Source organism: Bos indicus x Bos taurus, chromosome 16, assembly GCF_003369695.1.
Source record: "Bos indicus x Bos taurus breed Angus x Brahman F1 hybrid chromosome 16, Bos_hybrid_MaternalHap_v2.0, whole genome shotgun sequence".
Lineage (NCBI taxonomy): Eukaryota > Metazoa > Chordata > Mammalia > Artiodactyla > Bovidae > Bos > Bos indicus x Bos taurus.
This window is the reverse complement of record NC_040091.1, coordinates 43,645,365-43,788,613: the sequence shown is the minus strand read 5'-3', so window position 1 is coordinate 43,788,613 and position 143,249 is coordinate 43,645,365. Positions and strand designations below refer to the sequence as shown.

Below are 143,249 nucleotides of genomic sequence, written 5' to 3'. Positions count from 1 at the left end.
GATCTTCTCAGATCAGGGATCAAACACAGGTTTCCTGTATTGGAGGCAGATTCTTTACTACTGAACCACCAGGGAAGCCCAGTTTAATTTATTTTTAATTTATTATCACTATTATTTTTTGGTGGCTCTTGCTGCTTCTAGGCTTTCTCTAGTTCCAGTGAGTGGGGGCTACTCTCTGTCATGCTGCACAGGATTCTCATTGAGGTGGCTTCTCTTGTTGCGGAGCTCGGGCTCTCGGGTGTGCAGGCTTCAGCAGCTGTGCTGCACCGGCTGAGTTGCCCTTTGGCACGTGGGATCTTCCTGGACCAGGGATTGAACTGGTGTCCCCTGCATTGCAAAGCAGATTCTTAACCATTGGACTACCAGGGAAGCCCTACTTTTCTCACTAAAACAGCCAAAAACACTTTGTGCAGTGGTGAGTCAGGTCACCCTGAGGTTAAATTTATTTTTCATTCACTCACCACTAATCACTGCTCTGTGCTGGGGGTTCCGGATGGGTCCCCTCCTTCACGAAGTCAGCCCAAAGCAGGAGTATACAGCCCAGAGAGTGGGGCAAGCCCTCTTTAGTTTCAGCTGGATTTCTGTGTGGTAGATTTGCTGGTTTCCTCTCTTGCTTAGGATGGGTGCTTGCCAAGTCGCTTTAGTCATGTCTGACTCTTTGCAACCCCATGGATCGTAGCCTGACAGGTTCCTCTATACATAGGATTTTCCAGGCAAGAATACTGGAGTGGGTTGCCATGCCCTCCTCCAGGGGATCTTCCCGGCCCAGGGATTGAACTTACATATTTTAAGGCTCCTGCCTTGGCAATCGGGTTCTTTACCACTAGTGCTACCTAGGAGGCTTCATAAGGAAAGCCTATTGGATTCTACTTCAAAACAGAGACCTGATGAGACACTACCTGAAAAGATGTGGCTAGTGAGGATTATTCGGAGAAGGCGATGGCACCCCACTCCAGTACTTTTCCCTGGAAAATCCCATGGATGGAGGAGCCGGTGGGCTGTAGTCCATGGGGTCGCTAGAGTCGGACACGACTGAGCGACTTCACTTTCACTTTTCACTTTCATGCATTGGAGAAGGAAATGGCAACCCACTCCAGTGTTCTTGCCTGGAGAATCCCAGGGATGGGGGAGCCTGATGGGCTGCCATCTATGGGGTCGCACAGAGTCAGACACGACTGAAGCGACTTAGCAGCAGTAGCAGCAGCAGCAGCAGTGAGGATCATTACTGCTTCGGATGACCATGGATTTACAGTGGCCTCCTGAGGTAAGGGGGCATATGCCCACTCTAGGGAGACCTCAGGAGAACCTTGTGGCCTCATATGATCTCCTGGAACTCTGCCAGCTTGTCTGCCTGGGAGAAGGTATATTGCCATCTCCCCATAAGAGACGCAGGTTTTATCCCTGGGTCAAGAAGATCCCCTGGAGGAGGGCATGGCAACCCACTCCAGTATTCTTGCCTGGAGAATCCCATGGACAGAGGAGCCTGGCAGGCTACCATCTGTGGTGTCACAGAGAGTCAGACATGACTGAAGCAACTTAGCACACAGCACACGTAATCCCACTCATGTTCTTTGCATTCTTGGAGAATTTTCTGGTCTTTTTTTTTTTTTAGCGTCAAAATTTTAATTTAAACTTGATTCACATATTTTATACATTATTCTTTTTTATTGATATATATATATTACTGAAGTATAGCTGATTTACAATGTTTCAGGTGTACAGCAAGAAGATTCAGTTATACATATATACATATATTATTTTTCATATTATTTCCCATTATAGGTTATTACAAGATATTGACGGTAGTTCCCTGTGCTATATAGTAAACTTTTGTTGCTTGTTGTGTATCTGTTTTTTTAAAATTAGAAATCTAGCACTTATTCTTACTAAGCAAACAAGTGGTATACATTATTTTTTTTGTATTGAGTACAGGCTATGCAAATTAAGCTGTTTCAATAAATATTAGAAATGTTCATTACTTTGCAAATATAAAGGAAAATCAGCTAATACAAACAATACAAGCCTGCATGAACCAGAGCTTCTCCCCATGAACATTTCTCAGCCCTCTCCTCACGTCCTTCTCAGAACTTTCTGGTCTTAGATCTTGTAGCCCAGATGGAGGGAGATGGTGGTCAGCAGTGTTTGTCGGTCAAGCAGAGGCGCCAGATGAAGCATCTTTTTTTCATTTTCCTCCTTTCCTGAAAACCTGAAGCATTTGAAGATTATGGGAATTGCCCTTGACTTGCCCTGATAGCTCAGCCTGTAAAGAATCTGCCTGCAATGCAGGAGACCCTGGATTGATTTCTGGGTTGAGAAGATCCACTGGGGAAGGGATAGGCTATCTACTCCAGTATTCTTGGGCTTCCCTGGTGGCTCAGTTGGTAAAGAATCCACCTGCCATGCTGATGACCTCAGTTCAATCCCTGGGTTGGGAAGATCCCCTGGAGAAGGGAAAGGCTACTCACTCCAGAATTCTGGCCTGGAGAATTCCATGGACTGTGTAGCCCATGGGGTCGAAAAGAGTCAGACACAACTGAGCGACTTTCACTCCCTTTCTTGCTTCCACAGATTCACGTCGTCCACTACAATTCTAAATATGGCAGCTATGAGGAAGCCCAGAATGAGCCGGATGGTTTGGCTGTGCTGGCGGCCCTGGTTGAGGTAGGCTGAACCTACACACTCGAAATTATAAACTGGTGGCAAAACAAGGTGTTAAGTGTAGACAAAGGCTTTTCCTACTTGTCTCTCCTAATGTATTCCCGAGCTCACAGTTCTTGGAAACACTGACTTGATAAAAAATCTACTCTTTTAAAGAAAAATATTTGTCTACTTATCTGGTCTTAGTTGTGGCATGAAGGATCTTTGTCCCTTATTGCAGCATGCAGCATCTTTAATTGAGACATGTGGGATCTAGTTCCCTGATCAGGGATCAAACCTGGGCCCACTGTATTGGGAGTCTTAACCACCGGACCATCGGGGAAGTCCCTGAAAGACCTACTCTTTCCCCAGTCCTTGCTCACAGTTACTGAGGTGCCTCTGGGTCACCAACCTCAAGGACGTTGGATGATCTGGACAAGCTGAGTTAGAAGAGCTGATCCCAGAGGGGCTGACTTGATAGAAATTGGTCTGAGGACATGAGAAAGCCTGCACCCCAGTAGACAGAGGCCACATCTCTGCATTCCTCAGAAAGTCTGGAAGGTGGGACTTATGTCTAGGCAGCAAGAAATGGTCAGTGAATATGATCCCCTCCCAAAACAAGTATATTAGCTTCCCTGGTGGTTCAGCTGGTAAAGAAACCACCTGCCAATGCAGGAGACACAAGAGACATGGGTTCAACCCCTGGGTCAGGAAGATTGCCTGGAGAAGGAAATGACAACCATCTCTAGTATACTTGCCTGGAAAATTCCATGGACGGAGAAGCCTGGCAGGCTAAAGTCCATGGGGTCACAAAGAGCTGGACACGACTGAACACAGCACATCAAAAACAAGCATATCAGTGCTCTGGAAATGGACCAAAGACAGGAACAAGGTAAAGCACTTACGTGTGATAAATGGTGAGAATTTTGAGTAAGAACAATGGAAGTTTGTGGGCTTCTTGCCTGGCATTCTTTCCATCTGCTAACTTGGTCAGTAAGTAATCCTAAAGGAAGTCAAACCTGAATAGTCATTGGAAGGACTGATGCTGAAGCTGAAGCTCCAACACTTTGGCCGCTTGATAGGAAGAACTGATTCACTGTAAAAGACCTTGATGTTGGGAAAGATTGAAGACAGGAGGACAAGGGACAATAGAGGATAGGATGGTTGGATGGCATCACCGACTCAATGGACACGAGTATAAGCAGACTCCAGGAGATGGTGAAGGACAGGGGAGCCTGGCGTGCTGCAATCCATTGGGTTGCAAAGAGTCGGACACAACTTAGCAACTGAACAACAACAACTTGGTCAGCAAGGTAGTTTCATCAGGGCAGGTGAACAGGAAAACCAGCAGCTTCACTGCCTGGTACAGGGATTCATTAGATTGGAAGTAGAGACTGAAAACCCATGCCCGAAGGGCGTTGCTGATAAAAGTAGCAAAAAACAGAAAAGGCAGAAAACAAGGAAAACTCGCAGCTTTGGGAGTCTGTCACGTCCTAACTGAGGTGAATGGCAAGGGGCAGGCCAATCAGAAGTCTAACTGGGAGATCCTGAAAATGAGAGAGCCATAGAGAGCTTGTATCGGCTTCCCAAGAAGGCCTGATGGAATGTGAAAGCTGAGTCTGACTTGGTAACTGGCTGACCTTTGAATGTGCTCCTCAACCCACATACAGATTCATCAGTTTGGGCTCCTGGGGTTTGAGCACAACCTCTACTAAAATCACTGAGTGACTGTAAAATTGTGCTGACCATAGATGGTCTAGGCTAAAAAAATAAAAATAAGACTTAAGACCTGAGCAGATTCATCAGCTGCTACACAGTACTATGGACACATATTCTACAGATAAAGCCCAGGCAAGTCACTGAATAGTTGCATGAACAACAACAAAAACTCCGCAGGATAGTTTTTAAAAATCAGAATTTAGATTAGCTACCATATATTATCTAAAATGTCTAGTAATCAAGGAAAAAGTTCAGCATGCAAATAGGAAAATGTGATCTGTATTTAGGAGAAAATGCTCAGTTGTGTCCAACTCTTTGCGACCCCATGGACTGTAGCCCTCCAGGCTCCTCTGTCCCTGAAATTTTCTAGGCAAAAATACTAGAATGGGTTGCCATGCCCTCCTCCAGGGGATCTTCCTGCCTGGGGATCAAACCCGAGTTTCTTGTGTCTCCTGCATTGGCAGGTGGATTGTTTACCACTGCGCCACCTGGGATACTCTCTAGCACAAAATGATGTAAGTTGCACATTGAAGTCACTAGAGCAACCATTAATAACTTAAAATGGTTAAATGGTACACTGAAAGTATTTGTTTAACATGAAAGGTAGCTAGAAGAACAGAGAAAGAGATGACACATTTAGAAAACAGATAAACGACAGTCAGAAATCCAAGGAAGGGGGTTGGGAGGAAGGAGGGGGAGGGATGTATGGGAGAGAGTAACATGGAAACTTACATTACCATATGTAAAATAGATAGCCAATTGGAATTTGCTGTATGACTCAGGGAACTCAAACCGGGGCTCTGTAACAATCTAGAGAGGTGGGGTGGGGAGGAAGGTGGGAAGGAGGGTAAAGAGGGAGGGGACATATATATAACTATGGATGACTCATGTTGATGTTTGGCAGAAACCAACACAATTCTGTAAAGCATTTATCCTTCAATTAAAAAATAAATTTAAGATTAGAAAAAGAAGAAATCCAAGAAAGTCTGAATTTTCACCCAGTGGAAGAATGGATCAGCATCACTGACTGAAAAAAACCATTGTTCATAGACCTTTTTCACCAAAAGCAACTTTCCTGTCTTCTAAAAAGTAAACACTCATTCAAAAAATAGAGGATGTCGGAGGTCAGCATTGGAGCAGTTTTGCCTTGGACATCTGGCTCTCGTCCATCCAGTCAAAAGTCCTGAGGATGAAGAAGGGAGCACTTGAGACCAAGCCCCCTGATCATAATGCATCTGGGGGCCTCCCTGGTGGTCCAGCAGTTAAGACCCTACACTTCCCCTACAGGGGGTATGGGCTTGATCCCCCTGGTCAGGGAACTAAGATTCTGCATGCTGTGTGGCAGTGGCTAAAAACAAAAACAAAAAACCCACAATGAATCTGACTGTGGCTGACAATGCCCAAAACAAGGTCACTGGGGATATTTTAACAGTGACTTTGGCCATTTCATGAGGATATCACCAGATACTGCCAAGAAGGTCTTTTTCCGGGAAGCTGCCAAAGTGCTTCAGATCTTGTCTTTCTGGAAGAAACTGGTGAACCAAGGCAGTTGGTGCAAAGAAGCGCCAGACTGTCTCCCCGGATGCCTCCTTGCCCTCATAGCTCTGCACCACCAGCCAGGATACCAAACAGCTGAATTAAGGGAGATAGTACCAGATGGAGGACCCACCTCCCTTAGGTTAACTGCTCCGTGTTTCCCCTGCAGGTAAAGGATTATGCTGAAAATACTTACTACAGCAACTTCATTTCTCACCTGGAGGACATCAGGTATGCAGGTAAGAGAAACCAACAGAAGGCGCACCAGGGCAGAGGAATGAGCCTGAGTGTGATGGGGACGGGGGGCAGGGAAGAGTCACGGGTGGGCAGGGTTGCAGATAAGCTTTCCAGGGGACACTTAGCTCCCTGTGCAAGGTCTCTGGCTCCAGCAGTTCCCGTGATTGGCTCACGCTGTACACACCTCTGGGAGACCCGTTCATAAACTACCTGTCGATTTCCACGACTAGGACGTCTGGATGGCCAGAGTTCCATGAATGAGGGATGTTTTCAATTAAGTCACCCTGACCTCTGGCCCCAGCTGGTCGTGATGATCCTAGTCCTCAGACAGAGATGAGCTCCTTGACCTCTGGCCCCAGCTGGTCATGATGATCCTAGTCCTCAGACAGAGATGAGCTCCTTGGTTTCCAGTTGAGAAGAGTCTCAAGAGTGAAGCCTCTTGCCGTGGTGTCTGTGATGCAGACACAGGGCTGGCCTCCCTGCTCTCTGCCTCCGGAAGGCAGGGTTCTCGTCAGAGCATTTGCCCACTCCCATGATCAACTCTTGACTTTAAGCTGTTACCATGTCTGCTGCAGCCTTGGTTCTGGGCATCTCACTCTGCCCCATATGCCGGTCTCCAGTTCCCTGACCTGAGTCCTCACCCTCTCCAGCGATCTCCTGACCTCCAAGTCATGGGCCTCCACGTTTTCACTACTAGTCACGCTTCTTGCCTCTCAGTTCTCTTTACCTGGCTTGGATGCCACAGACCATCATTCTGACACACCCATACAAATGCCCTCCATCCCTCCACAAACTTACCTGATAAAGCCCTCCGCCAACTTCTGCTTTCTCAGAGTCTGTAGCCAAACAGCCTATAGGGAATGTGCCTGAGAGAAACACAGATATTTCTAACTGGTATTACTTTCATTCCTAGCTAAAATATAAACAAGTACTAACACGGCTCAGAAATCCTAAAATACTCCTCTGGGCTTTTTCTTTTCCCCTCTCCACAATGATTGCATCACCTTTTCTCCTCTCTCCCGAAGCACCCCCTCCCTGGCCCCAGCTTCTCCCCTGACGGGATGCCTGACCTCCCACTTCATGGAGAAGGTAGCCAGTTACTCACTCATCTTCTTAACTTGGCAGTCCCGTGGTTAAGACTCCCAATTTCCACTGCAGGGAGCATGGGTTCAACCCCTGTTCAGGGAAGTAAGATCCTGCATGCCATGCAGTGCAACCAGAAAAAAAAAAAAAAACTTAGAAATTTTTTGCCTGCTCATTGGGCTATGCACTACTAGACTTCACAGCCTTGGTTAAACAAACCTGTTTATGTATATATCACAAAGATATCCTCTTTGCCATTAAAAAAATGCAGAAGTGCTCAGGGAAAAAAGCAGAGTTCCTGCCTCGTGCAGCATCTTTCGTTGCAGCATGTGGGATCTAGTTCCCTGAACAGGGATCGAACCCAGACCCCCTGCATTGACAGCATGGAGTCTTAGCCACTGGACCACCAGGGAGCTCCCATGAGTGTCCCCTGTCTATAGACAGGTGCATATCCTGCCAGGGCCACCCAGCCAGAGGAGGTATTTGAGTGGGTTTCTCCCCAAAGTCTTTGCTCTTAACCCTTTCCAGGAAGCAGTACACTGGGTGATGTTTCCCAATGATCAGGTTCTAAGTTCTTCTGCTTAAATCAGGAGATTTAAAGATAGTGAGATATGAGCCAGAGCTGTCCTCTCAAGGGGCAGCAGTGGTCCCTGACTTTGCTTCTCATCCCCTCTATTAGGACAAAGCACAGTTCTGAGGGACCTTGACATTCAGGACATGCTACCTGGGGACCTCCGATACTACTACAGCTACTTGGGGTCACTCACCACTCCTTCCTGTACAGAAAACGTCCACTGGTTTGTGGTAGCAGATACTGTCAAGCTCTCTAAGACACAGGTAATGTACAAGATTGCTTTAATATCCAAGTCTCTCCTTTCCATGGCCTGATCAACAAGAGCGTTCCCCTAAATCTTATCTAATGCCAATACCTGGGCTCCTATAGTGTTTTCTATGTCCAGGGCTGTAGTGCCTCACCTCTATCACCATGGGTGATCCTACTAGTGCTGTGCTGTGGCAGAAACGGGCCAACAGGCTTCAGAGAATCCAAGAAATCTATAGGCAATGCAACAACAACAAAAAAACACTGGGACCTGATTCAAGTCATAGGAGAAAATTTGCATAGTGAAGGCAAATATTTATTGAGTGCCGCTCTCACCGGGTATTACATGTGCAAACTCCATGTCCTTATGGGGCTAATTCTTTTTTTTTTTTATGGGGCTACATTCTAATCTCATAAATGACTTTATGCAAGAAGGACAGCTTCAGATTTAGCCCTTTATCATCTAAAAATATCTGTAGCCCTTTGAGGGGAAGAGCTGTATCAACCGTCTTTTGTCCTTGAGCCTAGCACGGGCACATAATAAGTATTTGTTGAGTTAAATAAAGGACAAATGTTACTGAGGTTGCAAAGCAAACCTTCTGGGTTCCTCAGAAGTGAATATTTCTCTTTTTAAATTTTCCATTTCCCTATTTCAGGAAAAAGTGCAAAGACCCCTTATTCTTATACCAACATGTAAAAACATTGCCAACCAGGTTGAAAGTGCCCTGAGATACCTAACAAAAGTCATTGTTAGTTATCTACGAAAAATGCACCTTAAATTCAGATCTAGAAGAATTTCTACAAATAGTTATCTGAGATGAACTCAATTAAAAAAAATCACAAAATACTAAGAAAAAGGCACTATGAGTGAGTATCAGCAGAATTAGACCTACAAAGATTTCAGATATTATAATTATCAGCCAATTAATATAAAGTATGTTTAATATTTGGAGAAGGCAATGGCACCCCACTCCAGTACTTTTGCCTAGAGAATCCCATGGGCAGAGGAGCCTGGTAGGCTGCAGACCATGGGCTCACTAGAGTTGGACACGACTGAGCGACTTCACTTTTACTTTTCACTTTCATGCATTGGAGAAGGAAATGGTAAAGAATGCATAATATCTATAATTAAACATATTTGATATGTTTAATATGTACAAGAGTTTGAAATACAAGGAAAGAACAAAGCATAAAAATGACCAAGTCAACTTGAAAAAAAGTAAATTGTTAATTTCTAGAAATGAAAAGATAGTAACCGAAATTAGTTATCCAACAAATGAGTTTAATAGCATGTAGGACAAGTTCAAGAAAGAATTAGTAAGCTGGAAGACAGAGCTGAGACAATTATGCGAAATGCAGCATAAAGAGAAAAAGAGGTAGAAATATGAAAAAATAGAGAGGTATAGAGAACATTCTAGAAAGACCTGAAAAATGTCAAGTTGAAATTATAGTGGGAGAAGAGAGATGGCATAGAGAAGAGGAATAATTTAAGAAATGTTGACTGACAATTTTCCAGAGGGTTGAAAGTCACCATGTTATATAATAAGGAAGCCCAATGAGTCAATGAAAACAAAAAGAAGCCCACACTAAACACATCACAGTGAAGCCACAAGCTATCAAAGCAGAGAAGATTTAAATATCAGCCAAAGAGAAAAGACATATTTCATGAGAGACCTACGATTAGACGAGCATTAATTCAATGCAGCAACAATGAAAGTCAGGAAGCAGTGCAACAACTTTTTCACAGCACTGAGAGAAATGAGTAGCTTACCTAGAGTTGTACGGCAGCAAAAATGTCTCTCAAGAATGTAGACAAGGGACTTCCCTGGCGGTCCAGTGGTTAAGACTCTGCCTGCCAGTGCAGGGGACACAGGTTCAATCCCTGGATTCGCAGGACCCCACATGCCTCAGAGCAATTCAACCTGTGTGCCACAACTACTGAGCCTGTGAACCTAGAGACTGTGCTCCGCAACAAGAGAAGCCACTGTACTGAGAAGCCCTCACACCACAACAAAGTGTAGCCCCCACTGGCCACAACTAGAGAAAGCCTGAGTGCAGCAGTTAAGACCCAGCACAGCAAAAATAAATGAATAAATAGAATTTACTCTAAAAGAAAATGTAGACAAAAACAGGAATTTTCAGAAAAACAGAAATTGAGCTTGCTACTTGGTATGTCTCTGTTTACTTCTTTCTCTCTTTTCTGCTACCGGCTAAACCTGTAGAAAAAGATTGAAAGATATTGTCAGAAGAATGACTGGGTGGATGAATGCCAAGGCACATAGTACCCAGAACCGCTTCAGGACTTGAGATCGTCTTTATCAGAGTTATATAAATCCAAGCGCTGGTTCAACTGTTAACTAATTAAAAAAAAAAAAGTTACCCAGTGCCTCTCCTCTCATTAATTCCTTTCATGTTGCTGGCAGATTGAGAAGCTAGAGAATTCCTTACTGAATCACCAGAACGAGACCATCCAAAATAATTACCGCAGCACTCAGCCCCTGAACCACAGAGTGGTAGAAGCCAACTTCGTGTCTCACCCTCATCAGGGTGAGTGAGATCAACTCTCGTTTGTTCTTTGCCATGTGCGATGATAGTTTCCTGTTTTCCTCCTTCTCTGGGTGAACCCGTCTCTTCTGGCCACAGTGAGGGAAGGGGAGTCATCTAAGCCTCAGGGGGCACAGGTGGACCAATCAGAACGGGGCTTGGGTGAAGGGCATGACTCATTTTCCCAGTCCAGGCAGTGGTACTACTGAGTAGGACAGAGAGGGTGATGAGAACGAACCAGCTCCAGAATATCACCTAGTATTGGCCAGAGACAGTGGGAGAAGCAAGATGTCAGGAACATAAGATGCTCCCATAGAGTGTCGGCTCAAGTGAACCTCATCATATCCAACTCAGATATTTCCCCCACACTTCTATCTTGGTCTGCATTACAAACCCATCCTCAACTCCTCCCATAAATTCCCTCAAGGTGGAGTTAACTAGACCACATAATGCTTATTACCTTTTCTTGGGGATCAAACTGGGGATGGATTAGCCACCAAATGGCCTTTGAGCCTTGCAGGTGGCTCAGTGGTAAAGAAACTGCCTGCCGGTAGAGGAGAAGCACAAGATGCAGATTAGATCCCTGGGTCAGGAAGATCCCCTGGAGGAGGAAATGGCAACCCACTCCAGTATCTTTGCCTGGGAAATCTCACAGACAGAGGAGCCTGGTGGGCTACAGTCCATGGGGTCACAAAGAGTTGGACACTTCTGGATGCACACAGGTGAAGCTGCAGATGCCAGGATGCTGGAAGCAGGCATAAGTGGTCCAGTTTCCCCGGACCTTCCAGTCCAGGAGGTGGGGCTTCAGCTGTGTCGGTTTGACTTACCTCATTTCTGTGGTCACAGGAATGTAAATATTCTGCAATTTCCCATCTTTATTTTGTCCAGTTCTCTGTAAAGTGGTGGTGAACTACACACATTCCCTGAATTCACTTTACAGTGAATTCCTTTACAGTATATTCCTATTAACCATTCCTGACGACTTTATTGGAGTAGGAAATGGCAATCCACTCCAGTATTCTTGCCTGGAAAATTCCATGGATGCCTTTATATTCTTTAATAAATAGACCTGGTCTCCAGTCAGTATTACCCTATCTCCGCATGTACCTTGCAAAAGTTAAAAATTTCCGTACATACTCCTCAGCACAATAAAGCTCCATTTATAGTTTTCTCCCCATCTCTCCTGGTTCATTTATTGTTTCCCATTGTATCAGTTTGCTCCTTTCATACAATACTAACAGGAAAAATGATACCAACTATAATTTTAATTTCCCCATATTATAATTTATACGATATTGTTGTTGTTCAGTCACTAAGTCATGTCCGACTCTTTGTGATCCCATGGATTGCAGCATGCCAAGCTTCCCTGTCCTTCACCATCTCCTACAGCCTGTTCAAACTTGTGCCCATTGAGTTAGTGATACCACCCAACCACCTCATCTGTCTCCACCTTCTCTTTCTGCCCTCAATCTTTCCCAGCATCAGGGTCTTTTCCAGTGAGTCAGCTCTTTTCATCAGGTGGCCGAAATATTGGATATTAACAGTCACAATTTCTTTTTCTAAAGGATGACACCCTCCTAAACAGGTCCAATCACTAGCAGACTAAACAAAGGGAGCTTAGACCCATTGATCTGTCTCCTTGTTCTAATTTTGCTATGCTCCCTGTTTAACATTTTATGCTATTCTTGCAACAAGCACAGATTGTATCATTCTCCTTAGGCCACTTCTCAAATGCTCTTTCCATTGAAGCAGGGCAGGAGTGTCATCCCAATGTACCCTCATGAGCGACCTCAGAGGTTCTAATAACCACCTCTTAGTCCAGAATGTCCCATCTTGCAGTATGTCATTTTGGCCCTCACTTCTGAGACTTGCTATTTAGGAGGCGTACACGAATTCCCAGGCTTCCCTGGTGGCTCAGTAGTAAAGAATCCTCCTGCCAATGCAGGAGACTTGGGTTCCATCCCTGGTTTGGGAAGATCCCTGGAGAAGGAAATGGCACCCTGATCCAGTACTCTTGCCTGGAAAATCCCAGGCACAGAGGAGCCTGGCAGGTTACAGTCCATGGGGTCACAAAGAGTCGGACATGACTTAGCAACTAACGACAGCGATAACAATAGCAACAACATACCAACTCCCAGGAGGTAGGAAGAGGGCTTCCTCCCAACCCCAGCCAAGGGATCTGAACAATGCCCTTCCTTTACTGAGAAGAGAACAGAGAATTGGGCATCATCTCACTCCAACTTTACTCAGACCCAGACTTCTATGTTGGAGAAGGCAATGGCACCCCACTCCAGTACTCTTGCCTGGAAAAATCCCATGGACGGAGGAGCCTGGTAGGCTGAAGTCCATGGGGTCGCTAAGTCTGGCACGACTGAGCGACTTCACTTTCACTTTTCACTTTCATGCATTGGAGAAGGAAATGGCAACCCACTCCAGTGTTCTTGCCTGGAGAATCCCAGGATCAGAGGAGCCTGGTGGGCTGCCATCTATGGGGTCACGCAGAGTCGGACACGACTGAAGCGACTTAGCAGCAGACTTCTATGTAGCAACCCAACTGTACAATCCACATGATATTTCATAGTTCTATAGTATCCATACCAGATTGGTTAATATGATCAACTCATCAGAGATGAATGACCTGAGAAACAAAGATCAGTTATAAACACAGGAGAATAGCAAAATCAGCCCTCTTGCAACTTATTTGTTAGAAAACACCTATGTATTCTAAGGTAAAGGCTACTGAGCTTCACATGAAAACCAAGGGTCAAGGGTTGAGCCATCTTTGACATGTCACCCCTTGGATTCTGGCAGCTTACAAGCCTAAATTCAGACATAGCAAGGATGCCTGAAGCCAATGGGATGGGAACATGGCAGGCATATGAAAGAATCAAAAATATTTCTCCTAAATATTACATGTAGGGAGTGGTATCTGGCTGTCCTGTGTCCCCTGTTTTCCTGAATCTCTTCAAAGTTCTGACTTTTTCCTGTTAACTCTTCTTTTTATAGAATACACTTTAGGCTCCAAGCTCCACTTTTATCTAAACAACATTGACCAAAACCTTGAGTACCTGAGAAGATTTATTGAACAGAAGATAACAAAGAGGAAAAAAGAAAAGTATTGGCCTTGAAGAGTGAGCCCTGCCTTCTGTTCAAGAAGCCCTGGGTGTCCAGATCATACCATTTCTACCGAGGCAGCTGCTTAATTTACGATTAAAACAGGAGAAACCATCATCCATGAACGGAAGTGAGATGGCTTAAATGCATGAGAAGGGTTTGAGCGAGATGATACCAATGGGAATTGACTGGAATAGAAATTTAACTACCCTCCTCTCGAATCACATACATTGATTTGTCTTAATTAGAAATCAACCTGAAATCCTGATAGCATTTAAATGAAATAAAATAACTTTGGAAATTTGTTATTTAAACTTCTCTTTTCTATTCCTTTGTGCCATTTCAAATATCGTTTTTTTGCTCTATCCGGAGGGACCCAGGTGATGGGGTAGAAATGAAGGTGGGAGGGATTTCCAGCTTTTTTCAAAAGTTCCCACTGACGTTATTGAAAGGTTAAAAATGAAAGTTTCCAATCAACAACTGATATTTTTATAACTTTTATGGAAACTGTAAGTACTATTATTTGTTTGTATTATTATTGTTAATTTATGCTTCCAACTTTTCACTATTACAACAATGCAGAGTAGGAATTTGGCTGTGCTCAGTCACTTCAGTCGTGTCCGACTCCCTGCGACCCTATGGACCACTGCCCGCCAGGCTCCTCTGTCCATGGGATTCTCCAGGCAAGAATACTAGAGTGGGTTGCCATTTCCTTCTCCAGTGGTAAAGTGCGAAGTGAGTGAAGTGAAGTCGCTCAGTCGTGTCTGACTCTTTGCGACCCCATGGACTGTAGCCTACCAGGCTCCTCTGTCCATGGGATTTTCTAGGCAAGAGTACTGGAGTGGTTTGCCATTTCCTTCTCCAGGATTTGGCTGAGTTAAGCTTAAAAAACCTGACTTCCCTGGTGTATCAGACCAGGGAAGAATTCACCTGCTACACAGGAGAACCGGGTTCAATCCCCGGGTTGGGAAGATCCCCTGGAGAAGGGCATGGCAACCCACTCCAGTGTTCTTGAAACTAAAAAAATAAACCCAACAACAACAAAAGCCAAAAACACCCAAGGAAAAAAGTAAAATGGTTTCAGGTGATATTAATTTGGGCTAATGTTATTTCTCTAGATTGTCATTGCGAACATTTTAAAAACTATCTGCATTGGCATGGAGCCTTTACCACTACACCACCTGGGAAGCCTTTTTAAACTAAGTTGCTGTCTATTTTGTGATCCAAAAGTTTTGTCCTGGGAGGGAACTGGGAGGACAGAGGGCACATTGCATCCTAGTGACAGCAGAAAGTGTGGTTCTTTAAAAAGCCACAAAAACAACCTCCTGCTGTCAGTGAGAAGAAAGCCACCTGGCCAACCACCCCCTTCAGGGGCAAGCCTGGGTCCCCCAGGAGCGGAAGCTGGGAGGACCCCCTTTGCAGGCTCTGCAATTTCAGAATTCCAAAACTGGTTTCCATGAGTTCGTGGTTCTCGAGAGAAGTTTTGAAAAACAAAATATCCCTTAGAAACAGCCCCTTAGTTGTTCCATGGTGCTCTCAGTGGCCGTTTCTCTTCAAGAGTGCCGGAAATTTCCCCAAAGGCCTTCTGCTCTGGTGCCATTTTGTGAAGGACTAACTAAAGCAAAGGTTTTTGTGAAGGACAGATTAGAGAGGTGCGTGGACTGGCTGTGTTTGAAGGGAAGCTGCTGCCCTCCAGTGGCCACTGTGAGATTGGCGGGGCCTGTGCCCAGGGGACCTTGGCAAGCCCCTCCACACCTCCCATCTTTCCTGTTGGTAACCTGGGGCCCAAAGACCTCTAAGGATTCTTCTGTAAGTTACAGGCGTATCAGGGATGAACATTACAGTGCAAGTCCCTGGACTTCATCCTTTTTCACACAATGAAAGACGTGGAGTTGCAGTCAGTGGGCTCTGGTCCCTCTTATTTCCATGTCCTGCTTTTAGAATTTCAAAGCATCATTACTCTTGGATGATAGATACCCAGCCCTTCCCAACTACCCTCTTGTCACCTGGGGGCCGCCTCCCCAACCCCTGCTGAATGGACGGCTGCCAACTCAGATGCCCCTTCTCAGGCCTGAGCTGGCAACTTGAACCCAGCTGACATGAGGCCCGGCTGACGTCCAACCGAAGCCGTGCAGAGGGGCCCAGGACAGCACCTGGCAACCCTGAACCTCACACAGGGGGAGCAGATGCCATGCCCTCCCAGGGACAGCTGCTGTCCAGAGAGAAGTTGCTGGAGAGAAGCACAGAAGGATCTCCGGTCTCAGAGAGGTGGTTCAGTGTGGCTGAGAGTAGCAGGTGGTGAATGCTGGACTGGGCTGTACTTCCTGCCATTGGAAGTCCCCTAGCCACAGGCCTCGACTGAGCAAGTTATGATTGCATTTTTGCTCTCCACAAACACACAATCTCCAACTAAGACATAATACATCTCTTATTTTGTTGGATCCTCAGAAGCAAACAGCTGGAGGACCTGGTTTAATTATCTCCAGTTGAGATAATCGATTAACTGGGACCAGATAGTGTGCTCTGACACACAGCATCTTAGTGGGGAAGCAGGAACTCAATGGATGTGAGAGTTGGATCACAAAGAAGGCTGAGCCCCAAAGAATTGATGCTTTCCAATTGTGGTGCTGGAGAAGACTCTTGAGAGTCCCTTGGACAACAAGGAGATCAAACCAGTCCATCCTAAAGGAAATCAACCCTGAATATTCATTGGAAGGACCGATGCTGAAGCCTCAATGCTTTGACCACCTGATGCAAAGAGCCAACTCATTGGAAAAGACCCTGATGCTGGGAAAAATCAAAGGCAAAAGGAGAAGGGGTTGGCAGAGGATGAAGAGGATAGTAGATAGCAGCACAGACTCAATGGACATGAATCTGAGTAAACTCTGGGAGAGTTGGACGGGACTTAGCAACTGAACAACATCAAGGAACACAACTGCAAGTCCTGTGCTATAACCACGTTCTTGGTGACCCTTTGGAACACTGGAATTGGCCTAGGGAACAAGTCAGGAAGAGGCAGGGGGTTATTTTCAGGATTTCAATTCAGTGGCCTCAGCTCCACCAAGGAAGATCCCTGGGGTGAGTTTTAGGGTGTCAGTACCCCAGAATCTTCCAGATGCATGGTAAATGCCCCATTGGCCCCTGCTCCAGAGCTCCCCACCCCACCCCTGACAGCATAACAGGCTGCTGGGGGGTGGAAGCTGAGAGAGAGAGGCCCCTGATGGCTCCATGGTGGAAGTTCAAACACTGGTCCCTCTGTGGGGAGTCACAGGAAAGCCTGCTGATGTACATCTTGCTTAGAGGTAGATGGTGGGCAAACAGAGCCATCACTAGGCCCAGGGTCAAAATGCCACCACGTGGGACAACTAGCCTTTGCCAAGAATGAGAGGATCCAAGGAGGGTGTTAGAGGCACTGCCTGCTCTGTCACCCCTTCCCCACCTGGTGAGCTCGTGTCATCTTTCAGGGTCAGTATTCTTGCCTACAAGATTGCCCACTGATATGATGCTGGGACCCTGATGCTGGGAGAGGTTGAGGACAAGAGGAGAAAGGGGTGACAGAGGAGGAGATGGGTGGATGGCATCACTGACTCAATGGACATGAGTCTGAGCAAACTCAGGGAGATAGTGAAGGACAGGGAAGCCTGGCGTGTTCAGTTCATGGAGTCGCAAAGAGTTGGGCACGACTGAGCGACTAAACCACAACAACAACGATACACATTTAAGAGGAAAGACCAGAGATGAGGAGGTTAAGCAACTTGCTCCAGGTGCTTCAGGTACCAAATGGGAGAGCAAGATATAGAACCAGGTCTCCGGTTTCTTAGGTTAGTTATCTTTCTACTAATTTCTCGTTTAAGGATTTCCCTGGTGGCTCAGAAGGTAAAAGCGTCTGCCTACAGCGACTTCACTTTCACTTTTCACTTTCATGCATTGGAGAAGGAAATGGCAACCCACTCCAGTGTTCTTGCCTGGAGAATCCCAGGGACGGGGGAGCCTGGTGCGCTGCCGTCTATGGGGTCGCACAGAGTCGGACATGACTGAAGCGACTTAGCAGCAGCAGCAGCAGCACAGTGCAGGAGACCCGGGTTCGATCCCTGGCGGGGGAAGATCCCCTGGAGAAGGAAATGGCAACCCACTCCAGTACTCTTGCTTGGAGAATCCCATGGATGGAAGAGCCTGGTAGGCTACAATCCATGGGGTCGCAAAGAGTCGGACGCTACTGAGCAACTTAATTTTCACTTTCTCGTTTGAGGAGAACCATAGGGCTCCTGTCAGAAGTTTATATCATCAGAGATTTAAAATCCTTTATGGTCAACAAGCTTCTATTTGAAAATGAAAACACTATGGGGAGAATTCATAGATTAGGCTGTTACCAGTTATTTCAGTCTCAGTATGAATTAAATGCATAGTTCAAGCCCAGTAAATATTTTTAGGATGAAGGACTGTGATACATTTCCTTTGGGTTTAGAATGGTGCTTTTGATGAGGAAGACTTAGGAGTAATCTGGTTTACCACAGGTTGCTCCAGGGGGGCTAGGATTGATGGATGAGAGCCTGAGGTTGTTGACTTGAGGGTTCATGGATATAGTGATGAAAGAAGGTCTAGAAGGTGAGAAAGTGCTGTAAACGGTTTCCTCTGTGGTGGCCATGGTCTATCAGCTGAGCCAAGAGTTCAGAGGACTTCAGAACAGAGCTGGAGGGACTGCCACATGCAGCTAGTGGGCTCTGAGGCCAACATACTAAGTCTCACCTCCTCACCGGGCTCTGGATCTGACTCCAGGAGCCTCTGGGACACAGGAGAAGGTTTGCTAGGGCTGTTCCTGGAAGCGTGGGGCAGGTAGGGGAGGCACAAAGTGAAATGGGTGTGAGGACACAGCTGAGGTCAGGAAGCTCAGAGATCAGGCTCTGGGCCAAGGCAGGGCTGTCTGAGGCTGAGGGGGCCTGGCCTGGGGCCTCTGTGTGCCCTGAGTGCATGGATCAACCTGTGGGTCCCACCCTCTGTCACAGGGAGAAGGAACCACACCTGAGAGTGGTTTTGAGCAGCTGCCTGGGCCTCAGGGGCTCTGTGGGCACTGTTAGTAAAATAAAAATAGGATGTAAGGCTTCAAATTGTGGATGTAAAAATGAAGCACAGTAGGGACTTCCTTGGCGGTCTAGTGGTTATGACTCCGAGCTTCCATTGAGAGGTGTGAAGTTTCCATCCTTGGTCAAGGAACTAAGATCCCGAATGCCCTGTGGTGTGGCCAAAAAAAAGGAGGAGGAGATATTTGTATACATATTGTTGTTCAGACGCTCAGTCACGTCCGACTCTGTGATCCCATGGACTGTAGCGTGCCAGGCTTTCCGGTCCTTCACTGTCTCTCAGAGTTTGATCATTCATGTCTATTGGGTCAGTGATGCCATCCAACCATTTCATCCTCTGTCATCTCCTTCTTCTCCTGCCTTCAATCTTTCCCAGCATCAGGGTCTTTTCCAATGAGTCAGCTCTTTGCATCAGGTGGCCAAAGTATTGGAGCTTCAAGTGCATATCAGTCCTTCCAATGAATATTCAGGGTTGATTTCCTTTAGGAGTGACTGGTTTGATCTCCTTGCTGTCCAAGGGACTCATATAGCTGATTCAACTTCTTGTACAGTAGAAACTAACACAACATTGTAAAGCAATTATATTCTAATAAAAAATAAAATAGTAAAAGAAAAAAGAAAAAGGAATTAAGAAATTAAGCAAAGTTAATCAGCATAGGGAGAGATTGGAAACTGAAAAAAAAAATAGCAAGAACATATAAGAAGCAAACCATAAAATAAGATGCCAAAGATTGCAACAAGTATAAATGGATTAACCTCTGATATTTGAGGGCTGACTCTCAGATTAGATCAAAGGAAAAAAAAATCCTGAGCATGTCTAAAACATAAGACACAGAGAGGTTAAAAATATAGGGGTGAGTAGATACACACTGGAGAAGGCAATGGCACCCCACTGCAGTACTCTTGCCTGGAAAATCCCATGGACGGAGGGGCCTGGTGGGCTGCAGTCCATGGAGTCGCTAGGAGTAGGACACAAGTGAGCTTTTGACTTCACTTTCACTTTTCACTTTCATGCATTGGAGAAGGAAATGGCAACCCACTCCAGTGTTCTTGCCTGGAGAATCCCAGGGATGGGGGAGCCTGGTGCGCTGCCGTCTATGGGGTTGCACAGAGTCAGACATGACTGAAGCGACTTAGCAGTAGCAGCAGCATATACATACTAAGCAAATACAAAAAAAAAAAAAAGCAAGTTTTGATGGCAATATCAATATTCATGTAGAATTTAAGACTAAAAGTATTAAATCTATTAATAAGTTGAAACAGTAGCTGTATATATATTTGAGATGCTGAGGTGTGATCAAGTTGGTACTTCAATAGCACTGGCTGAGGGCACCAGGAATCCTGAGCCAGACACCCTTTCCTTAGAGGTCTTGTGAGAATAGAGCAGTTAACTCTATTCTTCCTCCCCAATGCTCAGTCCATGGGGTGGTCAGTCAGCATGCTCCATCCATCCTTCTGGCCATAAGAATTGCTTCCAAGTAGCCCATTCAGAGCCAATCCCAGAATCTGGGGGAACTCAAGCCCAACACAGACAAAACTAAATTCATGATTTTCCTCCATAAAACCCAGTATTCTTTTTGTGACCCCAAACTCTAAATGGTACCACCAGCCATCCAATGAAGGATGTAAAAAAAAGAAACAGTAAACATTTTAATGTCTCCATTTTCTTTGCCCACCATCCCTTTGATCTTATCTCCTAAATATCTCTTAACTCTCTCTGATTACCTCTCAAGTCCATGGTCTCTTTCCTGCTGCTGCTGCTAAGTCACTTCAGTCATGTCCGACTCTTTGCGACCCCATGGACTGCAGCCCACCAGGCTCCTCTGTCCATGGGATTTTCCAGGCAAGAGGTCTGGAGTGGGTTACCATTCCCTTTTCCGGTCTCTTCCCTAGCCTCCTCTTTAGTCTCCTTACTTCCACACTTGATAGCTTGATTCCAATCCAGCTGCAGAACAACCTTTCTAAGATGGAACTCTGACTGAGTCCTAGGGTGAGATTTGAGTGAAGTCCTGGGGTTAGGTTAGCCTTGTTGAAACACAGATTCTTGGGCTCTGCTCCAGAGTTTCTGATTCAGCCAGTCTGGGAGTAGAGGGGATAGAATCTGTATTTCCAACAAGCTCCCCGGTCATGCTGACCGACACTGCAGTCGAGAATCGCTGGCATTGCTTACGTAGTTTACCAGAAGTCTGCACTGGGGTGTGGGTCTAAACCTCCAGCCAACTGTGAAGAGTTTCTCTGACTTGCTTTGTTCCTTAAGAACAAAAGAACCTATTTCACTCAAGACTTGTTTTCAGAGGCAGAAAACCCAAATCAAGCAGGTTTCAGCAACAAAGGAAATCCATTGGCTCACTGAACTGAAAAATTCAGGTGAAGCACAAAAAAAGACATTCAGGTGAAGCACAAAAGAAATTCAGGCTTAGTGGGATCCCAGCTCACATGGTATCATCAGAACTGAGTTCATCCTCCCTTTGGCCTTGATCTCACAGCCAAAGTGGTCCCTCATGGTGGGTTGCAGAAGCTCCAGGATTCGGTCCTCTGGGCTTAGCAACCAAGGCAGAGAACTGGAATGGGGACCCCGTATCTACAGTGGGACCCTGGGGAAAATACCTTCAGCAAAAGGGAGAGAGGGATGAAGTCCACCCAATAAAGGGAAATGGTGTCCAGGTCTCAGATAGAGGTGGAGGGTGAGAAGGTGGGCCTTGAGCAAATATTCATAAAAACCAGCTGGCCCTTCCCTGACTTTAGTGTTCATATTCACATTATCTATATGTTAAAAGGAGACATAAATGAAGACAATAGGGAAAAAAACCCACAGCTAAACCAAAAAAGAAACTAAAAACTCAATGATGACTCCTGCTGCCTGATGGGAGCAAACCCAGAAGTATTTTGGGGGCCACTGCAGATGTTTGAAAATGGCAAAAATGTTAGATGATATGAAGGAATTATTTAAAATTTTTGTATTTAAAATAGAAGAATTTAATAAAGGGACTCCCTAGCAGCCCAGTGATTACGACCCTGCTCTTTCAATGCAGAGGATGCAGGTTCAATCCCTGGTTGGGGAACTAAGATCCCACATTTTATGAGGCATGGTCAGAGATGAAAAAAAGATAAGAAAGTATTTAATAAAAATATAGCTTTTCTAAAAAGCCTTAAAAATATTTAGGGATGAAATGGCATGATGTCTGTAATTTAAAATATTTCCACAAAGAAAATGGAGGAGAGGAAATATGGCAAGTTTATTTTAAAAATATCATTACTGGAATGTGTCTTAGAGTTTGAGGAGACTGGAGACTTTCAGGACCTAAGAATGAGGTGTAGGGACTGTAACAGGCTGCGAGGGGAATAAAGACTAAAGCCTGGGGCTCTCTTTGTTGTTGTTCAATCACTAAGTCATGTCTGACTCTTTGTGACCCCATGGACTTCAGCATGCCAGGCCTCCCTGACCCTGCCGGAGTTTGCCCAAGTTCATGTCCATTGAGTTAGTGACCATCAAACCATCTCATCCTTTGTCGCCCCCTTCTCCTCCTACCCTCAATCTTTCCCAGCATCAGAGTCTTTTCCAGTGTATCAGCTCTTCGCATCATGTGGCCCAAGTAAGTGGGTTTTCCAGTGGTCACCTGGCCACTGAGTTTCTCTCCCTGGGTTTCAGCAGAGCTCAAACCTTGCTAGCGGTGCAATCTGCCAGCAGTTTCTGATGACCAGGAGCCGTGTTTGCCCCAGGTAAGCTCTGATCCCACTGGAATGAGGTTCACTCCATCCTGTTCCTTCTGGGCTTGGGATTCTCACCTGAAAACAATGGAGGAGATGGGACCAATCTGTTTCCTCCACCGACAAAGATCTATGACTCTGGGTTCAGACAAGGAAGAGAAGGGCAAGCTTCCAAAACAGTTCAGTCAATCCTGGTTTAGTTGAGAACGGCATAGTCTGAATTACAAAAAGAAAAAAACCCTGGATTATGGCATAATCGCATAATTGTATTATGGCACCACCAACTCAATGGACACGAGTTTGAGCAAACTCCAGGAAATAGTGAAGGACAGGGAAGCTTGGCATGCTGCAGGCCATGGGGTCACAGAGTCAGACACAACTGGGCGATGGAACAACAACAGTGGCATAACTGCAATATGGTGAATGTTTCCTTCATTCAGGCATACGGCAAATGGCGAATTAGCTGTTAATCAAGCATGTACAAGAAGAGGTTCTGGGAATTCCCTGGTGGTCCAGTGACTTCCACCACGTTGGGGGTGCAGGTTAGACCCTTGGTTGGCGAACTAAGATCCTGCATGCTGCATGCTGCAACAACAAAAGACAGTCCTATGAGTCCTGCTTTAATAAAGAGTTTTCAATTACCAATGTGTTTTCTTTTATGCATGAAAACTGAACTAGAATGATTCTTTAAAGTGGAAGCAGTGGCAGATTGTGTTTTCCTGGGCTCCAGAATCACTATGGATGGTGACTATAGCCATGAAATTAAAAGACACTTGCTCCCTGGGAAGAAAGTTGCGACAAAACTAGACAGTGTATAAAAAGCAGAGATGTCACTTTGCTGACAAAGGTCCATAAAGTCAAATCTATGGTTTTCCAGTAGTCATGCACGGGTGTGAGAGTTGGACCATAAAGAAGGCTGAGCTCCGAATAACTGATGCTTTTGAACTGTGGTGCTAGAGAAGGCAGATTCTCGAGAGTCCCTGGGACAGCAAGGAAATCAAACCAGTCAGTCCTAAAGGAAATCAGTACTGAATATTCAGTGAGCCAACTCACTGGAAAAGACCCTGATGCTGGAAAAGATTGAAGGCAGGAGGAGAAGGGGCCAGAGGATGTGATGGTTGGATGGCATCACCAACTCAACGGACATGAGTTTGAGCAAACTCAAGGAGAAGGTGGAGGACAGGGAAGCCTGGCATGCTGCAGTCCATGGGGTCACAAACAGTTGGACATGAGTCAACAACTAAACAACAATGGTTCTTTAAGAGCTAGTTTTCTTTAGAGGACTTTCCATTCTTCCCTAAAAACTGACAACCATGGCACATCAAGTCCGAGTGTAAATGTGAATTCCAAGGAGAGACCCAGCCAAATGGAATTCCTCGGGGCCTCACCAAGACCTTGGCTCACTCCCTTCCTGGGACCTTGACCTAGGCATCCCTCCTTATCTGCAGAGTCACATCTTTGCAGCAACTGGGCTTAGGAGTAAAGATCAGTGAGTCCCTGTAAACTAAGCAAAGTACAAGTATTATGCTTAATTCTCAAATAAGACATGAGTCAAGGGCATGAAGAGTTACCTAGTGTGAGCCCCACTCCTCAGAGCAACATGATTGAGGCTGCAAAGGGAGAGGCTGCAGCTGTTATAACTTGGAGCCATGGGTCACCTGACCTTGAATTAAACCACCTATAAAATAATTGGAAGTGTTATTTGCTCAGTCATGTCCAACTCCTTGTGACCCCATGGACTATAGCCTGCCAGGCTCCTCTGTGCATGGAATTCTCCAGGCCAGAATACTGGAGTGGTTTGCCATTCCCTTCTCCAGGGGATCTTCCCAACCCAGGGACTGAACCCAGGTCTCCTGCATTGCAGAATGATTGTTTACCATCTGAGCCGTATATATCAGGATGTATTACTATTATTATAACACATTATTGTATTCTATTTGTGAAAATTTAAAAATGATTTTTGTATCTGTTTATGAGGGTATCAGTCTGTAGTTTTCTGTCTCTAGTTTGGTTTTGGTATCAGAGAAATGATGGTTTCTAAAATGAGTAATGTATTCCTTTCTCTTAATTTTCTGGAAAAATTCATGTCAAATTGGTATTATTTCTTCCTAAAATATTTAGTAGAATTCACCAGTAAGTCCATTTGGACCTTGAGTTTCCTTTGTGAGAAGGTGTTTTTTTGTTTTTAATTTTATTTATTTATTTTTTGCTGTGCTGGGTCTTCACTACTTCGTGCGGACTATTCTCTAGTTGCAGCAAGCGGGAGCTACTCTCCATTGTGAAGCTTGGGCTTCACATTGCGATGGCTTCTCTTGTTGTGGAGCACAGGCTCTAGGATGCTCGGGCATCAGTAGTTGCAACACACAGGCTCAGTAACTGTGGCTCACAGGCTCTAGAGTGAGGGCTCAGCAGTTGTGGTGCAGAGATTTAGTTGTCCATAGCATGTTGAATCTTCGGGGACCAAGAATCGAACCCATGTCCCTGGAACAGGGATAGAATCTACATGCATTGGCAAGTGGATTCTTATCCACTACACCACCAGAAATGTCCTGAGGGAAGGATTTTAACTACAAGTTCAATTTCTTTAGTTGATGGAGATACAGATGATCTATTTCAGATTGAGAAACCTTTAGTACTTAGTATCTTTTAAGGTGCCTATTTCATCTAGTTCAGTTCAATTCAGTCACTCAGTTGTGTCTGACTCTTTGCGAACCCATGGACTGCAACACATCAGGCCTCCCTCTCCATCACCAACTCCCAGAGCTTGCTTAAAGTCTTGTCCATCGAGTCAGTGATGCCATCCAACCATCTCATCCTCTGTTGTCCCCTTCTCCTGCCTTCAATTTTTCCCAGCATCAGGGTCTTTTCTAATGAGTCAGTTCCTCGCATCAAGTGGCCAAAGTATTGGAGTTTCAGCTTCAGCATTAGTCCTTCCAATGAATATTCAAGACTGATTTCCTTTAGGATTGACTAGTTTTATCTCCTTGCAGTCCAAAGGACTCTCAAGAGTCTTCTCCAACATCACAGTTCTTCTCAGTTACCAAATTACTACCACAGAACTGTTCATAATATTCCCTTCTTATCCTGTCTCCTTGCTGTATTCTATTGGCTAGCAGTGAGTCAGCTTTGTTCAGGCTCAGACTATATTCGCACTCCAATGACGACTGTATCAGACTGTCTTCCGTTTTACTCCAGAGGCAGCTACAGTGTTGGACAACCCTGGGATCGTTCACCAACATTGTGATAGGTGTCTCTTTTATGGTTTTGTTCTTGCACCACTAACTGGGCCCAACACCATAAAACCTGGGCTTCCCTTTCAGGAGGGCTTATCTGTGGGTTGTCAGAAAGGCTGGTGGAGAAGACCTCTAGATGTGGGTATGTGATCTAGGAGGGAGGGATCATCATTTGGGGTGTGGAGGAGTCCTGGTGAGCTCCTGGAATTCCTGCATGGAGTACTTGGGCTGGATGAGACATAGCACCAGCTGGGGCCACATTTTGAACATCCTGAACATTCCATCACTGCCACAGGGCATTGAACACATCCTTGTAAAGAGAATGAGGCCTGGGGAGGTAGAGGGGGAGGTGTTCTATGATGAGCATGCTGGGGGACTCAGCTAGCAGATAGGCTATAATAGTAACCATAAATATAACCTCTGGGCTTCCCTGGTGGTCCAGTGGTTGAGAGTCTGCCTTCCATTTCAGGGCACACTGGTTTGATCCCTGGTCCGGGAAGATCCCACATGCCTCAGAGCACCTAGGCACGTGCGCCACGGCTGCTGAGCTTGTTCACCCAGAGCCGGTGCTCTGCAACAAGAGAAGCCACCGCAGTGAGAAGCCTGCACACCTCAACTGGAGAGTAGCCCCTGCTCTTAGCAACTAGAGAAAGCCCTTGAGCAGCCATGAAGACCCAGCACAGCCAATAAATAAATAAATAAAAGTTTTAAAAATTACTTATGCTTTTAAAAAAAATAGCCCCTGACATTGGTAAAATGCTTCTTAACTTACCTATCATTTCCACCTGCTTTATATGAGGCAAGAATGATCAGAGGTGCACAGACTGAAGCCAAACAAGATTAACGTACCTGATTAAGGACCAGAATAGGTAAAAATGTTGGCCCCCCCCGCTAAAAGGTCCTAAGGTGATTTTAAGTGATTTCAGCACATTTTTTGGCATGCCTGTGTTCAAAAGTTGCAGTCTGAGTCCACCCACCCTCAGGTGGGCTGGAATTAGTGATGAGTTTCTAAAGAACAGAATGTGGCAGAACTGATGCTATCTACATCGGAACCCAAGGGTGTGAGTGTGCCTGCAATTTTGTTTCTCCCCTTCTCCCACCCACAGGAATCCAGTTACCAAATACAAGGAACCCAAGATCATGCATCAGTTTCAGCCAGCATCAACCATCAGGAATGCAAGTGAATGAATCCCGCAGCATGTAATGCTGACCCGGATTAGCTGTATGACCCACAGCCACCCAGAGAGAGGAAGCCACCCAAGAAAGGCAATGGAATCCAGGGCCTTGCATCTGGTTCCTCGATTCTCTAACTGACTGAATTCGGAGGAATTCCCTAAATTCTGACTGAATTCTCTAAATTCTCAAAATTTTTAAAACTTTGATCAGGATTTAGGCCTCCATATCAAACACTGAACTTGAAAAGTTATACTTTAAAAAGGTGTGTCCAGGACTTCCCTTCTCGGCTCAGTGGATGGGAATCTGCCTGCCAGTGAGGACAGGAGTTCAATCCCTGGTCCAGCAGGATTCTACATGTTGCAGGAATGACTAAAACCATGCACCACAATTACGGAGCCTGAGCTCTAGAGCCTGTGCTCTGAAACAAGAGAAGCCACCACAACGAGAAGCCCACTCACAGTAACGAAGAGTAGCCCCCACCCACCACCACCACCACCACCACCACCACCACAAAAAAAAAAAACTGCACAAAGTGATAAAGACCCAGTGCAGCCAAAAAGAAAAAAAAAAAAAAAATTCATCCATCTATCACTTTTTTTTTTTTTTTTAATTTCTTTGTTAATATTTATTTATTTGGCTGCACTGGATCTTAGTTTCAACATTCGGGATCTTTAGGTGAGGCATGCGAACTCTTAGCTGTGGTATGTGGGATCTAGTTCCCTGTCCAGGGTTTGAACCCAGGCCTCCATCATTTGAGTTTTGATGCTGACGTAGAATCCTTGAGTCTGTTCTTGCTAATTAATATTCACATACCTGCCTGTCCTTCCAGGTCATTCCTCCCCAGGCGAGCATTGGAAGCTAAGTGCTTCTCAACTAAATCAGGGACCAAATTTTCCAAAATCTTCTAGCCACCACTAGGGGCTCAGAAATTCCTCAGTGGTTCCCCTCCCTCGAGGCCTGGGGCAGGGAGTCCCTTCCTCAAAGAAGGAAGTCTTGAACTTAGCACCTGGGGATGTGCACAGCCACAAAAGGAAGTCTCTGTGGCCGACAGGGATAGTACATGAGGCTCAGCATCTGCGATTTCTTCTTTCTCCTCTGGAACCTCCGCTCTGTTTCTCTTGGCAAAAATTCTGTTTATCTCCACAAATGTTCGGCCCTTGGTCTCAGGAATGACCACGTAGATGTAAACAGCAGTGAGGAGGCAGATTTCGGCAGAGATAATGAGACTGTAGGCACCAGTGACTTCCCGGGCCAAGAGACAAGAAAACAGGAGGGGCTGGAGGAAGACATTCCAGGGCCAGCGCCAGGTGAGGCCTATGTGAGTCACACAGGAGTCTCTCGGTGGCCGGTTTAACTTTACTCCCCAGGAGTGAAATAGCTAGAAAATTAGATCCTGCCTCATGTCAGAAGGGACTCAGCCTTGTGACAACGGGGACAGTATGAACAGTATGACCTCTAGATCTGACCGCACACCCTCAGAATCGGGGGTGGGGGTGGGGAGGTGGGGGATCTCCCCTGGTTCTAGCTTGCTTGAACTTGGCAGACCAGAGCCCCTACATATTTAACCCTTCACGGTCTGAGTGCCCGAGCTCCCTTCAGTAGGTGGGAAACTGGAGTAGGTTTAGACTAAGATGGCACCACCTTTGTTTTATGGACCTTGGAAAGCCACCCCCTCTCTTGTCAAATTAACAGATGTTCTTAGTAGAAGGGGGACCCCTGCCTATTTCCTGGAGTCCCATCTGCCTAGAGGCGGGGGCCAGGTGGAGCAGGAAGTCAGGGCAAGGGGCCGTGCCCCCCACGCCTGTGCTCCCCGCAGGATGCCTCCACTTACCTGGACGGACTGGAACACAAAGGTGCTGAGCCCGTGCACCCCCCTGTCCACCATGAAGGTAGGTGGCTGGCAAGGGCTACAGGAAGAGCTCAGAGAGGGCAGGACCTCAGGGCAGAGAGCTGGACCAGTGGAGCAGAGGGGTGCGGAGGGCCCTCGAGGGGTGCACAATGTTCTGGATGGCCAAGGGAGGGAGTTCCTGTCTCTCAGCCCCCTGCTTCTATCTGCTCTCCCCTCCCCGCCCCACTGCCCCCAGCTTCTGAGTACACTCACCACTGAGCTCCAAACTGAGCCTCTGAGGGCATCAAGGTCACACCAATGCTATTCTCTCCCATGTTGGAATCATTTTGAAATTCACCAACATGGAAGCAGGAATGTGAAAGTCAAAGTCTCACAGTCGTGTCCGACTCTGCAACCCCATGGACTTATACAGTCCATGAAATTCTCCAGGCCAGAACACTGTAGTGAGTTGCCATTCCCTTCTCCAGAGGACCTTCCCAACCCAGTGATTGAACCCAGATCTCCTGTATCGCAGGCAGATTCTTTACCTTCTGAGCCACTTGGGAAACTCAGAATCACACTTAAATATCCTTGAACTCGACTCTGTCAGTCTGGGTCACAGCTGCCTGGCGCAGTGCAGACTAAGCAGGTGTTCCATCTGAGCGTTCTGTGGATCAGTACCTTGATTTTGGTTTATGGACAGCTCTTTCGAAACCAAGATTCTGCAGGGAATATTTTAGTCTTAGGAATCAGAGGGGTCTTTCCCCAGGCAGTGAGAACTGTATCTGATTCTCAGCAGGACACACAGAGAGGAGCAGGGTTCTAGAGTCTGCCCACAAGGTAGGTGGAGGTGAAGGCCCAAGGCTGCCAGCATATGGACCCAGGGCTGAATCACGAGGAACTGTAACTGGAGGCCAGGGGGCCAAAGACAACTGAGCCTTGTGTGGGCAGAGGCTAATATGAACGTGTAGAGTGTTTGGATGTGAACCGAGGGTCCCCAAGTGGCATCTGGCTGGCACAAGCTCCCTCTTTGCAGAGGTTCATCTCCTTTTTGGGCACTGGACCTGAAGCTGGGCACCTCTGGGAGTCACAGGAGATGGGGCAGCCCCAGCCTGGTCATGGTACTGGCTGACACTTAGGAAATGTTTGTTGAATGAGTGAATGTGAGCTGGAATGTCCTTTCAAGAAAAAGGTAAATGGAACTGAGAATTCCTGTGAGGGTGGGGCTCGTATAGGAACAGGGGTGAAGGTGGAGAGGATATGACAGTATCGCCAGTCATGAGCATTCTTTCACTCAGCAAATACCAGACACCTCCTCTGTGTGGGGCCCTGGAGGGCTGCGGGGCAGCAGGTCCTCACTGGACCCAATGCCCGATGCAATGCCCAGGTGTAGGCGAAGATGCAGCTGACACCGAGATAAGACAGCCCTGTGGGGAGAGGAAGGGCTGTCTGTGCCTGAGAGGCACAGGCCTGGGACCTCTGAGAGCTTGAGGCTAAGAGCCCTATGTTCAGAAGAGCCCACTTGCGGGCCCCACCTTCCTGCTTCAGGAAGGAGCCACACCTGGATTTCTGAGCACCTGCGTGGGCCTCCAGGACTCTGAGGGCAACAGTGTGAGTGATACCTAGCATTCTAGTCAACAGGGACCTCCATGAGCCATATCTGTTTGAGAGAACAGGAGGAATGCCAACCACTTATCTATTCTCTGCCCTTCACAAACATCGGGGCTGCCTAGGTGGCACTCGTAGTAAAGAATCTGCCTGCAAATGAAGGAGATGCAAGAGACATGGGTTCGATCCCTGGGTGGGGAAGATCCCCTGGAGCAGGAAGTAGCACCTGCTCCAGTATTCTTGCCTGGGGAATCCCATGGACAGAAGACCTGAGGGGCTACCGTCCAGGCCTACCTCCTTACACGGTCGCAAAGAATCAGACATGACTGTGTGACTAAGCACACAAACATCAACATATTCTCGACCCCCTCTGAGTGAGGGTATTATTGTTTCAATTCTGCAGTCGTAGAATCAGAGCACAGAGAGCCCAAACACAGACCAAGAGGGCACTGGGTCCCACAGGGGGTCAAGCAATGGCTCAAGTCAGACGATCAGCAGGCATGGAGCTGGGACCGGGACTCGGCCCTATCTGACAGGATCCTTCTAGAAGCCATTGGACCAGGAGAGAGACCCCCATCTCTTCCAGCTCCCCACTACTAGGGCAACAGATGGCCCTAACTCAGGGTGAATAGACTGCAACCCAACTAACCAAGTAGGTAACTCTTTCACTACAATTATGAAAAAGACTGCAAGGGTGGGGTTGGCACAGAGCTGGCAGTGGAGGTGGCCTGGGAACAGCTCCTTCCATGAAGCTGTCTTTGAGCTGCAAGGTGGGGGATGAGCTGAGGGAGGGGCAGCCTCCTGGAATGGATGACCTGGGGATGAAGAGCCAGCAGGGCTGCTGAGCAGAGGCTCTGATTCAAAAGACACAACTCTTGGGCAGAAGAGGGAGAAAGCAGGCGGGCAGGATGCAGTCCATTTCAAGACTTGAAGCAAAAGAGGAGTTGGCTGAGACTGGAGGGACCATCCTGGGTCTGGTGCCATCTGGGCAGCTGCTGGATATGTTTTCAGGCAGAGCCAACAGGACTGGACGATGAGTTGGAGAGAGTGAGAGAAAAGAAGACTCAGGGGACGCCACCGAGGGTTCCAAAAGCAGCTGGCAGTTATCTCTGTAGATAATGTCCCGTTTTATTTACTTCTTTTCCCTTGTCTAAAGTCCCTTAATGTTTTACTAGGAACTTAGATTGGTTTTAAAATGAGAAAATAAAGTCTTTAAAAAGGATGCTTTGGGACTTCCCTACTGGTCCAGTGGTGAGGACTCCTAACTTCCAGTGCAGGGGTCACATGTTCGGTCCCTGACAGGGGAATGTCCCACATGCCGCGTGATGTCCCCACCCCCCACAAGAGGGAAACCTTGATTAAACCGAAGCAGGACTGTAACTAGCATTTTCTTTGACAGCTTCATCATCACCTTCCACTTCACCTGTTCCTCCACAGGCCCTACTGTTCGGTGAACACAACCAGGCTTCGTCCTGAAGGTCTTTGCATGCACCCAGGAATCAAGGAGGAAATCATGATGGAAGGATGGCTTGTCAAAAAAGGCAAAACATGAAGACATTGTCTCTCTGAAATACAAGAATAATCTCTTGACACATTCTCATCTTTACATGTTGATAGTTTATGGTGAACGGTGTCAGATTCATGATCGCCGAAGAGAAAGATTTAGCTTCGGGACCAGGGACCAGGCTTGATCACTCAAGAGCTTTTGCCTAGCAGAGTTTTATTAAAGTATAAAAAGGATCCGACACATGTGGTCACTAGTACAGCCGCTATGGAGAACACTGTGGTGATTCCTTAAAAAACTGGAAATAGAACTGCCATATGACCCAGCAATCCCACTGCTGGGCATACACACGGAGGAAACCAGAATTGAAAGAGACACGTGTACCCCAGTGTTCATCTCAGCACTGTTTATAATAGCCAGGACATGGAAGCAACATAGATGTCCATCAGCAGATGAATGGATAAGAAAGCTGTGGTACATATACACAATGGAATATTACTGAGGTATTAAAAAGAATGCATTTGAATCAGTTCTAATGAGGTGTATGAAACTGGAGCCTATTTTACAGAGTGAAGTAAGTCAGAAAGAAAAACACCAATGATGGTAATGATGACCCTATATTCAAGACAGCAAAAGAGACACAGATGTACAGAACAGACTTTTGGACTCTGTGGGAGAAGGAGAGGGAGGGATGATTTTAGAGAATAACATTGAAACGTGTATATTATTATATGTGAAACAGATCGCCAGTCCAGGTTCGATGCATGAGACAGGGTGTTCAGGGCTGGTGCACTGGGATGACCCTGAGGGATGGGATAGGGAGGGAGAGGGGAGAGGGGTTCAGGATGGGGAACACATGTACACCCATGGCTGATTCATGTCAATGTATGGCAAAAACCACTACAATATTGTAAAGTAATTAGCCTCCAATTAAAATTTTAAAAAAAAGAATAAAATATGGTGGAAAGGCAAAAAAATAAAGTATAAAAAGGGACAGAGAAAGCTTCTGACATAGACATCAGAAGGGGGACAGAGAATGCTCCCACTCACTAGTCTTAGCAAGGTAATTGACTATTACAGTAAATCAAAAGAATGTCTCAAGGTTGTAAAAGTCTTACCACACCCACTCTCACAACATACACTTTAAGATGACCAGATTAATCAGAAGATTCTTAAGGAGAAACATGTCCTCAGGCAGGATATGTTGTTGTTATATGGTCATTGATACAGAGCTTAAGGAAAAACATATCCTTGAGCAAGATGACTTGTTTAGCTCAGGGCTTAAAGAAAAAAACATTTTATGTGACTAAAATGAAGGAATGTAGAAAAAAAGTTTGTCCTTTTCTCCTCCTGAAGAGCCCCATACCCCTTTCTCCTCCTGGGGGACCCCAGACTTATCAACCTACCTAAGAATTGACTCTCTCAATATGATTGTGTTTTCAAATACAGTCCCTGACTTGAGCAGGTTCGACTTACAATTTTTCAACTTTACAATGATGTGAAATGATACACATTCACTAGAAACTGTACTTTGAATCTTGATCTTTTCCCTGGTCTATCGACTAGCAGTACGATCCTCTCTTGTGATACTAGGCAGCTCCTGGCAGCCACGTGCTCACCAGGGTCAGTGACAATCACTCTATTTTTCACTTGACAGACAATATGCAATACCTTACATGGGACAGTCAACACTTCAATATAAAATGGGCTTTATGTTAAGTGATTTTGCCCAACTGTAGATGAATGTGTTTTCTGACCACATTAAAAGTAGGTTGGACTAAGCAATGATGTTTAGTAGGTCAGGGTGTTAAATGTACTTTTGACTTACAGTATTATCAACTTATGATGGGTTTCTCCAATACTTTGGCCACCTGATGTGAAGAGCCAGCTCATTAGAAAAGACCCTGATGCTGGGAAAGATTGAGGGCAGGAGAAGAGGGCAGCAGAGGATGAGATGGTTGGATGGCATCACTGACTCAGTGGACATGAATTTGAGCAGACTCTAGGAGATAGTGAAGGACAGGGGAGCCTGGTGCGCTGCAGTCCATGGGATCCCAACTTAGCAACTGGACAACAACAAATGATGGGTTTATAGGGATGGAACCCTAATGTAAGTCAAGGAGTTACTATATATAGTTTTAAAAAACAAAAAACAAACTCACTCCATCTGTGCACAGTTTTTAAGAAGGTTTTTAAGTTTTTATTTATTTATTTATTTTTTATTTTTGGCAGTGCTGGGTCTTCATTGCTTTGCTTGGGCTTTTCTCTAGTGGTGAGCAGGGGCTACTCTCTATTTGCTGTGGGTGGGTTTCTTGTGATGGTTTCTCTTGTTTTGGAGCATGGGCTCTAGGGTGTGGGCTTCAGTGGCTGTGGCACGTGGGCTCAATAGCTGTGGCTCCCAAGCTCTAGAGTCAGGACCCTGACTGACACAGGTGCATCACCCAGGGGAGTGGGGCTCTGATGCCAGGAGTAGGGGAGCAGAGATCTCTAAACAGAGCCCCAGACACCCCTTCTGGGGTGGTGGTAGGGTTAGTCCTAAGAGTTCTACCAAAGTCCCCCACCAGGCAACACTGATGACTCATCAGATACACAGATGGTTTTCTCAGGCCACTTTTCTCATCTTGGGGTGGCTGTACCCCTGAGACAGCTGCCACTAGAGCTCTAATTCAAGGCAGAGGATCAGCTGGCCCAGAGACCTGAGGCCCAGAGAGAAAAAAAAGAGCCCACTTGAGCCCCTTCCTGATGACAGGAAGGCTTAGCTTAGCTCGGGGCTTGTCCACACCCCGCTAGGACAAGGCCAGCTCCATCACACCAGCTGGTCTCAGGGTTGTCATTTGCAAAACGAGGGCAATGATAAAGCCATCTCTGAAGTCCCAAGTTCTGTGACACTGGGTTCAGACAAGGAGGAGGGGGCCAAGCTTCTAGAACAATCCAGTCACTCCTGGTATAGCTGAGAACAGCACATTCTGAATTCCAAAAAGTCTGGATTATGGCATAATTGCAATATAGTGAATGTTTCCTGCATTCAAGTATACAACAAATGGCAAATTGGTCAGGTTTTGTTTTGGTTTTTTGCCATTTTATTTGTTGTTTTGGCTGTATCACGTGGCATGTGGGATCTTCATTCCCCTTCCAGGGATTGAACCCATGCCCCCTGCAATGGAAGTGAGGAGTCTTAACCACTGGACCATTAGGGAAGTCCTGAAAATTAATTGTTAATCAAGTAACTATAAGAAGAGGTGATATGAGTCCTGTTTAAATAAATGACTTTCAGTTGCTAGTAATTTATCTTTTTTGTTTTTTGCCATGCCTTGTCGCTTGTGGGGTCTTAGTTCCCTAACCAGGGATTGAACCCTGGTCACCCAGCAGTGAGAGGAAGGAGTCCTAACCACTGGACTGCGAGGGAATTGCCCAATATTTTCTTTCATGCATGAAAACTGAATTGGTATGGTTCTTTAAAATCTAGTTTTCTTTAGAGGACTTCCCACCCTTCCCTTCAAAATGCCAACATGTCAACTCCAAGTGTAACTGTGAATTCCAAAGAGTGAGACCTGGTCAAATGGAATTCCATGAGACCTAACCCTGAAACCTTGGCTCACTTCCTTCCTGGGAACCTTGACCCAGATAAGGGAACCTTATCTGCAGAGTCACATCTTTGCAGCAACTGGGCTTAGGCGTAAAGATCTGTGAGTCCCTGTAAACCAAGCCAAGTATAAGAACTAGGCTTCATCCTCAAACAAGACATGAGTCAGGGGCATGCAGAGTGACCTAATCTGAATCCCACACCTCAGAGAACAACATGATTGAGGCTGCACAGGGAGAGCTGCAGCTATTACAACTTGGAGCCATGGGTCAGCTGACCTCGAATTAAACCCAATCAACAAGCATTTATTGAACACCCGCTAGAAGCGCTGATGAGGCCCCTCTGCTGAGTACCATCCAGACTTTGCTCTCAAAGGCTGAACCACCTCCACGAGGTGGATGACAGAGGGGCTGCTGTTCCTGTGCAGCTGACAAGGGGGAGAAATCCCAAGAAATTCAAGGACTTCCTTTAAGGTTATGGTATCTATGGCAAAGTTGGGGGTGCACTTCAGGCCTCCTGATTTTTAAGGTCACACAGCTCCCCACCGCATGTTCGATCACCAGAACATCATGGTTTACGGATGTGAATTTTGAGTGAGAGCAGCCCCCCCATCAACCTACCACATTTGTCAACCAGCAGGCCAAAAACTAGTGCTGACCCCACCAAGCCTCCCAGAGGAAACAGACTCGGTGCAGAACCCCTCCAGTGGCATGACTTTCCTGTCCATGGAGGGTCCATGTTGCTTGAACTAGGTTTCATTATAAAAGGACTTGAAGACCTGGAAGACATGGCCCCGTCCACAGCCAAGAATACTGGGCAACTCATGAGAGACCAAGAGGTAATATTCTTAATTGCCTCCAGTCATTGTACTAAAGAATGTTCCTGCCAGTGCTTTTAGGACACAGTTGATTCTCTGTTGTTTGCTGGAGATTAAAAAACCCTACTGTACAATGGGGTGAGACGAGGAACCAGACTGCACAAAATGCAGTTAAAGAGTCACTATTGCAACTTCCCTGGTGGTCCAGTGGTTAGGACTCCACTCTTCCACTGCAGGGGACCTGGATTCAATCCCTGCTTGGGGAACTAAGATCCTGCAAGCTGTACAGTATTGTCAAAAAAATAAAAATAAAATACAATGATATGTCTTGGTGTAGAGTTTTTTTTAAAAACAAATTTACTGTTAAACTTCACTTCATAGAGCCTTACTGTACAAGGGGCAACATATGAAGTATTGTTACTAATAATATGACTGTGTGAGCTCTATCTTTATAAGCCTTAGTTTCCTCATCAATTATAGAAATAATATGTATGTAATAGAGAATTTGTGAGCAATCACTGTGATATATATAGTGATGGTACGTTGCTTGACTGAGAAAAAGTGTTCCTTCAATGGTAATAATTATATTAATATAAAATATATAATCCATGACCAACTATTGCAGTAGCTCCTATAAAGCAGAATAAAGTGTAGCTAAAAATGAATAACAGTAATTTTTTTTTTTTTTTTGCCATATGAGTGGCTTATGAGATCCTAGTTCCTCAACAAGGGATAGAACTCATGCCCCCTGCAGTGGAAGGATAGGGTCCTAACCACTGGACCACCAAGGAATTCCTGTAATGACAGTGATGTTTAAAGCTTCCCTGGTGGCTCAGAGGTTAAAGCGTCTGCCTGGAATGCGGGAGACCTGGGTTCGATCCCTGGGTCAGGAAGATCCCCTGGAGAAGGAAATGGCAACCCACTCCAGTACTCTTGCCTGGAGAATCCCATGGAGGGAGGAGCCTGGTGGGCTACAGTCCATGGGGTCGCAAAGAATCAGACACAACTGAGCGACTTCACTTTCTTTCAGGACTCATATACCCAAATGAATGGGAACAGATGCTGGTTCCTGTTCTTGCCCTTTCAGGGACATGTTCCCTATCTGTCCTGCATCACTGGTCCGTCTTTACTGCATCCTCCTCATCACAATGAGGGCGTCCCAGGTGGCTCAGTGGTAAAGAATCTGCCTGCCAACGCAAGACACTCAGGAAATGTGGATTTGATCCCTGGATTGGGAAGCTCCCCTGGAGGAGGAAATGGCAACCCAATCCAGGATTCTGGCCTGGAAAATTCCAAGGACAGAGGAGCCTGGTGGTCTACAGTCCAAAGAGTTGGCCATGACTTAGCAACTGAGCGTGCGAGCACACACACACACACACACACACCACAATACATACATGACTCTTGCCCTATAAAAAGCCAACATAACCCACTTGTCTCTTTACTAAGCTTCATTTTTTGCTCCCTTGTACAGCAAAACACTTTCAAAAGGCTGTGTATCCTTCACCCTGCTCATTCTTCCTGAATCCACTCCAGTCAAGCTTTTGTCTCCAGGTCTCCCCTTAGCTGCTCTTGTCAAAGTCAGCCATGCCCTCCATGAGGTCAAAGCTAGTGGTCAACTTTTGGTGCTTATCTTGACTCCTCTTCAGGCCCTGTCCCTCTCTCCTGACTCACATGCTTTACCAGGCCTTGGAGACACTTTTCTCTGCTTCTTCTCACCACAACCCCAACCCTTAAGGGTTTAGTCTTTTACTCCATTCTCTTTGTCATCTGCAAGTGGCCTTCCCAGGAGGAAGAGCAGGGGGACTAAAGTCCAAAGCGACTGGGCAGGGAATCCATGCCCATCCCCTTCCACCCTCTTCCTAATGTGTCTGTAAAGGATGGCATTCCTGTGATGGGGGGTCGGAGGGAAAAGTGGAGGTGGGTTGAGGGGGACAACTCTAGTCATCCCCTGGTCTTCAGAGGCCAGCCTCCAGGGAGTATCAGAGGGAGACAGCCGCTTCTGGAAAGAAGAGGGTGACTTCTGGAAGGAAGATGGCAGCTTCCACAGAGCAAGATGGCTGCTTTCTCCTGCCTACCTTGTGTGGCCTGTTGACCACTCAATGTTGTAGCTGTACTGCAAGGCGGAACCAAAGCCTGCTTCCAGTGTGTCCAGCACCAGCATGGGTTGCAGCACTGCCAGAGAGGAGGTTTATGGTCGGGGACTCTGGGGTTAGTCCTGGGAACTTCTGGAAGTGGAGAGGCGGAAGCTTCAGGAAAAAGGTCCACCCTGCTCTGCCCGTGTGGAGCTTACATTCTAGAAGGGGGCCCGGGGAGGGGGGGCAAGAAAAACACAAAAGACTAACCTTCACCCCAACCCCCCTCCCCCCGGCCCTCAAACCACAAACAAATAGGAGACTTCCAAATAACCATAATGCTGTGAAGACAATAAAACAGGGGACAGGGCTGAGGGGAGAGAGACAGCTCTCTGAGGAGGTGCCATTGAACTGAGATCTGAATGAATGATACGGGCCTGTGAGCATCTGGGGAAAGGGTATTCAGCAAACAGAGCCCCTGAAGGAGGTACATGGCTTGTCGGGAAAGCCAAGGCAGTCACATTTCCATGGCTTCCCCAACACCCAGGGCAGCTCCCGGGACCTGGTCCCAGGGCCAAAGTTTCAGCAGGTGGCAGAGATGGGGGCAGGGTCTGTGGCTGCCTGAATCAGCGCCGCCCAGCACTCCGAGAAGCATCCCCAGACCATCTCCCCATGCCACTGCTTGCCTGCTGCCTCTGACCCCCCACCCCCACCATCAGCTGCCTGACTGCGACAGTCCTCAACCCTGGCAGCCCACAAACAGAATTCGGGCAACTTCAGAAGCTGGGGGGACAGGATCAGGACACACTTCCCAACAGCTGGACTCACCCTCCACCCCATGTCATCTTGTTTCTGAGTCAGGAAGCTGCATCTCCCCACTGCTCCCCCAGGGCTGATGGCTCCCCAGGAAAGACACGGCCAGTGCTGTCCTCATCTTCCCTCCACAGTCCCCTCACCTGGTGGCAAAGGGGACAGTGAGTGATGGTTTCCTAGACTTGGCACTAACCCCTTCCCTGGGTGGGGTGGGCAGAGGAGTCCCTGCCTCTTTTTTTCTCCATGCTTGTTCAGCAGAAAAACAGGTGCACTCCGCCTCCTTAGTGACACCCAGGTCCTGCTCTGTGCTGACCGCCTGGAGCCTGTGGGGTTTTATTACTCCTTTGGTCTCTGAACTCTGCTGACTTTCCCCAGGAGAACATTTTCCTTGGACTTGTTGATAAGATAAAGGGTCACAGTGTGAATTTTGTCTTTGCCTCCACCAAGCCTCAAAGTAGAAACTCTCCCTTGCACCAAGAAGAAAAACACCACCTGCCCTGGGTCCCTTGAAACGAGACGAGGCATCTTGGAAACCAAGTCAGGCCTGATTGTCTGGATCTTTTATGGTCTCTTGCGTTATCTCTCCATATGTGCTTTCTCTTAGGAATTTGGACAATTGTTCATTTTGGGGAAGGAGGGCGCTAAATATTTTTAAAGAGATACAATTTAATTATTTCTACTTAAACTTATTAGGGCTTCCCAGATGGGGCTTCCCAGGTGGCACCAGTGGTAAAGAACCTGCCTACCAATGCAGGAGATGTAAGAGACTCAAGTTCAATCCCTGGGTCAGGAAGATCCCCTGGAGGAGGGCATGGCAACCCACTCTAGTATTCTTGCCTGGAGAATCCCATGGACAGAAGAGCCTGGAGGACTATAGTCCCTACGGTTGCAAAGAGCTGGACAGGACAAAAGCGACTTAGTATGCATACTTATTAGTACTAAATAAGTCACTAAAATATTGAACAAAGTTGCTCAATTCAGAAATATCTCTATTAGCAAAATAATTAGGGAATAACTGAATAACTTACGACAAATAGGCTGATTGGAATGCCAGGCTGCCGTTTCAAGGGATAATTTGAAAATTACGTAGGGACATGGAGACATGTTATGAAAGTCATGTTAGGTGACTAAAGCAAAATACACCCGTATGCCTGGGTGAAAACATGTTGGCACGTGGACAGTAGCGTGATGGCCATAGGAGAGGGGAATGTGGGGTCCTTATTTCTCTTAAATGTCTCCTCATGACAGTTTAGGTATTCTCCCAAGTGCTATTAAATTTAAATGTTTGTCTGCTGTGCCCTTCATCCGTTCTCAGGCCTCCCTAGCAGAGTGTTAACTCTTGGGACAAGCCTAGTACCATCTTTCCAGAGTCCATGCGTGTGTGCTAAGTTGCTTCAGTCATATCTGACTTTGTGTGATCCCATATACTGTGTGTAGCCCGCCAGGCTCTTTTGTCCATGGGATTCTCCAGGCAAGAATACTGGAGTGGGTTGCCATGCCCTCCTCCAGGGGATCTTCCCAACTTGGGGACTGGGTCTGCATCTCTTACATCTCCTGCATTGGCAGGCATGTTCTTTACTACTAGCACCACCTGGCAGCCCTCTAGATTCCATATACGTGTGTTAGTATACGATATTTGTCTTTCTCTTTCTGACTTACTTCACTCTGTCTAATAGACTCTAGATTTATCCACCTCATTAGAACTGGGTCAAATGTGCTCCTTCTTATAGCTGAGTAATATTCCAATGTGTATATGTACTACAATTTCTTTCTCCATTCATCCGTTGATGGACATCTAGGTTGCCTCCATGTCCTAGCTATTGTAAATAGTGCTGTGATGAACATTGGGGCACATGTATCTTTTTCCATTTTGGTTTCTTCAGGGTATATACCCAGTAGTGGGATTGTTGGGTCATATGGTAGCTTTATTCCTAGTTTTTAAAGGAATCTCCATACCATTCTCAATAACGGCTGTATCAATCAAGCATTTTTTAAAAATTATTTCTAATTGGAGGATAGTTGCTTTATAGCTTTGTGCTGGTTTCTGCCATACAGCAATGTGAATCAGCCATAACTATATGTATATCCCTTCCCTCTGAGCCTCCCTCCCACCCCCACCCCCCATTCCACCCCTCTAGATCATCACAGAGAACCAGGCTGAGCTCCCCGTGTTATGCAGCAGCTTCCCACTAGTATCTATTTCACACATGGTGGTGTATATAAGTCAATGCTGCTCTCTCAATTTGCCCCACCCTTTCTCCCCCCATGGTACATTTATACAATGCAGTATTACTCAGCCATAAAAAGGAATGAATTTGAGTCAGGTTGAACTGAGGTGAGTGAAACCAGAACCTGTTATACAGAGAAAAAGAAGTCAGAAAGAGAAAAAATATATATATTTTATATTAACACATACATGTGGAATCTAGGAAAAATCTCACCCATTCTTGGAGGCTCAGCTTAGGGCAGGAGATAGATGGGTTCCAGATTAGGCATTCACAACTGGCCTCCTGTTGCATTTCATGGTGTAGGAAGAAGTGGGCTTCAGGGTGGTTACTTAACAGTTAGTCTCCTGTTTGCATTACCTGAGACAGGAGATGGGTGGGCTCCAGGTAAGGCATTTACAATCAGCCTCCTGTTCGCCTTCTTAAATAGACAGAAACATGGTAAGCAGCCAGGCTTTATCTCTTGTAAACACCTTAAGATAACAGCCATGGCAGGAACAAAGAGGGGGAAAATCCTGTTTGGGTAAAGGATTAAGTGATCTTCACTCCCTTGCTCCCACTCCCCCACCCCCTACTTTCTGGGGACACTACACATGTGCAGAAAGGCTCCTTAGGGGTCAAAAAGTCAGCTGATAATGCCAGGCCATGATGAGTCTTGCTCCTCCCAGAAGCCTTCAGTTTAAGATACGTCTTGGCTGAGGAATGCCTGTACACCTCACACCTTGGGTGGGGATGTGTGTGCACATCCGGGGAGGTAGAAGGCCTCCTTGATTGATGGAGGTGGCCAGCCATGAGAGAGCCTGCACAAGCACCAGCGTGATGCAAACATCCTGAAGTGAGAGAGGGCTGGCCATGGTTTGGGGAGTGACGAGAGGTTGGTGGAGTTGGAGCAGAAAGGGAGAGGAAGGAGGTAGCAGGCACACAGATACTGAGCAGGCTGAGAGCACTGGGGGTTTTATTCTGAACCTAACTGGAAGTCATTGGCTGACGTGAGTCAGACTGCCCAGGACTAATTTGCAATTTAAAGAGTCATTACATTGAAAATATCAGGAGAGGGGAGGTCTTCCTTCTAGGCATCTTTCGTGTGAGATGAGCTCCCCATCTCAACAGGTCCAAGAATGTTAACTGTCTTCTCCCCAAGGCTGCCACTCACTTCCTCAAGCCACTCCCTATCATCCCCAGTTAGAAACCTGGCAAGGACATCAGACCTACGGTGGCGAATCCCACCAAGTCCGCTGAGTTCTTACTCACATCTGCCCCACCGCCACCCCCCTGCTCTGCTGGCTTTGCAAAGCCCTCATTATTTTTCTCCAGTAAGCCTCCCTCCCCAAGTCCCACCCAGTCTTGTTACTGCCGTGGACCTCCCTGAAACTCAGCGGTCACCTAAAGCCAGATTTATCTTGAGGACAAGGTTCAGACCCAGTGTGGCTCACAGGGACCCACAGAATCTCGTTCAGGCTCTCTACCTTCACCTTCACACTAAGTGATCCAGCCTTCCCCTCAACCCCTCCGCATCTCTTTGTGCCTTTCCTCACCTGGCACAACCATCCTCTCTCCTATGGCATCTTCTCCACCTGGAGAAATCCTTTTTGTCTTTCTTAAGTCCCCGTCTTCCTTCTGTGCAGCCATAGCATCAGGCCCATACCTTTCTTCTGTAGTATTTTACTAACCCATAGAAATCCACGGATCTCTAAATATTCCTGTGTGTAGCCATCTGTGTCTATATTCAGCTAAACCACATCTCCAACTCTAGTCTATTACCATGTGGATCATCCTAAACCCTCTCTCTTGGCTTATCTGTCATTTCCCACTGCAACAGTGAGATAGTTCCCAGCACCTGCCATCCACTTACTTGTTAAATCCATTTACGTGTATAGTGATATCTCACTGTATTTTGTCTATGGATTTATTTGTCTTCTGGATCAATGCTTATTCCCAAGCACTGAAAAATAACTAAATGCTTAGCACAAGTCAGGCACTGGCTTCCCTAGTGGCTCAGCAGTAAAGAATATGTCTGCAAGGTAGGAGACATGTATTCAATCCCTGAGTTGGGAAGATCCCCTGGAAAAGGAAAGGGCAACACACTCCAGTACTCTTGTCTGGAAAATCCCATGGAAGAGGAACCTGGTGGGCTATGATCCAGGAGGTTGCAAAAGAGTTGGACATGATTTAGTGACTAAACTACAACTGATTTAAACACTACAAGCATATTATTTACTTCTCACAACCAACCATATGAGACATTTATGATTAGCTCAACAGAAGAAAGTGTTAGTTGCTCAGTCGTGTCTCACTCTTTGAGACCCCATGGATTGTAGCTCACCAGGCTCCTCTGTCCATGGGATTCTCCAGAAAGAATACTGGAATAGGTAACCATTTCCTTCTCCAGTGGATCTTCCAGACCCAGAGATGAAACCCAGGTCTCCTGCGTTAGACATATTCCTTACCGTCTGAGCCACCAGGATTTCCCAGGTTGGCACTATTGGTAATGAACCCACCTGCCAGTGCAGGAAACACAAGAGACTCCGGTTCAATCCCTGGGTTGGGAAGCTCCCTGGAGAAGGAAATGACAACCCACTCCAGTATTCTTGCCTAGAGCATCTCATGGACAGAGGAGACTGGCAGGCTACAGTCCATAGGGTCACCGGGTGTTGGACATGACTGAAGTGACTTAGCATGCAAGAGAAGAGAAAATCGAGGTACAGAAAATCCAAGGTGGTCACCCAAGGTGCACGATTACTAGATGGCAGAACCAAAGTTTGATCATAACAAACACCCTCTTCCAACAACACAAGAGAAGACTCCACACATGGACATCACCAGATGGTCAACACCGAAATCAGATTGATTATATTCTTTGCAGCCAAAGATGGAGAAGCTCTATACAGTCAGCAAAAACAAGACTAGGAGCTGACTGTGGCTCAGATCATGAACTCCTTATTGCCAAATTCAGACTTAAATTGAAGAAAGTAGGGAAAACCACTAGACCATACAGGTATGACCTAAATCAAATCCCTTATGATTATACAGTGGAAGTGAGAAATAGATTTAAGGGCCTAGATCTGACAGATAGAGTGCCTGATGAACTATGGAATGAGGTTCGTGACACTGTATAGGAGACAGGGATCAAGACCATCCCCATGGAACAGAAATGCAAAAAAGCAAAATGGCTCTCTAGGGAGGGCTTATAAATAGCTGTGAAAAGAAGAGAAGCGAAAAGCAAAGGAGAAAAGGAAAGATATAAGCATCTGAATGCAGAGTTCCAAAGAATAGCAAGAAGAGATAAGAAAGCCTTCTTCAGTGATAAATGCAAAGAAATAGAGGAAAACAACAGAATGGGAAAGACTAGAGATCTCTTCAAGAAAATTAGAGATACCAAGGGAACATTTCATGCAAAGATGGGCACAATAAAGGACAGAAATGGTATGGACCTAACAGAAGCAGAAGATATTAAGAAGAGATGGCAAGAATACACAGAAGAACTGTACAAAAAAGATCTTCATGACCCAGATAATCACGATGGTGTGATCACTAACTTAGAGCCAGACATCCTGGAGCATGAAGTCAAGTGGGCCTTAGGAAGCATCGCTATGAAAAAAGCTAGTGGAGGTGATGGAATTCCAGTTGAGCTATTTCAACTCCTGAAAGATGATGCTGTGAAAGTGCTGCACTCAATATGCCAGCAAATTTGGAAAACTCAGCAGTGGCCACAGGACTGGAAAAGGTCAGTTTTCATTCCAATCCCAAAGAAAGGCAATGCCAAAGAATGCTCAAACTACCACACAATTGCACTCATCTCACACGCTAGTAAAGTAATGCTCAAAATTCTCCAAGCCAGGCTTCAGCAATATGTGAACCGTGAACTTCCTGATGTTCAAGCTGGTTTTAGAAAAGGCAGAGGAACCAGAGATTAAATTGCCAACATCCGCTGGATCATGGAAAAAGCAAAAGAGTTCCAGAAAAACATCTATTTCTGCTTTATTGACTATGCCAAAGCCTTTGACTGTGTGGATCACAATAAACTGTGGAAAATTCTGAAAGAGATGGGAATACCAGATCACCTGATCTGCCTCTTGAGAAATTTGTATGCAGGTCAGGAAGCAACAGTTAGAACTGAACATGGAACAACAGACTGGTTCCAAATAGGAAAAGGAGTTCGTCAAGGCTGTATATTGTCACCCTGTTTATTTAACTTATATGCAGAGTACATCATGAGAAACGCTGGACTGGAAGAAACACAAGCTGGAATCAAGATTGCCGGGAGAAATATCAATAACCTCAGATATGCAGATGACACCACCCTTATGGCAGAAAGTGAAGAGGAACTCAAAAGCCTCTTGATGAAAGTGAAAGTGGAGAGTGAAAAAGTTGGCTTAAAGCTCAACATTCAGGGAACGAAGATCATGGCATCTGGTCCCATCACTTCATGGGAAATAGATGGGGAAACAGTGGAAACAGTGTCAGACTTTATTTTTTGGGGCTCCAAAATCATTGCAGATGGTGACTGAAGCCATGAAATTAAAAGACCCTTACTACTTGGACAGAAAGTTATGACCAACCTAGATAGCATATTCAAAAGCAGAGACATTACTTTGCCAACAAAGGTCCGTCTAGTCAAGGCTATGGTTTTTCCTGTGGTCATGTATGGATGTGAGAGTTGAACTGTGAAGAAGGCTGAGTGCTGAAGAATTGATGCCTTTGAGCTGTGGTGTTGGAGAAGACTCTTGAGAGTCCCTTGGACTGCAAGGAGATCCAACCAGTCCATTCTGAAGGAGATGAGCCCTGGGATTTCTTTGGAAGGAATGATGCTAAAGCTGAAACTCCAGTACTTTGGCCACCTCATGTGAAGAGTTGACTCATTGGAAAAGACTCTGATGCTGGGAGGGATTGGGGGCAGGAGGAGAAGGGGATGACAGAGGATGAGATGGCTGAATGGCATCACTGACTCGATGGACGTGAGTCTGGGTGAACTCCGGGAGTTGGTGATGGACAGGGAGACCTGGCGTGCTGTGATTCATGGGGTCGTAAAGAGTTGGACACTACTGAGCGACTGAACTGAAGGTTGACTCCAGAGAATAGATCCACAGAATCATGAACTCCAGAGCCTCTCCTGCGTTAGGGGTCCTCCAGGTAGCATGAGCTGAGTTAATGATATCATAGCTCCTTAGCTTCTGACATTCCAGCCTTACTGCTCCTCAGTGTTGATAGCCGCTATCTGCCATTGTTTTCTGTCCCCCCTCACACTGTAGGTCCCTGCAGCAGAAGGGAAGGATGGTTCAATCACAGCATTGTGCTTTTTAATTCATTTGGGTCCTCACTACTTTTTTAAGTCATGGAATGCACCACCTGGGGAATCCCCATTTCACCCCCCAAGAAAGGTGCTCCCAACTCCACCTCTGTCCCACCCTGCCCCTGGTCTCTACCTCCCAACTCCCGGGAGATTTCACATCCTGACAGAGGCCTTTCAGTAGGTGGTCCCTCCACTTTCCTTTCCCATGCCTTGGATTTATCCACCTTTTTGTATACACCCTCTTCACACATGCACACCTGTAAGAAAAGCCTTCAGCTCTGCTGTGTGTTTGGGGGCACTCCCTCCTTCTCCCTTCACTCTTCTCATCTCATCTTCAGGACCCCTCAGTGCTCGCTATGCACCTGAAGACATGCAGAGGTTTCCTCAATCTTAAATTTTAAAAATCACAACTTTGTAACCACCTCATCTCTCACTTCTCCCCTTCTTTCAGCAAGTATTGTTCGAGGGCCTTTTCCATGCCCGGCTCTTCAAGACAGTGGGGATTCCAGGATAAACAAAACTGGTCAAACCCCTGCCCTCAAGGGGCTGACATTCCAGTGCAACCAAGCTACTTGGAGGAGCATGGAATGCCCCCACCTTCTACCTGCTCACAGAAACACAGAACATCTTGGTGAAAAGTGATTATATTTGTTTTATTGAGTATACAGAAGCAATGCCATGGTCCTGTAATAATATAATTTGGGATCAGTAATCTCTGACTTGGTTAAAGTCTCCATGGGGACCTGCTTCCCAGATTCCTAGACATTATTTATGACATCACACTTTCCATTTCTGGAGATGGATCTGACGAGAGGAGGGATTCCACTCTGAACACATGCCTGTGGCTACCAGAAGACAATGGGATTGGAGGAGAGATAGCTTCTTTGGCCACATTTGATTCCTTCTGTCTTGACATCATGGTAATGATTTTTGTGATAGGCGCTGGTCTTACCAGGAGCCACACAATGGCTGAACCAGCACGGTTGAGGGACAGCTGCCCACCATGCTTCAGGGTTGGTGGTAGGTCAATCCGGGAAGAGACAGCCTGGCTTTAAGAACTGCACAGAAGCCCTTTGGACAGTCCCAGCAGTGCCTGCATTCCACACCGAACTTGTCCTTATTCTGGATTCATAGCGTAGGAGAGAAGTTCTACACAGATCCTATTGATGGGCTCCTCCTCTCAAGTTACTGCCTTGCAGTCGACGGTGGAAACTCCTTTAGCTCCTCCTTTTCTGGGTGCACCCCTGGCACTTTGTTCATCTTGATGAAGATCCGATTGATTTCTATGAAGGTCTTGGACTTGGTTTCAGGGATGATCAGGAAGATGTAGACGGTGGTGAGAAGACATATCACCGCAAAAATGACGAAGCTGTAAGCTCCGAGGCCCACCTGTGGGAGGGGAGAGGGTCCACATTTTTGAAAAGGTTCTCAATTTACTGCTTGAGTATCTTGTGCCTCTGGGGCCCTGGGTCACACTTACTTGGATGAATGGGAAGACCAAGCCCACAGTGAAGTTGGAGAGCCAGTGAACAGTACCCGCCACCATGTAGGCAGCTGGCCGGGAGGACTGCAGGAAGATCTCGGTGACGAGCAGTGCGGGGATGGGACCTGGGGAGGAACAAGGATAGCTGACTTCTCTGTTGGCCAAGCAAGCCCACCACAGGTCCTGGAGCCCTGCCCATGTAAGGTTCCAGAGGCAGCGGGCTCAAGGCGGAGCAAGTATGTCTCCAGGACCTCCTGATTGTGTGGAGAAGCAGCGTGAGAAGGCATCTACCAAAAGTCAGGCACAACAGGTGACATCCTGTGATGTCCCCAAAAGGGGTCCATGACCATCTATAAAGATCTCTGCCCACCACATGGGCACTGTGTCCAGCCTACACAGGCTGCTTTACCGTCCTCCTTCTTGTCATGCTCTGCCCAAACACCTCAGCCACAAGAGCGTAGCACAGAAGCCATTCAGGGCCAAATCTAGCCCTCCCTGGAGCCTCTCTAAGAAGCTCAGACCAGAAGTTTCTAGGCTGGTGGTATAGAAGAGGGGCAGTGAAACCATTGAATCAGTTCTGGGGTACATACTGGGCCCAAGGGCATGCCCTATGACGTAGGAGATGACACAGGCGATGCTGATGTAGGGCATCCAGGATATCACGTCCTGTGGAAAGGAAACAGAGTTGAATCACACCCAAAGCAGAGACAATCTGGGTTGGGACCATCAGGACTCTTGTCTCCCAGAGGGCTAGTTGCTCTGCCTGAGTTGGGAAGGAGGGCCTTTTTCAACAGGCAGCACCACCTGCATACCCCTGGAATATCCACTGTAAATGAACAGTGGGTTGCTGGGGCAGGTGGAGGGCTGACCCAAGCAGCTGACTCATCATGATGATAAGCATGCACAGGAGGGCCCAGGTGGATGGCTGCACCCCAGGCTCCGCCTTCCTCACCTGCAGAGCCAAGGCACCCGTCAGCACGCAGCAGGCGGTGAAACAGACAGAGAAGCCCAGGAGGAGCAGGAATCTCCTCCCCATTAGTTCCACCACGAAAATCTGGAGGGAAAGGGCGAGGAAAAGTGGGAGGCTCAGCAGGCCGTGCCCCACCCCCCACCACATACCTGCCCGGACCCGCCTTCCTGGGCAGCCCCACTTCCATGTTCCACACAACACCTTTCTAAAGGGGCAGCTACACTCCAGTATTCTTGCCTGGAGAATCCCATGGACAGAAGAGCCTGGTGGGCTACAGCCCATGGGGTCACGAAGAGCCAGACATGACTGAGTGAGTGAGCACAGCACAATGAGAGCTGGGTGGGTTGTGCACCCACCTTCTCGTGTATGTATGTGTGTGTGTGTGTGTCCTTGAATGGCCAGTCCAGGGGCCCTGTTTATCACACAGCGGCCCTGGCACAGGTAGTGACCCCCAATGTATAAGACTGGAGAAGAGCCATCTCTCATGGTGGTAGCTTCCAGAGTAGTGGGTGGGGTCTCCATCTTTGGGAGTCATAGGCTGCCCATGAGGAGAGACAGGCTGTCATCTGAGGATAGCCCAGAAGTTAGAGATGAAGGGACCAAGAGGCACATTGCCACCTAGATCTCGGCTCCTTCCTGGGCTGAGACCACCTGCCCCTCCAAGGTGCCCTCCATCCCTGGTGTCAGACGGGGACTTGGCTCCCGGGATACTCACGGCGCAGACAGTTATCAGCACGTTGACAGCACCTGTGCCCGCCGTCACATATTGGACATCGTCCTCATTCACTCCAGCGCTCAGGTAAATCTGGTCTGCGTAGTAGTAGATCTAGAAGGAAACCAAGGTGAGGCCTGCCAGGCCACCACCTGGACCTCTCGGGGTGTCCCTGCACCCGCCGTTGTCCAGGCCGAGCTCCACGCCCACCCCCAACACCTGCTCCCTACCGCATTCACTCCAGAGAGCTGCTGGCCCGCCATGAGGACGATGATGGAGATGACCTGCCACCGCAGGGACCTCATCTTGAACAGCTTCAGCACGGAGATGAAGCCCACAGCCTTCTCAGCCCTGTCCTCCTCCAGGATCTCCTCTATCTCTGCATCCACATCATGCCAGCCACGCAGCCTCCTCAGAGCTGGGGGAGCGAGCAGAGGGCGAGTTGCGGGCTGGACCACGGTGCACCCCCCCACTCCTGAAAAGATGCCAGAATCTCAGTCCCTTCGCCTCGTCTCAAGGGAAAGCCTCACCACTTTTGGCAGCTGCTTCATCTTTCTTCTGAATCAGCAGGTACCTGGGACTCTCAGGGAAGAAGGGCAGGAAGAGGAGCTGCAGCACAGCGGGGATCCCAGTCAATCCAAGGAGGATGGGCCAGCCTGCAAGGAAACCAGTGTGACCAGAGAGCTGATCCCAGTGCCCCAGACTCAGCCTTGGCTCCAGCTTGCCTCTGCCTCCAGCCAGGTGGAGCCCTATTGGCCGCTCTGGCCTTTTATCCTGATTGGTTATCTTTGGGTCTGGAACACAGCGGGCAGAAGGGGTGGGGATGGGGACAAGATCTTTGTCTTTTTCATCCCTGTGTCTGCCAACCCTTGGTACCTAATGATGAGTGGGCACTCTAAACACTTAGAGAATGGATAATGATGAATAACTACTGCCCACCTACCCTGGGGCTGCAAAGAGTCAGACACGACCTGAGCAAATGAGCACAGAGCACACCTACCAGCTGAACAAAGTGAAAAATTCAGATGATACCAAGTGCTGGTGAGAATGTGGGCAGATGGGAAGTCTCCACATGCTGTGTGGACATGTGGCATCTTTAGGAGATGGTCTAAAAGGAGCTAGTGATGCTGGACACCACACAGGCTCTAACCCAGCAGTCGTGTTCAGGAGTGTGCCTGGGGTGGAAGGAGAATGGGCCAAGCAGCACTGATTATAGAAGGGAAACCCAGAAACAAGGCAAACCATCATCCATAAACGATGGTTCACTCATCAGGTGGAATTTTATACGGTGCTGAAAATGAAGCAGGTCAGGACAGGAGCCTGTCACACCAACACGGTGTTTGGTGCAGCGTGGTTCCACACCATGTGGTTCCACTGTAGTTCTGGATCCACGTATATGTTATATCTCACAATAAAAATGGTTAAATAGGGCATCCCTGGTGGCTCAAGATGGTAAAGCGTCTGCCTGCAACGCGGGAGACACGGGTTCGATCCCTGGGTCGGGAAGATCCCCTGGAGAAGGAAACGGCAACCCACTCCAGTATTCTTGCCTGGAAAATTCCATGGACTGAGGAGCCTGGTGGGCTACAGTCCATGGGGTTGCAAAGAGTCAGACATGACTGAGCGACTTCACTTTCAGGGCTTCCCTGGTGGCTTAGTGGTGGAGAGTCTGCCTGACAATGCAGAAGACACGGGTTTCCTCCCTGGGTGGGAGGATTCCACATGCTGTGCAGCAGCTAAGCCCGTGGGTCACAACTGCTGAGCCTGTGCTCTAGAGCCCAGGAGCTGCAACTACCGAAGCCCACGCACCCTATAGCCCGTGGTCCGCAACAAGAGAAGCCACCGCAATGAGAAGCCAGCACATCGCAACAAGAGAGTCTCTGCTCACTGCAACTAGAGAAAAGCCCGGGCTGCAATGAAGACCCAGCACAGCCAAAAATATATAAATAAAACTATTTCAAGTAAGTGAATGAGTGGTTCAGGCTCCTTCTAGGAGCTGTGAATGCCCGACTCACTCCCTCTTCTCCTAGGATTTGCAGAAGGTGTAACCTTGGACATCTGTGTGCCAGGCACTATTCTGATGGCTTTTCACCTGTAGCCCACTCCCTGTCACAGCGACGTCAGGAGGCAGGTACCAGAGTCAACCCCATTTTACACCTGCCGACACTGAGGCATGGAAGGTGCAGCTCCCTCACCCCGAGGTCAGTTATTTGGGAGAAAAGCTGAGATAGGAACTCAGGCACGTTGAAACCTGAATCACCATCCTCCCAAGCTCCTCCCACCTCTTGGCTCCGAATCCGGGGCCTAGCTGATCTGAGTTCCGCTTCCATCACCCTTGCATAGACTACAGCAAGCGTGGAAGCGCCTGCCATTCAGGCTGCTGCTGTCTGCCCTCTGGCCCCCCTCCCACCCACTATGTGAAAGTCTTCTCACAAGGTCTCAGTGTCCCTGCCACATCCAGACACCTGGTTCTTGACCTGCCCCGGACTTCTTTGCAGCCTTTGTGCTATGGCTGCTCACCTCCTATGCCCCTCGCTTCCATAAACTCTGACACTCTTTCTCTTCTGGCCTTCCCTCCTTCCTTCCTTCTTCACTGAGCACCTATTATGTGCCATGAATTGTGCTGGAGATTCTAAGATGAGTCAGGCCAGGCTCTGCCCTCCACCTCTGCCTAGGGGAGGTGCCAGTGGCTGAACAGTCACCGTGAAGGATGGAGGGACAAAGTGCGAGGTCAGCAGGATGTCTGCAGCTCCCTGTTCGCACAAAGAGCTTCACACTCCTGGCCTCTCTGCTCACACTGGAATGCTGGTCCTGCTTCTCCCAGCCCAGGCCCTCTCTGAGCCCCTCTCCCTGGGTGGACCTACGGCTCTTTCCCCACATACCACAGAGTACTTGAAAGGTGCCAGGGGTTTTCTGGGTCCTGCTGGCTGGTTATGTGCCATCACCGGGAGACAGGAACCTAGCTGCTTCACTCCTGGTCCCAGATCCTTACAAGGGTGATTGTAAGGTGGGAGAGAGGGTACTTAAAACTCCGGCCCAGGCCTGCACTGCCTGCATTTGTGTCCTAACGACACCTTGGACATGTAATACAACCTCTCCCGGCCTCAGGGTCTACAGCTGTAAAATGGGTACAGTAACAGTACATGCTCATAGGTTGTTTGGAAGATTAAATGAATTAATATAAAAGGCTTTGTGTCTGGCCCATGACGAGACTTTATATGTTTTGACTGGTGCTTTATTAGTGGTGATTTCCCTTCAGAGTTTTGAGACCTAAGACAAAGAAAGGGGAAGCCATGCAAACACAGTGACAGTCATGAGCTACTGTGCACCTACTATGTGCCAGGCGCCAGGCTCGTGGGGCAGGGAGTGTGGCTCTGGAGTCCAGGTCTGGGGTGGATGCTGGCCCTGAGACTCACCACCACCTCCACGGGGGCTGGGTCTTGTGACCCTCTTTCCTGGTCTGCAGTGGGATGACCACAAGTCCCTGGGCAGCTGAGCTGCTGGGAGGCCCCAGTGCAGGGGTGCTGGAAGCCTTAAACATAGAGTCTGGCCCCCTGGCTGCCTTCATTACCTAGCCCCGGGTCTAGCAGCCACTCAGACAGCAGTTTATCCTGCTCCCTCGAAGCCCCCTCCTACGTGTCCAAAGAGGGACCAGAGAACACCGGTCTGTATGTCCCCACCAACTTGTTCAGGCCTGCTCAGCACAACCACCACCTCCGCACTGTGGGGTCAGGGCTCTGCAGAAAAGACCAGCTCATAGGAGCGGGCTAATGGTCTGGAGGCATCCCGAACTCACCTTCTTCGTTTGCCAGGAGACTCCGAAGACCAAAGATCTGGGCCACAAGGATTCCGATGGTGATGAAGAGCTGGGGCACCACCCCCAGGGCCCCCCTCCAGTTCTTAGGGGCCAGCTCCCCTAAGTACATGGGGACGACATTGGAAGACAGACCTGGGAGACGGGGTGGAAGTAAAGACACAATCTGGAAACAGTAGTCTGGCAGGGACAAGCTGTGTCTTCAAATACATTTATTTTCCTTAGCAATCACATCGTTGTTGTGCTCAGTCGCTAAGTCACGTTCGACTCTTTGCAACCCCATGGACTGTAGCCGGCCAAGCATCTCTGTCCATGGGATTTTCAACAATACTGGAGTGGGTTGCCATTTCCTCCTCCAGGGGACCTTCCCCACCCAGGGATCAAACCCATGCCTCCTACATTGCAGGTGGATTCTCTACCACTGTGCCACTGGGAAGCCCTTAGCAATCATACTAGCTGGGCTGAAACTTTCTCAAAACTACAAAAGTAAGCAAACATCACCTTTTGCAATTCTTAGTCCTTTAGACATTAAGAAAAAATGGCCTGATAGAAAAAGTTCAGTGTTGTTGCTTCCAGACTGGTGTCACCTGGGGATACAGGCCAGCAGGACCTCAGGAATTCCCTCCCTACTGGTGTGGTTTCAGAGAGGAAAAGCCCACGTGTGTTCTGGACACTCTCTCCTCTCTTGCTCCTTGCGGGGGAAAGCCTATTAATAAAAGGCCTGCCCGCCAGCTTTGCTTTCTTATTTATACAATAAGCTGATGCATAGACACTGAAGCACAAGCTTTATTTTTCAATAAGGGGTGATGGTGGTAAAGAATCTTCCTGTCAATGCAGGAGACCTAGGTTTGATCCCTGGGTTGGGAAGATCCCCTGGAGAAGGGAATAGCAAACCACTCCATGGGGTCGCAAAGAGTCAGACATGACTTGAGCATAATACTCCATCAAGCATTAAAAAAAAAAAAACTTCAATATTTATTGTGGACCAGTATTTATTGTGGCTTTCTTGGTGGTTCAACGTAAAGAATCTGCCTGCAATGCAGGAGACCCGAGTTTGATCCCTGGGTGGGGAAGATCCCCTGGAGAAGGCAATGGCAACTCACTCCAGTATTCTTGCCGGGAAAATCCCATGGACGGAGGAGCCTGGTGGGCTACACAGTCCATGAGGTTGCAAAGAGTTGGACCCGAGAGTGACTAATACCCAATACCAACTGTATTCTGGGATTTGTGTAAGGTCTGAACTGTTTTTGAACCCTCAGTATTTGAACTTGCCAGTTTTCCTGTCTTACTACAGTCTGATCCCCTTATGAATAGGTGGAATTTAATTCTATAGACTCCAGAGTATTTTCACATGTATTATCTCATTTAATTCTCAGAGAAGCCCAGTGAGAGGTTGAGGATCTGGGAAGATCAGATGGGTTGTTGTTGTTCAATCACTAATTCATGTCTGACTCCTGCAGCACTCCAGGCTTCCTGGTCCTTCACTATCTCCCAGAGTCTACTCAAGCTCATGTCCATTGAGTTAGTGATGCCATCCAACCATCTCATCCTCTGTTGCCCTCTTCTCCTCCTGCCCTCAATCTTTCCCAGCACCTGGGTCTTTTCCAAAGAGTCAGCTCTTCACATCAGGTGGCCAAAGTATTGGAGCTTCAGCTTGAGCATCAGTCCTTCCAATGATAATTCAAGGTTGATTTCCTTTAGGATTGACTGGTTTGATCTCCTTGATGGGTTGTCACTGTTCCAAGTACCGCACACAGAGCCAGAGGCAAGCTGATGCTCAGCAAGACCTGGGGTCTGGGAGGGAGGCTCTGACCACAGGGAGACCAAGGGAAACCATGTGGGGCAAGGGGAGGCTGGAGCTGCTGGTGACAAGAGGGTGTCTGATAGCCCTGAGATAGGACACTGATGGCCAAGTTTTCAAGCTTTGCATTCTGCCCAAGGATATCTCTGCTCAGTATTTTAAAAGGACATCATCTTTCATTAATTAATACCAATTCTTTCTGATTTTCAGAGCAAAGAGGGACAGTCTTTAGAGCAGCTCTTAGATGTCTTGTGGGTGGGTGGGGAGGGACTCTGCAGGCCCAGTGCCCAAAGGGCTGTGGAGGAAGTGAGGCCCTGGAAATGCCCACTCATCATTCAGGCCCTAGTGACTGCATCTCAAGGCCAAGTGCTTCTGAACTTAATTAAGAGCAACACTGGAGAGACAAACACTGGAGGCTGTGAAGAGATCGGGTTCCCCGAATGTTGATAGAGAAGTGACTTTTAAAGTTTAAATTCCGCTAGTGAAAGTCTGCAGTGCTTTTACCAAAGACCTTGACTAACAGCAAACCAGCTAACTGAGCATCTGGGATTCTGAGCTGCACTAACCCTGTACCCCTTGGTCAGAGTGGCCACTTACTTCATTTTTAGGGGTGTCAAAGTACCACAGAGTTTGATGACACCCTTTCTGGACTTTTCAGGAAAAACGTTAAGAAATGAATGGCAAATGGATTAGGCTTCCACTAGAGTTCTCCAAGTATGACCTAAGGACACAGGGAGTTCCTGACACCTGGGGTTCTGTGAGATCAAAACTATCTTCAGAACCATCCTAAGATATTATATGTCCTTTTCACTCTCCTTCTCTGATAAGTTTTTCAGCAATCACACACCTGCTGACATCACACCAAGAGGACACAGAAGTAGGTCTGAGAGACTGGCTATCTTCTATTTAGCCAGACATTGAAGAGATTTGTAAAAATGTAAAGCAATACCACTAAATTTTTTTGGCCTTAGAAAATAGAATTATTTTCATAAAGACATGTAATGGCCTTAATTATTGCTATTTTAAAATGAATTAATTTAAATTCTTAGTTGCAATTTCTAATGTGGTAAATATTGATCAAAATAACACATATGAGAAAAAACTCCTTAGAACCCTCAATAATTTTATGAGTGTAGAGAGATGCTGAGGCCAAAAAGTTTCAGAACTGCCAACTTGAAGTCATACTCATTTAAAAGCAAAGGTTGGTTGGGAATTCCCTGGAGGTCCAGTGGCTAGGACTCTGGGCTTTCACCACCAAGGGCCAGGGTTCAATCGCTGGTTTGGGAAACTAGCTCTCATATGTCATGCAGTGGCAGCCAAAAATAAAAGCAAAGGTTGAAATATCAAACTGTGATTTGTAGAGCCTAATTTTTTTTTTTTAATCAACTCTGAATTGTTGGCTGTCAATAGTAATGTTAACAGCACCTACCCACTGCCAACGACTTCTAGGAATCGTCTGTGTTTCATAAAGCTGAGCCCGGCTGCAGGAAAAACCCACAGGAGCGGGGCTGGGTGTCTTGCTGCTCCTGCCCAGATGGCAGATAAATGTCCAGGCACTCTCAGGCATAGCCAGAATGAGGGCAGTTTGCCAGGGGACCCATTATCCCCTCTTTGAAGTGACTTGTTCTCTTTTGGGAAACTTGTTTTCCTCTTTATTCTCCCAGGTCTGCAATCCCTTGCCACTTTCTTCAATACTAGGCTCCTCCTCATCTCCTCTACTGTCAGTAAACTCCAGGGAAGGGGTTTGCTAATGTCCGGGAAATTTATCCCTTCATCCCAATCCCCGTGTTTGGAAGGAGAATGAGTCACTTGATGATGCCAGAACCTGGGGTTGTGGGGAGAGGGCAGCGGTGAGTGCCCAGAGTGCAGCATTTCCAGGGGTGCCCACCTGTTGAGAGTCCTTTGGACAGCAAGGAGATGAGAAAAGGAAATCAACCCTGAATATTCATTGGAAGGACTGAAACTGAAGCTCCAATACTTGGGCCACCTGATGTGAAGAGCCAACTCACTGGAAAAGACCATGATGCTGGGAAAGATTGAGGGCAGGAGAAGGTGGGGGATACAGGATGAGATGATTGGATGGTATCACTGACTCAATGGACATGAGTTTGAGCAAGCTCCCAGAGTTGGTGATGGACAGGGAAGCCTGGAGTGCTGCAGTCCATGGGGTCGCAAAGAGTTGGACATGACTTAGTGACTGAACAACAACCACCACCCTTGGGTTCCCACTCTGCAATGTATGGCTCTGAGAGTGGGCACCTCTCTCTCTTTGATGACCCTGCCCCTTCTGCCTACAGAAGATGCCAATGTGAAGGGAGGCCATGGCACAGCCAACACCATGTGTCTTCAGTCTGAGGCATCATGGATGAGGGACTTTCCTATAACCAGGGCAGCCTGGCCTGGGCAGAATGACTTTGAAGCATTTACAGTCATCAACTCTTTTCTGATAGAGGGATTCTACATTAGATTGTTTCTCAAGTTTTTTGACCATAACCCATAGTGCACAATATAGAAATACATGTTACGTCCAACTTGGTTCTCACATATATGTAAAGAATTGAAACAAAGTTTCAAAAGACAGTCCTTACCTTTCCTGCGTGTAACACACATCCCCATAACACAGGGGCTTATGTGTCTAGCCACAGCAGAGGTGTAGCAATAGCTTGAACCTACATGCTTTGGAGACCCCAGATAGGTTCAGGTCCCAGAGGTCTGTTCTCCCTCCCCTTGACTATCCCAAGTCACAGAAAGGTTTACCTGCACATATTCCCACCAAAACCCTGGCCACAATTATCATCTCAAATGACTTGGCGAGCTCACTGAATCCCATTAAGAGTGCAGGCACAATGGAGAAGATGTTGTTGAACAGCAAGGTTCCTTTTCTGCAGAGGACAAAATACCAGTTAGTTTGGTTTAAGTTTTCGCTCACTCCTTTGACAAGTGTTTGCTGGGCCCCTACTCCATTACAGCAGTTGCTGTTGTGTTACACGCTTTGTTGTTGACCTAAGACAGATGCAGGTCAAGTGGATGGCCTGATTCTCAGTGGGAGGAAATGTAAATGACTCCCAGGGGGAGGACATCAGTGGGGCACACAGGCAAAGACTTGAATATTACAATACAGTAAAGGGGAAAAGGTGGAAGTACTGACAAGTTTCCTCTTCTTGGGCTCTAAAATCACTGCAGATGGTGACTGCAGCCATGAAATTGGAAGACGATTGCTTCTCGGCAGGAAAGCTATGACAAACCTAGACAGTGTGTTGAAAAACAGACGTTACTCTGCTGACAAAGGTCCATATAGCCAAGGCTGTGGTGTTCTCAGCAGTCATGTTTGGTTGTGAGAGCTGGACCATAAAGAAGGCAGAATACCAAAGAATTGATGCCTTCAAACTGTTGTGCTGGAGAAGATTCCTGAAAGCCCCTTGGACAGCAAGGAGAGTAAACCAGTCAATCTTAAGAGAAATCAACCCCAAATACTTGTTGGAAGGACTGATGCTGAAGCTGAAGGTCCAGTATCTTTGTCATCTGATGCAAATAGCTGACTCATTGGAAAAGTCGCTGATGCTGCTAAAGATTGAGGGCAGAAGGAAAAGAGGGCCTCAGAGGATGAGATGGTTGGACAGCATCACTGATGCAATGAACATGAACTTGGGCAAACTCTGGGAAATGGTAAGGGACAGGGAGGCCTGGTGTGCTGCAGTCCATGGGGTCACAAAGAGTCGGACACAACTGGGTGACTGAACAACAACAAAGGGTTTTGAAACCATAAACTACTGTGCTTTTAGTGTAATCTTGAAATCCAAACCGGATAAGGACCTTAGAGGAAAAGTTTAGGCCAACCTCACTTATCAACATAGATGTGAAAATCCTAAGTGAATTATTAGCTGATCGAATTCAACAGTACAGTTAAGAATCTTTCAGGACTTCCTTGGTGCAATGGATAAGAGCCTGCCTGCCAGTGCAGGGGACTTGATCCTTGGTCCAGACACACTCCAATGCTAAGGCGCAACTAAGCCCATGTGCCACAACTGCTGAGCCTGCATGCTGCAGCTACTGAAGCCCAAGTGCCCAGAGCCCATGCTCTGCAACAGAGAAACCACTGCAATGAGAAACCCTCGCACCACAATGAAGAACAGTGCCTGCTCACTGCAACTAGAGAAAGCCTAGGCAAAACCAACAAAGACCCAGTGTGACCAAAAATAAGTAAATAAAAGGAGTATTTTCCCTTGTGGCTCAGCTGGTAAAGAATCTGCCTGCAATGCAGGAGGCCTGGGTTCAATCCCTGGGTTGGGAAGATCCCCTGGAGAAGGGAATGGCTACCCACTCCAGTATTCTGGCCTGGAGAATTCCATGGACTGTATAGTCCATGGGGTCGCAAAGAGTCAGACACGACAGAGCAACTTTCATTTTCCCTTTTCAAGGTTAAAAACACCATATTAAACAGTATACTAGGGAAAATATAGGATTATCAAGTGAAGTAGTAAAAGAAGTCAACAAAATTTGATACCCATTATGATTTTTTTAAAAGCCTTGCATAAAAATAAGGGCTGGGGTTCCCTGATGGTTCAGACGGTAAAGAATCTGCCTGTAATGCAGGAGACCTGGATTCGATCCCTGGCGGGGGAAGGCAATGGCACCCCACTCCAGTATTCTTGCCTGGAGAATTCCAGGGACAGAAAAGCCTGGTAGGCTACAGTCCATGGGATCTTAAAGAGTTGGACACAATTGAGTGATTAACACTTTCACCTACATAAAAATGAAGGAACTTATGTGCGCTAATAAAGGGTATCCCTTAAAAGAGTGAGTGAGTGAGTGAAAGTTGCTCTCTTGTGTCTGACTCTTTTCGGCCCCATGGACTTTACAGTCCATGGAATCTCCAGGCCAGAATTTTGGAGTGGGTAGCCTATTCCTTCTCCAGCGGATCTTCCCAACCCCGAATCGAACTGGGGTCTCCTGCATTGCAGGCTGATTCTTTACCAAATGAGCTATGAGGGAAGCCCATCCCTTAAAAACCTATAAGAAAAAAACAAACCCAACTTAGTGAAACTTACAAAGCATTCCCATTTAAGTCAAGACTGGACATGGACTTGGGCCCTGGAGAGCCAACGGCAAAGTGAAAGCTTGTCTTGGGTGTCCCCTCACATCAGGCTCCCGGGACTCCCCTAGCCACCACTCCCATTACCCCCCAGGAAGGAGCAGTACAGTTACCGGATACACAAAACGATCCACCACATCACACACAGACAGTACAGCTTCAGACAACAGGATTAGATAGAAGTTACAAAATATGTATTAAATGAGTTGTGTCATAGGGCATACATGTACACCTATGGCTGATTCATGCTGAGGTTTGACAGAAAACAAGATTCTGTAAAGCAATTATCCTTCCATTAAACATAAATTAATTAAAAAAAATAAGGAGTCAAAGCATAGTATACAAAGAACAAGAAAGTATTTAAAACAAAACTACCCAAAATAATAGCAAAAAAGAGATAGATTTTAAAAACAAATGAATAAAAATTATAGAAATGAAAAATATAGTCATTGAAACAAAAACACAGAAGATAACTTCAGCGGAGGAGAGAATTAATGAATAGAAAGGCAAATCTGGGGAAGTTACATAGAAAGCAAGAAAGAGAGAAAGAAGAAGGAGCAGGAGGAAGAGGAGGGAAGTACGACAGATTAAGGTAAGGAGGATTATAATATCATTGGGCTTCCCTGGTGGCTCAAACAGTAAAGAATTCACCTGCAATGCAGGAGACCTAGCTTCGATCCATGGGTTGGGAAGATACCCTGCAAAAGGGAATGGCTATCCACTCCAGTATTCTTGTCTGGAGAATTCCACAGACAGAGGAGTCTGGCAGGCTACAGTCCATGGGGTCACAAAGGGTTGGACATGACTGAGCGACTAACACTTTCGCTTTCATAATATCATTAGTCACAGCAGCCAGAGAGTGGAAGCAACCCAGACATCCATCAATGAATGAAAGAATAAACTGAATGTGGTATGTTCATACATCAGAGTATTATTCAGCCTTAAAATGAAAGAAATCCCAACATGTGCTACAATAATATTGTACTTTGAGGGCATTAGGCTAAAGTGAGATGACCCAGTCACACAAAGACAAATCTTACATGATTCCATTCATATGAGGTCCCTAGAGTAGTCAAATGCATAGAGATACAAAGTCCATTGGTGACTCAGGGGAAGAGGAGAAAGGGGAGTTATTGTTTAATGGGTACATAGTGTCCATTTTTGCAAGATGAGAAGTTATGGCGATAGACGGTGGTCATGGTTACATAACAATGTGAATGCACTTAATGCTGATACCTACACAATTAAAATTTGATTAAAATGTTATATATACATTTTACCACTTTTTTTTTTCCTGCAAGATCTTAGTTTCCTGACCAAGGATCAAACCCCGACCCCAGCAGTGAAAACACCCAGTCCTAACCACTGAACCACCGAGAATTCCCACCATAACTTTTTTAAAATAATTTTTTAAAGAAGTCAAAAAGGCAACAACAACAACAAAGACACTGAGGAGTTTCCTGAAGAAAGAATATAGAAAATGGAGGAGAAAAAATATTCACAGAAATGATGGCTGAAAACTTGCCAGAACAGAAGACATGAAACCTCAGACAAGCAACTGGAGTAACTTCTGGGGTAAATAAATGAGCCATAGACTGCTTGTGAAAGAGAAGATTCAGTAGTGTAAGGATGTCAGTTTTCCTCCAATTAAATAAATCCAAAGTAATTCCAAGTAGAATCCTTTTTCAGGGATTTCAATTTATTTTTTTACATGAAAAAAATAAAACTGGCTTTCCCTCAGCACTCACCCATCAAATACAAATCAAAATTCCAGATCTATATGGGGAAGACAAAGTTGTAAAATTATTTTTTAAATTATAGAAGACCATCCGAATGACATCTGGTGCATGCATGCGTGCTAAGTTGCTTCAGTGTGTCCAACCCTTTCCAACCCGATGGACGGTAGCCCACCAGGCTCCTCTGTCCATGGGAGTTGCCATGCCCTCCTAGACCTCTGGTAAGAAAGACTATTTAAGACACAAAAAGCAAAAATCATGAATTAGTTAAATGTGACCACTTGAACATTTAAAGATTTTGAATTTTTTCTATATGGGGACTTCCCTGGTGGTCCAGTGGCTAAGGCTCCAAGCTCCCAATTTAGGGGCCCAGGTTCGATCCCTAGTCAGGGAACTAGATCCCATATGCTGCAACTAAAGATCCTGCATTATGGCGGAACCGATACAATATTGTAAAGTTTAAAAATAAAAAAATTTAAAAAAAAAAGATCCTGCATGCCACAATGGAGTCTGAAGATCCCCCAAGCTGCAACTAAGACCCAGAACAGGCAAATGAATAAATTAATTCATTAAACACATGACAAAAGTAAGCTTTAAACATACTATATGTACAATTAAAAATAAAGCAACAGATTGAGAAGATATCTGTGGCTGAAATAACAGAGTCCAGTGTGGACATTACTTGCACATGCTTAGAGATGCAATTTCCTCCCAGCTGTGTAATTCTGGCTAAGTTACAGCACCCCTCTTTGCCTGTTTTTCCCAAGTGTGAAAAGAGGAAGGGGCTTTTGTAAGAATTGGTGGAATTAATATCCCCTAAGCCAAAGAACTGATAGTCTTGAACTGTGGTGTTTGGAGAAGACTCTTTGAGAGTCCCTTGGACTGCAAGGAGATCAAACCAGTCAATCCTAAAGGAAATCAGTCCTGAATATTTATTGGAAGGACTGATGCTGAAGCTGAAGCTCCAATACTTTGACCAACTGATGTGAAGAACTGACTCACTGGAAAAGACCTTGTTGCTGGGAAGGCAGGAGAAGGGGAAGACAGAAGATGAGATGATTGGACGGCATCACCGACTCTATGGACATGAGTTTGAGTAAAGTCTCGGGGTTGGTTATGGACAGGGAAGCCTGGCATGCAGCAGCCCATGGGATTGCAGAGTCGGATACGACTGAGCGACTGAACTGAAGTGAACTGAATATCCCCTAAAAGCACTTGGGATAGAGCCTGGCACAGACGAACAAATCAATAAATTGTTAGCTTGCTACTGACATTTAAGGAATGCTGACAAATCTTTAAGAAAACCACAAACAACTGAACAGTATTTATCACTTCTTCAGTTGGACTTGTAACTGTCAGCTCCATCTGCAGACCAGACGGCTAGTCCTTCACTCGAGAAGCACCCTGCAGACCTGTGACCTGATTGATGTCCTGCCCCCTGGTGGTCCACAAGGAGAACTGTGCATCCAACACCAGACTGTCCGAAAGACTTCAGGATCTTAGATTCCGATTCACAGCTTGTATGTGTCTATTCTCAGATTCTATTTTTGTGTGTGTGTGTTTTATATATATATATATATATATAAATAATTTGACTTATTTGTTTATTTTTGGCTGTGCTGAATCTTCATTGCTGCGAGCCTTTTTCTCTAGTTGCAGCGAGGGGACTACTCCCCGCTTGTGGCTTCTCATTGCAGAGGCTTCTTTTGTTGGGGAGCACAGGCTCAATAGCTGTGTCACATGGGCTTAGTTGTTCCTCAGCCTATGGAATCTTCTCAGATCAGGGGTTGAGCCTGTGTCTCCTGAGTTGGCAGGCAGAGTCTTTACCTCTGAGCCACCAGGGAAGTCCTTAGATTCTTTTTGAAAAAGACTGGGGAAGGAATCAAGTTGTAAAGTCGGGCCTTGAGTCTTGAGCTCACTAGATCTGTGGCTGAGAACGGAGCCCTGACCTCAACCTGCCTCTGTGTGCTCATCCTCAGAGGGAGGAGGTTGGAGGGGAGGAACTCTTAAATGTTGCTCATAACAAGGCTGCTATCTCATGCCTGTGGATTTTTACCCGGGGAGTGGGAGAATCAAATACAGAACCTCTCATGTGTCTAGAGTTAGAGGCAAGATTTAAGCTCTGCTCTTGGCGTTCATGACCCTCACAATGAAGGTCGCCCTGGGATCATGGTTTCACCCGGAAGGGCTGGACACTGATCTTAGCCATTTCAGAGTTTTGCAGGAATTTAACTTGGGCTACATTTTGCATATTACTGGGCCCCAGTATAAAAGAACAGAGCAGGTTAGCTTATCTTCACTTAGGAGGCAGAGTTTAGGAGCATTAGGCTACAGTCTACACTGTGCCCCATGTCTTGGCCATGCTGTCCTACCCTTGACTCTTCCAAAGGCCAGAAAGAAGTTGTGGTAAGATTTTAAGACAAGAGAGGGCAAGAGTGGGAGTGAATCCTGATCTCTGAAGCACTCTGTGTTCTGTCCAAGCCCACCCCAGAGCCCGAGAACCGTCACCCCCACCCACCTCCACCCTTGAGACCTTCATTGCCTAAGTCCCCAGACACTTGGTCAAGGTCTGGTCTTCTTCTTACTCCATTAAGAAAGAAAAATCATCACAGTGGTCATTACCTAGTTTTACAATAATGATTTCTGCTTTAAGCTTGGCTTTAAAAATTTTTTTTTTTCTTTTTCTGAAACTTTTTCTTTTATATTGGAGTATAGCCGATTAACAATGTCATGACAGTTTCAGGTGGACAGCAAAGAGACTGAGCCATACATATCCATGTATCCATTCTCTACCAAAGTCCCCGCCTATCCAGGCTGCCATGCTATGCGGCAGAGCAAAGCTCGCTGTGCTACACCGTGCGTCCCTTTTAAATACAGCAGTGTGTACATATCCATCCCAGACTCCCTAACTATCCCTTGCCCGGATCCTTCCCTACTGGAAACCATAAGTTTATTTGTCTGTGAGACTTTTTTTTTTTTGGTCTGGGTTTTAAACTCTGATGGAGTCTATGAGTTTCACTGTCTCTTACCTGCCTAAGTTATTTACCAAGGGGCCAACCATGAGAGAGCCGAGGAAGCCTCCGAAGGGAAACATGGACACGGTAACCGACCACAGCAAGGTCAAGTAGAACTCGTTCATGTATTCACCGACTCTGTCATAGTAGGTATAGTTGTAGAAGTCTTTCATGAACTGGAGAGCAGAGCAAAGCAGAACACCAGAGTCATTCGAGCTGGTTTGTGCAGAAAGAAGAATGGAAGCTGTTAGGCCACCCGATGGGATGAGCTGGGCATGTGGACATCAACATGATGAAGTGCAGGAGAGGGACTGAGGATTAAAAGCAATTAGCAGGGGGCACCCACAGGCCGGGGGCAGAATGTAGGGGGCTGCAAGGCCTCTGATAGGCAAACCACTCAGGATGTTTCTAACCCCAGAAAGGAATGACTCCACCCTTCCAATCACAGAATCAATGTCAGATGATCCCTTCCCCATCCAGACCCTGCCGTGGATTACCTGTCTGTAGAAGATTAGAGCCCTCTCAAACCTCCCCCCCGACCACCCCTGAGGCCAGCCCGCCTTGTGTCCAGCCAGGCCTGGCTCTCCACAAGAATCTGAGGCCCGGGGACCTGGTGCAGCCCCACGGCCCTGTGCCTGCAGGTTCCTTGAGTCTGTGCTGTTGTCTCCTGGGTGTGACCCCTCCCTTCACTCGAGGCCCCACCGTGTGCCCCCAACACGTATGTGGTCCACCCTAGCAGCCACCCAGACACCAGCTGCTCCAAACCCACCTCCCTGTTCCCTGGGGGGCTGTGCCTTGCCCACCACAGCGACCTACCTCTGAAGGGGAGTTAATAGCAGCCACGTTGTACCCATACTGGAAGGACGACCCAAAGGCAGCTATCAGTGTCGCCAGAACAATCACGGGTGTCAGCCTCTGCGGGAGACGAGATCACAGCTTCAGGTCAGGAAGCATCCCCGGGCTTCCATGGAACTCAGGATTTACTCAGAGTCTTGTAGAAAGATGGATGTAATGGGACCTGAAGACCCACGGTCTTTCAACCACTCCGTGTCTGGAAACCTACCCTCCACTCACCTGTGTGGCACAGGTTTCCTTAACAGTAGCGCTTAGGCTTGGACAATCCTGTGTTGTCCTGGGCTGTCCTATGTGCATGGTAGGGACAGCCCTCCCCCCATGTGTGGCAACCTAAATGTCTCCAGACATAGCTAGATGTCCCCAGAGTGGGTGGGGACTTGCCCCTGGTTGAGAATCACTGGGTCAGAACAGAACTAAAGGGTCACCTGTTCCAGCACTCCATCCAATGTCTGAGTGCTTCTATGACATTTCTGCTGTGGAGCTGCCTTGGCCTACTGCAGCAAATGCACTCAAGCACTGCCTCCAACAGCACTTGTGTGTTTAGTCGCTCAGTCGTGTGTTTGTGTGTTTAGTCGCTCAGTCGTGTCCAACTCTTTGCCATCCCAAGGACTGTAGCCTGTCAGGCTCCTCTGTCCATGAGATTCTCCAAGCAAAAATACTGGAAGGGGTTGCCATTTCCTCTTCTAGGAGATCTTCCTGACTCCGGGACTGAACCCACATCTCTTATGTCTCCTGGATTGGCAGGTGGTTTCTTTACCACTATGCCACCGGGGCTTCCCTGATGGCTCAGCAAGTTCAGAATTCGCTGCAATGCAGGAGATGCAAGAGATGTGGGTTTGATCCTTGGCTCAGGAAGATCCCCTGGAGGAGGAAATGACAACCCACTCCAGTATTCTTGTCTGAAAAATCCCAAGGACAGAGGTGCCTGGTGGGCTGTAGTCCAAAGGGTTGCCTCCGACACAAACTCCCTTAAAAATCAAAGAGAAGAAATGTGAAAATTTTTAATTATTTAGGGTCACTGATTCATTTCCTTTAACCTCTAGACTTTGCTGTAAGAAGCAGAAGGCACAGTGAAAAAATTTAAATATAGATTTCGGGGGACTCTTTAAACACACACATTCCGTGATATCCCCTTTGACCCTTGGGAAACTTTGAACACTCATTAAGTGGAAGGAGCTTTGCTGTTAGACCCTATGGATCTCAGTCTGAATTTGTTCATTGCCACTTTCTGGCTTAATTTCTTTGATCTTCAATTTCCTCATCTTTAGCATTAGGATAATGACAACCCTTGGAGTTATTGCGAGGATTAATTTTATGGAAGCGTCTAGTCCTGAAGGTGAATCCACTGACTGGGGGTGAGTCTGGGTATGGCTCTCAGAACCCACTGTTGATGCACTTCATCCTGTGTTCCTACTGAGGTCCCTGGCACATGGGACCCAGTACCTCCTGTGCCGAGCTGTGGTCCTCACATCTCCTTGAACAACATCCCTGCTGATCTAAGGAGGACCTTTTGAGAGAGGCAAGTAGGAATAGGACAGGCTGAGAAACAGTGGTCACCCGGGCCTTGCCTTGTGCCCGGAAGGGGACGTGCGAGCTAGTGACACCCCTCCCCTACCCCACAGAGCAAGTGTAGGACCCGCAAAGGCCCTGGTTAAGAGCCGAACCCTCCCTCCACCAAATGAATTAACAAACACTTTGTTCACAGGAAGTTTCTGGTGAGGATGAGAAGAGCCACCGAAAAGGAGCAGTAGGCTCAGGCCCCACCACTCCCTGGGGCCAGTAGAGGCAGTGGGTGATGGAAGTCGGGGAGCAGGCAATGGGGCCCAGGAGGGAAGAAGGGTTCCAGGGCACTTGCTGCATGGTGTTTTCTAAAGACGGGGGTACACAGGTAGGCACACCCACCACCACCCCCAAAACCCCACCCAGTAGGTAGCATAGGGCCAACTGAGCTCATCTCCTGAAGTGCTCTGGGTAATCATTCACTCATTCATTCATTCAACAGATTGAGCACCCACTGTGCGTCAGGCATTCTGGTCCTATGTAATAGGGAGCTCATCTCCTGAAGTGCTCCGGGTAATCATTCACTCATTCATTCATTCATTCATTCAACAGATTGAGCACCCACTGTGCGTCAGGCATTCTGGTCCTATGTAATACGGAGATAGTAGAGAACAAAGCAAAGATCCCTCCCCTGTAGCTGGAGAAGGGATAGGCTACCCACTCCAGTATTCTTGGGCTTCCCTGGTGGCTCAGCTGGTAAAGAATCCACCTGCAATGTGGGAGACCTGGGTTCGATCCCTGGGTTGGGAAGATCCCTTGGAGAAGGGAAAGGCTACCCACTCCAGTATTCTGGCCTGGAGAATTCCACGGACTGTATAGTCCATGGGGTCACAAAGAGTTGGACACAACTGAGTGAATTTCACTTCACTTCATAGCTGTCCTATTGCTTGATTTGATGGAAGGGAGGAAGGAAGGAAGGAAGAAATGAAGGAAGAAAAAATGTTAATTAAAATGTCTCCTCTTCCAATTCTCTTCTCAGTAAGTGATAAACTATAAATGCACCCAGTTTCATTCATTCTGCAGGGGCAACTCCGGCATTCTGCTTTGATGAGTCCTAGGATTTAAAGTCCTTAGCAAAGCTCAGCCAGGGAGCTGAGTGATGCCCTGAGCTCATACCCTAAACTGGGAGGATCTTGCCAGGCACATGACTAGACAGCTCCTTGACTGCTTTTACAGGATCCTAGCAAAACTCATCAGAAGGATCTCAGGCTGTCAATTCTTTAAGCCTAGAGCACATGATTCAACTTCTAGTCCCTGGCTTCTTCCTTGAATTCAAGCCACAGGCACATTCTAGGGACCCTTGGGAATCAGAGCTCACCCGTTGTGGAAAATGCAAGGACATTTTGGTAAGTCTTCACTAACCTTGCTGGTCCAAACTCCTTCCTTTGGATGAAACAGAATTATTCTTAAGGCAGGAAAAGAAAAATTTAAGGTAAAATCTTCTTCGCTGCTTGGATCATTATCTCCTCCCCTTTAGGGTGCATTGTGCATCTGTGTTACACATTAACTAGGTCCCCTTAGAAAACACAGGAATGCCTACTCCTAAATAGATAAATAAATAATAAAAAAAAGCAATTTCCTCCCGGCTCCAGCAAGATAAAACCTTAGGAGACAACATTCCTTCTTCAGTCCTATAAGAGGTCACAATAGCTCTTTACTTGCTTTTCTAGACTACGTAAACCATCAATACGTTACTTTGATGTATATAACCCTCTGTCTCAGAAATTACATAACTGTGCTTTGACTTCTAACAGGAAGAAGAGTCCCCAGAGCTCTCTGAAAGGCTGTTTCCCAGGTTATAATCCTCAAGCTGGCATGAATAAAAATTTCCATGTCTTTCTTAGATTGACTGTTGGTTAATTTTTCATGGACAATGCATTAAACAAGTATTTACTGACAGCCACCTATGAGCCAGATACCACCCTACAGTCTGTTGAACAAAATGCCTGCCCCCAAGAAGACTGTGGTCCAATGGGGAAGACTTTTTTTTAAAGTACTTAATAATTAAACTAGAACTGTAGCAAGTTTTATGAAGAAAATCCACAAAAGTGGTTAAAAAGGGAAGTCAGGAAAGTGACTGAGAGAGGGTGGGGGCTTGGGTAGCGGAGTGACTAAGGCAGGGGCAAGAGGTGCCAGCTTTGAGGATTATTGTAGGGAGCAAAATTAAAGGAACTGGTATTCTGTCAGAAAAATGAAAATCAAACCCACAGTTTGATGCTACTGCTCACTCATTAGGATGATTAAAGCCAAAAAAACATAATACGTGTTGATAAGGACGTTGTGAACCCTCTCACATTGCTGGAGGAATGCAAAATGGTGCAGCCACTTTGGAAAACAGTCCAACAGTTCTTCAAAAAGTTAAATGTAGAGTAAGTATATGACCCAGCAAATCCACTCCTAGGTTTATACCCAAGAGAATGAAAACATAAACTTGAGTTTACACAAACTTGATCACAAATGTTCATAGCAGCATTTTTACCATACTCAAAAGTGGAAACAACCCAAATGTTCATGAACTGATGAACTGATAAGCAAAACGTGGAATAGTCATTCAGTGAAATATTACATGGCCGTGAAAAAGAATGGAGCCCTGTTACGGCCTACAAAGTGAACAGACCTTGAAAACGGGCTACGTGAAAGAAGCCAGTCACAGATCACCTGGTTCCATCTGTGTGAAATGTCCGGAATAGACAGATCCATGGAGACAGAGATCAATCGGTGACTGCCCAGGGTTGGGGGAGAAGAGGAGGAGATGGGGGAAATGCAGAGTGACTGTCCATAGCTACAGAGTTTCTTTTAAAGGTGATGAAAATCTTGTAAAATTGATTGTGGTGGACTTCCCTGGTTGTCCAGTGGTTAAGAGTCTGCCTGTCAATGCAGGGGACACAGGTTCGATCCCTGGTCCGGGAAGATTTCACATGCTGCAGGGCAACTGAACCCATGTGCCACAGCTGCTGAAGCCTGCGTGCCCTAGAGCTCATGCTCTGCAACAAGAAAAACCACCACAGTGAGAAGCCCTGTGTCTCGCAACTAGAGCAGTTCTGGCTCACTACACCTAGAGAAAGCCTATGCACAGCAACAGAAACCCAGTGCAGCCAAAAATAAATTTAAAAAAATATATTTAAAAAAGTTTTAATTGATTATGGTGATAGTTATTCAATTCTGTGAATGTATATTGAATTGTATAAGTTTAAAGGGGTGAAATGGTCTGGGAGTTATATTCCCAATAAAGTTATTACACTATATAAAAGAGGGGTGTAAAAGAAATTCAGATTTAAGCTTTCCTTTTTGTCTCTCTTCTCTTCTTCTTTTTTTTAATACTTGTGAGGAGGACAAAAGGAAGAATTTGGTACAGGGTTGGATTAGGGCATGAGAAAGAGAGGAAGGGGCCAGACAGGATGTGCAGGTCTCCCACAAGCTTGTTAAAAATGACAAGAGGGGCTTCCTTGGTGGCTCAGAGGTAAAGAATCTGCCTGCCAGTACAGGAGACACGGTTTCGATCCTTGGTCAGGAATATCCCACGTGCTACGGAGCAACTACGCCCATGCACCACAACTATTGAGCCTGTGCTCTAGAGCCTGGGAGCTGCTACTGAAGCCCGTGTGCCCTAGAGACTGTGCTCGGCAACGAGAAGCCCCTACAAAGAGAAGCCTGTGCATTGCAGCAAAGAACAGCCTCACTCGCTGCAACTAGAGAAAAGCTCCACACAGCCATGAAGACCCAGCACAGCCAAAAAAAAAATGACAAGTGGCTCCGCGGCCTCGAGACGCGAGACGGGGCTGTTGTCCGAGACCAGGGAGAGCTGTGATTTGTGGTTTGGAGAAAAGCTAGGGGTCACTTCCCTCGTGCCCACAGTAAGCTGGCTTCCTGTTTTTCAAGACGGTGAGAACATTTCTGACAGGGTGTGATTCCAGGTCTCTGGGAAGAAGGCCCCACCCAAACCATCTCTCAGGAATTTGGCTCCAATTTCTTTTCTACCGTCAGAGAGACACTCTCAGCCTAAGACTTTTGCCTGTCATGCATCTCCAGTCAGAACAAAAATATCCTGGGAAAATAAGAGTTCCTATGAATTATTAACACAGTAAGTCACTTTATCACACTATGGAATGAATCCAAAGTCTCACAAACGTTCCTTGAGGTCTGAGTGCTGAGGAGAGGAAAGATAGACAAACTGGAAGTGCCCTGTCTCTGTGGGAGTCCGCAGCTGCCTTTCTTGCTGCTGGCTGTGTGGCCTTGGGCCAGCTCCTAAACTTCTCTGTCTTTCATCTGTAAAATGGGGATGATGATACTGCTTTCCTCACAGGATGGATGTGGGGAATAAATGAGTTCATACATGTGAAACGCTCAGACCCACAGCTGACTTGTGGTACACACTACAAGCGTTACACATTACATCAGAGGTTTGTTATCAATATTAATTATTAACGATGCAAATCAGAGGGAAGTTACTTGCTCAATGACACTCAACTAGTTGGTGGCGGCATGCCACAAAAAAACCTCTGCTTTCATCTTCCAAAGCATTCTGGCATTTTCTTTTTATAATCCATTTTATTTTGTCTTTCAGCCCAAGAATCTTTTTTTCCCCGTGGGAAGTCTTCGGGCACACCAAATTTGTGTCTTTTCTCTTTACAGATGAGGAACCCAAAGGCCGGTGAGGTTGCGGTCACACACACAGCCACCAGAGGGAAAGAGAGCTGGGCCCTTCCCACCAGCCTGAGCAGCGGCCCCACCCCCACCCCCGGTGGTCGCCCAGACTCTATGGCCTCACTCACTGTCCCCACTTCTCCTCAGCTCCTAAATGCCCCCTTCAGCTTTGCTGTGTGACTTGCAGGTTCTTTTTCACAGCCACCACTGGCTTAGTTCTGTTTTGATGTCCCCCGGCACGTATTTACCAAAGGACTAGGTCTGCCCTCAGGAGCCTGGAAGGGGGGCAGCATGCATTCCCTGGGATGGATCCCTGGAGGAGGCCTCCCTCCTGGGGGGGATCGCAGAAGCAAGTGACTATGATTATGTTTTGTATGTAACCGTTTAATCACGTCCTTTCAAAATGCATCGTTCATTTTCAGGGACCACCACGTGGGGCATTTCTGTTATTTTGCAGCCGCACTTGGGGACACAGTTGGGCGGCGCATTACTCTCTGAAGAGGCGGCACAGAAAGGACCAGGGCTTCCCCTGATCCCCTAATCTCCAAGCTCTTGTTATCTCACAGTCTCTTCTCTGTAAAATAGAGGAGATAACGTTTGACCTAGCACGGTCTTATTACCATGAGGTCCACAAGACAAGCCCTGTGGCGTGACACACTGATTCCAAAGCAGGAAATCTCATGGGCGAGGGTGAGACTGGCATCTGGTGAGCAGACACCAGAGATGATGCCAAACAACCTACAACAGCCAGGCCAGCCACCACCATCCCCCTCCCTGGCCCCACAGCTCCGAATGTCAGTAGCGCCCTGCTCTAAAGGATGATCAAAAAATAATAATATGGGGACCTCCCTGGTGGGACAGTGGGTGGGAAACGGCCTGTCAATGCAGAGGACACAGATTCGATCCCTGATCCGGGGAGATCCCCCATGCTGAGGAGCAGCTAAGCCTATGTGATGCAACTACTAAGCCCACACACCACAGTTCCTGAAGCCTGTGTGCCTAGAACCCGTGCTTCACAAGAGAAGCCGCTTCAAGGAGAAGCCTGTGCACCTCAACGAAGAGTAGCCCCTGCTCACTGCAACTAGAGAGGGTCTGTGTGCAGCAACGAAGACCCAGTACAGCCAAAAATAAATTAATTTAAAGAATAATATGTATGGCGGATCTACTCTGTGCTAGGTAATTTACATGCATTATCTCATTTAGTTGTTCCAGCAGCCCTCTGTGAATGGCAAGGCTATCATTCCCATTTTATAGATGAGAAAACGGAGGCACAGAGTAGTTAAATAACTTGCCCAAGTTCCCACAGCTAGAATAGGCTGGAGCAGAAATGAATCCCAGGCATTTCTGCCTTCCAAACCCACTTTAATCTATTAACTCCAGAACATGTGTCCAACTTGACCATGGCAAGGGTCTCATATCTATGAATAAATAGTAATTTGCACAGATATGTATCTACTCCCATCAATATAAGCAGATGCTGTTGCAGTGAATAAAATGCAAACTTCTTAAAAGTGTCAGTACTTTTATGTTACCTTTCTGTCCCTATGCATTTTCCTCAATCAAAAGATAATCAAAAGTACAGCAAGAGACAATCAAAAATAACAACAGCAATTATACAGCAGCACACTTCGAAAGAAGTCCAGAAAAATCTTTTGTCTCTAAAAAAAAAGGAGTCTCATTATCTAAAAGGTAGGAAATCTCTGCTACCGAGCTGAGTTACATTCAAATCCTGCAACATCCTTTCTATCTTCTTTGCATACTGGCTTAGCTGGATTTACCTGCTGAAAAGGTTAATGAAAATGTCCAGAAGCCAAAATCAAATAAAATCAAAAAAATCTCTCAGGGGCCATGGGTAAGGATATTGTTGCTGATTTCAGAAGCCCTTCATCTAAAGTTCTTAAGGAAGTTGTGATAAATCAATGCCTTTGAGTCCCATCAATTCTGTTCTAACTACTTTGAAAAGCTGTTCCAGAAGAATGCGTCCCAAAGAACCTTTAAACCTAAAAGTCTCTAAATCTCTCCTCTCTCTAGTCCCTGTAAAGTCCAGCTGCGGGTGAACTCTGAGGGGGCGGCCCCCCGTGCACACGACTTTGAAGAGCATCCCCCAGCAATGCTGAACAGGTCCTGATGGGGCTGCTCCTCACTGCCTCCCTGACAGTACACTTACCCCTTCCCTCTTGACTGGATCCTGCGGCTCCATCTTTGCTCTGGAAGTGCAGAGTTCTGCTTGTTTCCTTTCAGCCAAAATACCAAATGCACTGAATGGCGAGAGAAGACATTCTGGATGTACTTTGGCCGAGCCAGGTAACAGCCAATAGCATTTTTATGGGCAGTCTAAGGCAGAATAACCCTTTCGGGAACCCAGACGTTTGCCTTGTTTTCACTTCTTCTTTTGAAAGGAGCTGTCTGGGGTCTAGCTCAGCAAGTGGGCACCCCCCAGGGACTGTAGGCACCGTGCCTTCCTGATTGGGACAGTCTGCGGTATTTTCTTACTGCGAAAGTCAGCCTCATGATGGGTGACTGGAAGGGTTATTTCTGTCACAAAACGTGGAAAGCAACAGGTGCCACTGACCCTGCAATACTCCAGGTAACAGAGGGGCAAGAGACGGGCTCATTAGTGGCTTCTCAGAAGAGAACCCTGCCAGAAATCCTGCAGCCAAGTCCCTCTGCAGGAGACTCGGCTTTTGCCCAAATTACCATGCAACACTTTTCTCGGAAAGTTTCTTATTTTTCTTTTTAAGGAACTCAGAGTGGCCAAGGGATGCGATTTTCTGTGTAATCATCACTATTGCAAAAGCAGTAAATATTTCAAATCCCTTTATCTGCAGGGCAGGGAAAGTGAGTCACAGCTGCTCGTCTGGGTCCTCACTCACGGCCAGGCCATTGTTGGCCCCCTGCGCTCAGCACGTGTTCAGCCGTCATGAGGGCACACCAGGTCAAGCAGCCAAAATCCAGAGCAAAGCCTCACAAGGTTTTCACCCTTACTGTTTTATTTGCTGTGGCACAAACCCCACAGTTAATATAGGCACATGACCTGGTTTACTTTCAAGTAACAGTTAATTGGGGGCCCACTGTGTGTCAGGCACCGTTCTTGGCATCAGTGGCAAGCTGGGGAATTGGTGCCTCTGTGTAGGAGGCTGCAGACGAAGGTGACCGTGTGTGTGTGTGTGTGTGTGTGTGTGTGTGTGTGTGTGTGTGTGTGTGTATGTGGTCCCTGCTTCCCCATTAACATGTGTCTGGGGTGTACTGGGGGGCAGTGGGGAGGTGGGCATTGACCATTTTCTCTCTCTAACCTCACTTATTGTTTTTTCCCTTCTGGGTCACAGCCCTAATACAATGATTTCCAACTAAGGTTTGGCAAGACCAGAGGTTTCCAATTATTTCAAAAGAGTTTTGAAAAATTCTCCACAGAAAATGCACTTTAGTTGGGGGGGGGCAGGGAGGGGAGAGTGAAGAAAGGGGACAGGTTGGGGAAAACAAAAGCAGTGTCAGAAGTTTGCCATCATGGGTCATTGCCAGGCCCAGAGGAAATCAAGAGAACCACTTCTTGGCCCAAAGCTTCCACTTGGCCCCCTGCGGGCCCGCGGGGAGCTGACAACTGAGAGAGGGGGACACAGACCTCTCCTCTTCCTGCAGCCTTCACCTCCCACCTGGAGTGGGGGTGGGGGAGGAGACGGCGGTACAGGCCCAGGATGGGGTGGGGTTGGGGGTGCGGTAGTACCTGCTCCGTAGGCCTCAGGCAGGCACCGCCGCGGCGTCACCAACGCCTCAGCGGCGGGAGCGCAGCGCGAGCGGGAGAACGCGCTGGGAGGCCGCCGAGGGGAGGCCGCCGAGGGGAGGCCGCCGAGGGGAGGCCGCCGAGGGGAGGCCGCCGAGGGGAGGCCGCCGAGGGGAGGCCGCCGAGGGGAGGCCGCCGAGGGGAGGCCGCCGAGGGGAGGCCGCCGAGGGGAGGCCGCCGAGGGGAGGCCGCGGGTATGCTGCGCGCAGAACGCCTCCTTACCCTTGCCCAGGGATTCCCCCACCCGTCTGAAGCCTCTTCAGCCCAGGACCCTCGAGGGCACCTGAGGACCCCGGAGGGCCTGGAACAGACTTGTCCCCGCTCAGGTCGTCTGTGTCTGTCCCCTGTCAGGTCCTTCCCACCCCCCGCCCCGGGCCCAGCAGCCTGGGGTCCTCAGGACCCTTTAGGCCCGTGGGAGGAGGGCGGGCCTTTGGGCGTCCACGGATAATGCGGAATCAGAACGCGGACTGGCACCCTGGTCCGAAGCGGGGACTGTCCCTGCTGTGTGGCCTGGGATGGCCCTCTACAAGTGTCTGTGGTTTACTGAACTTTCCATGTTTATTTATTACCCTCGAGAGCTGAAAACGGGGATTGGGAGGAGGAGATGGAGGCGCAGGGTGGGGGGTAGGGGAGGGTGTGGGTGTCGGGGAGCTGGGAGGAGGGGAGTGTCTTCTTTACATCTCTGGCCCTTGCTCTCCCGCCCTGCTCTCCCCTCCTTCTGAACTAGGGAGGGAAACTACCGATTGAAATCCGATTTTGTCTTGGGGTTTAAAACGACAATAATAAACACCACTGATTAACCTAAGGACATTTTGCCCAATAGCACATAGCAGACCAAGGCGTGTCCTGGGAACACGTACTAATGTTTCCAAGAAACTGACCTGTGCTTGAAACTACCTCTGATGAGAGCCAAAGAATCATTTTTAAAGCAAAGAGGAGATAACTAAAAGAACCTATCGTATAGCACAGGAAACTTGCAGCACTCTGTAATGACCTATATGGGAAAACAATCTAAAAAAGATGGATATATGTATAAGTGATTCACTTTACTTTTCAGCAGAAACTAAGACAACATTGTAAATCAATCACACTCCAATAAAAATTAATTTAAAAAATAAATAAAAGAGAAAAGTGGCCAGACTCAGGTTCTGCCAGGACTTTCCTGATTTTCTCTTCTCCACCTTCCATACAGTTTGATTCATTACAGGGAAATTATATTAGGATTTTATCCAGAAAAGGACCCCAAAACTAATTTTGGGGTCCTTTTCTCTAGATTAGGTACTCTCTAATCTCTCACAATGGAGAAAGTGTTTGCTAAGAATACTTGTTTGCCAAGAATTCTGACAAGAGAATTTGGGTCCCAGATCTCATTCCCAAATCATTACCATATATTATTATTATTAAGCATCATTAATATAAAGTGTAACTATATCATGTGGCTAAGAATCTAGCGGGGAAGGCAGAATTTCGTCTGGTAAAACACTTGATGAATTTGTAACTATAAAAGAGTTCTAAAGAAGGGTTGGGGAGCTGGTCAGGGAAGTCTTCCCTAAAAAAGTGACCTTGAGCTGAAATGGGAAAGAAAGATGAATAGACCAGTGCTGAAGCTGAAGCACCAATATTTGGCCACCTGATGTGAAGAGCTGACACATTGGAAAAGACCCTGATGCTGGGAAAGATTGAGAGCAGGAAAAGAAGGGGTGACAGAGGATGAGATGATTGGATGGATGGCATCACCGACTCAATGGATGTGAGTTTGAGCAGACTCTGGGAAATAATGGAGGACAGGAAAGCCTGGTGTGCTGCAGTCCATGAGGTCACAAAGAGTCGGACACAACAGCTGAACGACAGCAAAGCAAAAGGGGATGAGATAGAGATGGGGTGGTGGAGACATCCTTCCAGATAAGGAACAGTAAATGCCAAGGCCTGTGGCAGAAGAGAAATTGCAAGGTCAGTATAGCTGAAGAGCACCAGACAGGAAGAGTAAATGAAGAAGGAGCCTGGGGAAGTGGGTAGGGCCAGACTTATAGCCCGGGTGAGAGAGCTTGATTTTTGTTCTAGGAGAAGAGACAAGGCATTAGAGGATGGAGGGTGATCAGAGCTGTGTTTTTAAAAGTTCACTGTGGCCGCCTAGAAGAGAAGTGATGTGGAGACAAGAGACCAGTGGATTTGGGGAAGAGAAGAGAGATTCATTTTTTGCTGTTGAACAGGCAAAAGATGGGCTTCCTGGGTGGCACCAGTGATCAAGAATCCACCTGCCAATGCAGGAGACACAAGCGACTCAGCTTCAATCCCTAGGTCAGGAAGATCCCCTGGAGGAGGAAATGACAACCCACTCTGGTGTTCTTGCCTGGAGAATTCCATGGACAGAGAAGTCTGGCAGGCTACAGTCCATAGATCTGCAAAGAGTCAGACATGAATGAAGTGACTGAGCACAGACACAGGCAAAGATACCAGTTGCCTGAACTGTATGGTGGCAGAGGTTAGAGAAATACATGCATTTGAGAGATATTTAGGATGGAAATTGACAAAACTTGATGATTGACACCAAAGGGAATTAAGAGGATCTTTGTATTACTGTTGTAATACAAACAAAAAATAAAAATGGTCTTTCTGAAAATTAAGATTTTCAGAAATTGAAAAGAAAAAGTTTATATGGGAAAATGTAACCAAGATGTGAGATGTTGAATTAGCATCACGCAGCAGAGTGGCAAATCCCTGGGCTGTTCTTGAAACTGAACAGGACCCTGTGCAGCTCCTAGGCACAGAAGCCTTTCTGTGTACCCCATTTCTTGTTTGTAGGGAACAGACTCCAACCTCCATGACTTTCCCTGAGTCCCAAAGGGTAGAATTGGGCTGTTACTAATCTGGGAAGGGAGGGAAAGTAGAGACAAGAGAAAGTTAGTTAGTGAAAGTTAAGTCGCTCAGTCGTGTCTGACTCTTTGCAACCCCATGGACTGTAGTCCACTAGGCTCCTCCATCCATGGGATTCTCCAGGCAAGAATACTGGAGTGGGTTGCCATTTTCCTCTCAGGGGATCTTCCTGACCCAAGGATCGAACCCAGGTCTCCCACATTGCAGGCTTTAACCTCTGAGCCACAAGGGATTTAAAGAAAGTCCTTAAGAAACAGCCAACAAATAACAATGCAGCCTTGGGGTGGGGTCCTGGTTCTGCCTCAAGGGATACACATAATAATATCTTTAAACTCTTTGTAGAACCAAAACTCCACAACAAATGGAAGATGTCAGCATTCTTCATTCCAGAGAAGCTCTCTAGATTAAAGGAACCACAGAAACCCATCAGATTACCAGAGACTAGTTTAAAGGAGTTTAGGCACACACTCTAATCTTATCAGCAATCCCCTCCTTGAACTATTGCTGTAAAACTCATCATCTAATGCTCCTGGGTTGGAACACAGTTTGTGAAGGGCACGAGTCCTCTCTGTCCCTCTTTGCCTGGCAAAGCAATAAAGCTATTGTTTTCTACTTGACTCAAAACTCTGTCTCTGAGATTCAGCACTAGTGCAGAGGCCGAGTTTTAGGCATCATTCTGAGATCAGACAATGATACCAGGGCTTCAGAACAGTGCTGATGTCATCTCTACTAGGAATGTTCTGGAGTGTTTAAAGTTTTGTTGTGGGCCTTTATTGCAGAGACTGCTGTAGGTGCCCTAGTGAAAAGAGAACACTCAGTCGTGTCTGACTCTTTGCGAGGTATGGACTGTAGCCTGCCAGGCTCCTTTGTCCATAGGATTCTTCAGGCAAGAATATTTGAGTAGGTTGCAACACCTTCCTCCAAAGGATCTTCCCGATCCAGAAATCGAGCCTGTGTCTCTTAGGTTTCCTGCATTGGCAAGTGGATTCTTTACTACTAGTGCCACCTGGGAAGCCTATATATATGTGTGTGGGTATGTGTCAATCGCTCAGTTGTGACTGACTGCAACCCTATGGACTGTAGCCCACCAGGCTCCTCTGCCCAAGGGATTCTCCAGGCAAGAGTACTGGAGTGGGTTGCTACATATATAAGCCTATATATATATATGTGTGTGTGTGTGTGTGTGTATATATATATATATGCCTATGTATACATATATATATATAAGCCTATGTATATATATCAGAGAAGGCAATGGCACCCCACTCCAGTACTCTTGCCTAGAAAATCCCATGGACGGAGGGGCCTGGTAGGCTCCAGTCCATGGGGTCGCTAAGAGTCGGGCACGACTGAGCAACTTCACTTTCACTCTTCACTTTCATGCATTGGAGAAGGAAATGGCAACCTACTCCAGTATTCTTGCCTGGAGAATCCCAGGGACAGAGGAGCCTTGTGGGCTGCTGTCTATGGGGTCACACAGTCGGACACGACTGAAGCGACTTAGCAGCAGCAGCATGTATATATATGTGTGTGTGTGTATAAACAAATGGGGTTTTGCTTTCAAGATGGCAAAGTAGAAGGACATGCGCTCATCTTCTCCTGTGAGAACTCCAAAATTACAACTTGCTACTGAACAATCATCAACAGGAGAATGTTGGATCCCACCAAAAAAAGATACCCCATGTCCAAGGGCAAAGGAGAAGCCCAAGCAAGACAGTAGGAGGGGTGAAATCACATTTAGAATCAAATTCCATACCCTCCAGAGATACTCTGAAAGTGAAAGTTGCTCAGTCGTGTCTGACTCTTTTCGACCCCATGGTCTATATGGTCCATGGAATGCTCCAGGTCAGAATACTGGAGTGGGTAGCCTTTCCCTTCTCCAGGGGATTCCAACTCTGGAATCGAACCCAGGTCTCCCACGTTGCAGGCAGATTCATTACCAGCTGAGCCACCAGGGAAGCTCAAGAATACTGGAGTGGGTAGCCTATCCCTTCTCCAGTGGATCTTCCCAACCCAGAAATCGAAACGATGTCTCCTGCATTGCAGGTGGATTCTTTACCAACTGAACTATGAGGGAAGCTCAGATGCTAGGAGGGCTCAAACAAAACCTTGTGTGCACCAGGGCCCAGACACCCCACCAAGACTGAGCCAGACCTGCCTTTGAGTATTTGAGGGTCTCCTGTGGAAGTATGGGTCTGCAGTGGCCTGCCACAGGGGCAGGGGCTCTGGGTGCAGCAGAGCTCAGTGTGGAATAAGTCCTCTTGGAGGAGGTTGCCATTAACCCCATCATAGAGCCGCTGAGCAGACGAACTTTCACAGGGAGTCCTGTGTAAGTCCTGGAGAAGGAAATGGCAACCCACTCCAGTGTTCTTGCCTGGAGAATCCCAGGGACGGACGGAGGAGCCTGGTGGGCTGCCGTCTGTGGAGTTGCACAGAGTTGGACACGATTGACGTGACTTAGCAGCAGCAGGGAAACAGACTCTTGTGTCTCGTGCGCACCAGGACCCAGGAGAAAGGAGCAGTGACCCCACAAAAGACCGACCCAGACTTGCCTGTGAGTGTCCAGGAGTCTTCGACGAAGCCATGGGTTGGCAGTGGCCTGCTGCAGGATCAGGGGCTCTGAGTGTAGCAGTGAGTGCATGGGACCTTTTGACTGAGGTCACCGATATCTTCATCTCCACCATAGTTTGGTCTCAGATCAAACAACAGGGAGGGAACACAGCCCCACCCACCAACAGAAAGTTGAATTAAAGATTTACTGAGCACAGCCTCGCCCATCAGAACAAGACCCAGTTTCCCCTACAGTCAAGTCTCTCCTATCAGGAAGCTTCCATAAGCCTCTTATCCTTATCTGTCAGAGGGCAGAGAGAATGTAAACCACAATAACAGAAAACTAATCAAACCGATCACATGGACCACAACCTTGTCTAACTCACTGAAACTATGAGCCATGCCTCGTAGGCCCACCCAAGACTGATGGGTCAAGGTGGAGAGTTCTGACAAAACTTGGTCGACTGGAGAAGGCAATGGAAAACCACTTTAGTATTCTTGCCTTGAGAACCCCCATGAACAGTATGAAAAGGCAAAAGATATGCTCTGAAAGATGAACTTCTCAGGTCGGTAGGTGCCCAATATGTTACTGGAGAAGAGTGAAGAAATAACTCCAGAAAGAATGAAGAAACAGAGCCAAAGCATAAACAACTCTCGGTTGTGTATGTGACTGGTGATGGAAATAAAGTCCGATGCTATAAAGAACAATATTGCATAGGAACCTGGAATGTTATGTTCATGAATCAAGGCAAATTGGAAGTGGTCAAACAGGAGATGGCAAGAGTAAACATCGACATTTTAGGAATCAGTGAACTAAAATGGACTGGAAAGGGTGAATTTGATTCAGATAACCATTATATCTGAATTATAATTATTCATTATATCTGAATATACTGTGGGCAAGAATCCCTTAAGAAGAAATGGAGTAGCCCTCATAGTCAACAAAAGAGTCTGAAGTGCAGTACTTGGGTGCAATCTCAAAAACGACAGAATGATCTCTGTTTTTTCCAAGGCAAACCACCCAATATCACAGTAATCCAAGTCTATGCCCCAACTAGTAATGCTGAAGAAGATGAAGTTGAACAGTTCTATGCAGACCTACAAGCCCTTCTAGAACTAACACCCAAAAAGATGTCCTTTTCATTATAAGGGGACTGAAATGCAAAAGTAGGAAGTCAAGAGACACCTGGAGTAACAGGCAAGTTTGGCCTTGGAGTACAAAATGAAGCATGGCAAAGTCTAACAGAGTTTTGCAAAGAGAATGCATGATCATAGCAAACATTCTCTTCCAACAACACAAGAAACTAATCTACACATGGACATCACCAGTTGGTCAACACCAAAATCAGATTGAATATATTCTTTGCAGCTGAAGATGGAGAAGCTCTATACAGTCAGCAAAAATAAGACTGGGAGCAGACTGTGGCTCAGATCATGAACCCCTTATTGCAAAATTCAGACTTAAATTGAAGAAACTAGGGAAAACTACCAGACCATTCAGGTATGACCTAAATCAAATCCCTCACGATTATACAGTGGAAGTGACACATATATTCAAAGGATTAGATCTGATAGAGTGTCTGAAGAACTATGGACAGAGGTTTGTGACATTGTACAGGAGGCAGTGATCAAGACCATCCCCAAGAAAAAGAAATGGAAAAAGGTAAAATGGTTGTCTGCAGAGGCCTTAAAAATAGCTGAGAAAGAAGAGAAGCTAAAGGCAAAGGAGAAAAGGAGATATACCCATTTGAATGCAGAGTTCCAAAGAATAGCAAGGAGAGATAAGAAAGCCTTCCTTAGTGATCAATGCAAAGAAATAGAGGAAAACAGTAGAATGGGAAAGATGGGAGATCTCTTCAAGAAAATTAGAGATACCAAGGGAACATTTCATGCAAAGATGGGCACAATAAAGGACAGAAATGGTATGGACCTAACAGCAGCAGAAGATATTAAGAAGAGGTGGCATGAATACACAGAAGAACTATAGAAAAAATATCTTCATGACCCAGATAACCACTATGGTGTGTGATCAATGACCTAGAGCCAGATACCCTGAAGTCAAGTGGGTCTTAGGAAGCATCACTACATACAAAGCTAGTGGAGGTGATGGAATTCCAGTTGAGCTATTGCAAACCCTAAAAGATGATGCTGTTAAAGTGTTGCACTCAATATGCCAGCAAATTTGGAAAACTCAGCAGTGGCAATAGGACTGGAAAAGGTCAGTGTTCATTCCAATCCCAAAGAAAGGCAATACCAAAGAACGTTCAAACTACTGCACAATTGCACTCATCTCACACACTAGCAAAGTAATGCTCAAAATTCTCCAAGCCAGGCTTCAACAGTAAATGAACCATGAACTTCCAGATGTTCATGCTGGATTTAGAACAGGCAGAGAAACCAGAGATCAAACTGCCAACATCCATTGGATCATAGAAAACATAAGCGATTTCTAGAAAAGCATCTACTTCTTCTTCAATGACTACACCAAAGCCTTTGACCTGTGTGGATCACAACAAACTGGAAAATTCTTCAAGAGATGGGAATACCAGACCACCTGACCTGCCTCCTGAGAAATCTGTATGCAGGTCAAAAAGCAACAATTAGAATTGGACATAGTTCCAAACATGGTTCCAAACAGCAGACTGGTTCCAAATTGGGAAAAAAGTACATCAAGGCTGTATATTGTCACCCTGCTTATTTACCTTATATGCAGAGTACATCATGCAAAATGGATGTACTGGCTGGATGAAGGCTGGATGAAACACAGGCTGGAATCAAGATGGCTGGGAGAAATATCAATAACTTCAGATATGCAGATGACAGCACCCTTATGGTAGAAAGTGAAGAGGAACTAAAAAGACTCCTAATGAAAGTGAAAGAGGAGAGTGAAAAAGCTGGTTTAAAACTCAACATTCAAAAATGAAAATCATGGCATCCGGTCCCATCACTTCATGGCAAATAGATGAGGAAACAATGGAAACAGTGAGAGACTTTATTTTGGGGGGCTCCAAAATCCCTGCAGATGGTGACTGCAGCCATGAAACTAAAAGACGCTTACTCCTTGGAAGAAAAGCTATGACCAACCTAGACAGCATATTAAAATGCAGAGACATTACTCTGCCAACAAAGGTCCATATAGTCAAAGCTATCGTTTTTCCAGTAGTCATGTATGGATGTGAGTTGGACTATGAAGAAAGCTGAGTGCCAAAGAATTGATGCTTTTGAACTGTGGCGTTGGAGAAGACTCTTGAGAGTCCCTGGGACTGCAAGGAGATCAAACCAGTCAATCCTAAAGGAAATCAGTCCTAAACATTCATTGGAAGAACTGATGCTGAAGCTGAAACTCCAATACTTTGGCCACCTCATATGAAGGACTGACTCACTGGAAAAGACCCTAATGCTGGGAAAGATAGAAGGCAGGAGGAGAAGGGGATGACAGAGGATGAGATGGTTGGATGGCATCACCAATTTGATGGACATGAGTTTGAGCAAGCTCCGGGAGTTGGTGATGGACAGGGAAGCCCGGCTTGCTGGAGTCCATGGGGTTGCAGAGTCGGATACGACTGAGTGACTGAACTGAACTGATATATTTGTTTGCTTTAATTGATTACAGTCAAAATCAGGTTTGTTTGATTTTTTGACTGAGCTGTGCAGCTTGTGGGATTTTAGTTCTCCAACTAGGGGGTTGAACACAGGCCCCAGGTAGTGAAAGCACTGAGTCCTAACCAGTGGACCACCGTGGATTCTCAATCAGATTTTAAATTGTGATGAAACAGCTCTCTACTAGAAGCAAACCACCTAAGGACCCTCATTTTAAAGGACTGAGCAAGAACCCTGTGGCCTGCTGGGTACAAACAACAGTGGAGATTTACTCAGGCTGTTGTCTTTTAGACTGCATTTGCTTTTGTTTGTGTTCAGATGTTAAAATTGCCTGGTGGTCCGCCTCAACCCTGTTTTCCTCTTAAGCTCCGTACTTTATTTATATGCTATGTTATAGAAGGTGGGTTTCCTTAGGAACATGTGTATCACATTAGAGTACCTGCACATGTCTCGGAGGACACAAAGCGAGGCTGCTACCAAGGGGTGTGTGCACTGTTTGATTGGAAGGAGGGGCAGAAAGGCAGGAGACAGCTCTGGGTCATCCCCATTCCAGGATTAGGTAAGGAAGGAGTAATTAACAGGTCCCGGCTTGCACCCAGCCCTCCACACAGGCAGCACTCCTGGTGCAGGGGTCTGAGAGGTTGACACAAGACTTCCCAAGCCTGGTGTGCAGTGGGGTCAACTACACCTTGCCCAGGCCTGCTGGGTTCTGGCCATTGGAACCCAACTCTGCAACGTGGGTGGAAGGAGGAAGGAGAGAACATGCCCGATCCAAGCTTTCTCTCTCCTCAGGCCAGATTCTGCCGTCATTGAATCAGGCCCAAGATTTTATCAGATGCCTGCAAGGCAAAAGGCTGCCAATCATGCTGACTCACCTGGTGAGTAAGCTTCAGAGACCTTACAAGGTTCCTAAGTTTTCTTTCCAAGAACAGAATTTGACCTCACCTATTAGGGTGCCCATGCTCTAAAGGGAGTGACCCTTGGGAATCACGGAGATGGGTGAAAGCCAGGGGATCACGAGGCTTCTCAGGGACATGAGTGGCTTCTGTTGGTTACACATTACCCTGGGTAAACAACTCTTTTTTTCCCACATCATGTTAAAAATAAAAACAAAACAGCAAACATATAATAAAATTGACCATTTTTAGGTGTACAGTTCAGTCGTGCTAAGTATATTCACTGTTGTACAACCAACTTCCAGCACTTTCTCATCTTGCAAACTAAAGCTCTGTATCCAACAAACACTAACATTCCCCAGCTCTGGCAACCTCCATTCTACTTTTTGTTTCTGTGAACCTGACTGCTTTAGTTGTTTCATGTAAGTGGAATCTTGGAGGATTTGTCTTTTGGACTGTCTTATTTCACTTAGCACACTGTCTTCAGGGTTCATTTGTGTGTGGGCAAGGATGCAGAGAAATTGGAACCATTGTAGGCTGCCCGCGGGAATGTAAAATGGGGCAACTGCTGTTGGAAAACAGTTTGGTGGTTTCCTAAGAAGTTAAAAATGAATTACCTTAGGACTCAGCAATTCTACTCCTAAATATATTTTAATTCCAAAAGAATAAAAAAAAGTTGGCATTCAAGCAGAGATATGAATATGCATATTCATAATAACCCTATTTACTATAACCAGAAGGTGGAAACAGCCCACACTTCCACCAATGGATGAATGAATAAACAGATTGTGATATATACACACAATGGATTATGTAGCTATAAAAAGAAATGAAGTACCGACACAAGCCACATTAGCCTTGAAAACATTATGCTATGTGAAAGAAGCCAGGCACAAAAATGTCACATGTTGTAGGATTCTACTTATACTGGAAATTCAGAAAAGGTAAATCCGTAGAGACAGAGAGCAGATGGGTGGTTGCCAGGGGCTGAGGGGAGAGAAGAAGGGGGAATGATTGCTTAATGGGTGTGAATTTTCCTTTGAGGGTGATGAAAATGCTTTGGAACCAGATAGAGTGGTGATTATACAACATTGTGAAGGTACTAAACGCAACTAAATTGTACACTTTAAAAAGGTTAATTTTATGTGAATTTCTCCTTTAAAAAAAAAGGGAATAGGACTTCCCTGGTGGTTCAGTGGTAAAGAATCCACTTGCCAGTGCAGGAGACAAGGGTTCTTTCCCTGATCCGAGAAGATCCCACATGCTTCGGGGCAACTGAGCCCACGTGCCACAACTATTGAGCCTGTGCTCTAGAGCCCAGGAGCCACAGCTACTGAAGCCCGGACGCCCTACAGCCCATGCTCTGCAGCAAGAGAAACCACTGCAATGAGAATCCTGCACATCACAACTGGAGAGTAACCCCTGCTCACCACAACTAGAGAAAAGCCCTCGGAGCGACAAAGACCCAGCACAGACAAAAGTGAGTAAATATACAAAATTTTTTAAAATAAAATGAAAAGCAAGGGAATAAATGCTGAAATTCCTTGGTATGCCACTGCCCATCTCTGACTCTATGGTTTTGACCTCATATTAATAGTGTTAAAGGATAATTTTCAGGGATTTCCCTGGCAGTACAGTGGTTAAGATTCTGCGCTTTCACTGCAGGGGTCAAGGGTTTGATCCCTCGGTGGGGAACAAAGATCCTGCATGCTGTGCAGCCAAAAAAAAAAAAAGAAACTTTTCAAAAAAAGTGAAAATTATGACTTTTTTCCTTCCAGTTTTATTGAGATGGAGTTGACATACAGACAGCACTGCTTAAAGTGTACAGCATAACGAGTTGGCTTACATACATCATGAAACAATTATCACAATAAGTTTAGTGAGCATCCATCATCTCATACAGATGCAAAATGAAAGAAAAAGAAAAAAAATATTTTCCTTATGATAAGAACGCTTAGGATTTACTCAATTAACAACCTTCATGTGTAACATACAGTGTTGTTAATTTTATTTACCTTGCTGTACTTTACACCCCTAGCACTTATTTCTCTTGAAACTGGAAGTTTGTACCTTTTGGTCACTTTCATCCAATTCCTCTTTCTCCAGCCTCTGGCAGCCACTCATCTCATCTCTTTCCCCATGAGTTTGTTTGTTTTTGAAGCATAATTGAACTACGGCATTGTGTTTGTTCCTGGTGTACAACCCAGTGACTATTTCTATACTTTTCAAAATGATCTACTTACAGTATGTCACCCTACAAAGACATTACATAGTTGTAGACTCTGCTCTCCACATTGTACCTTCCATGCCAGTGAGTCATTCATTTTTTAACTCTTACTCTCCCTCACCTGTTCCTCTCTTCCTCCCACCTTTTACCTCCTCTGGCAACTGCCTGTTTGTTCTCTGTATCTATGACTCTGATTCTCTTTTCTTATGTTTCTTCATTTGTTTCACCTTTTAGATTCCACATGTAAGTGAAATCATAAGAGGATTTGTCTTTCTCTGTCTGACTTGTTTCACTTAGCATTAAGTGAAATTTAATTTTACAGTATTATTGTCTAGTTCCAAGATTCCATTCTTTTTTATGGCTAAGAAGTATTCCATTGTGTGTGTGTGTGTGTGTGTATACCACTTCTTCTTTTTGGCCATGCTGTAAGGCTTGCAGGATCTTAGTTTCCTGGTCAAGAATTGAACCCAAGCCCTTGGCAGTAAAAGTGCGGAGTCTTAACCACTGCAACACCAGCGAATTCCTACCGCTTCTTCATCTATTCATCTATCAGTGGACACTTGGGTTGCTTCCGTATATTGGCTGTTGTAAATAATGCTGCAGTGAACATGTTGTTGCTATTTAGTTGCTAAGTTGTGTCCGACTCTTTTGTGACCCTGTGTACTATAGCCTGCCAGGCTCCTCTCTGTCCATGCGATTTTCCAAGGCAGGAATACTGGAGTGGGTGGCCATTTCCATCTCCAGGGGATCTTCCTGGACCAGAGATTGAACTCCCGTCTCCTGTATTGGCAGGTAGATTCCTTACCACCAAGCCACCAGGAAATCCCATAATAAACACATATATACACATATACACATATGAAAAGATTCATACATCTTTTCAAATTAGTGTTTTCATTTTTGTTGGATAAATACCCAGGAGTAGAATTGCTGGATCATACGGTAGTGCTGTTTTGAATTTTTCAAGGAACCTCTATACTGTTTTCCGTAACGTTGCAGTGAAAATGAAAAAGAGGGATGAGTTTTTTTCTTTCTCTTCCCTGAGAACAAAGAAGATAAAGAGAACAGTGAGCAGGCCTGAACATTTCTAGTTTTTTTACTTTAACTGCTCCAAGCTCTGCATGTCTGTAACTGAGTTTGCTTTTTCTGCCCCCTCTGTAGGAGCTACATTTCACAGCTATTATCTCCTCCCTTTGTAGTTCTTCTTTTCTACATACCATAAAGAAGGCTCCAGAGCCACCAAACTGCCAAACTTAATTACTGGGTTACTGACAGCCTAAGACTGCTTTTTAAACAATGGAAGAGGAAGGAGACAAGATCTTAAAACCTTTGTTCCTCATCACCGACCCCTGACTGTGAGCCCTTATCTGATATAAGCCCCTAGGTGCCCCATGGTGGGGGGCACAGTTCTTGAGGCATGAGCCCACTGTGTTCCCCTCTCTGCCAACTGAGAATGAAAATCACCTTTTTATTTCCCCCACACTCTGTATTTTTTTTCTTCAGCTTCGATCGGCAGAGAAAGCCAAGATTTCAGCCAGCAACAATAACTGTTGTACCAATTTACATCCCCCCAACAGTGCAAGGGTTCCCGTCTCCCTACATGCACATCAACACTTCTTTGTTGTCTTTTTGCTAATAGCTGCTCTGAGAGGTATAAGGTGATATCTCCTGGTGGCTCTGACTTGAATTTCCTTGATGATCAGCAACCTTGAGTATCTTTTCATGTGTCTGTTGGCCATCTGTATGTCTTGGAAATAAAATGTCTATTCAGATCCTCTGCCCATTTGAAAATTTGGTATTGGAATTTTTTTTTTTTGGATGTTGAATTATGTGAGTTCCAGCATCAGGCACCTACAACTTGCAGAACTGTAAGCTCAAAGTAGTATAGGGGTAGAGCCTTGTGCCAACAGGAAGTCCACGCTGAGCAACGCACGACTTTACACTGAAGCACGTGGTTTTTCCTACAGTGGTTTGAAATCAACCTTGGTGGGAGCATCACAGATAACAGTGTGAAGTGAAGATATCTCCAGCCATATCAACAAACAAGAAATGTCCCAGCCATCAGCGATTACTGGCCTCCAAACGTGAATGAGGGCTCCATGGATGCTGCCCCGCACCCCCCACGGTGATTGCTGAGGAGCTGGGGGAATGCAAGAAGCAGCCATCTGCCACATCCTCACTCCTTAAGGTGAACAAGGAAATAGGATTTAGCCCCAGATAGCTGAGGTGCATACGAAAGGAATGAATTCAGTGAGCCCAGAGGCTTGCAGCTTCCCGTGTATAGAACGCTAAACTCCTTAACTTAATATCTGATCTTCGATGTTCAGATTGCCTGCTCCCTTTGTTACAAACTTGTTTGTAGCCTGACTTCCCCTCCTGCCTCCTTGGAGCAGTTTTCTCAGAGCTACTGAGATGCTGTCTCCCAGGCTCGGAGTCCTAAACATTTTCACCAAATAAAATAACTCTACTTTCAGATTGTGAGTGTAGTTTTTACTCGACATCAGCAAAGTCTCTAAATCAGTGCCACCCTCACCTCCAGTTGGTTTGTGGCTGGGCAGTTACAGCATCCCCCAGAATCTGGTGCCACTGATGTCCCAGGACAAGATAACACGTTTTACATTTCTAACTGTTGCAGTGAAAAGGAAAAAAGAGGAATGAGTTTTTTTCTTTCCCATTCCTGAGAACAAAGAAGGTCAAGACAATGGTAAACAGGCCAGAACATTCCTAGTTTTTTTACTTTAACTGCTCTTAACTGTATGTCTGTAACTAAGTTTGCTTTTCTGCTCCCTAACTCTGCAGGAGTTACATTTCGCACCTATTATCCTTTGACTCTATGCTAAATACATCCTGTATTTATCCTTAAATCCTGATGTTTACCCTTAAAACACCCTTCCCCTGGTAGTTACACATCAAAAAGAAGGCCGCAGAGCCACCAAACTGCCAGACTCAATTACTGGGTTACTGGCGCCAGCCTACGACTGTCTTGGAAACAATGCAAGAGAAAGAAATCAAGATCCTAACACCTTTGTTCCTCATCACAGACTCCTGACTGCAAGCCCTCATCTTATATAAACCTCTAGACTTCTCAAGCAGGGGGCACAGTTTTTGAGGCATGAACCTACTGTGTTCTCCTCTCTGCTGGCTGAGAATTAAAGCCACCTTTCTATTTCTTCCAAACTCTGTCTCCATGTTTTTTATTCGGCTTCAGGGGGCAGAGAAAGCCAAGATTTTGTCCAGCAACACAACTAGGATCTTGAGGAGCATATTATGGAAGCCAGCAGCCTAGTGGGTGCTGCCTAGCTGCTTAAGTCCCCCTGGAAGCCAAACTCTGCAAGCATCTGACCACTGTCTTGAAGACCCTGCAACCAGAGTTTCTCTAGGTCTCCCAGGTCTGTGGACTGGCAGGAGCCATCTCACCTGAGAGCTTGTGAGAAGTTCCCAGACCTGCTCAAATCAGAACCTGCATTTTAACCAGAAGCCCAGGTGGTCCTGGCTCTCAGGAAGGTCAGAAGCACCCCTCCGTGCTGTGCCCGAAAGCAAATGTGGCATCAGCGACTCTCCCCAGACACCCAGCCCAGAGTCCTCCAGGCTCTGTGCCCGGCCAGGGCAGGCTTACCCCCAGGGCTGACACAGTATCCCCAGTGCTCTCGTCGTCACTCATGTCTCTCATCTCAGTGATGGTTGGTTCACTTCAGATGGCACCTGCCCTCCGACTCTCCACGATGCTTTCAGCCTGCTTTTCCTGCCGGGGTGGTGGGGATGAAGACAGGGACAAGACAAAGGCTGGCCGCTGGTATTTAAGGAGCTCTCCCGGGTGCAACAGGTCCAGGCAAATCCAGGGATTTGCTGTGTTCCAGGGAGAAGAAAAGCTGCAGAAAGATTAGAAGAAGGGAGAGTCTGCTCTCATCTCCCACATAATGGTCTTGAGAAATTCCCCAAACACTTGTTAAATAGGGACTGCTCAGCAGGAGTGAGTGTGAGATTGTTGCATCTGGAGCTAGCTGGGCCTGAGGCACTGGAAGGAGGGGAGGATCCAGCTGTGGGGGTGGGGCAGAAAATAGTAGGATCTTCTGTGGCACTTAGGGACTTAAGGAACACAGACAAGCTAACTGATCACAGTGATGGGAGGGAGGGGGCTTGCAGAGCATTCCTTGGGCTCAGTCATTGTACTAAGCACTGGGTCTCGCATTAATTTCGTGATTCCCTCCTTTTTTGATGAAACTGAAATGCAGAGAGGTAATGATTATTTGCCTAGAGTCACATGATTAGGAATGGCAGAGTCTTGTTTGACAGTTTCTCTCCTTTCGGTTCTTCATTTTTCACACCTGTCTCTCTCCTGGCCACATTCCTTGGACCAAGGCTTGCCTGCCAAGATGTGGCTGGGTGAAGACTTGACTGACCTCATCAGTAGTGGTTTACTACGCCCAGGAGACTAGCCCAGAAAGACGTAAGTTGCAAGAGTCAACCGGGTGGGGGGTGGGGGGGAGGGAAGCTCAACATAAGAGCTGTAAGTTGAATTTTACTCAGTTATCATACTGAGGACTATAGCCTGGGAGACAGTCTCTCAGCTAGCTCTGAGAAACTGCCAGAGTTGGGAGTTGGAGGAGAATGTATATGAAATTTTTTGACTGGGAAATACATGTAGTCAAGCCTTGCTGTTGTTGTTTGGTTACTAAATCACGCCTGACTCTTTTGCAACCCCTTGAACTGTAGCCTGCCAGGCTCCTCTGTCCATGAGATTCCCCAGGCAAGAATACTTGAGTGGGTGGCTATTTCCTTCTCCAGGGGATCTTCCCAACCTAGGGACTGAACCCACATCTCCCATATTGGCAGGAAAATTCTTTTACCACTGAGCCACCAGGGAAGCCTACGTCTTAGTAAAAGATGACTGCCAATCACAAAAACCAGATATCTCCAGTTAATGATTTTAGTGCTTTGTTCTACATGGCAAGTGCAGAGAATCTGGGGTCATGGAAATTCTTCCTTAGATATGCATCTTAACTGTCTAGAGGCCCATGTACCCAGAACACAGGGTGCTTCATCCTGAATTCCTTTCAGGGTGTGCTGTCAGGCAGAGGCTAATGACTTGTAGAACTGGAAGAAAGGGCAACATTTTTTCATTTCCACAAATAACATCTAGTTCCCTCCAAGAACTTTCAAGAAACACTAAACATTCTTTAACAGAAAGCATCGTGACAGTTTACACCCAGAGAATTCTTTACCTTCAGAGCCTTACCTCACTATACCCTCTAATTCCAAACTGTGATATCATAATCCTTGCCCAATCCCAAGCATATTAAAAGACCCGCTTCAAATCACACTTCAAATATGTGCAACTTCCAGAGGTTAAGACAGTCCAGAGGTTAAGACTCCGCCTTTCAATGTAGGGATGGTGGGTTTGATTCCTGGTCAGGGAACTAAGGTCTCAAATGCCCCTGCGTCCAACCAGAATTTTTAAAAAGTGCCACTGGTTGTCCAGTGGTTAAGGTTCCATGCTTCCAGGTCAGGGGGCACAGGTTTGATTCCTGGTGAGGGAACTAAGATCTCATAAGCTGGGCTGTGCAGCCAAAAAACAAAAATGTCACTAAATATTCCACTAAATGTCCCTCCCACTCTGTAAAGTGAGGTGAAAGTCACTCAGTTATGTCCAACCCTTGGCAACCCCATGGACTGTACAGTCCATGGAATTTTCCAGGCCATAATACTTGAGTGGGTAGCCGTTCCCTTATCTGGGGATCTTCCCAACCCAGGGATCGAGCCCAAGTCTCCCGCATTGCAGGCGGATTCTTTACCAGCTGAGACCTACTAAGGCCCTGTTGAGAATGCTTTTCCTTATCCTGCCAGCAATGCATGGCTTTGTCTTATCAATAGGCAGGGCTGGCTCAATGGCAGACCTGCAACCCATGCAGTCACTAGCGACTCTGTGAGAAAGGCAATCTCATTTGGCCCTACTGTAATAAGATCTCAGTAAACACTAGCTTTCCTGGTGGCTCAGAGGTTAAAGCATCTGCCTGGGATGCGGGAGACCTGGGTTCGATCCCTGGGTCGGGAAGATCCCCTGGAGAAGGAAATGGCAACCCACTCTAGTACTCTTGCCTGGAGAATTCCATGGAGGGAGGAGCCTGGTAGGCTACAGTCCATGGGGTCACAAAGAGTCGGACACGACTGAGCAACTTCACTTCACTTTCACTAAACACTAGCTAACTCATATCAATGTCCTGACCCCATAACACCAGGAAAACTTTTTCTTCATGGAACCTGGATTCCGTTCTAATAAGTGATTCTGAGTTTGAGGGTTTTTTTTTTTTTTTTTTGTGGGGTAGGGGGGATCCCACATGCTTCATTCAGAAAGTCATTCGTCTCTTCCCCCCAAACTTCTAACTTTTCAGATGTGAAAGCTTTAGGCCCCATGTACATGCTGGGCTGGTGCCAGGGTCTCACTCTGTGCCCAGAACCCCACTGGTTTTGGGGGAACAGGCCCAACAAAGTGGTCCATGGAACTTCTGGTCTCTACAGACACCATGGCATCTCAGAGGTCTGCTTAGAAGGCTATGGAGCAGAGGGAGGTGCTCTTCAGGGTGTCTGCTGCTTGAGGGCAAGAATACTTGCCAGAAGTAGGGAGTCAAGAGGGAAAAGGAGGGCTTTCCAGGGAGAGGGAACAGCATTATGATATCATGATTTATAATCAGAAATCTGTATTTCACCTTCATCTGTTCCTGGAGATGCTAAGATACTTGGAATTTCCTCAGCATTGAGGGTGTCTTTGTTATGTCAATGAGGTGACTTTTGAAAAAGCGCTGTGTAAACAAAGAATGGGGCTGGTTGCCAAGGGAACCAGCTCCAAGATAGGGGATTGGAACTTTCAGGCCCCCCTCCTCAATCTTCTGGAGGAGGAAGGGGCCGGAGGTTGAATCGACCACTGGTAGGCAATGATTTAATCAATCATGCATGATGCCTCCATTTAAAACACAAAGGACAGGAGAACACAGAGGTTTGGGGAAAGTAGGACTAGAGGCAAGAAAGACCTGTGTCCTTTCACACCTGGCCTTGTGCACACCTGCCTTCGGGCTGCTCTTGAATTGTATCCTTGGTAATAAGCAGTGATCTGATAAGTAAAATGTTTCTCTGACTTTTGTGAGTTAATTGAGCAAATGGATCAGACCCAAAGAAGGGATCTTGGAACCTCCCATCTACAGATGGTTGATCAGAAGCATAGCTGACAACCTGGACTTTGAGCTGGTGTCTGAAGCGGGGAGGCAATCTTTGGGACTGAGCCCTTCACCTGTGGATGTGATGCTCTCCAGGTAGAGCTGAATGGTGGAACACCCAGCTGGTCCTACAGCTAGGGTCACAGAATTGCTTGTTGGAGTTGGGAAAAACTGCAAGCATCACTAGCATGAAAGGGTGTGCTGTCGCTGGGGTGAGAAGAATGGAGGGAAACCTGAAGAGGCGATAGGTGCAGCTTGGAGGAGGCCTGAGAGTTTGGACTGTTCCCAGCCACTGGAGTGCTTCAGGCTGGGCTGCCTGGCCAGACTGTGCCTCAGGTGGTGCTCAGAGCCTCCCTGAGCCAGATGAGGGGGCTGGTGGGAAGATCAGAGAAGGGTGATGAAGGGTCATCAAGAGGAGGCGGGATGGACGGAGAGAGGCACACAGCACCTAATAAGGAGCAGAGGGTCTCTGAAAGGTTTCTCAGCACCAGTTGGGAAAGGCTTTTCCATTTTCTCGAAGGTAAGCGCATTAGTGTCTGGTTCAAGATGTGGGGACCAAGGCAAGAGAAAGTAGCTAAAAAACTCTCCCAAGTGGTTGCCTGGAAGAAGCAGGACATTGCTAATTCTGTATTGTTGAAGTTTGTGTGTGTTGCATCTGTTTTTGATAATTTTGTTGCAGAAAGGGGGACCCCTTCCAGGGCCTGAAACTGGGCTCTTGTCTAACACTCGGAAATGAATTGTCCGAGGAGACACATCTGCTGACAAAGCAAGAGATTTTATTGGGAAAGGGCACCCAGGTGGAGAGCAGTAGGGTAAGAGAACCCAGGAGAACTGCTCTGCCACGTGCCTCGCAGTCTCGGGTTTTATGGTGATGGGATTAGTTTCCGGGTGGTCTTTGGCCAAGCATTCTAATTCAGAGTCTTTCCTGGTGGTGCACGCATCACTCAGCCAAGATGGATGCTAGCGAGAGGGATTCTGGGAAGTGGACGGACACGCGGTGTCTCCTTTCCCGAACTCTTCGGGTTGGTGGTGGCTTATTAGTTCCCTATTCCTTATCAGGATCTCCTGTCATAAAACAACTCATGCAAATGGTTACTATGGTGCCTGGCCAGGGTGGGTGGTTTCAATCAGTGTGCTTCCCCTAACAATTTTATTTTTTTTTAATTAAAAAATTTTTTATTTTATATTGGAGCATAGCTGATTAACAATGTTGTTAGTTTCAAGTCTACAGTAAAGCGATTTAGTTATACATATACATGGATCTATTCTTTTTCAAATTCTTTCCCATTTAGGTTATTAACAGAATATTCACCAGAGTCCCTGTGCTATACCATAGGTCCTTGTTATCTTCCCAAACTCCCAATCTATCCTTCCCCCCATGTTGCATCTTAATAACAAAATTAATATAAAAAAGATGCAAGCCATTTCTAGGGGCTAGTTTATGTATTTTTCAATTACATAATTATATTAAGACTTTATTTTTAGAGCAGTTTTAGGTTTATAGCAAAATCGAAGGGAAGATACAGATTTTCATTGTGACCCTTGCTCCCACTCTTGCACAACCCTCTCCATCATCAACACCTCCCACCAATGGTTCACTTGTTACTTGGGATGAAAATGCACTAACACGTCATTATCACCCAGAGTCCACAGTTTACATCAGGGCTCACTCTTGGTGTTGGACACCTGTGTGTTTAGATAAATCTGGGTTGACAAGTATCCATCATCATAGGGTCCATGTTGTGGCAAGTCGCTTCAGTTGTGTCTGACTCTTTGCAACCCTTATAGGCTATGGTCCACTAGGCTCCTCTGTCCATGGGATACTCCAGGTAAGAATACTGGAGTGGGTTGCCATGCCCTCCTCCTCCAGGGGCTCTTCCTGAACCAGGGTCATACAGAGTGGTTTCACTGCCCTAAAAACTCCCTGTGCTCCACCTCTCTTCCTCAGCCCCTGGCAACCACTAGTCTTTACTGTTTCCATAGTTCTTGCCTTTTCCAGGATGTCTTATGTTGGAACCATACAGGATATAGCCTTTGCAGACTGGCTTCTTTCACTTAGGAATGCATTTACATTTCCTATGTCTTTTTATGACTTGATAGCTCTTTTCCATTTAGTGCTGAGTAATGTTCCACTGTCTGGATTGTTGTTTAATTGCTAAGTCGTGTCTGACACTTTTGTGACCCCATGGACTGTAGCCTGCCAGGTTCCTCTGTCCATGGGATTTCACAGGCAAGAACACTGGAGTGGGTTGCCATTTCCTGCTCAAGGGAATCTTCCTGACCCAGGGATCGAACCCTCGTCTCCTGCATTGGCATTCAGATTCCTTACCACTGAGCCACCAGGGAAGCCCCACTGTGGGTGCACCACAGTTTATTTATCCATTCACCTACTGAAGGGTATCTTAATTGCTTCCAAGTTTGGGGGAGTTATGGATAAAGCTGCTACAAACATTCATATATAGGTTTTTGTGAGGACATAAGTTTTCCACTTGCTTGGGTAAATAGCAAGGAGCACAATGGCTGGATTATATGGTAACAGCATGTTTAGTTTCATTAAGAAACCACACAACTCTCTCCCAACGTGGCTGCACCATGTTGCATTCCCACAAGCAGTGAATGAGAGCTCCTGCTGCTTCACGTACTTGCCAGCGTTTGGTGGTGTCGGTGTTCCGGATCTTGGCCATTCTCCTAGGTGTGTAGTAGTGTCTCCTTGTTCTAATGTGTGTTACCTGGTGACACGAGATGTGGAGCATCTTTTCAAGTGCATATTTGCCACCCATGTATCTTATTACTATTTGGCCGGCACCTGTTAAGGTCTTTGGCCCATTTCTTAATCAGGTTGTTTTCTTCTTCCTGAGTGTTAGACAGCCCACTGTGTATGTTGCGAAGGTACAGACGTGACTCCCCCTCCTCCCAGTTTCACTGAGAAATAGTTGACACATATCCCTAAGTTGTATCAAAGTGTATAGTGTGATGCTGATTCACCAGTATTGTGAAATGATGACAATAAGCTAACATCCATTGTGTCTTTTGCATACATTTTCTTTCAGTCTGTGGCTTGTCTTTTCATCCTCTTGATAGTTAATGTATTTTTAGGCTGACAAAATCCAGGAAATCAAACAAATAGACAAGCAGCACTTTGGGAAGCAAAATTCCCCAAGATACAGCAGTTAAAAAAAAAAAGACTTGAAGGCAGGGCTGCATGGGCTGTGAGGGTCTGCACAGAGCAAGACAGTGGGCTCTGATGGTTGCTTTTGGAAGGTTGAGAGCCCTTGTGCTCCAGCAGTCCCCAGCCCCCAGGGAACCTTAGCAGCCACTGCAGTGGGTCACTGGGTATCATGATAAAATCATGCAGGGAGACAGGGTTGGTGGCTCAGTGTCTGCAGTGTGTCACTCAGGAGAGTTTAGCCTCAAGCTGTGAGCCCTTGAAACTTGGATCTGTTGATCCTCAGATGGGATGGGGCCTGGGAATCTGTATTCTAAACACCACTACCCCTGTCCCCCAACCACCACCGACACCAGTCTCTCTATCAGGCAAACTCAGGAGCAGCTGGCTGTGCCAACCGAGTGGCCTCCCACTTGACTGCTTTTGCCCACAGACAGGACCCAGACATTGTTTCCAGGGCCCAACAGTGTGGAAAGTGCTGAACAGCACAGATCAGTCTGACCCACCCTGCCCAGCTCCACCCACATCAATGGCAATCAGTTTACCAAAGACACAAAAGAAAAATATTTTATTTAAAATAGCCACTTTGGCCTTGACCAGTCAGGGTTTTCATGACAACTTTGCACATGCCAAAAAACCTCTCTCAATGTCATTATTCCATTACAGGAAGTCTGCAAAAATGTTCTTTCTCTTGTCATGGATGCATGCAGAGCTCTGTCTGCACCCTCGACCGAGACTAAAGTCATAATCTTTATTAAAAAACAAACACACACACACACACACAAAACAAAAACAGACACAATTCAGAAGCTCAGAAGTACAGAGAGGCAGAAAGTGCTTAGTAAACCTGAGAAAAAGACCAAGGTTCAAAAAGTGCCTGAGAAGAGAGGGGCTCGGGGCTGAGCCTGCAGCCCCTGTGCAGGCTGAGGTCATACGGTGGGGCCCAGGGAATGAGGGTGGATAATCTTTGAGTACACTGACACACAGAGAGAACCCACAGGAAGAATGCACTTCTGTCTTGCTCTGATATGAGGCAGGAACCCTCCTAGAGTTCAGAAAGGGGCTTTATTCCACTCGTTCTACTGCTCTGAACTCCACCCGCCCAGCTAGACTGACCTGAGTGAGAAAGAGGAGATGCTGCTGTTTGCCAGTACAAGGACGAGTCCCTCCCCTGCCCACACCTGTTCCCCACTCACAGGAACATTTTCACCCGTCTACAGAGATGGGGTGGGGAGCAGAGGGAGAGAATGGAAATAGGTGCATCTTTGGGGTGGTTTTCAGAAGAGGCACAGCACAGCAGAAGTGCTCTCCTCTGTGCCCTGACTCCCTCTGCAGGTGTTTCCCGGCTGCATCTGGTCTGGGGAAACCCAGGTCAGGCAGCAGTGTTGCACCATCTGATCCAAGGCCTCTGGGGCCCCCTTGAGAACAGATGTAGTCTAGCATCATTCTCCCCGGGGCCCATACTCAGCCGTGACTGATTTTCTCCTTTGCAGCAGCAACTTCCTGAATTTCTGCTCCATTCTAGAAGCTAATGTGAGGCTCCTTACCATCTGTGCGCCCAAGGTGTGCTGTAACATTCTTCGGGGAACCCCAACTCCCCCGACATAGGCCATTTCTGTAAGCAGACTGCCCTCCTGCCAAGCAGCCCAGAACTTTCTCTGAATCCTAAAGGGATGTTCATCCCCTTGCTGATTTTCATAAAATCTTTTTTAAAAAGGAAACCCAACAAGAGCGTTTTCGACCTAGTTCTGTAGAGGACTCTTCCTTTCAGTCTCTTCCTGTTACAGATTTTGCTTTTGAGAGTAAAAGAGGGATCAACAGTAGCTGTGGCTTTGGTTTTAATCCAGAACCATTTTACGGGTTCAGAACATCACTGCAGTTACAGAGTGCTTGTGGGACCCACAGGAGGGGCAGCACCTGTTGAGTTCAACTCCTCCTCCTCAAGCCCCCCCCCCCCCCCATCCCAGTGACAGGTACACCTCCCTTCTTAGCCAGTGGCTTCTGTGACTTAACAGAGAAACTGTTTTCTGACCTATAGAGGAAAGGGTTGGTGGACGAGTCATAGACAATAGAGACATGGATGCTTCTCTTAAATCCTTTTTCTTTCATATCACCCCAGGATGCAAGTGTCATGCCTCCCAATCAATCCCCCTAACTTTCCCTTTCAGGGAGGAATCAGTATTTGGGTGATTTCCTAACTCTTTGGTTGCCTTTCCTGTAAAAAATTAACCTAGGAAGTGAATAAATCAGCAATCTCCAGGCAAGGATTACTGGAGTGGGTAGCCATTCCATTCTCTAGGGCTCCATCCCTGGGTCTCCTGCATAAAAGCAGGCAGATTCTTTACCATCTGAGCCACCAGGGAAGCCCAATCCTTCCCCAATGTTAAGTGTCTCATAGAGGCAGGAGTCTGGATCCTGGCCACACCATCTCCATCAAGGGCAGGGAGCCCATAGACACAATTCAGGAGGCCCCTGGAGACCGGCCATCCTGAGCAGCTGTGTGCAGCTGTGCCCATGCTGGTCACTAGGGAACCTCCTGGTTCAAGGTAACTGACCCTTGCATTGACCAGCAAAGCCATCCAGGAAAAGCCAGGCTCTCAGGGGAATTCCAACGCCCTGACAAACCAGGAATCTGCTGTGTGTATCTTGGTGGGGGCCCCGTCTTTGGCACCCCGGCAGTTTATTGAGGATGGGTGCACGGTTGTACATGTATCTTTTGGTGCCTTTCCCACCGGTGTGGGTCCCTCTGACTGTAAACAGTGCCGTGTAGTCAGGAGCCCCAGACTCCTGGACCCCAAGGTGACCTGGCAGTGCTCACGAACCACTGGTTTCCCTGAATCTCAGTGCAGCCCTCGTGCTGACAGAATCCCGCCCAGTGCAGAAGGACACGGCGTGAGAGGGATGTGCCTGAGGGTCAAGGAGGTAGACAAGCTGAGTTTGCGCTGCTCCCCACGGGGGTCAGGAGCTGCAACGGCAGGAGGCTGATAGGGCACCTGGCATGCCCACTGGGGACTCAGAGTCGCCTGCCCCAGGTCGGCCGCACCACGCCTGGAACCGGAGGGCAGCAGCTCAGGTGCTGGGAAGTTCGTTTGGGGTCCGCCTGGGCCTCTGAGACTCGCCCCTCTTGGAGGGCGCAGGGGCCTCGGGAGGCTGAGGGGAGCAGCAGCAGCAGCAGAGGGAGAGGAGCCGGGTCCTGACCACGCGCGTGCAGAAGACGAACATGATGCAGTTGGCACCTCCCTGGAAGGTGTTCCCGATGCCCTGGTGGGGAGAAAGGAAGAGGCTTGAGTGCCAGGGCTGAGTGGGCCTGAGCAACACATGCAAGGAGGAGCAGGGGACCCAGGACCTTGTCCTCCACCCCTGGGGGCTGGTCCATGGGGACCCTGGCCACCAGGACCTCTGACAGCACCGGGCAGGCCTGAACTTGAAGGCATGCCTCGAGTCTTCTGGGTTGGGAAGGGCTAAGGGTCGGTCCACTTTCCTGGGGTTCCTCCTAGGCCATGGGACAGCAACTCAACACCCACGGGCTGCCCTGGAGCCACGCTGACTTTCAACCTTTTCTCCTCAAGGCTCCCTGTCAGGCAGGGCATGGAGGAGGGCACAGGGGAGCAGGTCCCCCACATGCCCACGCTGGCCGGAGCATTGGGGCCTGCCTGCCCCACTGACCCTGCAGCCGGCCAGGCAGGGGAGGGCAGACCTACGTGCAGAACCACCAGTACCGGCATCCGCACCGCCGGGGAGCCACAGAGGGTCAGGACGAAGCGCACGGTGCTCCAGACCCGCAGGCAGATGAAGATGAGCGGGATGAGGACCAGCTTCTTATTGGCCACGGAGGTGCGGCGCTGGAGCTGGTGTGCCTCGGAGAGGATGGGCCGGTACTCCGAGAGCTCCTCGTGCTGTGCGGGGAAGGCAGAGAGCAGACGTGAGATGAGCGACATGAGATGGGGGCCCTCCTCCCCACTCCCTCCCTTGCCCTTGGGCTGCTGTCTCCCCGCACCTCCTGGGGACAGATTGGCTGGAGTGGGAGGATGTGAGGCGTGCAGTGCCTGACACTGGCAGCCCAGGTTCCATCTCTGGCCCGTCTTATCCATCCACTGGCCGTTCCACATCCTCACATGGATGTCTAAAACATGTCGGAAGCTTTTCATGTTCAAAACAGATGGCTGACCTCACCCCCAAGCCTACTGCCTGCTTCCCCATCTCAGCCCTGTCCTTCCAGCTGCCCGGGCCCCAAGCTTGGGAGTGGTCTTTGGTTCCTGTCTCCGTGCGACAGCTCATATCTGCCCCATAGGCAAGCTCCGCAGGTTCTGCCTTCAAAACGGACCCAGACCTGGAAGCTCTGTCCACAGTCACTGCCACCAGCCAGGTCCAAGCACCGCCAGCACTTCGCTGGATGGTTGCCACTGCCTCTTCACTGGTCTCCCTCCATCGCCCTGATCACCCCAACCCCCTCTCCACTGCAATGTCACTCTCAACACAAATGCAGTATGGTTCCTTGAAAACCAGTGTTCGTTACAGCACTATTTACAACAGCCAGGACACGGAAGCAACCTAGATGTCTTTTGGAAGATGAATGGATAAAGAAGACGTGGTACATATACACAGTGGAATATTACTCAGCCATAAAAAAACATCTGAGTCAGTTCTAGTGAGGTGGATGAACCAGAGCCTGTTATACAGACTGAAGTAAGTCAGAAAGAGAAAAACAAATATCATATATTAACACATGTATATGGAATCTAGAAAAATGGTACTGATGAGCCCATTTGCAGGGCAGCAATGGAGACAAAGACACAGAGAAGAGGCTTGTGGTCACAGAGAGGGAAGGCGAGAGTGGGACAAACGGAGAAAGTAGCTCAGCATATGTACACTATCACGCGTAAGGCAGACAAGAGCGCCAGTCACTCAGCCACATCTGACTCTTTGGGACCCCATGGACTGTGGCCCACCAGGCTCCTCTGTCCATGGGATTTCCCAAGGCAAGAATATTGGAGTGGGTAGCCATTCCCTTCTCCAGGGGATCCTCCTGACCCAGGGGTCCAGATCTCCTGCATGGCAGGCAGATTCTTTACCATCTGAGCCTCCAGGGAAGCCCCCATAAGATGGATGGCTGTTGAGCAGTTGCTGTATCACAGGGAGCCCAGTGTGGTGCTCTGTGATGACCTGGAGGGATGGGCGGGGGGTGGGGGTGGGTGGGAGGGGGACGGGAGGGCAGGGATGGAGGCCATGGAGGGAGGGGATGTATGTACAATTATGTCCGACTCACATTGTTGTATGGCAGAAAACAACACAACATTGTAAAAATTAAAACAACAACAAACCTAAGTCAGATCAAGCCAGTTTTCCACTCCAAGCTCTTGGTGACTCCTCGTTTCATCCGTTCCTTAAAAAGTCCCCAACTCTAGTTCTCTCTGACTTCATTCCTGCCACATTCCTCATGCTTATTCTGCTCCAGCCACACAGACCTCCTAATCCTCCAAACATGCCAGGCACACCCCACGCCCGGGTCTCTGCACAAGCTCCCTCCCACATACATGCCCCATCAGTTCAGTTCAGTTCAGTCGCTCAGTCAGGTCCGACTCTTTGTGACCCCATAAACCGCAGCATATCAGGCCTCCCTGTCCATCACCAACTCTCAGAGTTTACCCAGACTCATGTCCATTGAGTCGGTGATGCTATCTAACCATCTCATCCTCTATTGTCCCCTTCTCCTCCTGCCTTCAATCTTTCCCAACATCAGAGTCTTTTCAAATGAGTCAGCTCTTTGCATCAGGTAGACAAACAGCCAAAAAAAAAAAAAGACACAGGCAAGAGCTGCAGCTGGGCGGCGGGGCGGGGGGACGGGGGTAGTCCTGGGCAGAGCCTGGTGGGGCCCTTGGGAACTTCCATCTGGGAGCCCTGGAATCTTCCTAGGGCAGGAGGAAAGAGGAGGTGAGAAGGGCACCCCCAGCCCAGACAGAAGACCAACTAAAAAGCCCTTCAAAGACAGAGAGGATCTCAGACCCATTGGTACTCCTGCCAGCATCTCTGTCAGTGACTCAAAGTTAAGCCACAAGAGGGCGGCAGGGAGGAGTGAGAATCAGGTAGATTTCCAAGTAAAAAGAAAACCCGAAGTGTGTGTTTCAGGAGACAGACAGGAGCACAGGGTGGGGATCAGGTCTCAGACAGCTGCGAGGAGAATTTTACACACTTGGAAGTTGTTGCTGAGCCTGCAGCACACTCGAAAGATGGGGGCATTCTCTCCTACAATTTCAGCCTTGAAAACGCAGAGCAGAAGGACACACACCACATCAGCAGGATAAGCTAGGAAGCCTGTCCCCAGAGCTTTCACTCTGTTACCACTCCAGCCAGGTGCCATATTTTACCTTCCATCGGAATTGCACCTCTGCCTCCTCCTAGGAGTGCAGGAACCATGCTTGAATTCTCATTAGAAACTCCCACTGCCACTCAGAACTTTCATGTATAGTAGATGCTCAATAAAAATGCACTGAACAAATGCTTGAGCAGATCAATGGATGGGCTAATCTGAGCATTTCTGGGGTAGCCCTTTGCACATGGCTGGCTTCCTTGGTGGGTCAGCAATAAAGAACCCATCTGCCAATGCAGATGTGGTTTTGATCCCTGGGTTGGGGAGATCCTCTTGAGAAAGGAATGGCAACCCACTCCAAGAGTCTTGCCTGGGAAATCCCATGGACAGAGGAGCCTGGCGGGCTACAGTTGCCAAAGAGTCAGACACAACTTAGTGACTAAACAATCACAGCAACGACTTGTACATGGCTAGGAGAAAGCCCGTACTTCACATCTGCAGAAACGAACCGGTAGTCCAGCACAAGGAACAATTCGGTCAGATGATCAGAGGAAAAGCATTCTTTCTGAGAGTTTCTGGCCAGAAGTCTAGCAGACTTCTGATCAGCCCAGTCTATTGAATTCCTGAGAGCCCGAAAAACCTACCACTTAGGATATTTTAATCACCAAGAATAAGAAGTGAATTATTTGTACCACTGATTAGGGAAGTCTGTGGCCTTCCCTCCCCAACTCGGGGGGTGGGGGTGGGGCTGCCAGGTCAATTCTTATTTGGCTAGTGCTGATCTGCACGTAAGCATCTTTCATCCAGGTTCCTTTCAAGGTTAAACAACTGCATGGATCTGTCCAGGAGGGGGCAGTAGAGAGCTGTGGCCCAGACCGCAGGCTGAGCTCGTATGCCTCCTTGATTCCACTCACTGGGAGTCTGCGGAGCCCCTTAACCTTGGTGAGCCTTGTTTCCTCATCCACAAATGAAGGAATGAAAGGACCCGCCCCGACGGGGCTGTGTAATTATCAAACCAGACAACCCACAGTGCTTATAAAATTCGGCATGCATCACGGTGAGTGATGCAGAGCAAGCCCTCCCTCACTCTGGCCGGCCACTCGTCCTTCCCCTGAGATGGCCGACCCTGTTGCGGGGACACACTGGCCACACAGAGCTCTGGGCGGGCCCCCCGGGGCACCTACCGCCCGGTGGATGTGCTTCCGGATGAGGAGGTAGAGCACGGGCAGAGTGACGTAGGCCAGCAGCTCCCACAGCTTCCCGGTCAGCAGCATCCACAGCACCCGGTCCTCCGCCTCCAGGTTGATCCAGCACCAGCCCACCGACACGTCCGAGGCGTCGTAGCCGATCTTCTTCAGAGCCACAGCTGCCACGGTGATGGCCAGCGGAACCCCCCAGCTGAGGAGTAAGGAGCAAACAGACCGCGGTGAGGTCAGACCCAGCTCCCAGCAAAGCCAGCAAGGGCGAAGCGACCGGGATGCTGTGCAGACAAGGTCAGTGCTCTCCCAAGCCCACAGCAGACAGTGTCCCTGGAGAACAGGGGGGCTGGAGTCCTCAAAGCCCCCAACCCAGCTCTGCTCTGCCTAAGCCCAGGAAAGGGGACACAGGGGCTGTCCTGGCCTCCCACCTGGACACACACATCCTCCCAAGCGCTCGGAGGCTGGGTTCTAACTCAGAATTGCCAGGCTCCTCGGAGACTAGGATGCCATAGCATTCTCACTTCCCTGGTGGCTCAGACGGTAAAGCATCTGCCTACAATGTGGAAGACCCGGGTTCGATCCCTGGGTTGGGAAGATCCTCTGGAGAAGGGAATGGTAACCCACTCCTGTACTCTTGCCTGGAGAATCCCGTGGATGGAGGAGCCTGGTAGTCTACCGTCCATGGGGTCTCAAAGAGTCAGACACGAATGAGTGACTAAAATCACACACCATAGCACCGGAACAGCCAACTCCTTCCTGCTTCGGGAGGCCTGGGCACCAACCTGCAAACATCGGCCCATGTGGCCAAACATCATCCAGACACCCCACTAGCAGACAGGCCCCCGTGACCAGCCTGGGTCCGGGAGTGCATACATACACTGGCGGCTGTCAGGGTCCCGTGCAGCTGCAGCAGGAACTAGAAGAGGGGGTAGGCTCTAGGCAGACATGTCTTCTTGGGCCCTGGCAAGGATCCAAATGTGTTAGTCACTCAGTCCTGTCTGACTCTTTGCGACCCATGCTACTCTGTCCATGGAATTCTCCAGGTAAGAATACTGGAGTGGGTAGCCATTCCCTTCTCCAGGGAATCCTCCTAACCTAGGGGTTGAACCCAAGTCTCCTGCATTGCAAGCAGATTCTTTACCATCTAAGCCACCAGAGAACCCAAGGGGACACTTTAAAGCATAGAGCCGGGGTAGGGCCCCCTCTCAAGGCAGTGCTGGATGGACTTTTCTAGAGTTTAGCACAATGGCAACACAGCCAAGATTAGGGCCGAGCCCCAGGGCCCTTCCCTGGTAGTCCCCACACCAGTCTCCCCCCAAAACCTTTCAAGTTGGTGAGAGGGACACAAACAAGCTAATGTGGAGGCCCTCAGGGTGGTTAAGAGCTTGGACAGCGATGCAACAGGCTGGGTCCAAGTCTCGGGCCTGCCCCGCATGGCTGCAACACATCAGTGTTTTTCTGCACAAAATGGGGATGATCACGGTGCCTGGAGCAGAGCATTGCAGTCAGTCATTACCAGAATGAACTGATCAGCGTGAGGTCCGCACACAGGACAGGGTGTGTCCGTGTTTATGTCAGGCAGGCTCATCCCTAGGTCCCAGGATCCAGGATCCAGGCCTGCGGTGCAGGCGCCAGGGAGGTGTGAGGCCTGTGACCCCAGGAGGACACACGAGCCTATGTCCCAGATCAGCTGCCCAGAGAACAAGTAGTAAGTGACCAGGACAGTGTCATTAGGAAAACACTTAGTGCGGAAAGCGGGAAAGCGGTTCTACCTCAAGGGCTCTGTGTAAGGGATGCCAGCTCTTTCTGAAAGTCATAGAACATGTGGTCCCAGTTGCACTTGGTCTGTTACCAAAAGGAGGCTAGAAGAGCGGTGTTTCTATCTGGGTCTCCAAAGGCTGCAGGATGGGGGAGGAGGCAGGGCAGGCATGGTGATGCATAGGAGAAAGCTCCCTGGGCCTGGGGAAGGCTTGGTGTCCATCCTCCACTGACCGCTGCAGGAGGGCCCCACAGCCCTGCAGCTCCGGCTGTCCGGAGGCGGAAGCGACATGTCCCCCTTGAAGGCACAGAGGCACAGGAGGGGCCAAAACTCCACCCAAATGAAAGGACTATGGGATTATTATGTTACACTTACAATGGAGTGTGCTATTTTTTTTCAACTTTATCTGTGGCTGCACTGGGTCTCGGTTGCTGGGAGAGGGATTTCTCAGTTGTGATTAGCGGGGGCTACTCTCTAGTTGTGGTGCACAGGCTTCTCATTGCAGTGGCTTCTCTTGTGGAGAAGGGCCCCAGAGTGCAGGCTCCAGAGTGCAGGCTCAGTGGTCGTGGTGCACGGGCTTAGTTGCTCCGTGGCACGTGGGATCTTCCTGGACCAGGGATCAAACCATGTCTCCTGCATTGGCAGGAGGATTCTTAATCACTGGACCACCAGGGAAGCCAAATGCTTGTCCTGTGAAGAATTATTGATCTATTAAGTTAATATATATTATTGTCAAACTATTTTGTCTTTATAAAAGTTTCCCACTTTAAAACTCAAGCCATTGTAAATAGCGCTGCATTGAACGCTGGTGTATGGCAGAAACCAACACAACATTGTAAAGCAATTATCCTCCAATTTTCAAAAAACAACCGCACACCATCCTAGTAAAGGACAACATGTGTCCACTATGAGTTCCAGAAGGCGATGGCCATGTGGGCTCACTGCTCCACCTCAGCATCCACATCAGCGCCCGGCGTGTGGCGGGGCAAAACTAGGACCTACTGAATGAATGAAGCATGAGCCCAGCGGCCAAGACAGCTTTTCCCAATTAAATGTTCACTGCAAGGACATTCCTGAAAGGAGGTGAAAGGCTTTTAAAGCAGCAGTCTCCAACCTTTTTGGCACCAGGCACTGGTTTCATGAAAGACAATTTTTTCCACAGAATGAGGGGTGGGGGAGGATGGCTTGGGGATGTGGTGTTGGATAAGACTGTTGAGAGTCCCTTGGACAGCACGGAGATTAAACCAGTCAATCCTACAGGAAATCAACCCTGAATATTCATTGGAAGGACTGATGCTGAAGCTGAAGCTCCAATACTTTGGCCACCTGATGCGAAGAACTGACTCACCGGAAAGGACCCTGATGCTGGGAAAGATTGAAGGCAGGAGGAGAAGGGGATGACAGAGGATGAGATGGTGGGATGGCAACACTGACTCAATGGACAAGAGTTTGAGCAAGTTCCAGAAGATAGTGAAAGATGGAGAAGCCTGGAGTGCTGCAGCTCATGGGGGGTCGCAAAGAGTCAAGACACAACTTAGCGACTGAACAACAACAAAACACATTAGATGCATTGTGCACTTTATTTCTATTATGGTTACAGCAGCTCCACATCAGATCATTAGGCATTAGAACCCAGAGGGTGGGGACCCCTGTTAAAGGGCTGAACCAGAAATCTGAAGTTAGAGGTGGGAGAGCAGTGAGTAGAGACCATCAGCTGGCAGGATGGGAGCCAGGGATTCCCATCCTGGGGGGAAGGCAGAGCACAGGCTTGGCAGGAGGAAGCTGCCTCCTTCCCTCCTCAGCATCCTCAGGGCCCCCAAAGGAAACCCAGGGACCACAGGGTGACAACCATGGTCCAGGTTTTACAACTTTTGGTCTGATGGACAAAAGCTACAACGCGATGTCTCTCCTCTGTGTGATGGGTGTGCCTGGAGCTGAGTCTGTGCTGGAAAACAGCCAGAGGGAAGACCAAATAGACAAAAGGTTTTAAAAGGGCTGAGACTGTGGGTTGATCAATCAGAGTCGCTGTTTGAACTTGAGCACAGACAGCAGCTTTACTGGAGCCAGAAGCTGCCTGGGAGGTACCTGAGTGTACCTCCCACTCAGAGGAGTAACCTCAGGGAGCGTGGGAACAGAATGGGCTGGATGGTCTAATAACCCCGCCAAGCAGGCTCCAACAGATGCGTAATTTATAGGTAAAGACACTGGTGTGTTGGTGATGTTTTAACATCAGAAAGACGTCTGCATACAGACACACACACACACAAACTGATTATGAGTTTTACTAATATAAAGTAAAACGTATGGAAACCTAGGTGGGCAAGGGAGAGTGGAATGAATTGAGAGATTGGGATTTACATATATACACGATTGATGCTATGTATAAAATAGATGGGCTTCCCAGGTGGCCCAGTCAGTAAAGAATCCACCTACCAATGCAAGAGACACCAGAGACATGGGTTTGATCCCTGGGTCGAACCCCTGGAGCAAAATGGCAACCTGCTCCAGTAGTCTTGCTTGGGAAATCCCATGGACAGAGGAGCCTGGCAGGCTAACATACAGTCCATGGGGTTGCAAAAGAGTCAGACAGGACTTCGTGACTAAACAACAGCACATTAAATAGATAACTAATGAGAGCCTACTGTATAGCTCAGGGAACTCTACTCAGTGCTCTGGGATGACCTATGGGAAGAAAATCCAAAAAAGAGGGAATACATGTGTATTTAGAGCTGATTCATGTTGCTGTACAGCAGAAACTAACACATCAATCGTAATGTGAGAAACACGCTCAGCAGCCCAAACTCAAACGAACGGTCTTGGAGAAACAAGGTGCAGCGGGAAGCGGGGCTTTAATGATGGTCTTGCAAGATCGGGTGTCTGGTGGGCAGGCTCACCCAGGGTCGCTACATGGATCATGTTATCGGCAAGCTATCCCTAGCAGGCAAGCCCCTCCTCCAGTTCCTCACTGGCTGAACACTGTGGAGCAAACAATCTTCCTGGGTGTCACCTCGGTTTACTTCCTCTCTCTTTATGGGCTGGCCCCTCACTGACATCTTGTTTCCTCCTTTCCTCCGCACCTATTTCCGTTCTTATGTTTTGAATTCACCAATGGAATGAGCCAGCATGAAAATCCTAGGCATCCCGCCCTCTCTCTGTTTGCCTGGACTTTCTAGTTTTGTAACTATTGCATCAGCAAGCTGTCACTCAAAACTACCTATTCTTGAAAATGGACCACTTTAATAAAGTTCTTTATTTCTTGCAGTAAAGCAACCATACTTCACTATTTAAAAAAAAAAAAAAAACGATGTGAGGCGAGGCACACAATCTGTAAATAATAATAAAATACACAATACTCATTGTGTACTCCATACAGCCAATTGATTCTCACAGGATGCTCTTGTTGACTTTTTCCAAACTGGTATCCGCAGCCAACCTGTGGTTGCAGTTAGCCAATGAGAGTAGTTCCCTGACAGGAAGGTGGATGCTATTTTCATTTTCCTTAACGAGTAAGATGGAAGTGAAATGAGGAAGACCTGGGGCACCAGACAAGTGCTGGGAACTTTACTGGCTTGATATGAAGTTGATATGATGTTTGACATGACCAACCTCTCTGTGACTTAGGTAACACTTTTCCAACACCAGAAGATATTTCTTCTTTTTCCCTGCTCTGGGACCTGGCCCATTCTCATCACCTTCCCCTGAATGTCCAGCTTCCCACCTGCCCTGATGTGGCTGCTACCTGGGCTTAGGTTCAGAGACAAGAAACACTTTTACATTTTATCTTTACTACTAACATTTCCTGGGCTTCCCAGGTGGCACTAGTGGTAAAGAATCCACCTGTCATTGCTGGAGACATAAGGATATGCGTTTTATCCCTGGGTCAGGAAGATCCCCAGGAAGAGGGCCTGGAAACCCACTCCAAAATTCTCACCTGGAGAATCCCGAGGACAGAGGAGCCTGGCGGCCTACAATCCATAGGATCTTAAAGAGTTGGACATGACATTTCCTAATCACTTTCTTAACTTTAGATCAGGGGTCCAACATACTAGGGCTCTCAGGCCAAATCCAGCCCAAAGTCTGATTTTTAAATTTATTTTTCCATTTTATTTATTTTAAATTGGAGTATAGTTGATTTAAAATGTGTTCATTCCTGCTGTACAGCAAAGTGAATCAGTTATACATATACATATAGCCACTCTTTTTATTCTTACAGTCTTTTAGTTGGAGAATAGGTAATTTATGATATTGTGATGGTTTCTGCCATCACAATATAGCACAATATAGCAACATGAATCAGCCATAGGTATAAATATGTCCCTCTCTCTTAAACCTCCCCCTACTTCTCTCCCCAGCCCACCCCTCTAGGCTGTCACAGAGCACCGGCTTTGTGTTCCCTGCATCACACAGCAAATTCCCACTGGTTACCTACTTTACACATGGTAATGTGTATGTTTCAGCGCTACTATCTCAAATCATCCACCTTCTCTCTCCCCCACTGTGTCCACGAGTCTGTTTATTTCTGCATCTCCACTGCTGCCCTATAAATAGGTTCGTCAGTACCATCTTTCTAGATTCCATATATGTGTTAATATACAGTATTTTCCACTCTTTTTTTAGATTCTTTTCCCATGTAGGTAACTACAGAGCATTGAGTAGAGTTCCCTGTGCTACACAGTAGGTCCTTATTAGCAATCTCCTCCCTGGTGGCTCAGTTGGTAAAGAATCTGCCTGCAGTGCAGGAGACCTGGGTTTGATCCCTGGGTCAGGAAGATCCCCTGGAGGAGGAAGTAGCAACCCACTCCAATATTCTTGCCTGGGAAATCCCATGGACAGAGGAGCCTGGTGGGCTACAGTCCATGGGGTTGCAAGAGTGAGACACGACTTAGCAACTAAAATATATATATAAATATATATATTTATATATACTGGTATATATGTCAGTCCCAATCTCCCAATTTGTTGTATGTTCTTTAAAATAAAGTTTTATTGGCACACAGCCACACTCACTGGTTACATGTCACCTATGGCTGCTTGCAAGTTACCAGAGCTGAGCTGAGCAATTGCATGGGACGTCACATGGACTGCAGAGCTGAAAATAATCACTATCCAGTCCTCTACAGGAAAAGTTTGCTGACATCTGCTTACAAATCAACAAAACTATAATTAGGACCAAAGGGGTTCTTGTTTTTCATATAATTTATTTAATTGTACGTTTAAATAGTTTAATTTTTAATGATAGTTCTAGCTAACAACCAGCCCAAAAAATACCCTGAAATTTAACAGTTGGGTTCCACAAACTGGCTCCAGGTCACCACTAGACAAGGGAAGAAAGGGATGGGGGGCTGAAACTGCACTGGGTTCTCACCTACAGAGCGAGGTGAAAGGCTGGCAACCTCAGATAAGCCAAGTTGCTCTCTGGCCAAGCGATCACCCTGAACTGTTGGTGGTATGCGACCCTGGAAGGGACTCTGTAAAGACAAGTGTGACCTAATTGCCACTTTCCAGAAATGTCTACTGCTAATTTCTGACAAGTATAGGGCTGGCCAAAAAATTCAGTTGGGTTTTTCTGTAAGATGATACAGAAAAATGCGAATGAAGTTTTTGGCCAACCCAATACCACGTAACAGGCTTCTTTTTTATCCCTGTAAAAAAAAACACCATCAATCAAAAAGTAAACAAAACCAGAAGAAGTAAGATATGGCTTAACAACAGCACACACGAAACAGACCAAGGGTTGCAGTTGATCGTGGCCCAGAAGGTCACGTGGTCGGAGAGGTCTCCCTGATGCTCAGATGTGGGTGATGGAGAGCGGCCAGCAAACCGTCCTGCCTCCATGTGGACACCTGGGACCCATATTCTAAACCTGAGCCTGTGACGCTGGCACCAGAGCAGGCATGTGAGGAGGCACTGGGCCTTGAGTGCTGAAAGACTTCTGAGGAGGGCCGGTGAGTGCAATAGCCATCAGGCGGACAGAGGAAAGAAAAGGCAGGCATGCTGCTCAAGTCCCAAAGCAGGGGGCTGAACTGGCAGCTTTCTCCCCTCCCCACTCCCACCAAGGGAAGGAAGTCATGTGACCACATGCAGGGGATGCTGTGAAAAGGCCTGAGGAGGGACATGGTTAGCGCAGGTGACCCCTTCTCTCCAAACCTGTGATATAGGCCGAGGAGAAGCAGGGCTGGGGTCACTTAGATGGAAGGCGCCTGAAGACTACACCAAAAAAAGGGATGGCAGAGGATGAGATGGTTAGATGGCATCACTGACTCAATGGATATGAGTTTGAGCAAACTCCAGGAGATGGTGAAGGACAGGGAAACCTGGTGTGCTGCAGTCCATGGGGTTGCAAAGACAGGACTGAGCAACTGAACAACAACAGAAGCCCATCTGTGAGCAGAATCCCCTACTTGGAAGGGCACCAAGGGCTTCTCCCAGAGGCATCCAGCCCCAGCTCTCACCTGTGTTTGCCTGGAAACCAAGGCCAGACTCCAAGCTGGCTACCTCCCCCTTCAGAGGCAGTTATGGGGTGAGTATGTCTCCCCATCTCCCCCAGATTCCTGTGTTTAAGTCTGAACCCCTAGAACCTTGGGATGGGACTGTATCTGGGGATAAGGTCTTTAAAGAGGTGATGAGGTCAAAATGAAGTCATTGGGTCGTCCTAATCCAATAGGACAGGTGTCCATGCAAGAAGACTCGAGAGTCCCTTGGACTGCAAGGAGATCAAAATAGTCAATCCTAAAGGAAATCAACCCTGAATATTCTTTGGAAGGACTGATGTTGAAGCTCCAATACTTTGGCCACCTGATATTAAGAGCCCTCTCACTGAAAAGACCCTGATGCAGGGCAAGATTGAGGGTAGAAGGAGATGGGGGCTGAAGCTCCAATACTTTGGCCACCTGATGGGAAGAGCCAACTCATTGGAAAAGACCCTGATGCTGGGCAAGATTGAGGACCGGAGGAGATGAGGACATCCCTGACACAATGGACATGAGTTTGAGGAAGTTCTGGGAGATGGTGATGGACAGGGAAGCCTGATATGCTGCACTCCTGGGCGTCACAAAGAGTCAGACACTACTAAGAGACTGAACAAGGAATGGCTTTGTAAGAAGAGATCTGGATGCAAACACTCACTGAGGGACGACCATGTGAGCACACGGGGTGCAGACGGCTCTCTGCAAGCCAGGAGGGGAGGCCCTGCCCACACCTGGATCTCAGACTTCCAGCCTCTGGAACCCGGAGGGAAGGATGTCTGTTGTTTAAGTAAGTGCCCCACCCAGTCTGTGGGCTTTGTTAGGGCAGCTGGAGCAGACTAAGGCAGAGGCTGTCTTACCAACTGTAGGGGAGAGACATGCAGGGGCAGGGGACCGCAGCCCAGCCCTGGGGACCTCCCCTCTCATCACACCCAGACCAGCAGAGCTGGGGGCCCTCAGTAAGCTTGGGGGAGGTGTAAACTGACAAAAGTCCTGCAGCCTGGACACGAGCTTGGCTTGTGGAACTCGGCATTCACTTTGTTCTTTGGTTGCCCAGTGAGAAGCTGAACCAACGCGGGATCAGCTGGGCAGTGAGCAGGCTACCTCCCACACCTGAATTCCCTGGCATTTGTTAGAGTCCCACGAGAGGCGGCCGGTGCCCACAAGAGCAACACTCTGGATTTCCCTCAGAGTTCCCAGTTTGCCCAGTTGGGGATCTTCTGAAACCTGTCCCACCAGTCAGGGTGGGGAATGCCTGGGGTGACTCAGGGGTGGAAAGACCCTTCCCGCTCTGCCCCACGGGCTCCAGATCTCCTCAGTCCACTGTGGATTCCTGCACTTGCCCCTCACCAGACCTCACCCTTCCTACAGATCTCTGCTACATGGGTGGCCCTTGCTGGGAGGCCACAGGAGGGTCTTCTCCCCAAACAGCAGAGCCTGGTCCCTGTGCCTGTGCCCTACGGAAAGCCATGACTGTGAACGTGACCCTGAGATGCTCTGAGGACGAAACCACCAGGCAACAATGTGCCGATTTAGAAAGATCTTGGGAGAAGGACAGAGCCGGCCCAGAGGGAGGCAGCTGCAGGGAGCAGGGCCTGGAGAAAGGAATCCAGGCCTGAGGAGGCCTGGAGGTTTCTGCCCGGACAATGGGCTCTTAGTGTGAAGCGCTGGGCAGAGAGGCAGGACGTGGGAGTTCAGGGCGTCAGCCACTGGCCAGGCCACCACGAGGTTGCTCTGTGGCCCTAGCTGCAGAGGCGAAACACTCCCTGCCAGAGCCGGGCTCTGCAGTCCTGGTTCTGGGGGGTCAAGGAGCGCTCTGTAGCACACAGGGATGCTTTTCTGCCCACCTGGGCCCAGGTAAGGCCTGCGGCATCTGCATGTGCCCCAGCAGGGTCGAGGGGCAGCCCCTGGTGCCCCCACGAACATGCAAATGCAGTGCAGAGACCTCACTGTAGCAGGGCTCTCAGAAAACAAAGTCAGTTCAGCTCTTGTCACTTTGGGGAGCACCACCTGGCATGGGGTGCTGTTCACGCGGCCATTGCATCTATCCCCATTCAGGCACGGTCACCTGGGGCCTTGTCACTGGGCCCTCGGTGAGCAAGCCGGTGTCTGCTTAGAGAGCTCACAGGCTCTCCCCTTCAGGGCCCACGGTTCACCTTTTCTCTGCACGGGAACTTCCCCCTCCCCACAGCAGGGGGTTTTATGGTGACTCTGCGGTGCCCTAGATTTCTCTCTTCCTCCAGAACTCCCAGCCACTGCCAGAGGGTGGGTGGGCACGTGGGCCAGGGGTCATGCCCACATCTATTCCCACTTCAGTGGAGCCCAAAGAAATCCTAAGGCTGCTGCAGGCAGCCAGCTTGGCCCGGGCCCATGGTGAGATGTGGCACCCCTGGCCCAACCTCCCCCCGCAATCATAGGACACACCAGTGGATGCCTGGAACAGGTGGCCCTGGGGTACGCAGGTTGGAGACAGTTAAGGACCCTGCCACCTTGGTTCAGAAGGAGCCCACCACCTTGGGGGGGAAGAGGGGCTGTTTTGAAAGGCAAATTGCTTTCTGCAGGGCGAGAGAGATGGTTTCAGGCTTATGTTATCAAAAGGGAAATGACCCCACCCGTGGCCACTGAGCTGCCCAGCACTTTCATAGGTGAGAACTGCAAACAGATGGTCACAGATGCTTATCCACATGCATGTACAACATGACCACAAACAAACTTATGGTTACCAAAGGGAGAGAGGGGGTGGATAATTTAAGATCCTATGTGTTTGGGATTAACATATACACACAATTATATATAAAATAGATAAACAACAAAGACCTACTACAAAGTACAGGAAACTCTACTCAGTATTTTCTAATAATCTATAAGGAAAATGAACCTAGAAAAGAATATAAATATATAACTGAGTCTGAAACTAACACAACATTGTAAGTCAACTATGTTTCAATCAATCGATCAGTCATGTGGTGTCGGTATGATGCCGCTGCCACTGCTAAGACACAGTACGAAGGGACCTGATGCAGGACTTGCCCTTGAACGTGGAACATTCTCACACCTTGGCTTCCCTGATAGTTCAGTTGGTAAAGAATCCACCTGCAATGCAGGAGACCCCAGTTCGATTCCTGGGTTGGGAAGATCCACTGGAGAAAGGACAGGTTACCCACTTCAGTATTCTGGCCTAGAGAATTCCATGGACTGTACAGTCCATGGGGTCGCAAAGAGTTGGACACAACTGAACAACTTTCACTTCACTTAAAAATGAAGTAACAACCAGAAGATTCACCTTGGAATGCTATAGGAATCAATGGATATGAAACCCTTGAGGGAGAGCTTGAGACTTCCAGGAGGTTTATCTAGACAAAATCCTTATTAACTACAAAAGGAAAAAGAGTAACTGCAGTGGAGACTGGTAGATAACACTTCCACCAAGTGATCAAAGTGAACATCACCAGGAAACGTACAAGTCACAGTTGCCAGCCACCCCCAGGTAGCAAGCAAGAACCGGTTTCTGTGAGATTTCAGCCCAAAGTGCCGATTCTGAATCTGTTCAGGGACACACTGACTGAACCCACCCACCCCAGTAACCATCTGCATGAGTCATTTTTCACCAGGTGATTCTGGTAGGGGACACAGAACTAACAAGCCACCACCAACCAGAAGAATTTGGGAAAGGTCAAAAGGAGACAGGAGACTCCAGTCCTTATATCCTCCCATAATCCTCCTCACTGGAATCCACCTTGGCCGAGCAATACTCACACCACCAGGAAGGGCCTTGAGTCACAGCGATTGGCCAGAGACTACCTGGAAATGAATTACCTCATCATAAAACCCAAGGCTGCAAGCCACGTGGCAGAGCAGTCCTCCTGGGTTCCTTTACCTACTGCTTTCCCTGTGGACACCCCTTCCCAACAAAGTCTCTTGCTTTGTCAGCACGTGTGCCTCTTTGGACAATTCATTTCCAGATGTTAGACAAGCATCCACTCTTGGGCCCTAAAGGGGGTCCCCCTTTCTGCAACAATTCCACTCACCAGGAAGCATCAGGTAACCTGGATGAGAGAGATATCCTACAAAATAGGGTGCCTGTACTAGTCCCAAGTGTCTCAGTGGTAAAGAATCTGCCTGCCAATGCAGGAGATGTGGATTCAATCCCTGGGTTGGGAAGGTTCCCTGGAGAAGGAAATGGCAACCCGCTCCATTATTCTTGCTTGGGAAACTCCATGGACAGAGGAGCCTGGTGGACTACAGTCCATGGGGTCGCAAAGAGTCGGACATGACTTATCGACTGAACAACACTAACAACATGGTCATGCAAGAGACTGCCCTTGCCTTTTGGAAATACACCCTGAAGGATTAGGAGCAGGGGGCATCAGGTCTGCAACTTATTCTTAAATGATTCCAGAAAAAAATTAATGGAAAAGATAAATAAAGCTAATGTATTTAATTGCACATTAATAGTGGGGGAAATCCAGAATGCTAAAAATAAATGACTGCCGAATTACCTCTCAGTTTAAAAAATTATTGTCAAGGCCAAGAGACAAGACGGAATCCTAAAGGGGCACTGACCTTGAAGTTCTAACTCGGAGCCTCCTGCTCACAGCTCTGTGGCTCAGGCAAGTCTCATCAGCTGTGGCTGGAGGGTGATCAACCCTGGGTGAGTCCCCTGGGTTATGGAGGATCAAAGCGCTAAGGAATCAAGACAGCACTTTGCAAGACCTCAGGAGCCTGACCTCTGAGGATAAAGTCTAAGCTGCTCTCCTTCCCCAATGAGATTTTTTTTAAAGTCTTTCAGTAAAGGAAACTATGTCAGGCATTATGATAGAGCCCCAGGGGGCATGCAGGGACTTCATGGGTACTAGTCTCTCCAGCCTCCTGCAGTGTATGGCTGCATTCAGCTCTATAGATGGCTTTTCCTACTTATCATGTCCTACCACTTAAAAAATATATATTACTTGTAGACTTCATGGCCAGTATTTAATGGCAGCATAACACTTCCAGGTAGGTTATAGTCTATAACTTACTGATCCCCTATTTTTTGGACATTCAAATTGTCATCACTGGCTAACAGTGCCATGCAAACTCCTTTGTACATCCAGCTTTGCATGTCATTTGGTTGATCTCCTTAGACTAGATCCCTATAATAGGATTTCTGGGATCAAGAGGTATGAACCAAATACTTTCTACATGGATTATTCCAATTTACATGGCCAAAAATAATTAGGAAAACACCAGTGTCATCTGCATATCACATTAATATCCTGCCTTACTACTTTTTTCCTTCTAATTTAAAGAGAAAATGATACTTCTTTGCTATTGCTTGTTTGAGTATTCATGCTTTTACTACTTTGTCAGAATGTCCTCTGTCCATTTCTGAAGATATTTGTCAGTTTTCTTTAAAAAAAAAATCAACTCATAAGAACTCTTTAGAGAATAGAGATTGACCTTTTGTGTATTCATATTTTAAAATATTTTTGGAGACTGGAAGGTCTGAAGAAGAGCACTGATTTCCAGTCATTTGACATGGTTAATGACTGGGTCACTGTGTAGCCTGAGTCTGAAGATGAGACTTCCCACTGCCAAGAGGTCCTTGCTAGTGGAGGTAATGGAATTCCTGTTGAGCTATTTCAAATCCTAAAGATGATGCTGTGAAAGTGCTGCACTCAATATGCCAGCAAATTTGGAAAACTCAGCAGTGGCAACAGAACTGGAAAAGGTCAGTATTCATTCCAATCCCAAAGAAAGGCAACGCCAAAGACTCTTTAAACTACCACACAATTGTACTCATCTCACACACTAGCAAAGCAATGCTCAAAATTCTCCAAGCGAGGCTTCAACAGTATGTGAACCAAGAACTTCCAGATGTTCAAGCTGGATTTAGAAAACACAGAAGAACCAGAAATCAAATTGCCAACATACACTGGATCATCAAAAAAGCAAGAGAATTCCAGAAAAATATCTACTTCTGCTTCATTGGCTACACTGAAGCCTTTGACTATGCGGATCACAACAAACTGTGCAAAATTCTTCAAGAGATGGGAATGCCAGACCACCTTACCTGCCTGCTGAGAAATCTGTGTGCAGGTCAAGAAGCAACAGTTAGAACTGGACATGGAACAACAGACTGGGAGAGGAGTATGTCAAGGCTGTATATTGTCACCCTGCTTATTTAACTTATATGCAGAGTACATCATACAAAATGCCAGACTGGATGAAGCACAAGCTGGAATCAAGATTGCAGGGAGAAATATCAATAACCTCAGATATGCAGATGACACCACCTTTATGGCAGAAAGCGAAGAGGAACTGAAGAGCCTCTTGATGAAAGTGAAATAGGAGAGTAAAAAAGCTGGCTTAAAACTCAGCATTCAAAAAACAAAGATCATGGCATCCGGTCCCATCACTTCATGACAAATAGATGGAGAAACAATGGAAACAGTGACAGACTTTATTTTATTGGGTTCCAAAATCACTGCAGATGGTGACTGCAGCCATGAAATTAAAATACGCTTGCTCCTGGGAAAAAAAGCTATGACTAACCTGGGCAGCATATTAAAAAGCAGAGACATTACTTTGCCTACAAAGGTCCATATAATCAAAGATATGGTTTTTCAAGTAGTCATGTATGGATGGGAGAGTTGGACTATAAAGAAAGCTGAGCGCCAAAGAATTGATGCTTTTGAAGTGTGGTACTGGAGAAGACTCTAAAGAGTCCCTTGGACAGCAAGGAGATCAAACCAGTCCATCCTAAAGGAAATCAGTCCTGAATATTCACTGGAAGGACTGATGCTGAAGCTGAAATTCCAATACTTTGGCCACCTGAGGCTAAGAACTAACTCACTGGAAAATACCCTGATGCTGGGAAAGATTGAAGGCAGGAGGAGAGGGGACGACAGAGGATGAGATGGTTGGATGGCATCACTGACTCCATGGACATGAGTTTGAGTGAGCTCCGGGAGTTGGTGATGGACAAAGAAGCCTGGCATGCTGCAGTCCATGGGTTGCAAAGAGTTGGACATGACTGAGTGACTGAACTGAACTGAACTGAAGAGGTCATTCAGCAGCCATAAACTAATCCTTCAAAGAAAGACAATGAAGAATGCTTAGCAATATCATCTGGGAGGATCCAGGTCAATATATGAACCTGCTGGACAGGTTTTTACCAAGTTTTAGACTAGCAAAGGGAGTGCTAATTTCTGGAAGAGAAAAAATTGTCAAAGTCCCTTTGACAGGAAAAATGTCTTTTTTCTTTTAAGAAGCAAGTGGATAGGTACATCTCTGGTGGTCCAGTAGTTAAGAATCTGTCTTCCAATGCAGGAGACTTGGGTTTGAACCCTGGTGAGGTAACTAAACTACCACAACTATTGAGCCTGTGCGCTGCAACTTTAGACCCAATGTAGCCATATATATATAAAGTAGGTGGATCACATACAACAGACAAGAGGAACCATCTGGTTCCTTACAGCCAGAGAAGGACACACGGGCTTTCTTAGAAGGCTTTCCCTAAGCATCACAGAAAACGTCCCTAGAAGTGAAAAGAAAGGTTCTTAGGAAATGTGTCTTTTCTATAGAAGCTGCACAGGTTCTCTTTATCACTTAAAAAATACATTGCATTCAGTACTTTTCAAAAGAGGGGGGAAAAGAGAAGAGAACTTTGCAAAGGAAGTCTTGGGCTCCTTCCCAAGTACACGTGAGCTTTACACTGCCCACACCCAACCAGGCTCCCAAGAACAGGGTCCCAGAAATGGATGCAGAGATCCAGTGGGACAGAGAGAAAGGAAAGGCTGCCCCTTCTCTGTGGGTCTCTGTAGCACCTGACCCTGTCTGAATGGCTCACTGCAAACATTTTGACTTGAACAGCTGAGAAGCAGACCATTTAATTTCCCAGGGACCAGCTGGCCTCCCTCCAACAGCCGTGAGACCTTGAGGTCAAGTGACTCTTGCAGGCTTGTGACCTTACTGTTGTGACACCCAGGTGACTTGTCTCTACAAAAGTGCTGACCATCCTCTGTCCCTTGGAAAGAACTCAAGTATTTAACAGAGAGGACCTATAATTAGGGCAGCATTTGGTGCTCTTATTTGGAGGAGGGAGAAGAGGAAAGAAGCTCTATAAAATTCCTGCCTTGGGTTCAGCACAGGACCTCACCAGATGTTTGCATCCTGAGATTACACTGGGAAGGGGCCAACCTTGGTTCACAGGTGAGTTACCTGGATGAGACACTACAATGCCAGGGCAGGACAAGGCCTTGGTTCTCGCTACCCAGAGACTCCAGGCAGCTGGCAGCTGTCTTCCAGACCAGCCTCTGCCTCTGACCTCAATTTCAGAGCTGCTGAACTCTGGAAAGAAAGATTATTTAGAACATAGATAACAAGAGATTGGTGCCTGAGGTTTAGAGATGAGTAAAGATAAAATAAACAAGACTGTCCTTCCTAAATTTTAGCGTTGAGGCAGAGGGTTGGGTGAAGGGCAGCCTGAGAGTGGCCAGATGAATTACATGTACTTTTCCATCCTGGGGCACCTAACTCATCTCTCAGGTGCCTGTCCCTATGCCCAAGGGCAGCAGAATGGCCAGAAGGCAGTGAAACAGGTGGCCAAAGGTCCAGAGTGGCCTCACCAGTTCTCCAGGTGCTTCCAAGTTACTAGGGTCTGGCTCTGAGGGTGAGCTCTAGTCCCCCACGCTCCAGGGCCTTCGCTGAGGCGCCCACCTCCCTGGGAGCTTCGAGCTGGGGCCACCTCAAAGGGACGACCCCTGCGGCAATATATAGAACTAGTTCATCAAGACCATCATTCCGCTGGCCCAGGGCTATCCCGGGACATGAGCAGACACTGCCGGCTGGGTGACCGGCCAAAGGTCCGACCAAGACGCGTGGCCCTGAGAGTGGCGAGGGCCACAGGGACAGCACACAGGATCCGGGCAGGGATCAGGGAACCTGAAGGAAAGCGGCGTCGCCGTCACCCACCTGATAACATGGAAAGCCCAGAGCAGGCGGCCAGTCTCGGACCCATGCGCCGTGCGCACGATGCTGAGATACAGGTAGAGGGCGATGGCCACCGTCCAGAAGAAGGAGCTGGTGTTGGCGAAAGTGGAGAGCGCGCCCTGCAGCACGCAGTCCCACGAGGAGTCCTTGAAGTCCTGTAGGACCCCGTAGAAGTAAGAGGCGGCCGAGAGCAGGTCGGCCAGAGACAGGAAGAGCAGCAGGCGCCGCGCCTGGCTGCGCAGGTCGGGCCACAGGGCGTGCGTGGCCATCAGCAGGCCCGAGCCCAGCGCGGAGAGCACGCACGACAGAAGCACCACGGCGCGCTCCGACGGCACCAGCTCGGTGGGCGGCACGGGAAGTGGCATGGCCCAGCGCGGAGAGGGTTGGGATCGGGGATCCGCGTGTGGCCGCCGCCGCCGCCGCCGCAGCTGTCTGGGCACAGACCCGCGAGCTGCTAGCGTCCCAGAACCCGCCCCGCCCGCGTCCAGCCCTCCAGAGCCCTCGGGGCCCGCGGCCCACGCCCCGCCCCTGCCCCAGGCCACGCCCCTCCCCTACCACGCCCCCCCGCCCTCCACGCTCCGCTCCTTAGCCCCCAGGTCCAGACAGCGGGTGCGCCCCGCCCCCGTCCTGACGCCACACCCCTTCGTCCTCAAGCCCCGCCCCATGGCCCCCAAGTCCGGACGGCGGACCCGCGTCGGCGCCTAGACTGTCTCACGAGCCCCACCCTGGCCCCGGCGCGCGTGCCCCTAAGGCTGCCCAACAGCTCCGCGGCACGCTCCCCAAGTCCCCGCCGCTCTGCTCACACCACACTCATGGTACCCTGCATGATCCATCCTGCAGGCCGCAGGTCTGCGGGACGTCCTGGGGAGGGATGTATCGGCAATTTTTTTAGGGCTAATATTTCCTTCCTTTTTTTACTGCCAGCCTGTGTATGGGTGAGGGGGGTTGGTGAGGGGGCAGTGGTATGCTGGAGGGAGGGGTGGAGGCATTCTTTCCACTGGTAACAAAAGCAACACTCGAAGTGATTCGTTCTTTAAGCAATGATAACAGAGGTGGGAGTTTGGAAGTGGGTGGTGGTTCCCGAGGGGAATGCTTCCAATTTTTCTTACAATGAGCACGATCACTGATATGGTTTTTTTTTTTAATTAAGTTTAGTGGGTGAAGTCTTACAGAAAGGAAACAATTTCTAATTTATTAGTGTTTTTTCCCCTGAAAATTCCATTAAAAAATTGGGGTACCATTCGTGTACCATAAAATTGGCCCTTGTAAGCGTACAGTTGGCTTGCCTGGTGGCTCAGTGTTAAAAGAACCCACTTGCCAATGCAGGAGAGGCAGGTTCAATCCGTGGGCTGGAAGGAGCCCCTGGAGAAGGAAATGGCAACCACTCCAGTATTCTTGCCTGGAGAATACCATGGACAGAGCAGCTTGGCGGACTATAGTCCACGCAGTCACAACTTGGCACCTAAACACATGTACAGTGATTTATAGTGTATACACAAGTTTGTGCAAGCATCCTCCCTGTCAAATTCCACAACATTTTCATCACCTCAAAAAGAAACACCGATGGTTCAGCAGGTAAAGAATCCACCTGCAGTGCGGGAGATACAGGAGATGCAGGTTTGATCCCTGGGTAGGGAAGATCCCTGGAGAAGGAAATGGCAACCCACTCCAGTACTCCTGCCTGAGAAACTTGATGGACAGGGGAGCCTGGCCAGCTGCAGTCCATAGGGCTGCAGAGAGTCAGACACGACTGAGCATATCCCACAGGGTCAAAAGAGAGGTAAGAAGTCCCAAATGGGATCACATGCTAAGCTCAAGGGACAAAAACAGGACTTCATACCTAACCTGACTGTGGTTTCAACCTCTTCTAGGAATGCAGTCTTTTTTTTTTTTTTTTAAACTTTACATAATTGTATTATAGGAATGCAGTCTTAATCAGTCAGTCTGGAATTTCCTGCTCTGCAGTAGTGAAGTAATTCATTGATAGACCCCTGCAATCCCCCAAAGGAAGGCCACCTCAGCTGACATAATCAGCTCTTTGCTGACTAATTTCCTTGTCCCACCTCTTTCTGCCTGTAAAAGTCTTCTATTTTGTCCGGTTCTTCAGAGCTCCTTTCTGTTTGCTAGACGGGCTGCTACATGATTCATGAGTGAATAAAGCCAGGAAGATCTTTACCACTTACTCAATGGAACTGTGTTTTATAACAGTAGTCACTCCCCGTTTTCTCGCTCTCCCCAGCTCCTGGCAACTATTAATCCACCTTCTGTGTCTATGGGTTTGCCTATTCTGGACATTTCACAGAGATGGAATCAAATAGTAGGTGGTTTTTTGTGACTGGCTTCTTTCACTTAGCTTATTTTCAAAATTCATCCACATTGTGGCATATATCAGTATTTCATTTATGGCTGAATAATATTCCATTGTATGGGTGTCCCTTATTTGTTTTTCTATTTTATCAATAGGCTATTATAAACAATGCTGCTGTCAACATTTATTTACAAGTTTGTGTGTGAACGTTTATTTTCAGTTTTTTGGGTATATACCCAGGAGTGGAATTCCTGGGTCATTTCAGTTCAATTCAGTACAGATCAGTTGCATCCGACTCTTTGTGACCCCATGGACTTCAGCACACCAGGCTTCCCTGTCCATCACCAACTACCGGAGCTTGCTCAAACTTATGTCCATCAAGTCGGTGATACCATCCAACCATCTCATCCTCTGTCATTCCCTTCTCCTGCCTTCAATCTTTCCCAGCATCAGGGTCTTTTCCAATGAGTCAGTTCTTTGAATCAGGTGGCCAAGGTATTGGAGCTTCAGCTTTAGCATCAGTCCTTCCAATGCGTACTCAGGGTTGATTTCCTTTAGGATTGACTGGTTTGATCTCCTTGCAGTCCAAGGAAATTTCAAGAGTCCAACACCACAGTTCAAAAGCATCCTAGTCCAACTCTTCCATTCATACATGACTACTGGAAAAACCATAGCTTTGACTAGATAGACCTTTGTTGGCACAGTAATGTCTCTTCTTTTTAATATGCTGCCTAGGTTGGTCATAGCTTTTCTTCCCAGGAGCAAGCGTATTTTAATTTCATGGCTGCAGTCACTATCTGCCGTGATTTTGGAGCCCAAGAGAATAAGTCTCTCATTGTTTCTATTGTTTCTCCATCTATTTGCCATGAAGTGATGGGACCAGATGCCATGATCTTTGCTTTTTGAATGTTGAGTTTTAAGCCAGCTTTTTCACTCTCCTATTTCACTTTCATCAAGAGGCTCTTCAGTTCCTCTTCACTTTCTGCCATAAAGGTGGTGTCATCTGCATATCTGAGGTTATTGATATTTCTCCCTGCAATCTTGATTCCAGCTTGTGTTTCATCCAATCTGGCATTTCGTATGATGTACTCTGCATATAAGTTAAATAAGCAGGGTGACAATATACAGCCTTGACATACTCCTCTCCCAATTTGAAACCAGTCTGTTGTTCCATGTCCGGTTCTAACTGTTGCTTCTTGACCTGCATACAAATTTCTCAGGAGGCAGGTAAGCTGGTCTTTCCTAAGGTAAAGTCTCATCTCTTGAAGAATTTTGCACAGTTTGTTGTGATCCACATAGTCAAAGGCTTCAGTGTAGTCAATGAAGCAAAAGTAGATATTTTTCTGGAATTCTTTTGCTTTTTCTATGATCCAACAGATGTTGACAATTTGATCTCTGGTTCCTCTGTCTTCTCTGGGTCATATGGTTACTACCTTTTTAACTTTTTGAGGAACTATTAGACTTTTCCCCAAAGTGGCACCATTTTATATTCCTGCAGCAATGTATGAGGAGAAGGCAATGGCACCCCACTCCAGTACTCCTGCCTGGAAAATCCCATGGATGGAGGAGCCTGGTAGGCTGCAGTCCGTGGGGTCTCGAAGAGTCGGACACGACTGAGCGACTTCACTTTCACTTTTCACTTTCATGCATTGGAGAAGGAAATGGCAACCCACTCCAGTGTTCTTGCCTGGAGAATCCCAGGGATGGGGGAGCCTGGTGGGCTTCCGTCTATGGGGTCGCACAGAGTTGGACACGACTGAAGTGACTTAACAGCAGCAGTAGCAATGTATGAAGGCTCTAATTTCTCCACAGTCTCCTAACTCTTTGATTCTAGCCATCCTAGAATGGTTGGTGTTTCATTGTGGTTTTGATTTGTTGTTGCTCAGTGTTCAACTCTTTGTGACCCCATGGACTGCAGCACGCCAGGCCTCCCTGTCCCTCACCATCTCCCAGAGTTTTGATTTACATTTCTCTAATTAATAATTATATGGAGCATCTTTTCCTATGCTTATTGACCACCTGCATTTCCTCTTTGGGGAAATGTCTGTTCAAATCCCTTGCTTTTTTAAAATAAGTTGTATTTTTGTTATTGAGTGGTAAGAGTTCTTTATATGTTCTGGATATTAGACCTATCAGATACATGATTTACAAAAATTTTCTCCCATTCTGTGGGTTGTCTTTTCAATCTCTTGATAGTATACAAGGAAATACAAAAGTTTTTATTTTGACAATGTCCAGTTTACCTCTTTTTTCTCCCTCTGGCTGTTATGCTTTTGGTTTACCATCTTTGGTGTCATATTTAAGAAGCCAGTGCCTAATCCAAGTTCAGAAAGATTTACACCTATGCTCTCTTCTTCCCAGTGTAACACAGCATTGGTTACTGTAGCTTTGCAGTAAGTTTTGAAATGAGGAAGTGTGAGTCCTGCCACAGTGTTTTCCTTTTCACTATTATTTTAGCTCTTTGGTGTCCCTTGCAATTCAGTATCAATTTGAGAATTAGTTTTTCCATTTCTGGAAAAAAAATAGGGATTGCATTGAATCTGTATGAAAATTTCAGGGGACTGATGCCGTCTTAATAATATTAAATGTTCTTATCTATGACCAGGGGACGTCTTTCCTTTTATTTAGGTCATCTTTAATTTCCATCAATGATGTTTTATAGTTTTCAGTTTACATTAGATTTGATTTTGCAAGTAACTCATAAAAGGAGATTATCATCTGGATAGATTATCTTTTTTGCATCTAACTTTTAAAAACATTGTGTTATGAACTATGCATACTGACAAGCAGTTACAACACAGATATACAATCTGATAAATAATTATAAAGCAAATACCCACCAAGAAATACATTATCAGCACACCAGAAAGCTCCCAGGCCTATTTCTTCCTCCTTGGTCATTTTCTTGCTTTTTAAAAACTGTTCAAGTATACGTCCCTAAACATAGTAGTATAGTTTGCCTGTCATCTAATTTTTTTTTTTTGGCCACACCATGTGGCTTGTGGATTCTCAGTTCTCTGTCCAGGGGTTGAACACAGGCCCTCAGCAGTGAAAGTGTTGAACCTTCAGGGACCTCCCTGAACTTTATATAAGTGGAATCACACCCTATGATCCTTTTTGTGTCTTCTATTTTTTAAAGTGTTTTTAAAATTTTAATTGAAATAGAGTTGATTTACAATGTTGTGTTAGTTTAAGGTGTACTGCAAAGTGATTCACATACACATATATATTCTTTATTTACATTCTCTTCCACTACAGTTTATTGTTAAGATATCGAGAATAGGCTCAGATGGTAAAGAATCTGCCTGCAGTACAGGAGACTCAGGTTTGATCCCTGGGTCAGGAAGATCCCCTGGAGAAGGGAAGGGCAACCCACTCCAATATTCTTGCCTGGAAAATCCCACGGACAGAGGAGCCTGGTGGGCTACAGTCCATGAGGTCGCAGAGTCGGACATGACTGAGCGACTATGACTTTCACTTTGACTTTCTGTGCTATACAGTAGGTCCTTGTTAGTTATCTATTTTATATATCAGTTTAGTTCAGTTCAATCGCTCACTTGTGTCCGACTCTTTGTGACCCCATGAATCACAGCACGCCAGGCCTCCCTGTCCATCACCAACTCCCAGAGTTCACTCAAACTCATGTCCATCGAGTCAGTGATGCCATCCAGCCATCTCATCCTCTGTCGTCCCCTTCTCCTGCCCCCAATCCCTCCCAGCATCAGGGTTTTCCAATGAGTCAACTCTTCGCATGAGGTGACCAAAGTACTGGAGTTTCAGCTTCAGCATCAGTCCTTCCAATGAACACCCAGGACTGATCTCCTTTAGGATGGACTGGTTGGATCTCCTTGCAGTCCAAGGGACTCTCAAGAGTCTTCTCCAATACCACAGTTCAAAAGCATCAATTCTTTGGCGCTCAGCTTTCTTCACAGTCCAACTCTCACATCCATACATGACCACAGGAAAAACCATAGCCTTGACTAGACGGACCTTTGTTGGCAAAGTAATGTCTCTGCTTTTGAATATGCTATCTAGGTTAGTCATAACTTTCCTTCCAAGGAGTAAGCGTCTTTTAATTTCATGGCTGCAATCACCATCTGCAGTGATTTTGGAGCCCCCCAAAATAAAGTCAGCCACTGTTTCCACTGTTTCCCCATCCATTTCCCATGAAGTGATGGGACCAGATGCTATGATCTTAGTTTACTGAATGTTGAGCTTTAAGCCAACTTTTTCACTCTCCCCTTTCACCTTCATCAAGAGGCTTTTTAGTTCCTCTTCACTTTCTGCCATAAGGGTGGTGTCATCTGCATAGCTGAGGTTTTTTATATTTCTGCCAGCAATCTTGATTCCAGCTTGTGCTTCTTCCAGCCCAGCGTTTCTCATGATGTACTCTGCATATAAGTTAAATAAGTAGGGTAACAATATACAGCCTTGACGTACTCCTTTTCCTCTTTGGAACCAGTCTGTTGTTCCATGTCCAGTTCTAACTGTTGCTTCCTGACCTGCATATAGGTTTCTTAAGAGGCAGGGCAGGTGGTCTGGTATTCCCATCTCTTGAAGAATTTTCCAGTTGATTGTGATCCTCATAGTCAAAGGCTTTGGCATAGTCAATAAAGCAGAAATAGATGTTTTTCTGGAACTCTCTTGCTTTTTCCATGATTCAGCAGATGTTGCCAATGTGATCTCTGGTTCCTCTGCCTCTTCTAAAACCAGCTTGACCATCTGGAAGTTCGCGGTTCATGTATTGTTGAAGCCTGGCTTGGAGAATTTTGAGCATTACTTTACTAGCGTGTGAGATGGGTGTAATTGTGCAGTAGTTTGAGCATTCTTTGGCATTGCCTTTCTTTGGGATTGGAATGAAATCTGACCTTTTCCAGTCCTGTGGCCACTGCTGAGTTTTCCAAATTTGCTGGCATATTGAGTGTAGCACTTTCACAGCATCATCTTTCAGGATTTGAAATAGCTCAACTGGAATTCCATCACCTCCACTAGCTTTGTTCGTAGTGATGCTTTCTAAGGCCCACTTGACTTCACATTCCAGGATGCCTGGCTCTAGGTGAGTGATCACACCATCGTGATTCTTTTATATATAGGAGTGTATATATTTTAATCCCAAATACCTATCTTACCCCTCCCACCCCGATCCCCTTTGGTAACCATAAGTTTGTTTTCTGTGTCTGTGAGTCTATTTCTGTTTTGTAAATAAGTTCACTTGTGTCATTTTGTCTCTTGTTTTTTTGCTGAATTTATTTTTGTGAGATTCATCTATGTTCTCAGTGAAGCCGCAATTCTTTCAATTTCATTGCCTGCCATACAGTATTCCATCGTATAAATAAAATATCTATCCCATCTACTGTTTTGGGACATGTTGGATTGTTGGATAAGCAATGCTGGAATAAGCATACATTCTTTTTTTAATCAGGAAAAAAGTTTACTAAGAACAATTCTCAGCAGCTGGAACAGCATATTCATGAACTTTGCTCTGCAGAGGTCAAAGAGCAGCTGCTTTCCTTCTGAGTCACTTAGGAAGGCCTTGACCTCCTTCTGAGAGGGCCCAAGATCATGAACAACCCCAGGCTGTCAATGAAGCTGCTCGGCTTTTTACTGGTGTGAATAGTTCTAAGCTTGGATTGTGCAACCAGCCTTGGCTTTGGCACATGGCCACGCAAGAGCCCGGAATGGACTCTCCCCGGATCATAGTCATTTAATCCTTCAGAAGGTCTTTGAAGGACAAGGGAGGACAGAAGACATCTTCTGGCGAGCATCTCTGTCACAGATCAAATCGACTAGACCTTTCCCCATTTATTGACATGAAAACCCTTCACCCACCTCCCCAGGCTTTTATTATACTTCATGTTTTTAGGGAAAAGCACAAGTGCCCCTCCCCCACTACCACAATTTGCAGTAAAGTTTCCTTCATTTGGGGAAATTGCAGGGGTCAGCACATCTGAAGTGCAATGGATAAACCTTGTCCTGGGAAAACCATTTTTGAGATCATGGTATTTCTCCAGCCAGGTAAGCATGTGCTCAGTCTGTCCAAGTCTTTCCAACGCCATGGACTATAGCTTGCCAGGTTCCTCTGTCCATGGATTTTCCAGGCAAGAAGACTGGAGTGGGTTGCCATCCCCTTCTCCACGGGATCTTCCCAGGCCAGATGGAACCCAGGTCTCCTGTGTCTCCTGTATTGCAGGCAGATTCTTTACCGCTGCACCACCTGGGAAGCCCTTCAGGTAAGTATAGCGGTTGGTTATTTTACATGCAGTTTTGAGCAAGAGAACCCTTGGCATTCTCTGCACTGGAAGACATTCAAACAACATTCATACTTCTCATTACAGGGGTAAAAAAATGGGAAAGACATGTAATGAAATAGCTTCAAATCACTTAGATTTAAGCTTGAGGCCAATTTTCCAGTCTGATGGCACTGATATTGCCCAGATGGGTCCGGGGACTAAGCAGAAGTGTGGGAATCATGACTCCCAAGTTGCTGGGTGATCTTAAGCTGCCTAATGTGGTCTCTGCGAAAAGGAGCCAAGGACTCTGGACACCTTGCCTCTCAACACAGGTGCTGGGTTCTGCTTCTCCCATCTCCATCCCAGGAAATGGTGGTCCTCCAAGGAGGTGTGACCCAGACAGCAAACCCAGAGAAACTCCTGGCTCCAAGCTTCTGCTGACAGCTCCTACCCACATGGAATGCAGGGTCCCATCAGCCATGTTTTAAGAGGCCTGTCCTCTCAGTCCTCCCCCTCCCTCTCCCTCCTTAGAAGAATTGGTAAAAATCCAGATGGAATCTTCATTTGACCCTGCGTCATCTCTCTAGCATCTCCGCCAAGCCAGCTGGCAGTTGTCTGCTGCGCCCATGTCCAAAGGGGTCATGTCTAAAGGTCCTGGCACATCATGACAGCCCTCCTTGCCCTGCAGTTGTCTGGCTGCAGAACTAGGGGCCCAGACCCCGAAAGGCCCCACAGCCATGGCCAGCAGCCCAGGAACAGATTGGCTTGGGTTTGCTTCTCCCTTGTCCTCCCACCCCAGAAATGGCACAAGGTTCTTCTCCCCTGTCAACCGCAAAGGGGATGGCAATCTGAAGTCTCTCAAATGAAGGAACCCTAAATGATTTTCTGAGCTCAACTCCAACCTAAGCAGTAATCTATGTATTTGATTTTTAACACTAGAACAGAAGAGGGACTTTTCGTCATGCTGTTGGTAGAAATATGGGCTGGCTAGCATTCTCATTTCCCTCTTTGAAGGTGAATATGGCTCATTTTGCCCTTTTCTATGTAGGTAACATGGTAAGCAACAGTTGTGGAAGAGAAACCTGGTTCACGTGGGTTCCTCTCCCTACTCTCCCCCTCCCGGCATCCTCAAAGGAGGTAGTGCAAACCCTGACATGCTCACGTGACCACTGAGCCACACAGATGGAAAACCAGGGCAAGCTGACCAGCCACAGTTGTGCAGTTGTAACTGACCAGGGTTCTTGGCCTCCTTGATCAATAGAAGTTGTTAAAAGGCCAGACAAGAAATTCAGGCAAAACTTTATTGGAGTGTCTGGTGTAGCAGGAGGGATGGATAACAAGCAACAGTTTCCCTTGCTTGCTCGCTCTCTGTGCGGGGTACAGAAGAGGCAAGCTGGTTCCTTATATGGGGTGAAGGGAGGGTTCCTTATATGGGGTGAGGGGAGGGTGTGTTCCTTATATGGGGCGACGGAGGCCAAAGGGGTGGTTTAGGTGGTTTTCCCACCCCTTTGGTGGTGTTACATGCAGGGGGCATGTACAGTACACCAGCCTGCTTTTGCTCCCTGGCTCTTCAGACTTGGCAGTTGAGTTTTTATATCTTCTTGTTTATAACTGGATGCATAGTTATTTTTAGTCTCTTATAGTTTCCTTGTATTTTGTTGTTGGAGGAAAAGTTTGTCCAGGTGCAAACACTGCAGCGAAGTCTCCCAGGTCCCAGCCTGTCTCACAGTCAGGGGCCTCTTCTTCAAGGAGCATGGCTGGTGGGTGTATTTTCCTACCAGAGAGACCCTCAGGGCTCAGGAAGATGTGTTTAAACCCTCACCCCTCCGTCCCCATTACCTTGAACCTTCCTCTCCTTACCCCAAAGTCTAAAAGCTGTTGCTGCCAGCTTGCCGTGCACCAGGCCCTCCTGCCTGTGGAAGCCCTGAAGACCCTGCCTCTGCCAAGCTCTTATACTGCAGCAGCTCCCAGGGTGACCACTACTGTGGTTCCCAGCTGCCTGGGCCAAATTAAAGAATAGTGGGGGCACTTCCCTGGCGGCCCAGTGGTTAAGACTTTGCCTTCCATTGCAGGGGCTGCAGGTTCAATCCCTGGTCGGGAAGCTAAGATCCCACATGCCTTGCAGTCAAAAAGCCAGAACATAAAGCAGAAACAATAGTGTAATAAATTCAGTTAAGACTTTTAAAATGGTCTACAAAAAAAAAAAACACCTTAAAACAATAGATAAATCACTAAAGGGAAAGCCCACTTTCCTTTATACCTCTGCCTGGGGACTCACTTTGCAGGTGGGAGTGGCTGAAAGTACATTGCTGGCACCAGGAGTGAGGTCTCTCTCTCCTAGTGGAAGACCCAGGTTCTAGTCCTGCTGCTCGGTCCTGGCCATGTTGGTGGGCAGAATTCTAAAAATGCTCCCACTTGATTCCTGAGCCCTGGTCATCTCATAAAACACCAATCTACGTATTCCTCTGAGGGGATTTTGAAGATGGAATTAAAGGTTTGTTATGATCTGAGTGTTTACACTCCCTCGCACTTCCACGCCTCACCAAATTTATATACTGAAACCCTAAACCTGACTGTGATATTAGAAGGCAGGGCCTTTGGGAGGTGATTAGTTTTAGATGTAACGTGAGGATGGAGCCCCTATGATGGGACTGGTGTCTCTGGAAGAAGAGGAAGAAACACCAGAGCTTCCTCTGTCCGCTGTGTGAGGATATAGCAAGAAAGCAGCTGTCTACAAGCCAAGAAGCAGGTTTTCCCCAGGAACCGAATCTGTTGGCAGCTTGATCTTGGACTCCCAGCCTCTAGAACCCTGAAAAACAAATGTCTACTGTTTAAGCCACTCAGTCTGCAGCATCTTGTTATAGCCGCCTGAGCTAAGTCAGGTGGCCCCTTAAGATACAAAGATGATCCAGGTTGGCCTGAACCCTTTACAGGCAGAAAGTTTTCTTTGGCCAGGAGTAGAGGAAGAAGTCAGAGAGCATTGAAGAGTGAGGGAGATTCCATCAGAGGGAGATTTGGCGTGAGGACCCAGCTGCCAGCAGTGATGGTGTGAGTTGCTGTTCAGTCACTCAGTCGTGTCCAACTCTTTGTGACCCCATGGACTGCAGCACGCCAGGCTCTGTCCTTCACTATCTCCCAGTGCTTGCTCAAACTCATATCCATTGAGTGGATGATGCCATTCAACCATCTCATTCTCTGTCACCCCCTTCTCCTGCCTTCAATCTTTCCACAGCATCACAGTCTTTTCCAATGAGTCAGCTCTTCCCATCAGGTGGCCAAAGTATTGGAGCTTAAGCATCAGTCCTTCCAATGCATATTCAGGGTTGATATCCTTTAGGATTGACTGGTTGAATCTCCTTGCTGTCCAAGGGACTCTCAAGAGTCTTCTCTTATGAGAGGGCCTGTGAAATGCTACTAGGGATGAAAGAGACCTGAACTCAGCCAATCCTTGAACAAGCTGAGAATACAGCCATTAACGCTGGACTGTGGGACCCTGAATGGAATACCCAGTTGAACCATGACAGACTTCTGACCTGAAAGGTCTATGAGATAATAACTGGCTGTTTTATAAGCCACCAAATTGATGCTGGAGAAGACTCTGAGAGTCTCTTGGACTGCAAGGAGATCAAACCACTCAATCATAAAGGAAATCAACCTTGAATATTCCCTGGAAGGACTGATGCTGAAGCTCCAATACTTTGGCCACCTGATGAAAAGAAGCAACTCATTGGAAAAGATCCTGATGCTGGGAAAGACTAAGTCTAGACTAAGAACAGGAGGAGCAATTGGAGAGCTGAGCAGTGGGGTGCTCTGAACTCCATGTACAGAGTAAAGCCTGGCTTAGGGGCTACTGTGTCATTGAGGTGAGGGGTGATGGAGGCAGAAATCAAGGATGCGTAGTTCCAGATGCAGAGATGATAGGATATGTGGAGGGGTCGGGTGTGAGTGTGAGCAAATGAGGAGTCAAGGAAGATTCTAGAGTTCCAAGATGAAAGGGCAGAGTTGCTCTTGCCTAGAGGGGCAGGTATGGGGAGGCAACAGAAGGAGCTCAGTTCTGGATGCCTTTGATTCCTACTGGACAAGCCAAGCAGTCCTACTTGGGGAAGGTCCTACTTGGAAACAGAAATCTGGAGGCAGTCAGCATAAAGACGGTGTTTAAGCCATGAGACCAACATCTGCAGAGGGAGCCCTGGGCACTACAAACTAGAAGTGGGAGGATGAGTCAGTGGAACCAGAAAGATGTCTTTCAGCTGTGATTGTTTTATTGTGGCAAAATTAAAATTTTTTTGATATGTCATAAAAATTATAATTTTCACTATGTTGAAGTATGTGATTCAGTGGCATTGATGACCTTCATAGGACTCTGTAACCATCACCACTATTTCCAAAACTTTTTCATCACCCAAAACAGAAACTTTGTACCCCTTAAGCAATAACTCCCCATTGTCTCTTCCCTCCAGCCCTGGCAATATCTACTTTCTGTCTCTAAGGAGTTCCCATTTCTGGACCTTTCACATCAATGGGCTCAGACAACATGTGGTTATTTCTATATGTTTCTTTCATTTACTATAATGTCTTCAAGGTTTACTCATGTTGTATCACGTAATGGCACTTTATTTCCTTTTATGCCAAGTAGTATCCCATTGGATGAATGATGCTTATCCATTCACTTGTTGATGAACACCTGGGTTGTTTCTGCCTCTTGGCTACTGTGAATAATGCTGCTGTGAATAAGCAGTGACTCTTAATGTGGGCTTGGGGAAGAAATAAAAGCTATGAGCATGTCTCCTTCCCAGAAGCCCTTCACAGTCTTCCAGGGGTTTTATTTGGCTCTATAAAAGAGGACTATGGGCTAAACTGATTGAAAACAGCTTTAAAACAAATGGGATTAAAAGAAAATTATCCATACGCATTAAATCTCAATTAGACAGGAAATATATTACACATATACTCAATAGGAACATGGGACCTAAATGTGGAGCATGTACAAGCTATGCTATGTCTTGTTCAACACCTGTTTCTCCACAGAACACACACTCGATAAAGAGGGACCTGGCTGGCCTTGTGCGTGGTGTCTGTCACACAACAGGTCCTCAGTCAATGTCTGTGGGACAAACGGAGCAGCCAGATGACAGTTGCTGGAGTCGCAAGGGACACACAGTGGCCCCTTGGCAAGGGACAAGGATCTTACCTGTGGGCAGTAACCTGGAAGGGGACCAGGTAAGTCTGTTTTCATCAACTTCCCACAGGAATCGAGCAAATCCTTTCCTTACCACCGTGGAAGACAAGGCCCAGGAGTTCGGTGTTTTGTTTGTTTGAGCAGCGCCAACAACAGAAATCACAGATGTCCTATCATGTTGCAGGTTTCTCAAAATACCACTCATGCTCATCACTGCTTTTAAATTATGGTCATTACTTGGCCAGCTGCTGCTGGATCATATTTAATGTGCTAATAGAGGCACATATGTTTGTGTATTAGTCACTCAGTCATATCCAACCTTTTGGGACCCCATGGGCTGTAGCCTTTCAGGACCCTCTGTCCATGGAGTTCTCCAGGCAAGAATACCGGTGTGGGTAACCATTCCCTTCTCTAGGGGATCTTCCAGACCCAGGGATCAAACCCGGGTCTCCTACATTTCAGGCAGATTCTTTACTGTCTCAGCCACAAGGGAAGCCCAGGGGCACATGTATTACTCTAACAAATTTGGTTTTATCAACTATTTTGATAATTATGTTACACCATGTGCTGTGTTTAGTCGCTCAGTCGTGTCTCTTTGCGACCCTATAGACTGTAGCCCGCCAGGCTCCCCTGCCCATGAGGATTCTCCAGGCAAGAATACTGGAGTGGGTTGCCATGCCCTCCTCCAGGGGATCTTCTCAACCCAGGATAGAACCAGGTCTCCCGCATTGCAGGCGGATTCTTCATCATCTGAGCCACCTGGGAAGCCCAAGAATACTGGCGTGGGTAACCTATCCCTTCTCCAGGGCAACTTCCTGACCCAGGAATTGAACCGGGTCTCCTGCATTGCAGGCGGATTCCTTACCAGCTGAGCTACCAGGGAAGCCCATGTTACACTATATTTGCTATATAATCCATGTATTTTTTCCATCTTTGGGTCTATAGGCACTGGTAGATGAGCAAAGGGGTCACGATATAACCACAGTCAAAAGGCTGCTCCCAGGGCTTGTCTCCATTCCCCCTCTGCCTTCATCCCTGGGACACACGGGTACTGGATCCAGATTCACACCCAGACTCCACGTCCTGACCCGGCTGTGAGGGCACCTCTCGCCACCAGGAGGCGCTGCTTCCTCCGTGTCAGAGGAAGCCCAGGGGCAGATACAGGGCTTCCTCCCTCCATCTTTGTCCTAATCAGGGCTGGTTAACGGAACCTCCTGGCAACTTTTTTCCTGTTCTCATTCTCCGCTCCCCCACGCCCTTCTCTTTCTCTCCCCCATCCACTCTCTCTTAAAATAAAACTTTCTATAACGGAAAATTTCAAAATGTACAAAAGTATATGCGAACCCCCCGGATGCCATGAGTCAACTTCAACAATTATCGCCTCATGACCAATCTTGTTTCACCTACCTCCTACCTGGGGAACTTTCTAAGTATGTAGATACCCAGGTCCCACCCAAGATGGGGGAGTCAGAGTCTTAGGGCTTAGGAAGCTCCCAGGCCGCCCTTTGGGAACCACTTTCACAAACTTGGCCCCGCCTCTGGGATGCCGGCTCTGCCCCCCAGCCCCCAGCCCGAGCTTGCGGGCCTTCTCCCATCTCTGACCCAAGTCCTGTGGCTCCCATCACCCCTCTCGCTCAGGCCCCACAGGACTCCGGCACAGCTGGTCCCTGCCCTTTGTATGGTCGCTCTTCTGCATCTATCTGAGAGCCAGTACTAAGTGACCACACCTCACACCCTTGAGCAATCTCTGGCAGCTACGTTCTGTTGGCTCCTGGGTCTTTCGCTGCCTCTTCCTATGGACAGAGAACAGGCCCCCGAGTCCACCATTTCTAGACTGGAAAGATACTGCTAAGCTATTAAAACTTGACTGTGAAGTGTTCAGTAAAATCTCAGTGATGAGCTGAACTGTGTCACCACCACCCCGCCCCCACTCTGCAAACCCATAGTTGAAGTCCTGACCCTCAGGATTTCAGAATGTGACTGAATTTGGAGACTGGGTTTCCACGCCCCCCCCCGCCCCCCCGCCTATTTATCTGTGACTGCACTGGGTCTTAGCTGTGGCACCAGCATCTTCGATCTTAGTTGTGACATGTGGGATCTAGTTTCCTAACTAGGGACTGAACTTGGGACCCCACTGCACCACCAGGTAAGTCCCTGGATATAGTTTCTTTAATGAGGTAATCAGGTTAGAGGTCATCAGGGTGGGTTGTAATCCAGTATGACGGGCATTCTCATAAAAAGGGGAGGTGTGGTCACAGACAGGCACAGATCATGTGAAAACACAGGGAGAGGAGGGCCATCCATGAACCAAGGAGACAGGCCTCAGATGGGACCAGCCCTGCCGACACCTTGATCTTGGACTTCCAGCCTCTGCAACTGTGAGAAGACATATTTTCTGTGGTTCTTTGTTAGTGCAGCCCTAGCAGAGTAACACAACCCCCAAGCAGAAACAAGTCACAAAACAAGAAACATTCCTGAGTTCTGATGAACCAGTTTCTTATGACTGTCAGAGGCAGCCCCAAGCACCGGACCCAGGTTCTGTATTTGTGTGTATCCCCTGAGAGGCCCTGGGTTCAGCCAGAAGGAGAATTCTGGTTCCACCCAGTCTCCCTCGCCCCGACTCTCTGGGTGGGTCGGTCACCATCTTTTGCTGCAGCACCTGCTCTGTGCCAGGCTGTCTCAGGAAGTGGTCACCAAGTCCTGATCCCAAACCGGGTCATGAGTTTGACCTGGGACAACAGAGTCCTCATGACCTCCAGCCTGAAGGCTTATGGCAGGTGTTAGACAAAAGTGGCTACACAATTCATGGGCCAGGTGCACAGTGAAATTGCAGGTCCTTGTTCCAAAGTCGTTACCAAGTTCCACTGGTGACAGCCCAGGGGCAGGTCCTGCTAAGCACAGGGTCCTGTGATGCCTGCACAGACTGCATCCCCTCAAGCCACCTTGGCTCTTAGGGAACAGCAAAGGGAGGAGCGAGGCCAGCGTCCAGGGCACTGCAACCTCACCAGGAGTCACTGACTTGTCACCAGCACCAAGAATCAGCCACCTGCCCCTTCAGATCTGAGCCTCGTGGAAGCTTCCAGACCATGACCTGGGGGAGATGGCTTCTATATTAAAAGTTAATAGTTTCATCTCTTCTCTCCTATCTGGATTCCATGTTTTAGCAGTGACTTCAAATGGAAAAAGACAATCCTTAAAGTTTGTCATTTAGAGACAGGATAATCTGTGATATCTGTGCATTATGGAAATTAGACTAAGGCCTGGTGCTCTGTTCTGGAATGATGCCTCGGGATCCTGGGGATGGAGTGAGGAGGTACCAGCCTGAACAATTACTACAGAAACACCAAAGGGGCACAGGGCACCTCTTAGTTAAAGAGTCCAAGGGCCTATGTATTTGGCTGTTTACTTTGGCAATTCCAGTTCCAGCAAAGGATGGATTTGTCCATAGTGGCTCCAGGTAATGTCCAGAGAGACATGCAGGAGATGAAGAGTGAGGGAACCCCTCCTTCCTCTGTGTAGGCATATCATTTATTTGTGTGTTTCAAACAATAAATGGGGCTCTGGCGAACTCATGTCTAATGAAAACAAGGCAGCTCCTAGGATGGCAGGCACTTAGGCAGGATGGGACCAGGGAGCTGGGGGATCCAGGGGGCCAGAGTCACAGCATCCCCCTTTGTGTGTACTGGGACCAGCAAACTGCAAGTGCATCTCATCTGCACCCTGAGCTCACGACTCACACTGATCAGGGGAGCCCCTGACTGCATCTAGTGGGGTGAGAGGTTTTCCCAAGGATCCAGCAGCTGCTGCTAGAAAAGGCCTCTGGGGAGCAAAACTCCCCCAATCCCCCCTAGTCCTTGGGCATCCCTACTAGCACCCTGTCTGGTGTAGGGCATGGACTAGGTGCTGAATTAAAGCTTTCATTTTGACCAGATTCCTCACCACACCCACCAATTTTAACCACTGATCCTGGGGGGAGAGAGCCCCAGAAAAGAGTGGCAAAGATTATTTCCCTCCCACCTGCCCCCCTCCCTTAAATGTATAAAGGCTACAGTTTATAGATTATTTTGTACATGTCCAAGTGCAGGCTGGTCAGACAGAAAAAGTAAGAAATTCAGTTTTAAATATTCCAGGAAATCTGGAATTACATAATTACATAATTACATCAGTTCTTATCTGGGCCTCAGTTTCTGATCTGGAAAATGAGATTGTACTACAATGAACTTTCCCTAACATATGATTCAGAGAGGGGACAATTCAGGTTCCTATTGGGTTTTAAGAGCTGTGTAGGGTCCCTGTGGTCATACAGACAAATTAGGGAACAAAATGACCTTGCAGTTCATTTGTTGAAAGGACCCTTAATTATTGCCTCACCTCAGAGGCACCATCTGATGCTTCACCTAAAGAAAGTGTATTTTTAAGGGCACTGGTTTTGTGGATGTGTTTAAATATAAATGTAATACATATGTGTGCATGCATACATATATATATATACATACACACGTTTTTGTTTTCAATAAACTTTAAATTTTGGAATAATTTTAGATTTACTGAAAAGTTGCAAAGAGAATTCCCTCATACCCTTCACTCAGTTTCCTCTAAATGTTAACATTTTACACAACCATTATCAAAACTTAGAAATTAACATTGGTAAATGTTAAAAGATCTTTCTAGGGTTTCACCAGTTTCTGTACTCATGTCTTTCTTCTATTCCAGGATCCAATCGAGGACACCACACAGCATTTAGTCAAATATATGTTGTAACTTTTTATTTTGAAATAACCATAGATTTACAGAATATTGCAAAAAAAAAAATTACAGAGACATCCTATGTACTTTTGAGTCAGTTTCTCTCAGTAACTGTAGGACAATACTGAAACTAGGAAATGGATATCACTGATCCACAGAGCTTATTAAATATACAGGCTGACATATATTTTTTTTTTTAAGTGATTTTTTTGGTTTTTTGTTTTTTTGGCCTCACGTCATGTCACGCGGGATCCGAGTTCCCTGACCATGATCAAACCTGCACCTCCAGCCTTAGAAGCACGGAGTCTTAGCCACTGGACCACCAGAGAAATACCTGCCTATACATTTTAACCAAATATATGTTTTAACCTCTACTTTGCCTCAGTCAAGAAGAACAGATACTTTCCCCAAAAAACATAAAACTTGCATTTAACTCTACCTGCCTCCAAACTTAAGTCCAGTCATGAAGTTCTTGGTCCCTCTCTCCAACCCACCAGCTACAAACTAGGATTTGCCCATTCATTCCCAAAGAAGAAGTGCACTCTGCCCCAGGGCCGGACATGCTCAACTTAAGGACCCTGAACTCCCCAAATTCAAGGCCAATGTGCATGCGTGCATGTGTGTGTGCGTGCACGCAGGTATGTTAGTATGGGTGAGAGAGACAGAGACAGGGAAGTAGCCCTCTTTACCAGTCTATTTTAAACTCACTCCTGTGAAGCCAACACCACCCCCTCACGTCTCCACAGGAGAGGAGATAAAGAGCTAGATGAATATCCAAGTACATGTCTTCTGTCACCATCAGATATAAAGATGACAGAAATATTCTATCCATCCGTTCTAAAGACTGCAGGAGTAAATTCAACTGCCATGAAGATATCAGTTTTATCCGAGACCCAAACGGAACCAGAGACAACCTGATCTTTGTTTCCTGAATGATCATCCAGGGATGTCTACAGGTGACCTCTATCTGAGACAGGTCACAGATAAGTGACCTCTATGTGAGAAACAGATCATGTTTCTGTGCTGACATAACTGTGCATGTTTTAGTCGCTAAGTCGTGTCCGACTGACTCTTTGTGACCCCATGGACTGTAGCCCGCCAAGCTCCCCTGTCTGTGGAATTCTTCAGGCAAGAATACTGGAGTAGGTTGCCTGATTCCCTTCTCCAGGGGATCTTCCCGACCCAGGGATCAAACCCAGGTATCCTATACTTTCTGCGGATTCATTACCATTGGGCCACCAAGGATGCTCCTTGCCGGCATAACTAAAAGCAAAGCTAGACAGGAAAAGGCTACTTTGCAAATGATTTTACCTGAACTCAAATTAACAGTCTAGTTAAATCATAATCCAAACCTGTGGTCCCTTTGGGCTTCCTTGGTGGCTCACACGGTAAGAATCCATCTGCAACGCAGGAGACCTTGGTTCGATCCTTAGGTCGGGAAGATCCCCTGGAGAAGGGAATGCAACCCACTCCAGT

General features: G+C 47.2%; 3 protein-coding genes, 1 long non-coding RNA gene and 1 other non-coding gene across 7 annotated transcripts in view; 2 read left to right on the top strand and 3 right to left on the bottom strand.

Moving 5' to 3' along the window:
* The window catches only part of CA6 (carbonic anhydrase 6), a 24,628-nt gene extending 10,628 nt beyond the window's left edge, over positions 1 to 14,000 (top strand). Inside the window, exons 4-8 of the mRNA XM_027564106.1 lie at positions 2,569 to 2,661; positions 6,062 to 6,131; positions 7,892 to 8,049; positions 10,456 to 10,579; positions 13,583 to 14,000. Coding sequence (XP_027419907.1) covers positions 2,569 to 2,661; positions 6,062 to 6,131; positions 7,892 to 8,049; positions 10,456 to 10,579; positions 13,583 to 13,704 — 567 coding nt within the window. The 3' untranslated portion in view covers positions 13,705 to 14,000. The remainder of the gene's footprint in view (positions 1 to 2,568; positions 2,662 to 6,061; positions 6,132 to 7,891; positions 8,050 to 10,455; positions 10,580 to 13,582) is intronic.
* A 33,260-nt stretch (positions 14,001 to 47,260) lies between these two features.
* LOC113906610 (solute carrier family 2, facilitated glucose transporter member 5) lies at positions 47,261 to 92,176 on the bottom strand. Of its 3 annotated transcripts, none has more exons than XM_027564993.1 (12): positions 91,851 to 92,176; positions 66,067 to 66,165; positions 65,266 to 65,466; positions 58,166 to 58,290; positions 53,590 to 53,742; positions 50,324 to 50,449; positions 50,024 to 50,211; positions 49,797 to 49,907; positions 49,064 to 49,165; positions 48,702 to 48,777; positions 48,109 to 48,236; positions 47,261 to 48,017 (listed from the first exon to the last, which is right to left on the bottom strand). In XM_027564993.1, the coding sequence occupies exons 2-12, from the start codon at positions 66,102 to 66,104 to the stop codon at positions 47,814 to 47,816; spliced, it is 1,452 nt and encodes a 483-aa protein (XP_027420794.1). In that variant the 5' UTR covers positions 66,105 to 66,165; positions 91,851 to 92,176; the 3' UTR covers positions 47,261 to 47,813. The 3 variants fall into 3 exon arrangements, with proteins under 3 accessions (XP_027420794.1, XP_027420792.1, XP_027420793.1); XM_027564991.1 differs by lacking the exon at positions 91,851 to 92,176 and adding an exon at positions 74,477 to 74,672 and having other exon boundaries at positions 65,266 to 65,426; XM_027564992.1 differs by lacking the exon at positions 91,851 to 92,176 and adding an exon at positions 74,477 to 74,668.
* A 6,972-nt stretch (positions 92,177 to 99,148) lies between these two features.
* Positions 99,149 to 123,753, bottom strand: GPR157 (G protein-coupled receptor 157). The gene is made up of 4 exons (XM_027564989.1): positions 123,293 to 123,753; positions 106,100 to 106,313; positions 102,310 to 102,504; positions 99,149 to 101,869 (listed from the first exon to the last, which is right to left on the bottom strand). The coding sequence occupies exons 1-4, from the start codon at positions 123,673 to 123,675 to the stop codon at positions 101,678 to 101,680; spliced, it is 984 nt and encodes a 327-aa protein (XP_027420790.1). The 5' UTR covers positions 123,676 to 123,753; the 3' UTR covers positions 99,149 to 101,677.
* LOC113906609 lies at positions 121,749 to 137,676 on the top strand. The gene is made up of 3 exons (XR_003514939.1): positions 121,749 to 122,530; positions 136,877 to 137,068; positions 137,637 to 137,676. It is a non-coding gene; the product is annotated as an uncharacterized LOC113906609 (long non-coding RNA).
* Positions 131,479 to 131,641, bottom strand: LOC113907101. The gene has a single exon (XR_003515094.1). It is a non-coding gene; the product is annotated as a U1 spliceosomal RNA (small nuclear RNA).
* Positions 137,677 to 143,249: the final 5,573 nt, after the last annotated feature.

Excerpts from the sequence above, each read along its gene's own strand:
- GPR157 (XM_027564989.1), bottom strand. The coding sequence starts at position 123,675 with ATGCCACTTCCCGTGCCGCCCACCGAGCTGGTGCCGTCGGAGCGCGCC. Across the intron at positions 106,314-123,292 it reads TGGGCTTTCCATGTTATCAG|CTGGGGGGTTCCGCTGGCCA; the intron begins GTGGGTGACGGC and ends CTTACTCCTCAG. Across the intron at positions 101,870-102,309 it reads CGGTACTGGTGGTTCTGCAC|GGCATCGGGAACACCTTCCA; the intron begins GTAGGTCTGCCC and ends TCTCCCCACCAG.
- LOC113906610 (XM_027564991.1), bottom strand. The coding sequence starts at position 74,509 with ATGGAGCCGCAGGATCCAGTCAAGAGGGAAGGG. Across the intron at positions 53,743-58,165 it reads TTTGGTGGGAATATGTGCAG|GTCTGTCTTCCAATGTCGTC; the intron begins GTAAACCTTTCT and ends CCCGTCTCCCAG. Across the intron at positions 48,237-48,701 it reads AGGGCATGCCCTTGGGCCCA|GTCCCATCCCCGCACTGCTC; the intron begins GTATGTACCCCA and ends GTTCCTCCCCAG.